This window comes from Leishmania braziliensis, chromosome 23 (assembly GCF_000002845.2).
Source record: "Leishmania braziliensis MHOM/BR/75/M2904 complete genome, chromosome 23".
Taxonomy (NCBI): Eukaryota; Euglenozoa; class Kinetoplastea; order Trypanosomatida; family Trypanosomatidae; genus Leishmania; species Leishmania braziliensis.
In genome coordinates this window covers 394,821-529,017 of record NC_009315.2, presented here as the reverse complement: position 1 = coordinate 529,017, position 134,197 = coordinate 394,821, and the positions used below count along the sequence as shown (strand labels likewise).

General features: G+C 56.8%; 36 protein-coding genes across 36 annotated transcripts; 25 read left to right on the top strand and 11 right to left on the bottom strand.

Moving 5' to 3' along the window:
- Window positions 1–2,297: 2,297 nt before the first annotated feature.
- LBRM_23_1350 (conserved hypothetical protein) lies at window positions 2,298–5,696 on the bottom strand (the record flags this gene model as incomplete). The annotated part of the gene is made up of 1 exon (XM_001565157.1): window positions 2,298–5,696. One exon carries the CDS (start codon window positions 5,694–5,696, stop codon window positions 2,298–2,300), a length of 3,399 nt encoding a protein of 1,132 aa, XP_001565207.1.
- A 1,992-nt stretch (window positions 5,697–7,688) lies between these two features.
- LBRM_23_1340 (conserved hypothetical protein) lies at window positions 7,689–9,836 on the bottom strand (the record flags this gene model as incomplete). Its single annotated transcript, XM_001565156.1, has 1 exon — window positions 7,689–9,836. The coding sequence occupies one exon, from the start codon at window positions 9,834–9,836 to the stop codon at window positions 7,689–7,691; it is 2,148 nt and encodes a 715-aa protein (XP_001565206.1).
- Window positions 9,837–10,943: 1,107 nt separating this feature from the next.
- Window positions 10,944–11,177, bottom strand: LBRM_23_1330 (conserved hypothetical protein; the record flags this gene model as incomplete). Its single annotated transcript, XM_001565155.1, has 1 exon — window positions 10,944–11,177. One exon carries the CDS (start codon window positions 11,175–11,177, stop codon window positions 10,944–10,946), a length of 234 nt encoding a protein of 77 aa, XP_001565205.1.
- A 2,219-nt stretch (window positions 11,178–13,396) lies between these two features.
- Window positions 13,397–15,052, bottom strand: LBRM_23_1320 (putative T-complex protein 1, gamma subunit; the record flags this gene model as incomplete). Its single annotated transcript, XM_001565154.1, has 1 exon — window positions 13,397–15,052. One exon carries the CDS (start codon window positions 15,050–15,052, stop codon window positions 13,397–13,399), a length of 1,656 nt encoding a protein of 551 aa, XP_001565204.1.
- A 1,448-nt stretch (window positions 15,053–16,500) lies between these two features.
- On the bottom strand, window positions 16,501–17,463 carry LBRM_23_1310 (sir2-family protein-like protein; the record flags this gene model as incomplete). Its single annotated transcript, XM_001565153.1, has 1 exon — window positions 16,501–17,463. One exon carries the CDS (start codon window positions 17,461–17,463, stop codon window positions 16,501–16,503), a length of 963 nt encoding a protein of 320 aa, XP_001565203.1.
- A 1,077-nt stretch (window positions 17,464–18,540) lies between these two features.
- On the bottom strand, window positions 18,541–20,016 carry LBRM_23_1300 (S-adenosyl-methyltransferase mraW-like protein; the record flags this gene model as incomplete). Its single annotated transcript, XM_001565152.2, has 1 exon — window positions 18,541–20,016. One exon carries the CDS (start codon window positions 20,014–20,016, stop codon window positions 18,541–18,543), a length of 1,476 nt encoding a protein of 491 aa, XP_001565202.2.
- A 911-nt stretch (window positions 20,017–20,927) lies between these two features.
- On the bottom strand, window positions 20,928–22,772 carry LBRM_23_1290 (membrane-bound acid phosphatase 2; the record flags this gene model as incomplete). Its single annotated transcript, XM_001565151.1, has 1 exon — window positions 20,928–22,772. One exon carries the CDS (start codon window positions 22,770–22,772, stop codon window positions 20,928–20,930), a length of 1,845 nt encoding a protein of 614 aa, XP_001565201.1.
- Window positions 22,773–23,129: 357 nt separating this feature from the next.
- Window positions 23,130–23,495, bottom strand: LBRM_23_1280 (conserved hypothetical protein; the record flags this gene model as incomplete). The annotated part of the gene is made up of 1 exon (XM_001565150.1): window positions 23,130–23,495. One exon carries the CDS (start codon window positions 23,493–23,495, stop codon window positions 23,130–23,132), a length of 366 nt encoding a protein of 121 aa, XP_001565200.1.
- A 405-nt stretch (window positions 23,496–23,900) lies between these two features.
- On the bottom strand, window positions 23,901–25,226 carry LBRM_23_1270 (conserved hypothetical protein; the record flags this gene model as incomplete). Its single annotated transcript, XM_001565149.1, has 1 exon — window positions 23,901–25,226. One exon carries the CDS (start codon window positions 25,224–25,226, stop codon window positions 23,901–23,903), a length of 1,326 nt encoding a protein of 441 aa, XP_001565199.1.
- Window positions 25,227–26,162: 936 nt separating this feature from the next.
- LBRM_23_1260 (putative coronin) lies at window positions 26,163–27,695 on the bottom strand (the record flags this gene model as incomplete). Its single annotated transcript, XM_001565148.1, has 1 exon — window positions 26,163–27,695. The coding sequence occupies one exon, from the start codon at window positions 27,693–27,695 to the stop codon at window positions 26,163–26,165; it is 1,533 nt and encodes a 510-aa protein (XP_001565198.1).
- A 285-nt stretch (window positions 27,696–27,980) lies between these two features.
- Window positions 27,981–28,352, bottom strand: LBRM_23_1250 (conserved hypothetical protein; the record flags this gene model as incomplete). The annotated part of the gene is made up of 1 exon (XM_001565147.1): window positions 27,981–28,352. One exon carries the CDS (start codon window positions 28,350–28,352, stop codon window positions 27,981–27,983), a length of 372 nt encoding a protein of 123 aa, XP_001565197.1.
- A 7,964-nt stretch (window positions 28,353–36,316) lies between these two features.
- On the top strand, window positions 36,317–37,717 carry LBRM_23_1240 (hypothetical protein, unknown function; the record flags this gene model as incomplete). Its single annotated transcript, XM_001565146.1, has 1 exon — window positions 36,317–37,717. The coding sequence occupies one exon, from the start codon at window positions 36,317–36,319 to the stop codon at window positions 37,715–37,717; it is 1,401 nt and encodes a 466-aa protein (XP_001565196.1).
- Window positions 37,718–38,435: 718 nt separating this feature from the next.
- On the top strand, window positions 38,436–40,001 carry LBRM_23_1230 (conserved hypothetical protein; the record flags this gene model as incomplete). Its single annotated transcript, XM_001565145.1, has 1 exon — window positions 38,436–40,001. The coding sequence occupies one exon, from the start codon at window positions 38,436–38,438 to the stop codon at window positions 39,999–40,001; it is 1,566 nt and encodes a 521-aa protein (XP_001565195.1).
- A 2,358-nt stretch (window positions 40,002–42,359) lies between these two features.
- On the top strand, window positions 42,360–46,412 carry LBRM_23_1220 (conserved hypothetical protein; the record flags this gene model as incomplete). The annotated part of the gene is made up of 1 exon (XM_001565144.1): window positions 42,360–46,412. One exon carries the CDS (start codon window positions 42,360–42,362, stop codon window positions 46,410–46,412), a length of 4,053 nt encoding a protein of 1,350 aa, XP_001565194.1.
- Window positions 46,413–48,100: 1,688 nt separating this feature from the next.
- LBRM_23_1210 (conserved hypothetical protein) lies at window positions 48,101–49,432 on the top strand (the record flags this gene model as incomplete). Its single annotated transcript, XM_001565143.1, has 1 exon — window positions 48,101–49,432. The coding sequence occupies one exon, from the start codon at window positions 48,101–48,103 to the stop codon at window positions 49,430–49,432; it is 1,332 nt and encodes a 443-aa protein (XP_001565193.1).
- A 3,152-nt stretch (window positions 49,433–52,584) lies between these two features.
- LBRM_23_1200 (hypothetical protein, unknown function) lies at window positions 52,585–54,657 on the top strand (the record flags this gene model as incomplete). The annotated part of the gene is made up of 1 exon (XM_001565142.1): window positions 52,585–54,657. One exon carries the CDS (start codon window positions 52,585–52,587, stop codon window positions 54,655–54,657), a length of 2,073 nt encoding a protein of 690 aa, XP_001565192.1.
- Window positions 54,658–59,141: 4,484 nt separating this feature from the next.
- LBRM_23_1190 (conserved hypothetical protein) lies at window positions 59,142–60,536 on the top strand (the record flags this gene model as incomplete). Its single annotated transcript, XM_001565141.1, has 1 exon — window positions 59,142–60,536. The coding sequence occupies one exon, from the start codon at window positions 59,142–59,144 to the stop codon at window positions 60,534–60,536; it is 1,395 nt and encodes a 464-aa protein (XP_001565191.1).
- Window positions 60,537–62,007: 1,471 nt separating this feature from the next.
- LBRM_23_1180 (conserved hypothetical protein) lies at window positions 62,008–63,981 on the top strand (the record flags this gene model as incomplete). Its single annotated transcript, XM_001565140.1, has 1 exon — window positions 62,008–63,981. The coding sequence occupies one exon, from the start codon at window positions 62,008–62,010 to the stop codon at window positions 63,979–63,981; it is 1,974 nt and encodes a 657-aa protein (XP_001565190.1).
- A 2,462-nt stretch (window positions 63,982–66,443) lies between these two features.
- On the top strand, window positions 66,444–67,859 carry LBRM_23_1170 (conserved hypothetical protein; the record flags this gene model as incomplete). Its single annotated transcript, XM_001565139.1, has 1 exon — window positions 66,444–67,859. The coding sequence occupies one exon, from the start codon at window positions 66,444–66,446 to the stop codon at window positions 67,857–67,859; it is 1,416 nt and encodes a 471-aa protein (XP_001565189.1).
- A 775-nt stretch (window positions 67,860–68,634) lies between these two features.
- LBRM_23_1160 (conserved hypothetical protein) lies at window positions 68,635–69,690 on the top strand (the record flags this gene model as incomplete). The annotated part of the gene is made up of 1 exon (XM_001565138.1): window positions 68,635–69,690. The coding sequence occupies one exon, from the start codon at window positions 68,635–68,637 to the stop codon at window positions 69,688–69,690; it is 1,056 nt and encodes a 351-aa protein (XP_001565188.1).
- Window positions 69,691–70,723: 1,033 nt separating this feature from the next.
- LBRM_23_1150 (conserved hypothetical protein) lies at window positions 70,724–72,073 on the top strand (the record flags this gene model as incomplete). Its single annotated transcript, XM_001565137.1, has 1 exon — window positions 70,724–72,073. One exon carries the CDS (start codon window positions 70,724–70,726, stop codon window positions 72,071–72,073), a length of 1,350 nt encoding a protein of 449 aa, XP_001565187.1.
- Window positions 72,074–72,675: 602 nt separating this feature from the next.
- LBRM_23_1140 (hypothetical protein, unknown function) lies at window positions 72,676–74,754 on the top strand (the record flags this gene model as incomplete). Its single annotated transcript, XM_001565136.2, has 1 exon — window positions 72,676–74,754. One exon carries the CDS (start codon window positions 72,676–72,678, stop codon window positions 74,752–74,754), a length of 2,079 nt encoding a protein of 692 aa, XP_001565186.2.
- A 1,307-nt stretch (window positions 74,755–76,061) lies between these two features.
- Window positions 76,062–77,735, top strand: LBRM_23_1130 (conserved hypothetical protein; the record flags this gene model as incomplete). Its single annotated transcript, XM_001565135.1, has 1 exon — window positions 76,062–77,735. The coding sequence occupies one exon, from the start codon at window positions 76,062–76,064 to the stop codon at window positions 77,733–77,735; it is 1,674 nt and encodes a 557-aa protein (XP_001565185.1).
- Window positions 77,736–79,149: 1,414 nt separating this feature from the next.
- Window positions 79,150–79,659, top strand: LBRM_23_1120 (hypothetical protein; the record flags this gene model as incomplete). The annotated part of the gene is made up of 1 exon (XM_001565134.1): window positions 79,150–79,659. One exon carries the CDS (start codon window positions 79,150–79,152, stop codon window positions 79,657–79,659), a length of 510 nt encoding a protein of 169 aa, XP_001565184.1.
- Window positions 79,660–81,389: 1,730 nt separating this feature from the next.
- Window positions 81,390–81,659, top strand: LBRM_23_1110 (hypothetical protein; the record flags this gene model as incomplete). The annotated part of the gene is made up of 1 exon (XM_001565133.1): window positions 81,390–81,659. The coding sequence occupies one exon, from the start codon at window positions 81,390–81,392 to the stop codon at window positions 81,657–81,659; it is 270 nt and encodes an 89-aa protein (XP_001565183.1).
- A 2,719-nt stretch (window positions 81,660–84,378) lies between these two features.
- LBRM_23_1100 (hypothetical protein, unknown function) lies at window positions 84,379–84,681 on the top strand (the record flags this gene model as incomplete). The annotated part of the gene is made up of 1 exon (XM_001565132.1): window positions 84,379–84,681. The coding sequence occupies one exon, from the start codon at window positions 84,379–84,381 to the stop codon at window positions 84,679–84,681; it is 303 nt and encodes a 100-aa protein (XP_001565182.1).
- A 5,654-nt stretch (window positions 84,682–90,335) lies between these two features.
- Window positions 90,336–93,638, top strand: LBRM_23_1090 (conserved hypothetical protein; the record flags this gene model as incomplete). The annotated part of the gene is made up of 1 exon (XM_001565131.1): window positions 90,336–93,638. The coding sequence occupies one exon, from the start codon at window positions 90,336–90,338 to the stop codon at window positions 93,636–93,638; it is 3,303 nt and encodes a 1,100-aa protein (XP_001565181.1).
- Window positions 93,639–96,540: 2,902 nt separating this feature from the next.
- Window positions 96,541–97,236, top strand: LBRM_23_1080 (hypothetical protein, unknown function; the record flags this gene model as incomplete). The annotated part of the gene is made up of 1 exon (XM_001565130.1): window positions 96,541–97,236. The coding sequence occupies one exon, from the start codon at window positions 96,541–96,543 to the stop codon at window positions 97,234–97,236; it is 696 nt and encodes a 231-aa protein (XP_001565180.1).
- A 2,979-nt stretch (window positions 97,237–100,215) lies between these two features.
- Window positions 100,216–102,465, top strand: LBRM_23_1070 (conserved hypothetical protein; the record flags this gene model as incomplete). The annotated part of the gene is made up of 1 exon (XM_001565129.1): window positions 100,216–102,465. One exon carries the CDS (start codon window positions 100,216–100,218, stop codon window positions 102,463–102,465), a length of 2,250 nt encoding a protein of 749 aa, XP_001565179.1.
- Window positions 102,466–104,630: 2,165 nt separating this feature from the next.
- Window positions 104,631–105,539, top strand: LBRM_23_1060 (hypothetical protein, unknown function; the record flags this gene model as incomplete). Its single annotated transcript, XM_001565128.1, has 1 exon — window positions 104,631–105,539. The coding sequence occupies one exon, from the start codon at window positions 104,631–104,633 to the stop codon at window positions 105,537–105,539; it is 909 nt and encodes a 302-aa protein (XP_001565178.1).
- Window positions 105,540–111,057: 5,518 nt separating this feature from the next.
- LBRM_23_1050 (conserved hypothetical protein) lies at window positions 111,058–112,215 on the top strand (the record flags this gene model as incomplete). Its single annotated transcript, XM_001565127.1, has 1 exon — window positions 111,058–112,215. The coding sequence occupies one exon, from the start codon at window positions 111,058–111,060 to the stop codon at window positions 112,213–112,215; it is 1,158 nt and encodes a 385-aa protein (XP_001565177.1).
- Window positions 112,216–114,075: 1,860 nt separating this feature from the next.
- On the top strand, window positions 114,076–116,112 carry LBRM_23_1040 (conserved hypothetical protein; the record flags this gene model as incomplete). Its single annotated transcript, XM_001565126.1, has 1 exon — window positions 114,076–116,112. The coding sequence occupies one exon, from the start codon at window positions 114,076–114,078 to the stop codon at window positions 116,110–116,112; it is 2,037 nt and encodes a 678-aa protein (XP_001565176.1).
- A 1,939-nt stretch (window positions 116,113–118,051) lies between these two features.
- Window positions 118,052–119,419, top strand: LBRM_23_1030 (cytosolic leucyl aminopeptidase; the record flags this gene model as incomplete). Its single annotated transcript, XM_001565125.1, has 1 exon — window positions 118,052–119,419. The coding sequence occupies one exon, from the start codon at window positions 118,052–118,054 to the stop codon at window positions 119,417–119,419; it is 1,368 nt and encodes a 455-aa protein (XP_001565175.1).
- Window positions 119,420–120,220: 801 nt separating this feature from the next.
- Window positions 120,221–120,694, top strand: LBRM_23_1020 (conserved hypothetical protein; the record flags this gene model as incomplete). The annotated part of the gene is made up of 1 exon (XM_001565124.1): window positions 120,221–120,694. One exon carries the CDS (start codon window positions 120,221–120,223, stop codon window positions 120,692–120,694), a length of 474 nt encoding a protein of 157 aa, XP_001565174.1.
- A 1,704-nt stretch (window positions 120,695–122,398) lies between these two features.
- LBRM_23_1010 (conserved hypothetical protein) lies at window positions 122,399–131,047 on the top strand (the record flags this gene model as incomplete). The annotated part of the gene is made up of 1 exon (XM_001565123.1): window positions 122,399–131,047. The coding sequence occupies one exon, from the start codon at window positions 122,399–122,401 to the stop codon at window positions 131,045–131,047; it is 8,649 nt and encodes a 2,882-aa protein (XP_001565173.1).
- Window positions 131,048–131,878: 831 nt separating this feature from the next.
- Window positions 131,879–133,129, top strand: LBRM_23_1000 (conserved hypothetical protein; the record flags this gene model as incomplete). The annotated part of the gene is made up of 1 exon (XM_001565122.1): window positions 131,879–133,129. The coding sequence occupies one exon, from the start codon at window positions 131,879–131,881 to the stop codon at window positions 133,127–133,129; it is 1,251 nt and encodes a 416-aa protein (XP_001565172.1).
- Between the last annotated feature and the right edge of the window lie 1,068 nt (window positions 133,130–134,197).

Here is a 134,197-nt window from a genome sequence, read left to right as displayed (position 1 = left end):
CCGAGAAACGCGCGGTGACAACGCATGCGCTGGGGCAGCGGGAGCTTCGAGGAGTGCCCTTTGCCGTGCATCTCTGCGAGCAGGATAGCAGAGACCCTGAGGAGGAGACGAGAAAGGAGAGAGTGTGTGTGTGTGAGTGCGAAAGGAAAGGGAACTGGCTGCGACCTGAAAGGTGATGGCACCACTTGAGTCACGCACACAAGTGTACTCCGCATCACTGTCTTCACTTTGGTCCCTCAGGAAGACATCGGCAGGCAAAAAGGGGGTGCCACGAGCCCCACCGTGTGCGACTGTGGCACCGCACTCTCGTGGGAAAATCGTACAGGGCACCCGGTCGATCCCTTCAGCATCGCGGTCGTCTACTCCAGCCGGCACTTTGGTTGAGGAGGTGGAACACCCGTACGCCCGCCGCCAGTCCGCTTGCAATCTGTTACGTTCCTACCACCCCCTTCTGGCGCTGTGGGGTGCAGTATGTCGATACCGTCGCGCGATGCCGTACGACTGGTCACTGCTGAGCAGTGTCCGTTGACTACAAACAGATTGGCACTGCTACTCACCAGCCGCGTACCGCCAATGGTAAGCCCACACCCACCCAGTTCACCCGGTGTTGTAGCGGACGATGATGTGCGGTGTGGCCGCGGTGGCCCCGTCAGCGTTGTCCCACGTGACAAGCGGCCCCTGTTTGACGGTGCTCGCTGCCCAGTGCCAGTGGGCGTGCGACTTCTCGTGTTTGGGTTGCGGCTGCTGCTCACCGCAGAAGAGGAGTGCGTCACAATGGAAAATGGCGCTGCCGCGTCGGAGGGCAGCAGAGGCGACGCAACATCCCCAAGCCGGCCCTTGCGCAACGTGCCACGTGAAGTCTTACTCCCATTTGCGGCGGTGCGCGGGAAGCCGGCGGGGGCGGAGGAGGCAGAGGAGGTCGTGCTCGTCACTAGCGCGTCTAGACCGCTGCCCTCACTGCAGGGCGTGGAGGCAAATGACAAGCGCCGCAAGACGGCGCGGGAGCGGGCGTAAACGAAATTGCGGTGCTCCTCGATGACCTCGCGGCGGTGCCCCAGACGACGTGAGGCACTCTCCCAACTCGTGTGCGGGTGAATCAGGTACTCCAAGTACGCCTCTACAGCCGCGTTGTCGAGCTCTGAGGAAAGCTTCACAGCAGCAGCAGCCGGCTCCGCTGCAGAGAGTGCCGCGACCGGTGTAGGACCGGCAGCGGCAGGTGAAGAGCCGAAGCCGGGTCCCGGATGCGACGACGGGCGCCCTCCTTTCACAGGGGGTGGTGACGGCGCGAGGCAAGCGACAGGGCTGCCAGCTGCCACGGGAGAGGCGGAGGGAGCCAAGCTGGTCGATGTTTCCTCTTCAGTTGGTGCGCCGGCGCTCACTCGTTTCTTAATCCGGAGAGGTTGCATCCCATGCCAGAGGTCGGCTCCGTAAAGGAGACCGAGACGTCTGCAGATAAGCAACGAGAAAAGGACCTTCTATGCTACATACAATGCCGTCGCGAATCTCAATAGACTATTTGCTCTTTTCTCCCTCATCAGCGGCCAGTGGATTGCTGAGTGCAGGAGGAAGGGAGAGGGAGTTTGTGTACGGATGTGGCGGCGAGTTGTTACAGCGTTATTTTCTGTATTTCAGTCACACGCTCACGTACGCAATCACCGTCGAGTCTCAAGAGAGAAGGAGAAGAGAAAAGGCCAAAGAGAAAAAAAAAGAGAAAATCACATGAGTGGCGGCAAATGACAACGACAACGACAAGGAAAAGCCACAAAGAGCGGCACCGGGAAGAAAAGGCTACGAAAGCCGTGCGGGTGTGGGGGTGTTTGACATTTCCTCACGCAACGGACCCCAGCGGTGTGTGTGTGTGTGGGGGGGGGGGGGGGAACGTGTGCATGGAAGTACACCATACCATCGTAGAGTGAAAGTGTCAGAGAAAGGCGAGACACAGGGAGAGACATATCAGGAGTCTGGAACACACTCACGCAGGAAGAGAGAGCGACGCGCACCCAATGGAGCACAAAACGGAGGCGCAGTCGGCACCCTGGACTCGGTCTTAAAATGCAGGATGGAGACACTGTAGCGGATGAATTTCCCCAATGCTTTGGTGGTGGTGGTAGTGGTGGTGGTGCTGTGGTTTGTTTTTCGCCTTGCTCTTTGTTTGTCGGACCTTTTTCATGGTTCTAGAAAAGCCAAAGAGCAAGGTCATGGGTGGACAGTGAAGCGGAGAAAAGGGAGGCAGGGACAGACGCAGAGAGGAAGAGACGCAAAGACAGAGAGCTGGCGGGCTCCCTTCCCCCACCCTCCTACACGAAGCTGCGCCCGGTGTGATGCTTGTATTCGAGTCTCAGTAGCTCCTCCTCCATAGAGCGGTCCATCGGCTGCGGCGGCGACATCGGTGGTGGCGGTGTGAGAGGCCGGGTGCTAGTGTTCACTACCGTGGCGTGCAGCTGCGAAGGCAACGATGCTGCACGTGATGGGATCGAATGCACACCGATGGTGGAGGCTGTCAAGGATAGCCGCAGCACCCCGCCGTGCACAACGGACTGATCACGCCGCAGGAGCGGCAAGGCGAAGGACTGCGGCTCGTTGGGGCGCTGCACCACTTGCCCCCACTCACACACAACCATGGCCCACACGCACGGGTCGGTGGCGGCAGCAGCGCTTGTGGACGCCATGGCGTCGGCATCGAGTAAAAATACGACAAGCGGCTCGCGCAGGACAGCAGCGAGCTGCGTGACGGAGCGTACCGGCACCGACACACCGTAGGCGCCGGCTCTGCTGTCTCGCACGTCAAGGGTGTACTCCCACGTGTAGCGCGGCGTGGGTGGCGCGTCGAGCCACACCTCGAGGTCGGCGACCTCGACACGAAAATAACAGGACAGTCGTGGAATGGGTAGTGGCAGGTCGGCCGGGAGCTCCAGCCGCTCCACATCCACCCAGAGGGACTGAATAGCTCCCCCCGTCACGCTCGATCCCTCGCCGCCGATCCCGCCAGCTGCTGGCCGCGTTGAGAGGAGTGAGCGGTTGACGTGCATGAAAGAGCCGGAGATGGGGCTGCGCTCCATGACGGAGTCACGGTCGGCTCGGCTGCTGAGGGGCGAGGCTCCACCTCCGTGACGAGCAGCCTGCAAGTCACTTTCCTCCCTCCCATCCCACGAAGATGCCCTTGGCCGACGCTGCAGCGGTGGCGGCGAAGGCGGAGGAAGGTGCACCACCATCGCCCCAGCGGTGCCGGCCATGCGCGATTGTTGTTGGATGAGGAAGGACGAAGTAGTCGATGACGTGTCCCCGTCGGCAGAGACAACCGGCACCAGCTGCAGTTGGTTCTGCCGAGCACGGTGGTGGGAGTGAATGGGGGTGGTGGTCATCGCGGTTCTACGCGTGTGGCGTGGGGTCAGCGTCGTGTCCTCGCCAGACTCTTGCCGCTGATGCGACGCCGCGTCGAGCGAAGTGTTGGCGGTGGCCCGCATCCAGTCGAGTAGGTGCGATGACATGCCATCCTGGCTGTCTCCCTCCTTACTGATGTTGGGAGCGGCTCCCTCAGTGCCGGTGGCTGCCACCGATTTTTCCACGAGCCGCAGAAAGTCGGCCGAGTAGGGGCGCCGCGCTGTGAGACGAAACTCCACTGAGGCGAGGTGACGGCCCGCAGGCGTGACCAGGCGCACGTGGCCTTTCAGCGTCGGGCGGGCGGAGTGGCGGCAGTCCTCCCGCAGCACAATGTCCGCCAGGCTCACCTGACCCTCCGCGATTGTCTCGAACATGTGTTCGGCGATGCGCAGGCTTGGGTCCGTGCTACCGCTGTGTGCGCTGTGCGTAGTCCCCGTCTCCGCGACGGCATTCGCTGAGAAATGCGCATCCTCGGCACCCGCTCCGGTTGTCTCGGCTACCGTCATGGCAGCTGCTTCGTCGGCATCACGAACGCGGTGCAGCTGAAGCAGTAGCTGGCGCGTGTGAAAGTAGTAGAATAGTAGCGCGTCCATGGACACGCGGAACGATGCAGTAACTTCAAAGAAGCCGTTGAAACCGCGCACAGTGCCAGTGGTGATCGTCTCATGCACCAGGAAGTCAGCCGAGCAGAACATGGTGGAGAACATCTCCGGCACCTCTATCCCCTCTGGCACCTCGGCAGCGACGAGTTGGCCAAGGAACAGCTCAAAGATGTTCTCGTTCTCGCCGACCTCGCCTATGGGAGCGTTTGCAGGGACATGATAGCCACGTAATGACTTCACCTGTGCCTCGAGGAAGGCCACACGGTCTAGCTGTTTCTCCAGCAGCTGATGACCCGCCTTCTCGCGCTGCTGCAGCGACACCTCTGCCGCAGTCATGCGGACCTGGTCCTCCCTCTGCCTTCCCATAAGCCCATCCAGTCGGTCCTGCAGCAGGTCGTTTGTGAGCCGCAGCTGGTGTACCTCAGATATTAGTGTCGCGTTTGCCTCGTGCAGCTCCTGCAGCTGGCACGCGACAGTCGTCGGGTCAGCCGGAAGATCGCTTAGCACTGCTGCCGCCAGGTCAAAGCCAGCATCTTCCTCGCCACCCCCAAGATCCTCTTCAACGGCCCCGGTGGTCTCCTCTGCGGCAGATCCCCCAGTCGCATCGACGCCTTTGGCGCCGCTGCGGCGAAGCGCTGCAGCTCGGCGGCGGCGGCGGTCGTCAAACAAAAAAATGCCAGCACGATCGTTGCGCCCGAAGACGTTGAGTATCTCTTCCGCCGTCAAGCCCTTCGCGTCCGTCGCGTGGGTGGGCCATACCACGTCAAGCTTGGCGATGAGCAAGGCCACCTCCCTCTTCAGTGAACTCACCTGCAGCTCTGCCGCGTCGCGTTGCCCCTGCGCCTCCTCACACTCGGCACGACACCGCAGGTGGTGCTGGGTGCGCTCAGCGATGTCCTTGTAGAGCAGATGGGACACCTGCTCCCAGTGGGTGGCGGCCGCCTTCCAGTCCGCGACGTCTCTAGCAACCTCTTCGCGAGCGTGGCGCAGGGCGTCTTCTGTTATGTGCACAAACTCCGACATGAGCCCGACGTGCTCCCGCTCAATGGTGCTGCGCTCCTCCTGCACACGCTGCAGCTGCTTCTCTAGGTCATCCACACGCGCCCCACTGAGAGAGGCAAGCTGTGCTTCGCGTGTTACCATGATGAGTCGCTTGCGCTCCTCCACAAGCTGGCTATTCAAACTTTTCAGCTCCACCAGCATATTCTCGTTCACGTGTTTCTGCGACGACAGGGCGGACTCGGTCAGCGCCAGGTTGGAGCGCAGACTCATCACCTCCGCCGTTCGGTCCCGCGTCTCAGAGAGCAAGCTGCGCACGTCCTTCTGTAGCAACTCGTTGCTGTCCGCTCCCACCACGAGACGACTGCGCAGCTCTGTAATTTGGCTTTCCAATGAAAACCGCACCTTCTCCTCCTCGCTGATGCGCTCACGCAGGGTGCGTTCGAGATCCACTATTGTGCGGCTCGCGTTGGTGTACTTCTGCGTCGACAGGTCGCGCTCACGCACAAGCTGGTGCAGCTGCACAGAGACGTTCTCCAGACGCGTCTGTACCGCCGCGTTCTGCGTACGACTGCTCGCTAGATCTTGCTGGAGGGTCTGCAGCGCCGTCGCCGCCTCGTTGAGCTTGCGGCGGAGTTCCTCGTTGGCGTGGTAGAGAGCACTAGCCACCACATAATTCTGCATGCTGCTGTGACCATCGGTCCCCCACACCATAGATGGGTCAGGCAGCGTACCTGCCTCTCCCCACGCGCTTGCCGCGGTGATGGCGGCCGTCCGAGCCACCTGAGGGACAGCCGCAGAGGGTACCGCGATGTACTCCTCTGCTTCATCCAGCTGCTGCTGCTGTCCAGTCGGTTGGTTAGGCAACAATGAAGGATCGGTGTACGAAGCGACCTGTGGAGGTGGCGGCGGCTGTTGGTAATCAGTGATAGAATCGTCGCGGCTAACGTGGTAGTCTACCCATTGGCTTGACGGGGCCGAAAATCCAGGCGAGGCGGGAGCAGGTGCACCACCGCTGTCGCCACCCCGTGAGGTCGAAAAGCCCAGCAGAGTGCGCGGCCCTGAGGCTCTTAGATTGCGCTGCGACTCACCTGTGTAGTGAGCCTCAGAGTGATGTGCAGGTCGTGTCGGACGCCGCGCAGACACCGAAGACAAGGATGGACCGGAAGACGGTGCATCCCCCTTTCTTTGCGCAACCTTGATCAATTTCAGCTCCTGCTCCTGGGCGTTGAACCGCTTCTGCAATCGCCGATAGCGCTCTTCTAGCGTGAAGTAGGAGTCTTGCCAGTCCGTACCAGGTGGTCGTGCGGATCTCGTGGCAGCAGTCCTGTGGGTCATGGCATAGTAAATGCTGCCTAGTGTGTGCTGCTGTGTTGGCGTGGTCGGGAGGCGTCTGTTTCTAATCTATGAGGAGAGAAGGCGACGTCAAGAATGAGAAGGATAGCAACCCGCGCACCAAGAGTGGACTGCATGTATGTGTGTGGGTGTGGGGGAAGAAAGAGGGAGTGAGTGGGATAGCAACATAGCCACCTGCCCTCTGAATGAGTGTGCGTGGGTAGGTGTGTTCGCCAAATATGCAAGAGACAAGAAGGACGCAGGTTAATGATGACGCAGCGCTGAGGATAAGCACTTCCGACCAAATGTGCTTGCGGCACGCAAAGCACACGCACACACGGTGCTATAAAGCGGGAAAAGGAGGAGAGGTGAAAGCCCTATCAGAATGCGTGGAGATGCGCGACACAACAGTGCGAAGAGGAGCTGGCAAAGATGTACACGCGACAGACAGAGAGGGGGGAAGAGCAATTTGGGAGAATATCGCAGCATGCATGGGACGGTACGGCCCTTGGCAAGGCGCTTCTGCATGCTGCAACAAACCCCTCTCCTCCTCGCCTCCTCCTAATAAAGGAAAGGAAAGGAGAAAGAGGGTGCAACAGCGATAGAGAAAAATATGGTGGATAAAACAGCTGACAGCAACGTTTGTGGAGTTCCTGGAGCACTCACATAACCGTCGTACACACGTGTATCTTCCATCTGCGTGTATGTCTACGTGTGTGTGGGTGGGGGGGGAGGGGGGTTGGAACTTGCTCCACCGCTTCCCTCAAGTGCATCTTTGTGTGGCGGTAACATTAGTGGAAGCGTTTCGTGGCGCTTCACGTGGCTTATGAAAGTCGACTACGCATAAAGGCGAAAGGGGATGTGGTGCGTGTGTGAGGGGGGGAGTGCAGGGGAGTGATATATAAAAAATAATGAAATGAAAAACGCCCTGACAGCACCGTGTGTGAGAGCATCGCCCCCACAAGGATGATCAAACGGGGGCGCACCACCTGTGCTGTCCACCAAACGTGCGATCCCTCATCCACACGCGCACACACATGGGAGGGGGACGAAAGAGAGCGTCAGTCCTTTCCGACTGCCCACCGGCCCACAACCATCAAAGCCGTGGCGAGTACAATCTGTCTCCGCCCCACCTCACCACGCCACTCACGTATCGCGCTGATCCTCTGCTCTATCGCTTTGTCTGCTATCGGCACCCCTCTCCGTACGTCTGTGAGAGAAGAAACAAGAACAATGGGCGGACGCCAACAGAAAAAGAGTGCAGCGCAGCCACCAAACATTCGACGCACACGCACACATGACAGAGACGATGGAGAGAGCCAGAGAAAGGTGCCTCTGCGCTGGCACGTGGCGGAGCAGTAGAAAGTCGATTTACAAACTGCGGCTGTACTTGACCTGCACTGCTGCCGACACCTTCTGTCTATCCCGACCCTTGCGAAGCAACTGTGCAAGGCGGCGCTTCGCCGGTAGTGGCGCCACCGCGCTAGCTCCCTCCTCTTCTTCGCTGTCGCCCTGCGCCTGCCGTCGCCTCTCCTGAGCCTTGGTGATCATGCTATCCCACTTGCGGTACTTCGCATACTGCAGGCGCCGCTCGTACTCCTTCTCGATCGCCTCATGCCTCTGGTGCTGCTCCAGCTCCGCTTCTTGTACAATGTTCTTGAGCGGAGTGGGGAGAAGCTGACGGTCAATGGACCACTGCGCCTGCGCGGTACGAGACGGCAGCACCTGCATTCTCGAGTCGCTCAGCTCCTGGAATCGGCCTACCTCGGGGTCACCAAAGTGACCAGTAGACAAATTGAACTCGTCCTCCTCCTCGAACAGCGCCCACGGCGGCAGCTCGCTTGCAGTAGCCTCGTCCTCACCCTCACCACTCGCCTCGCCGGTACCACCGCGGCTCTGCGATTCCACCAGCGCTGACGACAGCGAAGAGGTAGGTTCCAGCACCGCTCCTTGGCCGGCGCCGCTAAGTGGCGTCCCCGCCATGACGCCGAGTACCTGCATCTCTCCGTCATCCCCCGGAGGTGGCGGCGTGAACGACTTGGCGGACGCAGCGAGCCCGGCCGCCTCCATTACGTGCCGCTCTCGCCGGAGCGCGTTCTCCATCTTGTGCTCGCGCCGCACGGCATCCCGGCGCACGTGTCGCAGGTGGCGATTGATCTCCTTGCTATCCACCACTTGTAGATTATTCGTACGCTGCGCGATCACGCGGAAGGCCTCGTAGTTGTCGAGTGTTTCCTGCATCCCCTCAGCCTCTTTCTGTAGTCGAATCGGTGGCGTGGGTACCGGAGACGCCAGTGACTCGGCTGACCCTGCTCCCTCACCTCCACGATGAAGCACGCTTGCAACATAGGTCGTAACATGCCACTGCACGGCTTGTAGGAGTGACGCCGCCCCCTCCTTACGACGCCAGCGAAGCTGAAACTGGTACGCGTAGCGCCGGAGCAAGGACTCTGGGAGCTCATCCAGGTCATTTGTCTCTGCCTTGCTGCGAACGAGAAGCAACTCCGGCTCGGACAAGCGAACGCGCTCCAGCCGCTCCGCGTTGCGAGGCGGCGACAGCTCGCTGCGTCGGCGCTGCGGCTTTCGCAGGATACCCCACGGGGCGTAGAGAACCTCTGGTGTCATCGACTCCTTATCCGCGTTCTCTAGGGTTCGGTCCCGCTCAGCATCTGCACGGGCACCGCCGTCTGTAGTCGACACCAGCGTGACATCTGCGGGGCCTGACATGTTGAGCTGCCGCAGGTCGGCGGCCAGGATTTGTTCCACAGAGCGAAAGTAGTGGGACCGGCGCTCCAGCATGACACGAATCGAGCCTGCACTCACTGTTTTCAGGACGCGATCGATAAGCTGCGCCTTCGTGCCATGGCGGAGCTGGCGCTGCGCGGCCAGGTAGATGCGTAGCTCCTCCTCGTCCATACGTTCAAGAGACGCACGCAGCTCAACAGCAGTGTTGCCCTTTGCCATGGACTGTGCATGGCTGCGAACACCCTGTGCCATCTGTGTCGTGTTCCACGCATCGGTGGGATTGCGGATGTGCATGGTGGTGATGGTATCGCCGGATGAGCTTGCATTTGCTTCGGAAGCGCTCGGATGTGCATCAGCGCAATCTCCAGACGCTGTCCCATCAGCTGCGGGTGCAACACGCGTGGCAGTCGACGATGGTGCTGACATTGGCGCGCTCGAAGTTGTGGCGGGCAGAACTCCACGCATGTACTCGTTGAACTTGGCGATGCAGCGCCGGTCTTCTTCCCTCTGCTGCTCACGCTCCGCTTTGGCCAGCTCCTCCGGGAACACATCCACTGCTTCCTCAATTTTGGTTTGAATTTGCTCCCGTAAAGCCACACGCTTCCGCGAGGTGGCGTCGCGCAGTGCAACGTATGTCTCGGGTAGAGGCTGGATGTTCTGCTCGATCATGCGAGAGAAGAGCTTGTACGCCTGCCACTCAAGGCCAGCGCGGCCCATGGTGGAGATTAGCAACGTGTACATGAGCACATCTGGCTCGATGCCGCGGCGAATCATGATGTTCAGCTGCAGCAACGCGTCCCGGGCCACGGTGTACGCCTCACCCTGAGAGACATCCTCTGGGAGCTCTTGAAAGGGTCGCTCGTTGACGTGCCGCCGCGCTACAGCGACAGTATCACAAAGCCGACGCACACCAACGCTGCGCCTGCAGAGCAGCAAGCCGCACCCGTCGACACACACACTGCGATGAGGCACGCAGAGGGCAAAGGATGCTCGTGCTCGCTGCAGTGCAGGGCGTGTTACGATCCTGTGAGTAGGTGAACTACTTGCCATCGTGCAAGCGCGTCCGTCCAATGCAAAGGGCACACACACACACAGGTGTTTAGATGACCGCAGCCACACGTATTCTCTTTCGTGTTTGTAGAGAATGATGGATGTACGCACTGGAGCGGAGAAGCGGCGCGCCACGTGTTTCAAGCACAGACAGACAGAGAGGAAAGAAGCAAGGCGCAGAAGCTTGTGAAAAGGAGAGACGTAAGTGCTAAGGATGCCACCCGCCTCTTCACAGAGGGGGTTGGCAACGGAGTACACGCAAACGTTCGTGCAGAACGTACGTGGGTACGCGCGACACGCGCTGCACTTACAGCAGAATGAAGAGCGACAACACTCAGGTAGCTGCGCGTTAGACCCAACACCCGTCGTCCCTACTGCGTAACAGCACCTTCTGTTCTCCTTTGTTCCTCAGCCTCAACTATTCTATACCAGATAGGGAAGAAGGAGGGGGTTGTCTATTCACTGTATCAGGCCCCTCACTCGACAGCACCTGCCAGTCAGCTCCCTTGATGCCCCTTCCTCTTCTGTTCCATGTCAGGCAAGTCTGCAGCTCGTAGAAAGAGAGAAACATGGCAGACGTAAAACAAGAAGACGCACACACACACACACACGTATCACTCTATGAAACGGATAATACAACAACCCAGCAGAAGACACGTGGGTACGCGAGGCGAGCAAAACACGAAAAGGGGGGAAAGAGCACAAGAAAGGCGGAGGGGGCAGAAATGGTGAAAGAAATACGTCCTGCGCCACAACAACGACTACAATAGCGAAAGCAACGGGAGCCTCAAGCATACGCGCAGCACACGTACGGCATATCGGCCCCCATTCTCACAGCAGCCCTCGCAAGGGATCATTCACGTACTCTAGCTTCTGTGCCTTGCTGAGTCGGCTCCAGCGCTTGAGCAAGAAGTCCATGCGCTCACGCAAGCCCATGTCCCGCACCGACGGGTGCGCCTTGAGGATTTCGTACGCGAACGACGCGACAGGCACCTCGGTTGTTGTGTCCTTCGCCTGCATGCGCTCCGCCATCTGGAGAACCTCCTGCTCGCGCTCGGCTGACATATAAGCTGGCCGTGCAGACGCATATGTGGTGCTAGTATTGGTGTCACTCGCAGAGGCGGCCGCCTTTGCCTTCACTGGAGGTTCGGGCTTTGTGGCCGTCTTGGCTGGCCGGCTCGGAGAAGAGGCTCGAGGAGGGCGGCCCCGGCCCCGGCCTTGGGAACTAGGCCGCCCACGAACTTCCTTAGGCGTCGCGCTTTCCCTAACGACTTTCCTTCCCGGCCTAGAGGCCGAGCGACCTCGAGCAGGCTCGGTGCCCGGCTTTCGGCCTCTCTGTTTGGCGACGGCAGCACGGGAAACGGCGCCTCCCAGGCGCCACCTAGCCAGACGAAGCATGCTCCGCTAGCGCAAGCAGAAGAAAACGCAGAAGCAGTTGATAAACCCACGTCAGTGTCGTTCCAAAGGGCCCTGGTCAGATGAGCTGGTCTGCCTACACGCTTCAGTTGGCGGAACTGATGTGCACGCTGAGAGAAAGAGGGGGTGTGGGTGCCTCTCCAAGAAAGGCAAAAAAAAAAATAACAAAACGAAAGGCAAAGGAAAAGGAGAGAAAGCCAGAAGAACAGTGAACACGTAAGGAGTTCAGTGAGGACTACAAGACCTAGACGAGGGGAAGGGCACTGAAACGTCAAAATGGAGCCCCTTCCCATGCTGCTCTCCTCTTCATCTTTGCGTGTGTGTGTCTTTGTCCGCGTTCATCTCCTCACAACGGAAGGTGACAAAGGAACGGCAACTACCTCGTTCCGCAGCTCCTCTCCACCATTCGCCTCCAATTCCCTCGCTGCGCTTCCGGTGCTCGTGAAGGATAAAAAGACGGCTGAGTCCTGTAAGTCGCATTAAGCTCAGCAAGCTTGCGCATGTTTCACCGGCCTGCTACATCCGACGCTGGAGCTCTTCGCGCAGGTGTGTATCCAGAGTAATTCTCCATTGTTGATTTGTTTTTTTCCCGTGAGATTTGCAGAGGGGAAAAGAAGTGGCTTTACCTTTTACTTAGAGAGCATCAACGGAGAGCACAACAAACAAACAGTCGAGAAAAACGCTGTACGCCCAACGGTAAGCATAGGACACTATGCCTTGCTACAAGACGTCGCACCGCCCACTACCCTATCCCTCCTCCCTTTCCACGTACTCCACTCCCCCAACCCCAACCCTCGCCCCCTCCCTCTCTCTCTCTCTCGCACCGATGCAGTTGTGCTGCTGTTGCTCCTCTGCGTTTTTGAGGGCACACGCACGCATGCACACACAGACAGACAGACAGACAGACGCAAAGACATGCTAAATGTATCGGAGGAGCGAAAAGGGAGAGGAGGGGAGAAAATATATATATATATATATATATATTGAGAAGGCTGCCGTCCCTCTATTTGCTGCAATACACCCCCACCACCATCACCACCACTCCTCGCCCCCCTACCACTGTACCACGCCAGGTCAGCAACAGCGCTGCGCGATATACAGAAGAGCGTGAAAGCCAGGTAAAGAGAAGTGCTCATCCACGCAACAACATACAGAACATGCAACCATGCACCTGAATGCGCAGGCTTGAGCATGTGCTTCTCCTTATGCACCCTCACGCATATTATTCGGTGGCACGGGCTGAACGTGAGGGAGACAAAACCTACAGACAAAACAACTCTAAATACAAGGCTATCCTTTTTCTCTTGTTTTCCTGTAGTCATCCAGGGTGGCGGATGCTTGCGTGTGGACGGGGAGGGAGAGGGAGATCCGTGGATGTGTGGCGTCCAGAGCGCTCTACCGTCCCTCATTTTTTCCCTGCGCGATTGGTGAACGTAGAGGGTTGGGGCGGAAGAACGAGGCGCTCACGTTAGAGCAGAGTCGCTGTATATATGCACAATGGTTGCGCACTGTGGCTCGCCTTTTCCCTACACCTTGTCTCTTCCAAGCCCCTCTCCACCCCACCGCCTGTCCGGCAACACTATCCTTTTCCTTTCTTCCTTCTCAGTTAATCTGCATCACTACGCACAATCACAAACGAGTGTCAGCAACATCAACGCACGGGATCCGCTCGGCCTCACCCTACTTCCATTTACGAAGCACTGAGGCGTCCGAGTGGCGCGCACACAGAAAGAAAGACAGCGAGAAAGAGGAAAGGGAGGGAGAAGATGGGAGGCAGAACAACGCCCCGCTCAGTGTTCCATCCCCATATCCCCACGCCTCTGCCTCCCTCGGTGCTGTTGCTTTCTCAACTCCCAACAACCGCTCTCCTACGGCTCTGCAGCCCCCTCGGGGTCCTCATCCTGCTGTTGTGACTTCGCGGGTGGCTTCTCCTCGCGAAGCTTGGTGCCGGACACGATGTCGTCGACGCGCAAAATCATGGATGCCGCCTCAATCGCGGTCTTCAGCGCCTGAATCTTCACCGCTGCGGGCTCAATGATCTTCATGCTGCGCACATCAACGATGTGCCCACTGTGGCCGTCGATTCCCCAGTACCACCCCTCTGGGTTTGCGTGGCGTGCTCGCAGGTCCGTGACCACGCGAATCACATTGGCGCCGCAGTTGCTCGTCAGGATGCGCGGTACCACTTCCAGCGCCATCGCCACCGCCTGGTACGCCGCCTGCTCTACGCCACCAATAGACTTAGCCTTCGCCATGAGGGTGGAGGAGACGAACATCTCGCACGAGGCAGCGCCGTAGACGATGCGCGGCTCGAGGATGATGTTGCGCGCCACGCACATGGCGTCGTGCAGGTTGCGCTCCATCTCATTCAGCGTGTCCTTGCTTGCTCCACGAAGCAAGATACTGCACGCAGAGCCACCAGGACAACCAGTGATGAAGGTGAAGTACTCATCGCCAATCTTCTTGATTTCGAAGAGGCCGGCAGTGCCGATGTGCTCCTGCGTCAGCTCCTCCACCCGGCTAACGATAGTGGCGCCAGTGGCACGAGCTATGCGGTTGTTGTCCGTCTTGCGAAGGCGGCGGATGCAGGTGATCCCAGCCTTGTACAGGAAGTGCGCCGCCAAGTCAGAGGCACCCTTCTCCGTGATCACTACATCCGGCTTGAAGGAAATGATGACGTTGCAGATAGTTCGGACGTAGTCCTCTTCCTGCTTCAGTAGGGCTTCCCAGTCGGTGTCCTTGGTTACCTCCACGTTGATGGCCGTCTCTGGCTTCTTGTACTCAAGGGGGCAATCCAGCAAGAGGATGCGCGGGCTCTCGATGAAGCGGCGCATCTTCGAGTGAATGTGGTCCTTGTTGAACATGACACCATCCAGCACAACACTCTCTGTGATGGAGCCACCAGGGATCTTCTCCACCTTAGCGTAGCGCTTGATATCGATGTCCTTAACGCCAGTAATGGGGTTCACCTGCACCACGCGCAGCGTCGCCTCGACGGCCATGTGGCACATCAGCTCCTCCTCGCGGGAATTGAACTTGGTGCCAAGGCAGGCGCGCACCACATCCTCGAGCTGCTCCTTGTTCTCGGGATCAATCGAGGTAGCAATCTTCTCCACTGCCGCCAGTGCGTCAGACAGTGCTTGGGTAAAGCCCTTCACAATCTTGAGGGGGTGGATGTTGCGCTCGAGCAACGGCTGCGCCAGACTGAGAATCTCGCCAGTCAGGATAATCACTGAGGTCGTCCCGTCCCCCACCTCCTCGTCCTGAGCGCGGGCCAGCTCCAGCATGTGCTTCGCCGCGGGGTGCACTACGTCAATCTCGCGTAGAATGCAGTTCCCATCGTTCGTCAGTACTGTGCCGCCCATGGGGTCGATTATCATCTTCAGCATGGCACACGGGCCGAGAGTGCTGCTGATGAGACTGGCGACCGTCTTGGCTGCCTCGATGTTGTTCATCTGCGCCTTGCGGCCAGACTCGCGCTCCACGCGCTGATTCACCACAATCACTGGTTGCTGACCGTTCATTGTGTATTGCTTTCCTTTCAGGGAGAGAAAGGCTTAGAGAGTGAGGAGAGGAGAGGCGTCAAAAAGAGAGAGATGAAGAACGAAGAAATACAAGTGCGCGGTTGTGTACTCCTTTCACGCTGCCTTCAGTGGCGCTCGCACCGGAGAAGGAGGGAAGCGACTGAGACGCTGAACAGAAATCTATAGTGCAAGAGGTGACAACACAAGACGGCGGAGTAAAACCTAGAAAGCGAACGATGCGGAGTTTCACGTTTGAACTTTTCCAGCACGTGTATGAGTGTGTCCCATCGTGAGAAACAGAAGAGGGGGTAGAAAAGATGAGCGAAGGTGAAGTCCGTTGAAGAGAATGGGCACGTAGGCGTCAGGATGTGCACGGAAGAGAGATCGCCTGCCTTGTAGCGTAAACGTGAAGGCCAGCAGAAAGGGGCAGCGACAAGCTTTGCTCCTGCACTGCCTCCCGCACGCCGACAGTTCCTCGCCACCAACGAATCACATCTTCATACTCCATAGCGACACGGAGAGGAAGAGCAAAAAGCGAGAGAAGGAGGCTGAAGAAGCGCTGACGCTCCCCGATCCGCATTATCAGGAAGACGGATATACCAAATACAAGCGCACGCACACAAATGCGCCTCATTTTCCGTGTTCCCTAAGCCTTCACAGATGCGGTAACCTGATTGCTCTAGTCGTACCTGTAGCTCATTATAGGCTGTGTGCCTATCACAACGGTGCATTGGAAAATCACCGCAGAGTGGCGCGCAGCATGAAAGACAAGGCAAGCTAGTTTTCTCCTCAACATGTCCATTCTCTGCTATGCCACATCAGTTAAACGCCACGCCACGCCGGCCCATCACAGACCCACCGCGTGGGGCGAAGCAGCCGCTGACACGCGTTGCAGCAGTGCGCCGGCCCAGGCATCCCAGCACGGCCTCTGCCCCAAGCTCTGCCCACCGCTCCGCAGGTCGCCCCGCCGCCGCCACCGTCATGCCGGCCCCCACCCGGCGCATCCCTCGGGGTGGCGCAGGCTCCCCACCAGCAGGCAGCGAGGGCCGGGTGAGGCGCGCTCGGGCAACGCCGCCCAGGACATGGCCACCGGCATCAGTAGCGACGAGGCGCTCTGGGCCCCCTGCGCCGCAGGCACGTGACCCTGTCACCACCAGAACTGGCCCGGCATCGGCAGGGATGGGGAGCTGCATGGCTTCTCCCCACACACACACCGCGGGGACTGGACCCTGGTACCACGCGGAGGGCTGCCCTTATCATCAGGGATGTAGAGTAGAGCTCAGAAAAAGAAAAAGCAGCAGTTGAGGTGCACAGTGAGTGAAAGAAGAGATGAAAGAGGGAGAAGCGCTTAAAGAGGTCAGGAAGGAGGAAGTTGTAAGAGAGATAGGTGGAAACTCCAAGACAAAAAAATCACCCATACGCCACTCACGGTTTGCATAATAGAGCGGCTAGAGTTGAATCGTCTTGCGGTTGAAGAACATGGGCGCCGGTACCCCAAGTATCTCATGTGCCGTCTCCGCCAACACGCTTCCGACGCTCTCTACATTAAGCCTGAGGTCAGCAATGGGATCACCCCGCGTCGTTCCAGAGTTGACAATGGCCACCGGAATTCCCAACTGTTTTGCCTCTAGGACGTACCGATAGGCACTGTACACCTGCAGGGAGGTACCGAGGCACAACAGACAGGAGGCCTTGTCGCCGATAACACTCATTGTAGATTCCACAATTGGCTTCGGCACGTTCTCTCCGAACAGAACGACATGCGGCTTGAAGAAGCCGTCGCACTGGGGGCACATGACGAGCTGCATCGAATTCACCGCTTCCGTTGGCGCACTGTAGTCACCGTCCGGTCGCACACGCGACAGATCCTCCCCGTACTCCTCATACAGACCTGAATTCTTTTCTCTCAGTTCCCGCTGCAGACGCGCGCGTGGCATGAGAAAGCCACAGGATGTACAAATGACGTTGTGGATGTTGCCGTGCACTTCCGTCAGTGGCGCATCACTTGTGGTGTATTTGTAGTAGTGCTTCTCCTCCGCATCACCTACGCCGCCATACATAGCGAGGTGGTGCAGCCCGTCAACGTTCTGTGTGAGAATGTATGACACAGCCCCGGACTTGGTGAAGGCTTGCAGCACCATGTGAGTGGCATTGCAGGAGGCGCCAGACATGGTCGAGTACCCGAGCATGCTGCGGGCCCAGTAACGTCGCTTTTCGTTGTCGTCGCCCATAAATTTCTGAAAGGTCAGCGGGACGAAATCGGCGCGGTGATACCGACCGTTGGGCCCGCGGTAGTCGGGGATACCGCTCTCCGTGCTGCAACCCGCCCCGGTAAGGACTACGCAGCTACGACCAGGTTTGCGGGCATTGCAGTGCTCCATGAACGACGCGAGCGCCCATCCCGGCCTCATCGTGAAGAAGGTGGCAACTAAGAAAAAGAAAAAGAAACGATTTTCGTCAGCAGTAGCCGTACTGGAGACGGGAAGGAGCAGCAAATGACGGAGTGTGACCCTTGACCGTGTGCGCAGTGTTTCAACGCCGACAAGCTGGGTGAAAAGAGTCCCAAGCTATCCGCCTTGCACCTCCTGTGCACTGCGAAGAAAGGAAAAGGTGCGAGCCACGTCCTAAGAAGGACTTGTCCCCCAGAGCAGCGAAACAGCAAAAACAAACAGCAAACAAACGCTGAGACTTGACGTGAAAGCCAAGGTAGCCACACATCTGTGCTTCCCTCGCACAAAACTCAATAAGCGCAAGTAGATCGTGTGGGGTTCTTGTGCGTATGCCTTTGTGTGATGTACGAGTGCAGGTATGCCAACGACGGTAAACGGAGGAGAAGCGGAAAGTGGAAAGGGGGAAATGATAAAATCGATAGCAAAAGAACACACGCGCGAAAAGTCGTCGGCAGTACGGTCACTTCTAGGGAAAAGACGCTGCACGTGTGCTGGTGCATTAACAAGGCCCCCCCCCCTGCCCCTACTCCACCCCCTCTTGCCCTTCCACCTGGCCACTTCCTACAGAAAGCATACAAGCACGCGTTACCCATCGCTTGGACGCGCAGATTGGTGGGTGGAGTGATGAATAGTCCAAGAAATTGTGAGGGGAGCGGCGAAAGTGCTGTTTGCACACTTCATTTGCATCGACTCGTTTGTCTCTGTCTGTGAGTATGACGCACCAACGTAGAGAAAAGCAAAACAGCAAAATGGAATGATGACGGCAAACAGTTGTAGTGTCCTCATCTCTCGGACGAGTGCGCGCAAGGAAATGGGTGGAGAAACAGATGCAAACAAGTAGAAGGCTTCTTTGGTGAAGTGAGGCTGTGTAACTGAATTGGCAACTCTCGATCACGAACCAGGCGCACGACGCGCAGAAGCCCAGTCCCCGAGCGTGCAGTCCACGTCATTGCATTATCCCCACACACGCACACACCACCCGCTCCACTTTTCGTATCTGTGCCCTTCCCATCCCGCTCTCCCTCCGCTTCGCATGTATTAGCCTCGTGGATCATCATCGCTGTCGAAGGGTGGTGGGTTCTTGTTTCTGCGCACTGCGGCCCAGTCCTTCCGATCCTTGCTCTCAAAAGTGAAGTTGTTCGCTGGGAAGCCAAACGTCTGGCCAGCGAAGAGGCCGCCCATCCACCGCATCGAGCTCTCCTGTACCGCCTCCTCCGTGAGCTCCTGACTGTTCTTGAGAACGTACGAGGAGCTGTGGGTGCGAGTGACAATCCACATCTTTGTGTGGCGTGAGTGGCCGTGCTCCTGCACTTCGTCGATGGGAATAACCTCCGAGTAACTTAGCAGAGCATGCGGGTGCTGGCTGATAGTGGCGGAGATCAGCTTCTCCTCCCACAGGAGACGAGAAAAGACAACAAGTCGACCATCGGCGCGCAGGAGCAGCAGCGCATTTTGCAGGGCTTCGCTCAGCTCCTGGCGCTCGTGGTTCACGATGCATCTCAACGACGTTATGAAGTTCCATGACATCGAAGTCTTCCGTCGGCTACCTTGGCTCATCCACCCCTCTTCAGGGAGCTCGTTACCTGCCTCCTCCACCACCTCTAGCACGCGATGCGCGCCACCGAAGGGGCGCCGTTGCCGAATGGCTCGAGCCAGCTTCATGGACTGCTGAGGAGTCAGCAGCTCGTAGGAAGCGAGAGCGCCGGAGAGGGCATGCTGCGGCACCGTGTTGAGGTACTCTAGCGCCCCGAGCTTGTACATCAGCCCGTAGCGCATGTCGAGTGCATGGTCGCTCTCATCACCCAGAAGAAAGCCCCGCTCAGGGTTCTCGAGTTGAGTGAACGACGGTCCAGGGTCAATCATAACGGCATCGAAGGAACGCTCGCCAAACATGGCCTTGGCCTCCGACATGGGACGTGCATAGAATCGAAACCTTTTGGCGCCGAACTCATCAGCGATCTTGCGCGCGCTCACCGTCGCCGCCACGTCGCAATCCATCGCAACAACTCGGGTGTATGGTCGACCGTTCTCAAGCACCACACCAGTGTGAAAGCCGGAGCCAAATGTACAGTCCAAAACGTCGTACGTAACGAGTCGTTTCTGCTTTTCCCGTAGCACCAGAGCATCCAAGACAGACGAGGAGCTCAACGTAAGTGCTGTGCTGGAAGAGACGAGGGCGTCACTGGCACCTGTCGTGCGAGGTGGCTCCAGAGTGCCCTCAGTCCGTCGTACAGCCCCGTCAGGGCGGCGCGCCAGACTCTTTTTGTGCAGTCGGCTCTTGCGAGGTCCTGGACGCGATGGTGGTGGTGGTCGCACGTCGAAAGCCCTCCGCTGCTTCTTTGTACAGGGAAAACCGTCTTCGATGGCGCGCTTTGCCAAGAACTCAGCGAGGTTCTTAGACTCGAGCCACCGCAGCCCGCCGCAGACACCCTGTAAGAGCTGCTTCGGCATAAGCGGAGGGTGCTCAACGTGATTTACGATCGACCATCGCTTTGGTGCAACGATGCGCTTCATTCCCCTACTCGCAGCTGCTGCATAAGGGTGATGACCCATGTCCACCAAGAGAAGATGGTGCACAGGACAAGCGGTACGGGTCGTTCCCCCCTATTGTAAGTTTGAGGGAAAAAAACACAGATCGTGCTATGCTCCAAACTATCCTGTGATAGGAGCCTTTCCTTCTTTCTGCGTGGATGCGATAAAAGGGGGGGGAGAATGTGTGTTTGAATAGAGCGGCATGATGCACGACAGCATTAGAGCGAGTTGACAAGACGTGCATGAAAACAGACGACAATGATAGCGGCAGTATCAGTGTCCTTCACTGGCAATCACAGCCCATTGGGTTCTGTTTCTTTTCCCTCGACTGCACATTAGAGCCCTAACGTGTATCCTCCGTAGATGGTATTTAAAGGTGTCTTCCGGTGAAGATCCATCACGCTCCACAGTACGTCAGACGCAAAACGAGTGCGGGATATTATTGAGTCGCGCGCCTTGATGGTACACGCGCCTGCATGAGTCAATCAACGATCAGAGGAAGAGGGAGGGGGGAAAAAAGCATGTCAGCTTCTGTGCACACGAATCCATGTCTTGTGAAGGCCCCACGTGCCACCTGATTGGTGTGGTGCCATATCGCGCGTTTATCCGGAAGAAAGAGGACAGTAAACCACATAAACATCCGCACAATACGACCACAAAAGAAGAGAGGGGGACCCTGGATTTACAAATCAGTAGAGTGTTTAGGTCGCGTTTTGTCCATTGGATGCTGCTTATTTCTACTTGGGAGGAGACAGTGCTTTGCATTATCTGGCGTGCGCCGTGATCGCTGCTTAGGCCTTGACCATTGCGCTAATGACAGTGTAAGGGAAGCCAAAAGCACAAGATGGACCCGCCCGCGTCGGTGAATCCTCACATGCCTCCTCCTGCACCTTTCAAACCTCGGAGGGGGGGGTGCTCTTGCGATGCTTTTTCCAGAGAAGCACCGCAGCGGTGACGACAGCACCGAGAAGAACACCAATGCAGAATGTTCCCATTCCTATGGCAGCCATGCCGCCGGCACTCAGCTCGGTGGTCTTGGCAGGTGCGGTGTTCGCCGCGCCGCCAGTACTGCCATCCGGCAACTCTGGCACAGCAGTTCTGAACGGCGAGCGGCACGAGAGAGCAACACACACGCACTGCAACGACACGCTGTTGAGCATGTACCCGGCGTCGCACGAGTACGACGGGCACCGCTTCCGGTAGTACTTGCATCCGCTGGACAGCGTCTGCCACGCTTCACCAGCCTCGATCCCGCCTTCCGGACAGTTGCGCAGTTGCCGATACTTCTCGTCAAGGTAGCAGTACCCCATCGACGTCACCGGAGCAGCACTCCACTGCACAAATCGCGTGAAGTCAGTCACGGAGCACCTGTTGCTACTCGCGTTGTACAGCTGCCCAGACGCGTCCATGCACTTCAGCTGCCAGTCTGGTTCCCACGCAAACTCGAAGCCAGATGCAGGATTCTGTGCGGGGTGCCCGCGCAGCACACGCACGTGGTACGACGAATCTGACAGGTTTTGCATCAGCTCCAGGACGAGCGTCTGCGCAAAGGGAGGCAGTAGCCCATCGTCGGCCGTGTCCTGCAGCGAGCATGCAATCCGGCTCAGCGTTGTGTCATGCGCGCTGTAGTGATACAGCTTGTACCTGCTGGAGCCCGCCATTGCCGCCCCGATGTTCTTCACGAACTCTTGCAGAATTGGCTGCCCAGAGCTCCCTTGCTGAAAGCATCGGATGTCGCTGCGGTTGTACACATACTGCCTCGCAAAGTGTTCGCGAGCCACCTGACTCAGTCCGTCCAGGTTGGCCTTCAACAGCGGATAATTGTCCAGCTCTCCGATGGGCTTCTTAGCGACGGCAATATCAAACAGCACAAAGGCGCAATCAGTGCGCCGTGTAAAATTGCTGCAGTACCCCTCACTGTGCACCTCCTGAGCCATCGCCGTCAGCGTGTGAAAGTCAGGAAAGTTCCAATCTACAACCGGGTTGCAAACACCCCGCACACCCGCCATATCCAGGCTCCAATAAAACTGGAATTGCGGTACGTAGTTCGTGTACAGAAGGTAGTCGTCTTCCTCTGGCACTGTGTGAATGGCGGGGTACAGGGACGTCAAGTTCGGAAAGAAGCCGCGCAGGAACGACTCGGCGCTCTGCAGCGTCCGCGGCACATCGGTGGACCGGCTGTATGCGACATCCAAGTCGTAGTCCTCTGACGGAAACATGGGCTCAGACACAACAGAGGCGTCTGTGTTGTAGCGGCTCCGCAGGAACGCGCCCGTCTTGCCAAGCATCTCAATCCCAGGCCACGTGAGGTACCCGCATGGGGTGCTGTCGCAGATCTGAGTCTTGTTGTAGCTCGGCTCAGCCGTGCGAGCGCCGTGCCGGTGCAGCAGCTGAACCATCACGAGCTTCATGTCCAGTGCAGCGGTAACAAATTCCGGCATGCACAGTAGTAGCAACAGCAGCACCAGCACCAGCTGCATTGTGGTACCTACAGGGAAAATCGTGGGAGTGAGTGCAGAGTCCCGAAAGCAAAAAGCCCTGGAGAAGAACATACGGCCGGGGTTTCGCCCCTCTTCACGGGGTGTGTGTCGGACGGACGGCAAACGTGAGCAGGTAGAGAGAGGGAATGGGGTGTGAACGCAAGCAAGAGAATAGGAGAGAATGAGAAAGAGAGCGAGAAAGCAGAAGTGGAGAAGCATGTATGCATCGTCTGCCGAGAGGGGCATGCTTGGATACATCGCGCCGCGCACACACACGGGACGGGAGGGCAACAGAGAGGCACATCACCCTGGCGCCCTTTGCCTGCCTTGCTGCTTATGATGCGCACCGGGATGCCGAGAAAGGGAGAGAGCGACAGCAGGGGCCAATAAAGCGCGCGCAATACCGCGTGGCTCACAGAAGAATGAACCCAGGGATGTTTGTTGCAAGGCCAAAACGCCACACATTGTATAGTACGAAGGCGCACGCACATCCTCACACCGGCGACGCTTACCAGTCGCTTCTGCTTCCGCCGTCCATGCACACATTTGCAAAACATGCGTACAAGCGCATAGGCGGTGCCGCCGACACACGGGAAACCCAAGCACAGCGCGCCCTCAGCTCGCGCCAGACGAGTAAGTGCACAGACCAGTTCCCACCATCACCAGAAGGCACCCCGTAGCAGTCCGCGGGCACAACAGGCCCTCGCGCAGAACAAACACACTCATCAGCACAGTGATCACGAATGCAAGTGAGTTCACTACAATCGAGCCAACCGACACGTCCACCTCGCGCAGCGAGTAAAAGAACACGACGGAGCCGCTTAGGTTCACAGCCTGTGTCACCAGGTACTTTGGTCTCCGCAGAAGAAAAAGGGTGTCATCCTTCGCAGACCCGCGGCTCGGCATCCCGCGGCTGTAGTGCTTCAGCAGTGGGTTCGTCACGCCCCACAGCAGCGCAGCCAGCAGCATGAGAAGGATCATGGCGCTGCTCTGATGTTCGCGCAGACACCCACACCTTGGATGTGGCAACGAGTTTCTATGGCACGCGCGGCAGCCTCTTCCACTTCCGTGTCTCCACACAAGGCGTGGTGGCGGCAGCAATACATGACGGCGGTGCACAGAAAGAAGAGAGGAGAGAAGATGAATCAGGTGGGAGAGAAGGCGAAGACAGAGGATGTATAGTATTTGACGCGCAAAGGTGCACCGGGCCACCAGCGCCGTCGAGTGTCTGGAACAGTGTGAATACGCCGCCCTCAAGGACCTCTCGGCTGCGTCAGAACGAGAGGTAGCAGAGTGTAGCGTAAAGCACCCTTCTCTATTGATTGTCTCCTTACTTTGCGCTTGTCTATGTTGGGATTACAACTAAAAAAAGACGCTCACAATGTCTTAACGCTTCGCAAACTTCCTCTTGTTCTTCTTTCCGTCCACGAAACCTGGGAACTGGCCTGGCTCCCTTCGACGATCCACAGAAAGCAAGCCAGACTTCTTCAAAGGAATACGCGCTAGCGGAAGAAGCTTCGTTATGGCGTTTGCCACCGCCATCCTGCAAGCAAAAGCGGCGATCTCATTCGCTAAAGAAGGCATCGCCTTGCCTTCAGAAATGATGCTCACATCAAAGTCGTGGAAGTCCAGTCTTGCCTCGTCGAATGGCATCAGCACCATTTCCATCAGCCAGGACTTATCATCGAATGCAACAGAGAGTGACTTTCCGAGAAGAGTGATGGAACCGTTGTGATCACGGTTCTCCCGAATCAGGGCTGTGAACATGTACTTCTGCCCATCTGCGCGACCATGGCCAACTGCAATACCTGTTTCGGGATCGACCTCGGCTGGGTCGATACGCACACCTATCTGATGTCGTGTATCTTCGCCGGCTACCTTGCGCGAAAAGTCGTTAAGTACAGTGTAGAAGTGACTGTAGCTATCGGAGCTGTCGGCCTCGAGAGTGGCCTTGCTCATCAGGTTGTAGTTTTCAAACATTACGCGCACGTCATCGCGATTGAACTTCCTCCGGGTGAACTCGAAAAGAGCATGCTCTGTTTTGAATGCCTTTGTTTCTGTCATTCGACCCATCCACTCGAGGAAGTTTGTGTAGTGACCAGGTGCGTTATCTAGGCCAACTGCATCGGCAGTGATCGTCCTGCTCAGTTGACGCGAGGGGGAGTCGGCAGGCTTGCTGAGTGACTCGAGAACCTTGGTCACCAGCGCCTGCGACTCATACTTGCGTAAATCTGGGAGTAATGCTGACACGATCTCACCCAGTTGCTCCTCATCTAACCCGTCTACAGAGGCGTAGTAGTCATCAATTGATTTGAAGTACATTCCTCCGCTTACGCGCATCCAAGCCTCCTTAAGAGATTGCGCGGTCAAGTCACTTCGCAGCTCGTCCTTCAGTGACGAAAGGGTGTTGTGTCCAGCAGGAACATACTCTCCAGGATACATCGGATACTCGCGAAAGTGAAAAAGATTACCGTGTGTTGCCTGGTTGTTGGTAATGACCGCATTATCACCTACTTCTAAAGGCATCATCCGTTCGCGCAACGCTTCCTCCGCCCTCGAAAGCTCCATATCTTGAGTTCGCTTTACGTGGGAGTTCACCCATGAAAGCCTCTCACCATCGCTTTGAGGCACTCCCTTCTGACTCGCTAGGCTATTTGCGAGCCGAAAAAGGCGTGCGTGTCGAGCTGTCTTGGGGCTCAAGAGCTGCTTCATCTTCCTTAAACATACCGACAGAAAAGCTTTGGAAGGGTGAATAGTGTAGAGCGCCTCGGGTTAACGTGACGCATCGATGGGAAAAAAAAGATGGGAAAACAGGAATAGAGCCATTGATAAAAAGCGTACGCAGACACCGGCAAGCCCTACAGATCGAGTCTCCTTTAGCCTCCTACTAACAGGCTCAGTGAAAGCGTATGAAAACTAATGCTTCTTTTTCTCTTCTTCATCACTTTGCCTATTGTTTGTCACAGTACCAGTTAAACGCCACGCCACGCCGGCCCATCACAGACCCACCGCGTGGGGCGAAGCAGCCGCTGACACGCGTTGCAGCAGTGCGCCGGCCCAGGCATCCCAGCACGGCCTCTGCCCCAAGCTCTGCCCACCGCTCCGCAGGTCGCCCCGCCGCCGCCACCGTCATGCCGGCCCCCACCCGGCGCATCCCTCGGGGTGGCGCAGGCTCCCCACCAGCAGGCAGCGAGGGCCGGGTGAGGCGCGCTCGGGCCACGCCGACGCCGTGCCTGGCACATGGGTGGCACAAGCGTGTGCACTGCCGCGGGTCGCCCAGACGCAACGCCGCCCAGGACATGGCCACCGGCATCAGTAGCGACGAGGCGCTCTGGGCCCCCTGCGCCGCAGGCACGTGACCCTGTCACCACCAGAACTGGCCCGGCATCGGCAGGGATGGGGAGCTGCATGGCTTCTCCCCACACACACACACACCGCGGGGACTGGACCCTGGTACCACGCGGAGGTCTCCCCCGGCATCAGGAAGGGCACACAGTGAGAAAATAAGTGCACAACAGTATATGGGAGTTGTGTAACCTACCTTTCCTTTTTTCCTCCGGCAAAATCACATCAGATTGACTGACGGAGACAGAGTAGAGACTATGTGGGTCACTTCTGACCCGTCTACAAAACAAGCGGAGCACCGCATTACATTGACTGGATGTCCTCTAACACTTTCAACATTTGTGACTCTTTTTCTTGAAGTGCTTTTCGAAGAGTTTCAATCTCCTGGTGGCAAGTCCGAACTTTTTCCAGTAGCTCTTGGAAGCGCTTCTTTCGATGGAAATTCTCCTCCTGCTCCATGTTGCCGCACGGATCCACGTGGGTTGTTGTCCTGTCGTTGGTTGAGGATGCATCACCCTCGTGTGGCGCTGGGGTGGAGACAGCGCAGTGTTCGCTCCTCTTGACGGTCTCCTCCTTTGGCTCCTTCATTGGTGATTTTGCTGCTTGCGCCGCCACAGGAGTCTTCTGAAAGGAAGACTTGCTTTCTCCCAGCAGGCGCGGCGACAGACCATTAAATAAGTCAGACAAGTCGTACTCACGGGGAGTAGCGTTAGTACCCCTGAAGAACTCATCGGCCGAGATTGCAGAGTGGTCTGCAAATGTGGAAGGAAACACATCCCTTTGGAACTCTATGCAAGATTGTTTCCTAGGAAGCAGCATCTCGATGGTCAAAAGACTGTGATATGTCAGCTGGTACAGACGGTCAAATTCACATTTCCTCACGTCTAGGGACCACTTCGGCATTATGCACAGACCCTTCATAGGATCCTGCGAGCTCATCTCGTAGCTGAATGTGAGGCCTTCATCCATCAGCTCAAAACACTTCACGTTGCTCTCGCCCTTGCTGCCGAGGATTAGTAGATTTATATCCTCATCGTACACTGGTATAAATGTGGCGCTCGACTGGTCGAGGTCGACGACTGAGTAGGCCTTTTCCAACTTTCGCGTATCCCACAGCTTTATTTGACGCTGCTGACTTTTGTTGCAGCCGAGTGTTATTATGGTGTCCTTTCGCTTGCACCAGACGCACCGCTGTGAGCGGGCACTGGCGTGGCTTTCCACCGATGACACTACTGTGGAGTTACGAGGATCAATCGTTCGAAGCACTTTGTCGCGAGAGGTCGTACAAAACAGAGACCCCTGTAGATTCCACTCTAGTCCAGTGGCGTAGTCAGAAAGATTACTGATGGTCGTAACAGCGATGCCTCTCTCCACATCCCACACGTTAATCACGCTGTCGACACCTGCCGAGGCTAAAACACCTTTTGCGCTGGGGTGGAATGACATTATGCCACACTTTTTGCGGTGTCCCTTCAGCTCCACTAGTGGAGAGGATATGTTCGATTTCAGTCCATCTGTTGGAATACCCCAGCCGAAGATGCTGCCATCTTCGCTGGCAGTAAAGAGCTTTTGGTTGTCGAAGGGGTCAAACTTGACGTCGATGATTGGACCCTCTTGACCAAGTACAATGGGTGGGTTTGGCGCAAGTCTTCCGGAGACATCATGCTTGAAAACAGCAGTTCCACCTAGGGTTTGCCACGGGACTGCAACGAATTTATCGTTGCATGAAATAGTGTTGCTACCATCCCATAAAGCAGTTGACGATGTCACATTTAGAAGCTGCCGCTGAGGCTTTGCCACATGCCCCGTGGAGTGACGGAATCTAGAGACAGACATTTTTGCTGGAATCAGAGGCAAAATGAAATCTAGAAGAAAGAAAGCGTCAAGCGGAAGTACCAAAGTTTGCCCATAACATGACCCATCAGTTGTTTTCCAGGCTGTAATGTATCCATCCTTAGTGTGGAGAGCGCACCCCCGCCTCTGTCCTTCCTTAGAGGACCGAGAGCGCAGTAACTGGGTACATTTGCGATATTTTGAGGGTGTTTAGCTTTCAAGAGACCAAGCAATGCTTGTGCCATGCGTGCGAGAAATCGACTGCTTTTGACAATGTGTGAAATTAAGCTACTCGCCGGAGTTGTTCTTTTTCTGAACGTAGTTGGAGTCTTGGAGAAGCCTCTCTGCATACTCCTTGCGCTCGTTCACAAGGTTGTGATACTTTTGCCATACCCGACTCTTCAAGAGCTCATTGGGATCTTCCGTTGGCCACCGAAACACCGCCACCGCCAGGTCGGAGCTGAAAACCGACATAAACACGGCTGCCATTAGAAATCCCATTCCTGCCTTTTGGTACAAGATGTGACTCTCGTACTTGTACATGATCCGCATGTCACGGTATTTTTTCGTGAGATACCACTGCCGGAACTCCTTGCTCCGCATGTCCCAAAGGATGTGGTACCACTTCACCTCTGGCTCACACTGGTAAGGATTTCCCATTTTTTCGGTCAGCGACACTGGTAGACAAAATCAACGAGAGAACACAGAAAATGTAGGAGTAGTTGAATGTTTTTCAGATAGCATAAGCTACAACACTATATATTGCAGCTCCGCAAGCAAACGGTGTAGAAACACATAATCGTGGTGCTCTTGATGCACTTAGAATGATACTGGTTGTGTTCACCCCAGTCACTACATCCAACCCTCGTCGGACCCTTACTGGTCGTTTTACCTTCACCTCTTAACGACCGCTAGTTAACACCGCATATTCTGTTCAGGTAAAACTGAAACGAAAGCAAGTATCTCCTTCTTAGCGCACAAATATCCTCCAAAAGCCACTGAAAAGATAAGAAAACGTGAACGTAGCACGACACAAGACCACTTAACTGCCTCCTACGCATCTCACTGCAGACTCCCCGTCTTAGCCAGCTTCACCCTTTCTCTTGACACAGCTTAGCTTCGCTCCAACAGTTCCACTCTGAAGAAGCTTCACCTCCAGTCCTTCCAGCAGAAAAAAAAAAATTTAAAACAGGAATAACAGTCAAAGAACCACCTATATAACCACACCTCACCCATCCAAGGCCAGCAATAATGAGCAGCACGCTGTTACCAAGAAACACCAAATATTCCTACTTCCAGTAGGGGCTGTCCGACATCCGTGCCAGAAAGGCGGCGATTGAAGACCCTTTTGCCGCCTCTCTATAACAATTCATCCTCCTACGGCCGCACATCACCCCTTTCTCCCTTAAGACTCTGATCAATTATTTCCACGCCGTTGGAAAACCTCGGTTTCGCACCCCAGCACACATCAACTCCGTTTCGTCACTATTCCAGCACGCCCACACCGTGCTAGACCACATCAGTTAAACGCCACGCCACGCCGGCCCATCACAGACCCACCGCGTGGGGCGAAGCAGCCGCTGACACACGTTGCAGCAGTGCGCCGACCCAGGCATCCCAGCACGGCCTCTGCCCCAAGCTCTGCCCACCGCCCCGCAGGTCGCCCCGCCGCCGCCACCGTCATGCCGGCCCCCACCCGGCGCATCCCTCGGGGTGGCGCAGGCTCCCCACCAGCAGGCAGCGAGGGCCGGGTGAGGCGCGCTCGGGCAACGCCGCCCAGGACATGGCCACCGGCATCAGTAGCGACGAGGCGCTCTGGGCCCCCTGCGCCGCAGGCACGTGACCCTGTCACCACCAGAACCGGCCCGGCATCGGCAGGGATGGGGAGCTGCATGGCTTCTCCCCACACATACACACACACACACACACACCGCGGGCCCCCCGGAAGCACCGACCCCCACCACAACAGCCCAACGACACCACCGCGATTTTTGAAAGCAGCCGAAGAACGCGATCGGAGGAAACAATTGATCGCCTCAGAAATGGAAGTGTTACATTTTCCGATGGAAGGGACCGACCTCTCGAAATGAAGCTGCAAAAATCTGCTTAAAGACTGGGAAAGCTATCTCTTATCCCTTTCGTGTGCTTGGACAATCCCACCGACACCGCCTTAGGGAACGAAAAGAAGATCCCAAACGAAAACCAAACATGCGCTATGAGGGGCCCCCGGCACCCCTTTTGGAAGAGCGCGGCGGTTCGACATGGCCAAAACATTGTCGCGAAAACCACGCGCTTCCGGAAATAACGGCCCGACGCCCCCACTCCGCGCAAGGGAAAGGGAAGAAAACAATGCCAAAAAAGAATTTTAAAAACCGGAAACTGAGTGTCGAGAATGTCCGTGTCTTTTTTTTCTGCTACTTGGCTTTCCCTTTTCTCTTCTTTTTTTCTCATTTGGGGAAGAAAAACCCGCATGCTTTCGGCGCCTGCAAAAAAAAAAGCCTGGCCACTTGCAAGGGGGCACCAAAAGCTCATGATCACCGCGTTTGCTTTTTCTATTACCCCACGGCGCCCTTGTCGGGTTATGGGGATTTTTCCTTTTCGCCACCGCTGGTTGGCGGGGAGCAGGCGCCAGCGCCAGCAACCGCCACCCGCGACCGCACGGCCCTTACGCGGCGGCGGAAAAGAAGGTTTCGCCGGGAAGGGGGGCCCCGCACCGGCCAGCCTGGCGGGAACCAAACCCCGCCACCAACACTCTTTTCAACTCGCGCAAAAGCCTTTTGCGCGCCCTAAAGGGCCTTTGGTTTCGGGGGGGGGGGCCGCCACGCCAAGGTGCAACCAAAAACGAAGACCCCGCCCCACCCCCAAAGAACCGCAAACGGGAGCGAAAGCGCACGCCGCACAGAAAAGCACCAAGACCAAACCATAGGCCCCAGAAAACGACTGGCCGATAAGGAAAGCCCGATTTCAAGAAACCCGGTTCTGGTGTTTGGGGCTTTGGGGCGCGCGCGGTTGTTTGCTGGGGGACCAAAAAAGCCATCCCACGCGTCCTGGCAAAAGCAAAGTGGCGCATCACCATACACTTTCTCCCGATTTGCGGTAAGCGGGCGCTCTTTTTTCAAAGGGGAACAGCGCTGAACAAAAGCAAATCCTGAAGAAACAACGGGTGGCTAAGAAACCACCTGTTCCTGAAAAAAAGTGATGGCGTGGCGGCGGTCCTGGCGACATGGCTTGCGGCGCCCTTCGCCAAGACGGGCGCCAGTCACAGACGGGCCCTTCAGGCGCCAAAAAATGGCCAGCCAGAGGCATATGTTTAACATATCTTTAATTCAGGGTGCCACCCCTTTTGGCTTCGCGCGTAAACCCAAACCTGCGGATAATTTAGGAGTCTCGGGTGTGGGTTTCTTTCCGTGATCCCCCCACATTTTCGGCAGCGGGGTTGATAAGCGACGCGGCCCCCACGAACCGAACGAGTCGCCTCTGGCAAAGAAAGAAAGAAGAGCTAACAACCGAGCATTCCGGTCGTGACAGCGCTTCGCGTGCGCCAGTCGGGAAGGGTAGGACACAAAAGCGCGTGGCTGACCGACCCCCCTTCCCCTGGAACAGGGTTGGTTGTCGAACTTGCGACCGGGCTTGGCGGAAGAGTGCGCCAACAGGGCGCGGCGGCGTGTTCCGGCACACGCCGGTTTGGAGAGGGGCGGCACGCCACAGGACCCCGCCACCCACACCGGAGGAGAACACGCGGCCGCCGAACAGGTACGCGCAGGCCCCACCCACCAGAGGGGGCCCACCACCACCCGCAGGCGTTACGCGGTTTGCTAAACCCGGGAGTTGCCGGGGATGATTCCATGGTACGGATATATTTCTGGAATCCTTCGATCCCTGCGGGGATTTCTCGACCCCCATTCCTGTTGGCAGTGCGCCGCGAAAGCCGTAGCTTGTACCTACAATAGATTGCTCCGACAAACACGGTTGGCGCAGCCTCTCTCAGCCCGGAAAAGCCGGCCGAAGCGGGGGTGTTCACTGCAGAAACCCTCGACGATTCCACTTTCCCCGAACCATCCAGGCCCCTCCCGTTAGAAGGTCCGGGGAGGGCGGACCAGAGGAACGATCGCCACACAAACGGAAGCGATGCGAGCCCTCCCCCAGTTGCCCCTTCCATTCGTTAGCCAGCACTTTTCCATGGAAGGGGAAAAGGCCAATTGCGCAGCTAGGGTTGATTTTGGGTAAGACATGGGGACCTTCCAGCAGTTTCCACCGCGACCGTGTTTGTTATCTCGTTAAAAAGACCCCCCACGTGTGCATACGCAAACTGGAGGTGAATTCGCCATCCGTTGCTAACAAAGAACAGTGCGCAGGACAGGATTTCGCTCTCAACTGCAGAGGTTTGGCGCAACGGGCATGCGCCCAGCGCAGCCAAAAGGGACCGGCCATCGCCCACGCAAAGAAGCAACCGCCCTTCTCTCGACACGGTTTCCGTAATGGGAAGACCGAACTTCTGAAGACCCCCTACGCATAGCAGTGCTCTCCACTCTGCGGCTGCTGGCTGGGGGCCACGGTCCTCGGTGACGGTTCGTCGGGAGGTCGTGCTGAAAGGGTTGGGTGGAGGGATGGCGGCGGCGGCTGGGCAGTGCTGGTGTCACCGGGCGCCGCCGTCCGAAGCTGTGACGTAGGGTGCTCTAGGGAAGCAACGGGGGGCGTCAACGGATGCGACATGTTTTGTAATAACAAGGTTTCCCTCTGCCACAATCTGTGAATGGTCTAAAGGCAAATAAATGCCAATAGACACGCCGTGCGAAAACGCACAGCGCCAGGGTGCGCAGGGGAGATGTTTCGTGGGGCCTCGCACGGGTGTGGGCTCATTCCAAACGAGCAGCGCAACAACAAAGCCACCCGCCCCACCCCACTCGCCAGCGGGACCGGGGCTTGGCCAAGGGGGTTTCAGAAGGGCCCGCCAACTTTCTGCGAACTTTGACTGATTGCGGGGAACGAGCCCCCTTCGAAACGTTTTGGCGAGCAGGAGAGAAAGGGGCCGGATTCCAATAGCACTGATTCTCCATTTAAAGAAGAGAGAAGACTAGTGACAAGCCGGCGAAGAGGGGGGCGCTGGTGAATCATCTTTGGTTAGCCGTATCCCAAAGCCCCCCCCCCATCCGGCCGCAGAGCTATACGCCAGCTTGGGATCGCCATGGCCAAAGACAAATTGCTTCATATCGCGTGGCTAAGGTCAAAACCGGCGGTTTTCAACACGACACAACTGCACCCCTGCAGTCCTGCTTGCTTTTGTGCTTGTGTCGATTTGGCGTTTTATTTGGCTCGAGTTCCCGGTTGAAGATCAACAGGATTGGGATTCTTGCCGCCACTGAACAGTGAAACAGAGACCCCGTGCCCCCCGTGACGAGGCGGGTCCAAGACCTTCTCTTCGTCCGTGTGGCTCGGGGGTGTGCGAAACAGGGCTTCGCCTTTTTGCAGATTTATCCGCATGCCGCTGTCTTTCGATCGCGCTTCCACTTTTCGAAGGACCGCGTTGCCGATCCTTACGTCAGAATTCCGCCCACGACATAGAATGGTGATGGTCAGGTCCTCTTCGTACATGCCGAACTGGGTGTCAGGAAATCGAGTTACCAACAACTCTGGGAGGGGGGTGGCTTGCAGGGGGGATGGTTGTGGTGCAAGAACGGCGCCTTGGGGCCACCAGCCTTTAGGGCATACTGTTTGCCTAATGGGTTTCCAAGCTTTGCTTGCGCATAGCGGTGTGCAAGGAAGCTTCGGAGCCAGTGCTTCAGGCGGGTGCAGGGGAAACTCTGTTGTCTCTTCGCGAGAATCGGGGAATCCATATTGTCGAAGGCTTTTCTAAAAAGCACCACAGTTATTAACGTCCGAATTGCTCGGTGAGTTGCCTGCTGCTCCCTGCCCGGGCGCTTGCCGATCATCACGTGGTAATGGATATTTCTATGCATCTCGACCGTGGCTGTGATTCTGGAAAGCACCATTTTCGTGGCTTAGCCACGCCCATGCGCATGTTAGCATAGATGGGGCTGGCGCGCATGAAATAAGCGCGCCAACGTCGTGTGCCGCATAAGTTTGGAGACGTAAGAGGTGGGACCAATTGGCCGGTGCGACGGAGGTTGTTCTTGTGGCTTCCCAGGTTTTGGTGGCGGTGAAACGTGCGCGTTCTTCCGCTGTCGAGGAACAAGGTGTGCGATCCGCATCCAGCTAATGGGCGTTAAAATGTGCGCTTTTGTCCTATGGGGAAGGTGGTGCAGCGCCTCGTTGAAGGTGCCCTGCTGCCCGGCTGTCTTCAAGACGAGCCAGGGCTCCCCCGGGCTCTTTGCCTGAGAACAGGCGGTCTGTTCCCTCTCGCCTGTTTATGTTCATTCAATTTGCTGTCACACCACACCCCGTCGGAAAGGAAAGAAAAGAGCAAGCGCACGTGCTTGGTGCATCTTCGGCGGAGAAAAGGTATGGGGGTGATGGTGAAGTCGGTGCCCCTTTTGTGTCGGCAGACGGAGCGGAACGGAAGGATTATGATGAGAGGACTTGGGTGTGGGCGCCTCTGGGATGAGGGAAGGCGTTGGCTTTGGTGTCATCATGTCTCTGAAGGAAAAATGGTGGGTGGCGATGATGAAAATGTCGGGAGCTGGGGGATTTGTGGGGCGGTGGAATAGGATTTGCGCAAGCAAGCGGTGCTTGCAACTAATGGTGTATTCAGAGCGACCATCGGCAGTGTGCGGCGCCTGACAGAGAGGGGGGATGGTTTGTGCAGCGCGCACTGTTCGCGGCACAGGCCATGGTGAAGAGTGGCCGGGATCGGCCTTTGACATCCGTCAGGACCAGGTGTTCTTGAGGGATTTCCTGATGTGATTTCCCTCATGCTTGCGTAATTTGTGTGTGCGCAAGGTGTGGTTGTTCGGGTTGGCGTGGTAAGCTGATTGTGCATCTGCGGCTTGCTCGTCTGCGGCGTCCGTCCCGGCAGGCCACTGCACAACCCAAAGGGTTTGAGAGCCATGTGGACAACTGCGCTTGATGGCGCACTGCGGGGCAGAGTTAAACGATGCTTTGTGCTCCTCCAGAGTGGCTTTTCCCAACGGTCTCACAGTGCTTTGTGCCTCACCGAAATGGCCCCAATTTGCCCCTTTCCAGCTGTTAAACACCCACGGGAATGTGGGGGTTGACGGGGTTAGTAGGGTTCCACTAACCAGTGCGATGGAATGGGTGGGGAACTTATGCTTGCTATCCGCTATGCGGTTGGTGCGAAAGATAGCCTCCCCGACGTCCCGGGGCCACGCCGGGTCTGGCGTGCTTGCTGTTCCGCTCTGGGAATGTAAAGGCGTGTCCGGAGCGTTCTCTAGCATGAGGCCCGCATCGCCAAACAGGGCCGAAAGCTGGTTGGCGGTGTCTGGCTGTTCTGCGCGGCGCAGCCGGGATGGGGGGGGATTGAAATTCCCAAAGGGCGGCGGGGGAAAGCCTCCCAGGGTGCCCGCGAGGCGGCCGGGGGTCGTCAGGCCAGGACTTTTTTGGGCATGTTAATACCCTCGAACCCCGGGGGGGTCGCGGTAGACCATCTCGGCGATGGTCCCTTCGGCGGGCGGGTCCCCAGCCGCGGCTTCCATGCGACCCTTCGGGGTTTCGCGCCTTCTTTCTGGTGTGAAAATATTGCCGTGCCGCCGCCCCGGTTTGCGCGGGCGTTGAAAGGGTTGCGTCCCCGGGCGCCTTCCGTGTGCCGGAAGGCTTCGGGGGGCTTCGCCGCCCGGCGTGCACAGCGGCCGCCCCGGCCGCGGGCGGCGCGGGCTTTTTTCCCTTGCTTGGGTCGTTCGCGTTCGCCTGTGCGGTCGGTGGGGTCCGGGGTTGCTGGGGGCTGCGCGCCGGGGGGAGGGCGCCCGGCCCTCGCCCTCCCCGGGAGAAGAGACGGGCCCTCAACACCGAAAAGAGGCGGCCCGCATTTGTCGAGGCACTTGCGGGGTCATAAATCGTTTCCTCTTAGGGGTTTTGCTTTTGGGGGTGCTTGTCGCGGTGTTTTCTTAGTTTCCTGGGAAGCGAAAGGTTGCTTTGTGTTCGGGTTGTCGGTTTCGGGGGGTGGTTTTCGCGGGGCCGCTTGGGAGCACCGCCCCGGTGGGAAAGAGCTCGTGGGGGTATTTTTGTGGCGGCTCGTAGTGATTTCTGCGGAAACCTTGCGTGATGCACGGGTGAGTTCACCTGCGGGGCGTCGGGTTGTGAGTCGACTAAGTTTTGCGTCACGCTTTTCAGCTGCGCACGGCCAAATAATTTCGGGGTGCAGCGAAGAGACATCCCCTTACCTGGAAAGCTGTGCGGCTAAAAGCGGTCAAGGGGAGTGGGTGGGGAGGGGGAGTTACGAGTGAAGTGGCTGAGAGCAACGCCTCGAGCTCAAAGGGGGTAGGCGAGCCAAAGCTCGGAGTGCTCGCGCAGATTTTTAATCCTCACGACGGTGAAAGTCGTCTTCTTCACTTCCGGAAAGCTCTTCCGGTAGAGCACATGGTTGGATGCGCCACAACTCTTGCTGCTATGAACCCACACACCTTATCTTGTTAACACTTCGGTCTTTCACTTCTTTCTGCCCCTTGCGTTTGCGGGTTCATCTCGAGTTCTGCGTAGCGGCCAGCAATAATATGTCCACCACCACTGCACAAACTGAACTGGCTTCTGTTTGCAAGAACATTCAAAGCGCCTTGTCTAAAATACAGGAAACATCTGCAAAGAGGCACGACCAAGAGCAGCGGCTGATCTCATCAGTGGCAAGCGCGAAGTGTCTAGCTGGCATTTTTTCAGTGTATCCTCCAACTAATGATGAAGTAGTGCAAGTACTCAAAAGTTCTGGCGAGGAGGAGCAGGTAGAAGTAGAGTGTCTGCAGCGCTATCGACAGTTTGTGGAAGCGAAAAGAGACTGTTTTACGGCCGTGGAGGCTGATATGTGCACTGTATCAAAGGAGATCACCAACATCTTTGGGGCCAACGAAAAAACGGAGGTGCCTACCAATGGGGATTATCGTCTTGGGGTAGAGGAGAATCAATGCGAAGCTGAATTGCTACACTTGTTCCGTCTGTGGCGCACGGTGGTGTGCTTGCATGATTTGGTGTTAGCCCCTTTACTTAAAAGGGGCCTTGATGTTCCCCGATATGAGCTTCAGTGCACCAATGCCGACGAGGAGAGATCTTATGCTCGCGAGTTAGCGTTGAGGAATGCTGTCGCCGATACACAAGCAATGCTCTTTGAGGTTCAGAAGCGCTTGAGGGACCTAACTATGGAAGCGGAGGCACTGCGTATCACAGCTGAAAGCACGACACTTTTGCGGTTTCAGGATAGCGCGACTGTGTTGATTTCGGATGAAAGGGATGAGGCTCTCGCCGCGAGCATAAGGCAAGGGCTTCATGAATTGCAGCAATCCAGCGAGCGTCTGAGAAGAAAAAAGGTTGCTGTTGATGAGGACGCTGCAAGTCTGATGGAAAAGGTGAGAAATCTAAACTCACAAATAGCTATATGTAACTGCTCTATAGAGGCATTTTCACAGAACTCTAGAGAAGCTGCAGATGATGCGAATGGTCTAGTGCGCGCAAAAACAGATGCTCTCCGGACACTGCATCGAAAAGCACAAGAGTACGCAGCAGAGCAGGAGCTTCTTGAGAGAGATATCGGAAACTACGAACAACTGTGCTCGCTGCTCATGGAGCGGGCAGCAAACGACGATTCAAAAGTGAAGCTTACTGTAGCAGCTGAGCAAGCATATCATTCGTTACTTTCCGAAGAAAAAATCCAACAAGAGAAACTCACGCGTGTGCAATTGTCGATAGAAAGCCTTGAGAGTGAGGTGCGCGATGCTTCGACAGAAAGGCAACGAATTCTAGGCGAAGTGCAGTATTTGTCGAAGCTCGTTTCCAACGCCACTGTGGTGAAACGGGTGCTGGCCAGGGCAGGCGAAGAATGTGATCCTGTGCGTAAAGTCACTGTAATCGATGACTATCTGAGATTTGTACAAAAAGCTCGTCTGGAAAGACATGGTTTCTACGAGTAGTATCGAGTGGCTAGACTTTGAATTACGTGGATCTATCTATGAAGCTGTGCGACTATAATTTTACCTCTTCACTGACTATGTTTGGCCCTCTATTCAACTTATACGCGCTAAGCTCCGTACCTCGACGAAATGAAACTCGGAGTATGAAATTCCTCCGACATCAACGCGACCGACGAACAAAGATAAAAAAGAAGCCCTCAGGATCAGTACCCAAAGGCTGCAAATTAATGACCTGTTTGGATCTACGGTGAAGTGACCACCGGGACGCAGTTGCCTCAAAAGGTGAATGGCATGACTTGCGCCATATTTTCCACTTCTTCTCTTGAATGCTTGTCGGATTTACAATGTGATATTTGTTTCTTTCCCCCAAAAGACAACCCCTGAGTCTCCTCCTTTGTTTTATATGTTTAAGGGTAGGCGAGCTATAAGTAATGCAATGACCACACCAAGCCTTTCTTCTGCAGCTATGGATGCTACAAATGAACAATTAGACGCCATGGATAGCAATGTGAGAAACACGCCTACTTCTACAGAACATGAGGTCTCATCTGCTTCAGGATGTAAGCATTTATCAGACTTAGCTGCTACGCTTGCACCCAATGTAGAGAGGGTGAGCGCTAAAAGAGAAGCGGCTTTGAGGTCTTCCACAGGGCCCATAGAAAGTTCTTATGCTATTAGTGCAATAGGTCACGGAAACTTCGATGCTGTGCGAAAGGAAATGGAAACCCAGGAGAAGATAATTGTCACACTACAGCGGGACAACGAGGCACTCCTGAGAGAAAAGAAGGAGATCGCGAGTCGATGCAAGAAACTGGAGCATGATTTCGAGCACCTAGAGGCAAAGCATAGCTTGCTTCTCAGTGCACAGCAAGATTTTGCGACAAGATCTAACATGCATGCATCAAATGACTCTGCCAAGATCGCAAATCTCCAAGCACAAGTCGAGGAGCTTCAAGCCAATTTGGAGACGGAAAAAAGGCGATGCGCTATACTGCTGCAAGAGAGAAACGACCTGACTCGGTCTAAGGGTGACGCTCCTATTCATGTTAACAGCGCTGAAATCGCTAACGTGGCTGTGGTGAGAGAAGAGCACAATAGGAGCGAAGATACGGTGGCGAAGCTGCGTGAGTCCCAGCGTGTTCACAGCATTCAGAAAGGCACGATCGACGCGTTGCATTCGGAGGTTGCCCGCTTAGAGTCTGAGAGGAGGGTCTCGCATAGCCGAGAGAACAATTTGCTGCGCGAAGTAGACAGCCTGCGAGCCCAAGTGCGGGATTTAGAGATGGCTTTACACCAGAAGAAAGAGAGCATCAGCGAACTTATCAGCAGTTGCCAAGCGGGTAGCGGCAACGCGCTGCGTCTGAAGAAGCAAGCAAGTCGAATTCATCTATTAGAGGCTGCCTTGCTTGAAAAGGACGAGTTTACTAAGAGAGCGATGGAAGAGTTGCGCATAGAAACGAAGGAAGTGTGCGAGCGCTACCAAAGTACAATCACTGAGTTACAACAGCGTTTGGAAGTCCCAAAGGATGATCCCGAGCTGCGAAGACGTATTCGGATTCTCGAACGAGAGAACCTCGAGCTTCGCCGTGCAATCGGAAGTGCTACTGTTTCTTCAGCCATAGACAGTGGTGAACCAGCGAAGGCGGTAACAATTAATCCCAAGCACCAGGCAGACGCAACTGGCAACACAGACAAGCCTGAGGGGCAGGGTCTCAAGGGTCCTTCACCTCACGAGGTTGAAACTACACACCTTCAATCAGTCATTGAGCAACTCCGCACAGGCATTTGGGAGCACAAGCAACGCAGCAGCATGCTTCAGGGAAAGCTCGACAGCATACACGCTGAATGGGATGCTAGACTTGCCGAGATGAAAGCTAACTTCGCTCTTCAGATACAGAAGCTGCGCTCTGCCCATAATGAGGAGCTGAGTCGCCTCGAGGCCAGTCATAAATCTCAGCTGCTGGAGATTTCCAAGTGCTCAAAGTCGGATAACGGAGCCAACTTAGCTTCCAGATTATCTCGAATTGTCGAGGAAAAAGGCTACGATGCCTCCCTGATTGCCATTGGAGAGAGGCTTTGCTATTTGGAGAAGCGGTATTCTCAAAAAGAGGAGGAGAAAATACATGAGCTTCTAGAAATGCAACGTGTAGCCGAGCTGGAGAAGAAGATTCAAAAGGAGAAGACTGATTTACTACTCGAGCAAAAAAACACGCAAATCAAGCGTTTTCAGATACAACTGGATGAACTGCTCACAGCTCTTTCCATTTTGCAGGCCACAACATGAGGCATTGTAGAGTAGATTTTTTTTTTGTGCTTATTAGATGTGTCTCTTTCGGGTGTTCTGAAGAGTACAGCAGACTGTAAGATCACTGACAGCGCAATGGCCCTACCTCTTCCCTACAAACAGGGAAAATAATGTACGAGCAGACTCCTTGTGCTTTTGCAGTCCGACGGATCTCATGCTATTCAATCCTGTTCTGAATGCTATTGGTGCCTTTCCCTTACCCGAGTGTATCTATAGCGGGGGATTGATAAGGTACCAAGCTCTCGATTTCCTGAGTATTCCTCGCGTCCACTGTGCTCACCCCTTCCGGTTTTCTCTCTTTTTATTTTCATCAATCACAGAATACACACCACTTCTTTCGATTTTCATTATATCATCAGGTTTGGAACTTTGTTTCTCCATATTCTTGGGGGTTTTCTAGGCCCTATCCATAGATCTCTGTGTTGATGGAGCGTGCGTCGCCGCTCATTCATTTGACCCTCTAAATTCACCTGTTCGGAAACCAGTACAGTGCGAAGCAGTACTTGATACATCGCAAGATATTCGAGCGCTGCACTTGTGAGGTGAAGTAGTCCGACAAAGAGAGCTATATATTGTCTCGGTGTGGGATCAACGAGATGTCGAACTGGACGCATGCCGAGATTACTGCGCTCAACGGCGCTTGGACACTAATGCTGAAGGGTTCTCTTTCGTCTGTTGCTACGGCGGTCCTACCTTCGCGCCTCTCGCTCTTCTTCCCCGTCAGGTGGACTATTGCTACCATATGTCGCCCATGCTCACCACAGTGAGGAATCAGGGACACTGCGGCATCTGTTAGGAACATTTGGCGGTCGCGTTGACAGGGTCCCACTGGGCTATCGCGACTGACCAGCTACACGTGTTCATTCAACAGCAGGTCACGGCGTGCCCACCGAACCCCGCCGCAGTGATGGGGTAGGCGGCTGGGAGATCGCCATCCAATTTCTGAGCTACGATTATGTGCTTCAGAGGGGCACCATCACTGAGGAGTGAGCGTATCTCTACTCGGCATTCAACGGTAAGGCAGGTGTATGCTCAGATCGAGAGCAAAGTACCCTAGGGGTCCTAAGTCTAGCTACCAGCTAAGGACCAAGAGCCATTGATGGATACCGCCGCACTCTAGGGGCCAATCGCCGTCATTGTGAATGTTTCAACGTGGTCAAGCTACGCTGGAGGCATTTTTGACGGTTTCGATTACACCGAGAACATCACACACAGTCACGCCCTGCAGCTTGGTTACAGGGACGACTACCGGTCTGGTAAGGGCTACTGGATCATTCGAAATACTTGGGGGTCATGGTGGGGTGAGGGCGGCTACATGAGCATCCGCCGTAGAAGCGAGGTGCAGTGCGGGTGGTCGGTGCGCGCACTTTCTGAAGCCGAGTGCAAATGTGATCTTGACCAGGAATGGGGCTGCGGTATGTGTGGTGCGATCTTCTGCTTCACGTACCCCGTCATAAACTCTCTTTAAACTCAGTTTTACCTCCTACTATTTCTGGTCCTTAGACCTTGATGCATTTCACTGCTTTTCTGCATTCCTCACTTCTGTACTGATCCATGATGGCGGGGCAGGCCTCCGCGTGGTACCAGGGTCCAGTCCCCGCGGTGTGTGTGTGTGTGGGGAGAAGCCATGCAGCTCCCCATCCCTGCCGATGCCGGGCCAGTTCTGGTGGTGACAGGGTCACGTGCCTGCGGCGCAGGGGGCCCAGAGCGCCTCGTCGCTACTGATGCCGGTGGCCATGTCCTGGGCGGCGTTGCGTCTGGGCGACCCGCGGCAGTGCACACGCTTGTGCCACCCATGTGCCAGGCACGGCGTCGGCGTGGCCCGAGCGCGCCTCACCCGGCCCTCGCTGCCTGCTGGTGGGGAGCCTGCGCCACCCCGAGGGATGCGCCGGGTGGGGGCCGGCATGACGGTGGCGGCGGCGGGGCGACCTGCGGAGCGGTGAGCAGAGCTTGGGGCAGAGGCCGTGCTGGGATGCCTGGGTCGGCGCACTGCTGCAACGCGTGTCAGCGGCTGCTTCGCCCCACGCGGTGGGTCTGTGATGGGCCGGCGTGGCGTGGCGTTTAACTGATGTGGCATAGCAAAGAATGGACACGTTGGAAAAACGATACATTTTGTATCTTCCGGCGGAGGTTGTAGAGGCTGACTCTCGCGGTGACTCTACGCGCTGGTTGGAATTGTTCATTGGTTCACCTTCCCTTTATTTTTTCTTCCATTCTCTACATCACTGGTCGAAAAGAAGCGGAAAAGAAACACAGGAGTGGTAGGAAGTGACACACAGCGTGCATTGAAGCAAAGGAACACACACTGGTACACCTACAGTCCCATCGAACGCAGCCATGAAGCAGATTAACGTTGAAACGGCGACGAGGGAGCAGCTTGTCGACTTTATTCGCTGCATGCACACACAACTGCAGCGCGAGCAAGAACGAGTGCGCGAGTTGGAGTCTCAAGTTAGTGGCCTTCAGTCCTTCATCCAGGAAAAGAACGCCGAGATTCGTGAGCTTCGCCAGCAGAGCGACAGGCTGACAGAGAAGTCTGCAAGCGACGAGGAAACCATCAGTACTCTAATCAAACAGATGGAGGGAATGGGCTCTGGGGAGTCGCCTTTGGTCAGTGTAGTACCACTCAGTGCCACCACTGGTGTCCAGCGCGGCAGAACGGCCGAGCGTGGCAAGGGAAAATGGTACCCCTCTGCCGATGCGGCAGGTGGCGAGTACAAGCCTGAGACACACCGACCGCTTGACACGGTGGGTAAAGGCGACGTAGGTCGCCGAGCCTCTCGTACACCGCCCCCTGTCAAGGTTAATGCGGAGAGTGCTCTGGAACAGCTGAAGTCGCAAAACGCCGCCGCCACCGCCACCATTGCCACGAAAATGGAGGAGGTATTTGCCCTGGAAAAGAAGGTGCGAGAGCTGACAGAGGTGAATGCGTTCTACTCCGCCATTGTCTCTCAGCACGACCAAGAGGAAAAGGTCCGCATGAGTCAAGCACTGGGATGTTACAGTGGGCACTCCGATGATGACGTAGCTGGTCTTCGTCAGGAGGTTGAACGGTTGCAGCTTCGCATCTCCTCCATGGCCGACCGGGGCGAAAAGCTGCAGCGGATCATCAAGGCGGTAGAGTGTGACAAGGTTGCGCTGAGTGAGGAGAATGAGGCTCTTAAAAGGGAGTTAGTGCTGCTGGAGGCAGAGATGGAGGAGATGACACGTGAGTACGCACGGGCTCGAAAGTCGCTCGTAGCGGCTGCGACGACAGCTGCACAGCCATCTTCCTCGCTGGAGCGGGGGCTCACGTTCGCAGAGATAGCGCCACAAGTACGCGCCGCCTCTGCGCCCCAACAAGGCCTCATGCGAGAGCCGCCGTCCAGAGGAACAGCTGTGACTGTCGACCCCTACTTGCAGAATCCCGATCGCTGTGTTTCCTACCTCTCATCCAGCCCCGCTCCCTGTGTGTCGCCACTTGCGCGCGACGAAAGACAGAGTGTGATTGGTGGGGTAGCCACTTCTGCACAAACAGGATCTACCATGCCAACAAAGCAGTCACACTCGCGCTTCACCTTCCGATCGCTTCGCCCGATGCGCGTGCGCAGCCCGGACGCGCACGAAAGGGAGCTGCTAGACCGAATACACTTTTACGAGGATCAGTTTGCCCAGATGGAGGCGTTTGAGGCAGATCGGCAGCGCAGTTTTGATGAAATGGAGCGGAACCGAGCAGAGCTCTTCGTTTCAATGAACAGTCAGCTTGAAAAGCAGCGAAAAGAGATCTACAGACTGCGCAAACTGCACGAGGAGACATCTATCAAGTCCTCCGCTACGGCACGTCCATCACACAACCACTCTCTTGCGTCCTTGCCAAGCAGAGAAGAGGAAGGGGAGAGAGGCAGCTCGCACCGCCGTGGGCCATCCCCTGTAGAACGCTCTCTCACGGCAGTGCCGACAAGTTTGCAGTCACTGCACTTCGACTCTCTCGACAACTTAGACGCTGCTGACAACGCTACTGCGGCGTGGGTCAACGAGCGAGAGAGTGCCCTCTCATGTAGTCGTCATAGGCGGCAGGTCTCCTCAGAGGCTTTATCAACTTCTTTTGGCCTCCTCGATGAGCTTATGTGGCGTGAAAAACACGCACGCTCGCGTATCTGTACAGAGGCTGTTGAGGAAGAGCTGCAGCTCTTTGCTGGCATGCACATTGGCACGGTCCGCCTCTTTGCCGGGGCGCTGGAAGCGCGTGAAGCTCATCTTCTTTGTGAGACGGCTGATCTGAGGAAAGATGTGGGCGCGCTGCAGGCGCGCGTCGTCGACCTCGAAGCACAGCTGGCCATCGCCAGAGAGGCGGAGAAAGTGCTCTTAGGGGGCGCGACGGACTCGGAGGCCATAGGGATGACAGGGGTTTCAGACCCAGACTCACCCGAAACGAATTTATTATATGTTGCCACATCACTCTCGGAAAAAAAAACGTTATACACGGCCTTTATGGCGCTGGAAGCATACGGCACCGTTCTGGAGTACCATAGGGAGCTTATCAAGATCTGTCGATTGAGCAGTTCTGGGGCCGTGGAGGTGGTGGAGCTAGGAGAAGACTGCATGCATGCTGAGATTGCACGGGATCTGGAAGAGGTACAGATGGTGCTGGACTCAGTTCGGTGCCTGTCACAGCTACAGCCGTCGTTGTCCCATGCAGCAACGCCTCATCTCTACGACACGTCATCTGCGTCAAGAATTGTGGGTGAGCTTCTCACGGCTTGCGAAACCGACACAGGCACCTGTGACGAGGAGGCAGACGTAGCGGCGGCTAGCAGCAGGGATCAGTCATCTTCGCACCTGGCTCCACCGCAAACCTTTTCCCAACCTACGCAAACGCAGATCGCGTCGCTGTCGTCTCATACGGATGTTGCGGACAGAGAAGAGGAGATCATACACGGCGTGGCTGGGATTGCGGGAGAATTGCACGCTATTTCTTATGTGCCTCCTGATATCTTTTCGCAGGAGCAGGCGGCTGCTGTGGTTACCAAAGCCTCTGGTGACGACGCAGTTCCACTGCCTCTGAGCATCGCAGAAGCCGTCACTGATATATCACCGTTTCAGGACTCTCTTGAGGAGGAGCATTCCCACATCTCTGCTGCGACGAGCGGCGATGGGAGCGCGAGAACTGCTGACTCGGGGAATGTTTCCCCAATGTCCCACAAGACGATTGCTGCCTCTTTCAACGATGGCTACTTGCCACCGGGGAAAAAGAAGCTGGAGGCGGAGCGGGAGGCCATTTCGAGCACTGGTGTGACCGCATCAGTAGCAGAACCTCGTCAGGTTGAGTCGTCAGTTGCCGAGAGTGCGGACCTCCATAAGGAAGATGATGCTCGAGAGGAATACCAGGCCTCAGATGGTGCCGAGGATGAGAGCTCAGAGGCACACGACGACGGTACTCTGAGCTCCACTTCGCAATTGGAGGTCACAGAGGGAGAGGAGGCGGAGTTCCTGGCACAGCTGGAGAAAGAGATGGCGAAGGGTGGGTTGGAAATAGTAACGGAGCACAGAGAAGATGAGGGTGGGATAGTGGCTTCCCCAGGTGACCTTGACATCGATAATGGGGGCGGAGAGGAACGCGAGGCGGGGTGCGGAGAGGGCCAGCCTGCAGACAGTGAGGTCGCTAGAGCAGAGGCTTCATCAGAGGCCCGTGCTCCTCCCTCTTGTGGCGCTGATGGAGAGCAGCAAAGCCGCCGAGGTGACACCTCTCAGGAAAAGGAAGGGCTGGATCCTGTCGTCCTCGAAGATGAGTTCAACGAAGCCGAGTTGCCAATGGAGTCACCTGACGAACGGTCTGGCAAATCTACTGCAGCTTCTTCGCTGTCGCCTAACAGTGACAATGTGTCAGAGGAGCGGTCTTCTACATCTCCCACGAGCACTACCTCGTCGTCCTTGGTAACCGGTACGTCGACCTCCGGGGAAGGCGTCCATTTTGAGTCTGCTGTTGTGCGCGATCACCTTGCACCACAGATCTCTGTTCCTGTGGCCGAACCGCCATTACTGCCACCCCTTCCGTCAATATCTTTAGACTCTCTTTTTGGCGTATCTGGAGGCAAGGCCCCTTCTGCCTCCGCAGAGCGCAACGACGGCCGCCAGTCATTCCCTGCTTCATCCGCACTGTCGCCGCCTCTTCCGCTCTCCGACCCCAAAGTCTCACCCAGATTTGACACTCTCTGCACTGCGATGACGCCGACACCACCTCCACATAGTATGTTAGCGCCTTGTCTGCAACAGACTCCTTCACGACCGTACTTCTCGTCGTTCCCCTCCGAAGAACAGCACTTGCAGACATCAGGTGGGTTCGAGGGGCCCAACTCGCATGATTCCTCATCTGGCGATGACTTCGAGGCGGAATTCGATCCATTTGCGTAAGGCGAGGGTGCGTTTCTTCCCCCCCACGTGTCCATTCTTTGCTATGCCACATCAGTTAAACGCCACGCCACGCCGGCCCATCACAGACCCACCGCGTGAGGCGAAGCAGCCGCTGACACGCGTTGCAGCAGTGCGCCGACCCAGGCATCCCAGCACGGCCTCTGCCCCAAGCTCTGCCCACCGCTCCGCAGGTCGCCCCGCCGCCGCCACCGTCATGCCGGCCCCCACCCGGCGCATCCCTCGGGGTGGCGCAGGCTCCCCACCAGCAGGCAGCGAGGGCCGGGTGAGGCGCGCTCGGGCCACGCCGACGCCGTGCCTGGCACATGGGTGGCACAAGCGTGTGCACTGTCGCGGGTCGCCCAGACGCAACGCCGCCCAGGACATGGCCACCGGCATCAGTAGCGACGAGGCGCTCTGGGCCCCCTGCGCCGCAGGCACGTGACCCTGTCACCACCAGAAGTGGCCCGGCATCGGCAGGGATGGGGAGCTGCATGGCTTCCCCCCACACACACACCGCGGGGACTGGACCCTGGTACCACGCGGGGGTCTCCCCTGTCATCAGGGAAGGGTGCATTTTTGTGTAAATACGATCCGACATGGAGTATCATACCTCAGCACTCCGCCTTTTGTTAATGATGAAGACATACGGTTGAGCGAGTGTGATTGTGGCGAGTATTTACTTTTATTCTTCCTTTTGTTGCTTCAGCTGCTCTTGTTGCTTCTCTGACCTGTAGTCTTTGCTCTCTTGCGGCGTAGCACACCTCAAAACTAGTGCCTGCTATCCTTCATGGTGCGTTCTCGCCTTTGTGTGTATTCGTGTGTCCCCCGTCTTGTGAGTGAGAGATGGAGAGAAGAAAAGGGACTGAGAAGAACAACGCACGGAGAGAAAAATCTTGTCTTGCCGTTTCGGAGATGCTGGCGTGTTGCATGCTTGTGTTTTGATGTATGTGCGTGCGTTTATGAGGCTGCATGCGTAGTGGCGAGGTCGGCTGGCCCTCTTCATTTCCCTTCCCCCTTGCTCTACCGTTCCTTGCATCTTGCTACCCATTTTTTTCGTTTGTTTCTGGCATTGCGATTCTGTGTTAGTATTGCAGCATATTTTTGAGCATTCGTTCTCTTTTCGCTTTTATCGGATGTGGTGCCTGACTGTTTTTCCCTTTCCTCTGTTAGATGCTGTCTCCCGGTGAAAGTGAGCTGACTGCGTACAAGCTTCTGACAGGAGCTGCCTTCTTGAGCATGAGTTGAGACGGTGGGTCAAGAAAAACAAAAAGTACCAACAAGGCGCATGTTTCACCTCTTTTCGTCACATTCCATGCGACACGATTTGCTCAGAGCATTACAAGAGGGAGGGACATCTGTCCTGCGTCACTCTGGACAGGTGCACGCTCAGGCTGTCAGAAAGGGATACTCTCATGCTGTCCACCACTCTCTCTAGCCAAGCGGGACATAGTGCTTGTGGCACACAAACTTTGTTCACCTCCCTCACTCTGTGATGATTACTTGTGGTGTTCATCTGTCCAGTGACATCTGTTCGTTTCGCAGCGTCCCCATTGGCGCACATACACACACACATAGACGTTCTCACCCCCCACTACTACTCGTGGACACATGGACATGCATGCAAACCATAGAAGCATTAAAAGCGATCAACTCAGGAGTATTACGTAGAGCGTGCATCACAACAGGATATGTCCGCTAAATCTGCAGCTTTCAGTGGTCGTAAGGAGCTACTTCAATGGCTGAACAACTTGTGCAATGCAGAGTATCCTGCGGTGGAGTCTCTCCGCGATGGGGCAGCGTACTGCACTGTTGTCGAGGCTGCAGTAAGTCGCATCGCCCAGAACTGCGCAGCAATACAGTCATCTGAGGCCCCTGTTATGAAGAGCCGCGCTGACCAGGCGCACGTGTACCTGGTAAAGTTGGACTGGTCTGCCACGGCGGCTGTCTGTGAAAGCGCTGATCCGGCATTGGATTCAGTCTCTATACGTGAAGTGTGTCTTCACAACATGCGACTCCTGCAGAACATGCTGCAGGAGTGCGTACCAGCCGAGCACCGGAACACGGTGGACACAAGTCGGCTTGCCACTGGGAAGCTGCAGGACCACGTGGTACTGCTGCGGTGGTTGTACTTGTTCATGTCGAAGGTGCTCGCACAGTACTCGAAAAAGGCACTGGAGAAGAAAGCTGGAGTTGTGGCAGGCACCGTAGAGGGTGTCAAGTTGAATCGCACAGCGTGGCTGCGCAGTCGCCAGTCAAGCAGCAGTGATCGTCGAGAAGTTTGCGCGTTGGCCCAACCGCATGAAAACAGGATTGACTTCACGAGAGAAGAAAACAGTATGGCACCTCGCCGGCTGCCCGCAGACCGGAGCCCGTCTCGCACATCTCCGCGAGAGAAAGCACACCACGCATGCAGTGATCCGGCGCGAGACAGTAGCTCTCTATTTCGCACACCCATCGGGATGAACGTCGGCCCCACACTAGGGCTTGCCTCGCCCAGAGGTGGCTTGCCAGACGCGGACATCAGGACGAGCTCACCCTCGCCTCGTGCAACACTGGTAACTGGTCCCTCGAAAGGCCATATGTCTGAGTCTGCCAAAGAAGTTCTGCGTGAAAGGACCGTTTATGCACACTACACGCGCGGCACCATCGCCGTTCCTGAATTTTTCCGTGCTACCCTCGTGGGGTTGCGAAATGAAGTGGAGGAGCTGGAGAGGCAAGTGCTCTACGGGCAAGAGCGCCACAACTACCATCTCACTCACCGAGCAGGTAAAGGAGAAACGGACCGTGCGCTTAGCATAGCGGCAGCCAAGTATGACCAGAACACCAGGCGCTGTCAAGAGGGCCGTGAGACTCTCTCTCTGGAGGAGCTAGGGGAGCTGCTGGAGGAGCGAGATCGCTTGGCACAACAGTATGCAACCGTGGACGCTGTTGTGACGCGAACACTGCAATCAGCCAGGAGTCAAGGCAAACCGATACCACCGCTCCTGCGCGACCTCGTTGAGCTGCTTCATCCTGCTTGAGAAGGAGCGGAGATGGGGAGGAAGCATCCTACCTCGCAATCAGCTCTTCTTTCTTGCGACGTGTGCACTCAAGAGAGGCTATAGGTGCACTCAGCTGTTCCTGCGACCTTTCTCTGCGACACTGACCCCTCCCCCACATGCATGTGCTCCGAAGCGCTAATGTACTTCTACCTTTGTAGCGTGGAAATAGGAGTTGGATCGATGGTGCTAAGGCTCCTGTTATCCGTGACCCAAACACCCCAGAGTTGGCCGAACGAGGTCTGCTTTCGAGGAAATGTAGGAGAATGCTCGTCGCATCTAACACCACACGTATTTTCTCTTCGAGTGCATGCTCTGTGTGAGAAGCATACTGAGGATTGAGCAACAGCGAAGTCGCGGTGAGGCATCATCGCGCTCCTCATTTGAATTGGGCAGGATATATAAATGCCGTCGGCGTGGAGGGAAGGTCAGCAGTATAGCGGCCAATACTTATTCAAATATACGGAGAAACCGTGCTCTGCCCAATTTTCATCGTTGAAGAAAGAAGGGAGGAAGACTTTTCCGCATATGTGTCCTGCCATGTTCTCTTGATGCTGACGCCCTTCCATTGACCCCCTCCCCCCTTTCTCCCTTCCCTTTGCAATTCTCGCCTTCCTCGCACCTGTCCTCTTGCGCCTTTTGTCTTCCCTTGTAGCACAGCGAACACGTGCCATCCATGCGCACAAACCATTCAAACGAAAAACAAAAAGAAGACAAAAATGTACCAAACGTATCCTCGCATGCCGCTGTACCGACCCTCAACATGTCCCTCTTATCTTTCTCGCGGTCTCGTTCCACTCCTTCCTTAGGCAGGGGAAAGGCGTGCGTGACCACTCCGGGTACATTTACCTTTTCGTTTTGACTGGTACTGTGTATGCCTGTGCTCTTGTTATCTTCAAGTGTCGCGGTTTCTTCTCATTGTCCTCAAAGAGAGGCAAGCGGCGTGCTCCCCAACTAGCCCCTTTTTCCTCTAAAGCGTAGCGGAAGGAGTGTACAACGGCAAGCGCGATAAACCATGAGGATGCTTCCTCATCTACACTGGAGGACCAAACGCAGTGGAGTCATGCCTTGGAAATTGTTTGACAGTACCACTTCTTACTCTTCTTCGTACCCGTCTCGTCTTGTTCGCCGCTTCATCGGGTCTCATTCTTGGGCAAGGCTTCTTGTCGTTCATCCCATACTGCGGGCGGTGCTTCCCCCTTTCCCCCCCTTCTAGCCCTTCTCTCAATAACTTTTCCTTCTCCAATCAGGAGCGTGTAAGTTCCCTTACGACTTTTTCGAGTCGAATCCCCGCTCAGGCATCTGCTGCTGCTGCTGCTGCTCGTTTTCGTGTTTTTTTTTTTTTGCCCAATTTCTTCTTTTCCACCTGTCCGCTCTTTTTTTTTGACTGTTTGTGCGTGTGTATTGGGAGTCGCATTCGCCCCTCTTATTGATTCCCCGACTGTCTCATTTCTAATTTTTTTTTTGCGTTGATTCCTGGTGTTCCTGCGTCAGTACCCTATTCGATGAAGTACACGCGCAGCTCCGCTCGCTATATGTGTACAACACTGCCGTTGGCCGCTAACAATGACACGGCGATGACAGACAGGCGTCTAGGGATCCCTGTGACTATCGACTCTACACCAAAAAACTTCTCTCCCCTCTTCATAGAGTGATCCACATCTTCGGTGCTGTCTCTATCAAGTATGGAGCCTTCGACTTTTGTTCTCGGTTACATCGATCATCCTCGATGCTTACAGCTATGAACACCCAATACGCAGACTACACGCTGAGCCGAACTCAGTGAGGTTTCGCTTAGACGCCTGTTGACAGCACGGTACTGATGCTATACTCGCCGAGCGGTTCTGCTACAGCGGCGTTGCGGGCGAGGGGAGCAACGTGGAGCAGGAGTTTCTGCGCGTGGCGGCCTCGTACGTGTCGTCTCCGTACGAGGCGACCTGGGGAGCGGTGGGCAGAGCTTGGAGCAGAGGCCGTGCTGGGATGCCTGGGTCGGCGCACTGCTGCAACGCGTGTCAGCGGCTGCTTCGCCCCACGCGGTGGGTCTGTGATGGGCCGGCGTGGCGTGGCGTTTAACTGGTACTATGACATACAATGGACAAAGTAATAAAAAGAAGAAAGTCAGGAAGGTGCGGCAGTGGCGGTGGAATGGCCGTTACACGATTCATAGAGGAGTAAAGGGCGTGCTGGCTATCAAAGTTTAGAGGAGTTGGCGTGCGCAGGAGACCTTGACCCCCGCTTTTTCGCCTGTTTGTTGCGCCTTCCTCTCTAGCCGTATCGCACTGCCTTCTCTCTGTCACTTTGATTATGGCGTCCTCCCTCCCCCCTCCTCATACCATTGGGTACGAAGGGTTCTGAGCTCTCAATGTTCTTCTCAATCATTCCCTTTTTTCCTCCCCTTTTCGAACTTCAGCCGTCTCCTCACCTCTTTCCCTTTCCTCTTGTGTTGTCGCGGCTTTATTTTGCTCAGGTGTGTGGCCTTTTTCGACGCTGTGCTCCTGGCCACGCCCCTTCTCGCGCTTAGCTTCTCCGACAAGGTTTTCATGCCTTTGCTCGTATGGGTGGTTGCTTGTTTGCTCTGCAGCTGCCTTTCCTTTTTCCTTTTCCTCCTTGGTGTTGGTGTAGCTGTGTGAGTGCAAGAGCGTAACGTCTGTCCACGCCCTTCAAGCCCCCGATAGTTTTCGCTCTCTTCTTGGAGTGCGCCCAACTCCTTTGACCTAAGTCCCCTTTCCCTTCCTGTGTGTGTGTGCGCTTTTTCATCTTCACCGCTTCACTGGGTGAGGACGCACTGCTTCGCCACTCTCATCCTCCTTTGTCTCTCTCTCTATGGGTAGCTTCCGGTTGAACAGCTCGTCATGGGTGCCAGCTGTGGATGTTCGACACCATTGGCGTTGACGCCGTGCAAGGAGGCAGCGCGGCCTCGGCGGCGGCAGCACCATCTCTTAATTGGTCTGTCGAGTGTATTGATTCTTGTAATCGTTGTGGTAGTGTGCCACTCTGGTTACCCGTCGTCATTAATTTTGGGAGGGGATGATACCGCACCCGAGAGTACCACGGAGGCAGCGTGTGGAGCACACGCTGCTCCAGGAGTCAACGAGAGTAGCTTTACCAAGACGCCTGTTGACAGCACGGTACTGATGCTATACTCGCCGAGTGGTACCACCGAGCGGTTCTGCTACAGCGGCGCTGCGGGCGAGGGGAGCAACGTGGAGCAGGAGTTTCTGCGCGTGGCGGCCTCGTACGTGTCGTCTCCGTACGAGGGGCCGGCGGGCGCGTACCACAATTTCTTCGCTGCGCACCACGCGACGCTGTGGACTGTGGACGCCGCGACGCGTGTGGCGACGCCGATGCGACTGGACGTTGTGTACACGTTTGTGAACCCGACGGCGTCGTCGTTCCGGCGCAACCTTGAGGCGCGGCACGTGCCACTCGAGCAGCGGAGGTACCGCGACTGGGAGGAGCTGCGGTACTCGCTGCGGTCGCTGCGCCAGTTCGTGCTTGCGAGCGGCGCGTTTGCGCAGTACCATCACCGCCACGCTGCGGACGTGCAGCGGCTGAGTGAGCTTGGGTACCAGGTGAACGTGAGCGACGCTGGTGCGGTGGATGGGGTTGTGTCGCTGGTACGGCGTGTGTACCTTGTGCTGTCTGACACGGACCAGATGCCTGCGTGGCTTGACACAGAGAAGTTTCCTGAGCTGCGCGTGGTGACACATGCGGATATGTTCAGTGCTGAGGAGGCGGCGTTGGTGCTGCCGACGCTAAACTCAAACGTGATAGAGTCCGGGCTGCATCGCATCCCAGGGATCTCGCGTTTCTTTTTGTACTTCAACAATGACATGATAGTTGGTCGCCAGCTGTCCTTCTTCGACCTGTTCCGCCCTCTGTCGCCGCCGCGCCAGATCTTGGAGATGGCGAACCTGCAGCAGGCGGATGGGGTGGCTGACGTCAAGACAGCTCAGCCCTACAGCGATGACACACGTGTGGCACTTTTTTTTGAGACCATCTTTAACAGTGACGGATACGTGCCGCCTCCATCTAGGTCAACACTGGCGCGTATTGGAGCGAGACTTGTGCCTCAGTCGTGGTGTGCGCATCTGGCAGATGTACGACCTACAGGAGGGCTGGCAGACCGAGCTTTGCGCTTGTTGTGCACACCAGCGAAGATCTCCAGGCCTGAGCAGCGTGGGGATGCCCTGAACCACTTCGCCCGCTATTGCGTTCAGGAAGAACTACCTGGAATTGCTCCATCCATCGAGTACGCTCATATGCCGCGCACGTTTGATCGGGAAGTGCTGCGGATGTTTTCGGACGACCCCATAAGTGGCTTTGGCGTGGCCGTAAAGGAGATGCGCAAGGCGTATATACGAGACATGAACAGCTTCTCCCCTGTTCACATCTACGAATCATTTGCGTTGGCGATGCGCCGCGCACGTACGGCGGCGCTTTGGTGCCAGAGCGACGTGCGATGTGCTGCCTCGCTGCGACCCATGCATCCTCTCACGACGCGCAAGTGGCGGCAGAGGCGCACTGCGTCTTGTCCCGGTCACCCGCTCGAAGGAGGAAGCCAAGCGGTACGGCTGCAGCACAGCGATATGCTCGCGCGCTGGAACTCCTACGAGGAAAAATGGTTGAGCAGCATCACCACTCTGCCGACCTCGGCAACAGAGACGTCGCAGGGGAGTCTATCTCGCAGCGGTGTTAGTGCACAGAACACAGCCACCCCCCTATCGGCATCTGCGCCGAAGCAGCTCTACGAGCCGTCTCAGGTGGTGCGCATGCTCCTGTCAGAAAGAACCGCCAGAGCACCCCACAAGGTGAGCTACCAAATGATCAGTGGTTGCCAGCATGGAGGCCCTGTAGACGCGTCACGGGTGCAGTCGTTGGTGCTGGACGTGCACCACCACGTTTTCATAGCTGATCTCACTTTTTCCTTCTTCATTGTGGAGGATTTTCAGCGCCTTGCGATTATTCTCTCTCATCTGGAGCATATCGCTGGCAGTGGGACAGCTCCGCGTGCGTCGACGCTGCCGCTATTTATTACTGTGAACGATGACCTTGAGAGTGGGGTGTTGGATAAGCAGTTGCACGAGAACCACCTAATGGGGTGGAACCGGTCTCACCTCACCCACGCAGCTTTTCGTCGCCTGCTGTGGCTCTGCTCCTACATGGCTCCTCAGGCACCATGGGAACTCTGGCCTGTCCGTGCGTAGCTTCTCTGCGCGTAAGCTAATTGCATTTCCTTATTATTATACTCTGTGTATTGTCTGCTTGGCGAGTAGCGGATGTGGTCCTTGTGGTGCATCCCCCCGCCGTGTGCAGAAATCTGACAAGGCGTTGTTTGAAGCGATGGTGTTGTTGAAGGCGCTTGGAGAAGGCTCAGCACAATGTGATGCTGATTTGCTGAGATGTTTCGCAGGCGTGTGTGTGTGCGTATATGCACGTGCAGTTGGGCATGCTTCTTTGTGTTTTCCCTTTACCAATCGATCTTCGTCAGGCAGGGGAACCGAGCCTCTGTACTCTGTTCCTTTTTGTCCTCTTTGCTTGTGTTTTGGGCGAGTTATATAACTGACGACACATCTCTGAAAGTGTAGCCGTGCTTTCTTAAGCATGCGCCAAACGACTACTGAAATTAACATACCTACCTTCCCTTTCTACACTCACGCCCCTTCTTCTACGTACCCTACAGACTCACAGACACGCCGTGAGGCAGAAGGAAAAGGCTCGCTCTTGGTATGGTATGTTCTCCCTCCCTTTTTCTCTCGTCCTCAACATTCTCCCTCTCTTCCAGCTAGAGGGCCTCTTGGGTTTCTTTCTTTTCCCTTTCCTCATCTCGTTTTTTTTTAAAATTTCTTTGCTCTCCGCACCCTTTCCCATCTTCCGTCATCCACGTACGGCATCTCTCCGTTCTCTATGTTGTGTATGGTGCCGGTGTACTGACGTTTGGGTTTTTTTTTTCCATTCTTTCTCTGTGGTTGCTTCTTCTTCACTGTAGTTGTCTGCTGTTAGCTGTTATGGAACGAGTGATGTAATTTGCCGCTTCTCCTTTTGCCGATAGGCTTTTTCGCACAACTTTTCACCGCCACCACGTCCGTGAATGGAAGGGGAAAAAATAGGATAAGTCCCTCTTTTGCTTTTCGCCCCCAACTTATCATCAAAGTCGCCTCCTTTACTGCCTCCCCCCTTTTTTCTCCCGCTCGGTCGATCGAGAGGGAGGGAGGGAGATCGACACACACACACAAATGAGGCTTCTGCGCCTTTTGGGTGACAACCCTTTTGTGTCCCCTCGTTGTATTTGTGCCTTCGGTAAGAGGGGAAAGGGAGAAAGAGCGCCGATAAAACAAACACAGATGCCAAAGCAACACCTACTACTACCGGACTTGGCTGCGCCGCACAGGGTATTGACTCACACAGCAAGTCTGACTCCTTCCCACGCAGTGACGAGCCTATGCATCGGCGTGCACTAGTGGTGGTGTCTCTGAGTTGCTTTCCCCTTCCTTGCCATTCCGCAGTTTTTTCTCTCTGCGGTCTGTGAGTCTCTCTCCCCTTCTTCCTTCCCCCAACTCCTCCCACTGATGATTGTGTAGCCTAAACACACCCACGCAGCATCGAACACTGACGGTCTGCGCGAGCAAAAACACACAAAAACAGAGGAAGACTACGGAAGACAACGCCAAGCGGATACAGAACTGCACGCCCCCCCTCTTGTTTTTGCACACGAACACTGGGGTCTTCTACCTGTGGGCTATGAATCCAGGAATGAGCTGAGTCACACGCAGGCATACCCATACGTAGGCAGGCTCATCACGCCCGTGGAGGAGCGCAGTGTTGGCTGTGGTGATTCCTTTGAGGGAGGGCGAGCGTAGATTTTTGGCATTGCCGCTTCTACTTGTACTTGGTCTTCTCTCTCTCTTCCTTGATCGCCCCCCTCCCTTCCTGTTATTCTTATCTTTCTGTGGCATTTTTTAATCTATTGGCGGGGCTGCATGCGTATCACACACGCTAGGCTCTGTATTAGCTGCTGCGAGGGATACTTGTTCGGGGCGGTGAGGCGGAGTCATTCACACGTGCTGGGGTGTTGGGCCTTTTTTCTCTACACGGTGGCATCTGTGCTGACGTGGGTACTTCTGATCGCTTCGTGGATCGTGCTACTGCTCCTCTCACGGTTGGTGCAGCAGTACTCGATCTTGTTGCTTAATTTTTTGGAGCTCTGCTTGGCAACGCTGGCGGTACTTGTACCCGGGACGCTGATGTATGTCGCTGTCTAGTGACAGCTGCCCACACCTGTGGCGTAGTTGGTCTGGCGAATTGGGGCACGCGCTGGTGTGCGACGTGCAGCGTTGGGGTAGACACGGTGGCGAAAGGAACCGGGATCATGGCAGTGGGACACCGTTGAAGGACGGCACGCACTGTGTCGTGTCGCACCTCGGCAACATTTTGACCCGCTTTTTCGCTGACCTGCGCGTGAAGCGGGGCGTTTTTTTTGTTTGGAGACCCACTCAACATGTTCGTCGTATTTTCGCACCACAGTAGCCAAATGGGCCACTACTACAAGTACACCCATGCTGACGAATTTCAGAAGCCTACCGCGCCGTTTGCCATGGCAGGGTGACACCATTCGGTCTTACACCGCGTCGACAATTCCAAAGGCCGTCCTGCCAGGACGTTGCTGTCGAACTGAACAGCACCAATCGAATGGATCGTCAAAGTTGTTGGGCGGTGTACACAACCCTGTGGGGAGGCCTACTACATATGAGCGTGGCAGTATACGCGAAGTCGAACGTGCCTGCCACTTCTGTACTCAGCCTCCTGGTTCGATCGCTGTGGCGAGGCGTCGTTGGCGTTTGTGCCGATAAGCGCTCTTCGCCACTGTCCCCAGTGAAGCATCCGTGCACACTGGACTGCTGCATCGCTTCGTGACCACCAGGCGGCGACGGAAACGCACACGCTCCCTTTTTCTTCTTATTCGTTGTCTTGCATATGGCTGTGTGTGCCGATGGGTCTTTTTTTGATTATCTGTTTTGTCATGTTGCATTGCTTCTCGCTTCTGCGCATACACCACTAAACTTACGATCGACGACCCGCGACTTTTGTGCGTCTTTGTCTGCGCCTTTTGCCTTTCTCATCCTTTTCGGCTTTATATAGTTTTTAAAATCTAAATTTGTCTCTTCTTGATGATTCGCTGCTCCGATGCCTTCAAGTGTGACCCCCAATACCCGAATCTGGCACTGACACAGATACAGCGCTGGGTTTACACAGTTTGCAGGGGAAGGAAAAGAATAGACATGATTTGCTCTTGCGTTTCGGAAAAAAAAAAGTGGAATATGTGAAGCTTCTTATCTCGTGCATCTCTCTCTCTCTCTCTCTCTCTCTCTGCGTGCGTGTGTTTGTTAAACTTCCCATTGCCCTCTTTTCTTCCTTTCTGTTTACTAATCTTTCTCGCGTTGTGCTTTTCAATATCTGTACCAATCGCCGATGTGTTTGCGTTCGAGCTCTCTCACTGCGTTTCTTCAATGCTTCTCTCACACTCAGTGGCGGATTTATTTACTTCCCCGTCTACACTGAGTGCGTGTGGCTGGGATAGTGATTGTTTGGCTGCTCTCCCTGTACATCCCACCAACGAGTGACTTTCTCACATCTTCTTCTACCATCATCTTCAGGTTCCCTTGTAGGCGCTGTTTGTCCTTCGGAGGCCTTGTCATTGTGCTGGAGCATCAGCCTATGTAAAAGTAGCAGAAAAAAAAAGCAAAAACAAATTCCAGATCAGCGCTTTGTTTGACGGGAGACGAAGCAATCATGTTGGTTAGTGGGAACAGGCGACCTTCTGCTCACCGTTTCCTCCATTTCTCCCGACACACCTATGTGCGCTCCTCATACACCTCCCTGAGCTCTCACCTACCATCTTGTAGGAATGTGTTTGTCTCTCTCGCCCTCTGTTGCGCTGGGCAATCCATTCCTACGAGCTACGTAGCCTTGTGTGTGTGTGTGTGTGTGTGTCTGGCGAAAGTGAAACGGATGAGGACTAGGGATGTGCACTTCTTCTCACATGCTCCGCGTCTTTTCATACACACTGTTGATACTATCGACTCCTCTCCTGTTTCTCTCTCCTGGTTCTTCTCCAACAATTCAGCTTTGTTTGTTTGTTTGTTTGCGTTCTGCATTTCCCCGCATTTGGTGTACAAAGGCCCACATACGTGTGCGCGTAAGCGGGTGTGTGTCTGTGTAGGAGGAGGGGGGAGGGGGAAGCAGGCCCATCATACCGATCGATCTTCCTTCTGTGTTGCTTGCCCGTGCATCCACTCTGGTATTAACCCCCCATACACCGCGCTCTAACGCGTTGCTGGGAAGCTGCTTGTTTTTCATTTCTCTCTCTCGATCCTCTCGCACAACGACTCAGACGGACAAGCAAGCCTTTGCCTTCCTTCGTTTTGGGGTTTTACGCCTCTCTTCTATCTTGACTCATCGCACCCCCTCCACCCTTCCGCGTGCTACAGCACCACTCAATTCATCTACTTTGTTTTTGTGTGTGTGCTTTCTTTCTGTGTGCGCGCGGGCTTCTCCATCTTCGTACCTCAGGACATTCTCTCTCCTTTTTCTCTCTTGTCCGCCACCTTTGCGGCGTCGGAGGATGCTCTCTAAAAGCCCCTCAGCTCCCTTCACGGGTGTGATTCCCGACAGGGAAACCCTTCACGAAGTGATGCGCTACATACCGTACAACAGGCGCACCTTGACCTCCATGCGGTGCGTCTCGCGACCGTTTCGCAGCGCTGTACAGAGCCCGCACAGCCCATGGGCACAACACAAGGAAATCATGGTCTCCCGCTACGGCCAGTGCATCATCTTCAACGCCCAGGAGAACGAGGAGGGACACAGCAACTTCTCCTTGTACTCCATTTCCTCTATTGGTCGCAAGTTCCGCACCCACAGCGCCAAGCTGCTGGGCCGCTATCACGCCCTCGTCGCCAATGGGCTGTCGCGCCTCGTGTTGCATCACGCTCCGGTGGAGAACTCTTTCTTCGAACCGCTTGGCGCGTTGACAAACTTGAGGGAACTGGAGCTGGTCTCGTGCCGCGGGGTCACGTCCGTCGGGGGCGCCAGTCGCATTAAAGGCCTAGAGTCCTTAACGGTCGTCTTTTGCCCTGTGGAGTCGGATGGAGTCACGGGGCTGCGTCTCTCAAAACTCAAAAAATTGACACTGCGGTCCTGCAGCAAGCTCTCCAACCTGAACGCTATTCACTCTGAGACGTGTGCCTCATTGGTGGACGTGCACGTTGAGAGCTGTGGCGTGTACGATGACACGTCTTCCGCCTTCTTTGGCTACCTCAGCGCCAACCTGCGCACTCTCAATCTCACCTCCACCTTCATTGACACCGCCCTCACGCACATTCCCACAGCGGCGCTAGAGTCACTGACATCGTTGCTCGTGCCTGAGACGCCATTCCACTCGTCAACCTTAAACTCACTGAAGGTATCGTTGGCTAAGAAGCTGGAGCACTTGTCACTGGAAGGCTGTGAGGAAATCACCGAACTCTCTGCTCTCGGAAGCCTAACGAAGCTCCGATTCCTTGATGTGTCGCGCCTGAGTGTGCTGCAGGACATCGAGTGCGTTGCGCAGTGCACGGAGCTGGAGATGTTCCGCTGCGCCGGGACCGACCTCAACAGTATCGCGTTTCTCAAAAATATGAGGCACCTGCGCGTGCTCGACGCGACAAACACGGCGCTCACGGATTACACGTTGATCCACCTGGAGGAGTCCCCCGAGCTGGACACAGTAGTGCTGACTGGGTGTCTATACATCTCCAGCATCAACGCCTTCCACCAGTGCCCCAAAATACGACGCATCTTGTGCGGGCGCACGGCCGTCACCAACGAGGGCGTGGAGATGCTGACGGAGTGCGCCGCGCTGGAGGAGCTTGACCTGAAGATGACGAACGTGACAGACGTGAATCGGCTCGCCGACTGCCCTTTTCTCAAGGCCATCAACGTTTGCGGGTCAATCATGATGCAGGACGCGATTCAGAGATTACTGGATAAGTCGTCCGTGGAGGTAATCTGCGATTCCTTTGAGGAGAATGATTATATGGACTGCTAGGGTCTGTGTCTGAGTCTATGCATGTATGTGTTGTGGTGTTACTCACAGCCCTGTGGAAGGGGGAGGGGGTAGGGTAGGTTTTGGGGGTTAGCGGTACTTGCGTGTGTGTGTGTGGGGGGATGAAGGACAGCGTTGTTTCTCCTTCCCCCCTCCTCCATTTCCGTTTCTCTTTCTGCTTTGTTCCTCTTTTCCTTTTCTGGTTTCTTTCGCTTCCTCAGGGCTGTAGTCACTGCTTGAAGGTGTGAGCGTGTCTGGGGGAAGGAAGGAGGTGCCTTTAAGGGCTCTTAATCATGGCGACAGAGAATCAGGCAGGTGGGACGAAAAGGAAAAGGCGGCATAGGCTAAGTCAAGTCGCGGTAATGGGACCCTGCTGTCTTCTGTGTCGCTCTGTTTCCCCCCTTTACACCCTTCTCTCTCTCTCTCTTGCTTGGGGGTCTTCGTGCGGGACGAACATCGGCTAACCACATCACCTCTCTCCTCACTCCCACCCCCATCTTCCCCCCCCTCTTCGCACACCGCCTCGCGCACGCCACCGCAGACGCGAACTGACACACTTGCGAAGGGGCTTTTCCTGCTTCTGCCCCATTGTGATGTCTGTCTGTTCTTTTCCTTTCTTGCCGCGTCGCTCTCTCTATCTCATCTGGTAATTCGCCGTTTCAGGGTTAACCTATCTTTCCTGCTTTGTGTGTATGTGTCTGTGCATCTGTGGTTCTGGTGAAATGCGCGTTGCTGTTGCCTCTTTTTGTGCCCTGTACCATTCTCTCTGTCCCTGTTTGCCCCCCTCTTCTGGGGTACCTTTGTCTGTGGGTGTGCGTCTATTGCGTGGCTGTCCTTCATCTACGCGAACCTCCACCAACCCCAACGACCCTGCAGCTTAACAAAAGAGAAAAAATGAAGACATGAAGACAAGACAAATGAAGGCGAAAGAGAAGTGAGGGGTCTCGCAGTCGGCCGCTGCTGCGGCTGCTGGTTCTCTCTCTGGTCGGCAGCAGGGGTGCGAAGGCGCCCTCCTCTCTTTTATTCATTTTTACTTTCGATCTCTTTCAAGAGCAGACGCGAGTACATGGTGGTGCATATTTCCCCCTTCACCCCTCTCCAAAGCCAGTGCGGATGCCTTGCATGTCTCTCCTGTCGCACAACGACTCTGATGACGACCCTGCAAGCAAATCCACAAGCACGGGTGGGGCGGCGGCGTGAGTACAGGAGGGACTCTTGTGCTACACATGCGCGCGCTCTCGTATTACACATGCACACTGGACTTGTACCCTTTCACTGGCTCTCTCTAAGTCCCCCCTCTCAAACGCACTTCTTATTACCCACATGAGCACTTGCCACACACACACACACGCATCAACAAGGCATTGACCAAACAGTGCGGGCGATACGGTGCTCCTGGGCTTGACGAGTGTGCTGTCTTGTCCTCCTCCCACCTTGTCACAGTGCCTCTAGCTTCCTTTAAGAGTTGCGCTCAATGCCATCGGCAAAGCCGCGCCATGCGAAAAACAGTGCTGGTAAGGGTCATGAGTCGGTTTCGCGCGCACCTCTGCCCGAGTCGCCTGCGCAGGCATCTGGAATAGCCTCGACGTCACAGACGGAAAACGTCTCGACAGAGCACCTCGCCTGGGCATCTCTCATCAAGGAGCAGCATCGGCATCTGCAGGCGACCGTACAGTCCGGTATCAGTGGCAGTGGTAGTGCGGTGACAACAATGAGTGCTTCTTCTTGCCTTACTGCCTCTGCACCGTCGCTGTCGTCGTACCAGGAGGAATTGAAGGTGTGGCGACGTACGCTGACGGGCAAGGAGGCAGTGCGGCGGCTCTCTGCCTATGCTGAGGCGATGCATCATCTTGCAACGCTGTACTGGAATCCCTCCGTGGTACCTGTGGAGGGACCCGGCACCGGAGTGGATGACGGTAACGGTACACGCAGCGAGCCTGCAACGCATGGCGGGAAGCGCCAGCGAAGTAGCGACACGTCAGATGACGTAAAAGAGTCATCGTCTTGTGCGCTGATACACAGGGCAATGGTAGCTACGGCAACTTCGACGATGTCCGTCGACAACTCTCGCCACTACAACGACCGCCTCAGCTACTGCCTGCAGAGCATCGCCTCCTACTATCTCGGCGAGGCAGATACAGAAGGATGCGTTGAGGGCACCAAAGACGGCGCGCCTGGCGCCGCTGATCTTCAACCTCCGGCGCCGGCGCCGTCGCCATCTCACTGCTTTAGGGTGCACGTTGAGCAGGTGAGCTTCCGTCAGCTGCCTGGCGTGTTTGCACGAGTCGTGAAGCCGCTTCGCAGGCTCTTCTTTCAGCGACATGGTCGCATGGCGACGGAAGCGGAGGTGAGCCAGCTAATCAGGGTCTGCACACCGCCCCGGCAGGGCAGCTGCGATGCTGTGCCAAATAAGAGCGCGGACGGCTCCTCTTGCTTGTTCTCGAGTGCCGACTCAAGTGACGGATCGACGACGGAGGCGTGCGCCGTGCGGGAGCTCATTGACGCGGATGTGTACGCACGCGTCACTGTGGAGGAGTCGACGTGGCGCCGAGGGGAGAACACGGCGTGGGCTACTGCACTACGTTACACTCGCGATGCGCTTCACTTGACGCCGACGTCGCCGCCTGCGCCGCTGTGGGCACTGGATGTGGGCTCATGCTATGGCCCCTTTTTCGGCAAGATCTTGAGCCGTGCAGTGCCTCTTGCACCAGTGCCTTTGCATGTAACGTCCTTGGATCTTGCTCCGTATCAGGCATCTGCGGCCTGTAACAGTGGTGCTGATGGCGTCCCTGCACCACGTGTGTGGCGAGTGGACTGGCTGGACATTGATTTTTTTGGCGACGAGCCAGAGGCAGGCGAGGTGGTGCGCACGAACAGTACCGCCGTTGCAATCGGCACGGCGGATGAAGGCCGCCTCCGCTATCAGCAGCAGAACTCAGTCAACAGCCTCATCGACTGGGGTGGAAACTCCGGATCGCACCTCCGCGACTCGCATGACGGCAGTGCAGGCGACGCGACACAGAGCTCGCTCACAGCGACGGCGGTGCGGCTGGAAAGCTACGACGCTGTTTTTTTCTGTCTTCTCCTGTCCTACATGCCCACCCCACGCTTGCGCTTCTTGGCGTGCATCCATGCCTTCTTGGCACTTAGGGAGGGCGGGTTGCTCGTGATTGTGAGCACGCGCACGCAGGGACCGCGGCGTCGCAACTGGATGAACGAGTGGACGGTGTGCTTGGCCTCTATAGGGTTTCAACGCGTGCAACAGAGCATTCAGGGGAAGCTTGTCGGCATGTCCTTTGCGAAGGTGTCGCCCTCTGCGGAGGTGCGGCGGAGCTGGGTGACGGCGGAGGGACGTGCTGCGTGGATCGAGTCTTTAATGACATCCTCGGCGGCTCTGGAAGGACTGCGCATCACCGCAGACGACGCGAAGGGCTGCGCGGATATCTAACGAGGAAGGCAGGATGCACGAAGATGATGTTGGGGAAAAGCGACACCGTGCTTTGTTCTCTCTGGCTTGCGCGCAGCTACTCACAGGGGAATAGAGCGCGAGTACACACTTCTTCACAGTTGCTCACAAACGAGCATCAACACCTCCTGTAGGCACACCATTTCTCTGTTCTGCGTCGCTCCCTCTCTTTTCCCCCACTCTTGTTCTTTGAGCCCCTCCTCCATAGTCTTCTACAGCATCTTGTGGGGGCGATATCTTAGGAGGGCGTATGGTGCACGGGGCGACTCAGAGCAGAGCCTTTTCGGCCCTGAAAGGGAGTGGGTATCTTTAGCTGCATGTTGGGTTGTACCTATGCATGCGTGTGTACACCATGAGCCATCCTCTCACCCACTTAAGTCAAACACACAACTGTACTGGTACAGCTCTTTTGCCTGCAGTCAACTGCTTGCATTTCTGTGTTTATATATATATTTTTTCTCACTGAGTTGGTGTACCACGAGTACTCGCTCGGCTGCTCCTATTGCGAGGTGCGAGGAGAGGAGACAGTCGACTTCTGTTCCTCCGTGCTCTTGACTGCTGCGTGCCCACCGTCGTGCTGGGGGCCTACCTTAGACCTTCTACCTTTTAGCAGCACAGGCGCAGATATACAAAGGCGCTCAGCCTACGCCCTTCTCGGATGTCCATCTCTTTCTCTGCTTCGCACTAACTCTTTCTTTCGTGTTTTTTTTTTTTTTGTTCTCCTCTTGCTGGTGGGGTAGGCCATGCATACACACCGTCCCCTCGCCGCTGCCTGTACTGGTACACTCACGTCATCACCCATCACACATGCGTACACACACACACACCTCTATTTGCACAGCCAGAGGGGCACATTCCTGATCGCTGCTTTCCACCTCTTTTATGGTTTCGCGTTTTGAGGATTCCCCCCTTTTTACATTTTTTCTTTCCATTGTTAGTGTGGCAATGTCCGCTTATTTTGTGCGCGTTCACGTGCGCCCCTCCCTTCCCTTTCCTCCAGTACCGCCTTCACTCGCTGGAGCTTGTTGCCAAACGCGCGCACCGCTGTAGGCGGTGAAGAACGCTTTGGGAGGGCATTTCCTCTCTGAGCGCTGTCTCAGTAATGCGTTCACATGAGCAACGAACAAGCTGAGCGACGGGTAGTAAAGCCAATGAGCGCAAGAGGCAGAGAGAGAAGCAGAGGGAGGATTGCGTTTACACATGAAAAAGAGGCGTAAGCGTCTCTTCATAGACTACACGCAACCGCCTCTCTTTCTCTCTCAGCTATCATTTTGTTTTCATCTTTATCGATTTCTCTTGTGCCTCACTCCGCCACCTGCCTCTCTTTCGGTGTATATCTCATCTTTGGTGTTGAAGTACTTTAAGAGATCCTCGCCTACTGAGGGTTATCGGACTCGACGGGTTCGCTAGGCACCCGCTTCAACAGTAAAAACGAACAGCTCTGCTCTCTTTCCTACTTTCGCTATGGATCTCGCACTTTCCCACCTGTGCGTCTGCAAGGGCAGGAGGACACGCCTTGTGGAACGAGAAGAGGGCAGGTCAGAGGAGGGGAAGGGAGGTGAGGAGGTGTGGGAGAGACACGGGGGGGGGAGGGGGAAACACAGCTGGCAAAGGAGCGAAAAGTCAAAAGAAAGCGTGAGGGAGGAGAGCAGGTGCTCCCTTCTTTTTTTTTCTTTTGTTGTCAGCAGGAGTGGCCTTACCATTCTGTTTAGTGCGTCTGCTATGTCCATCTTCTTATGTAGGCGTGCACGTTTGTGGGCGAGTTTGTTGCTACTCCTCCCTGTCTGCGTGTGTGCGACTGGGCGTGACGATGTACGGCCGTGTACTGTCTCAGAGCGTGGGGAATAGGGCCTATATTACTTTGCACATGTCTGCAATGTCCTTCATCGTGGTAAGTTAGGTGCGCTTTCGCAACGGGTGAGAGAGCGGAAATAGGAGCGAAAGCGAGAGGGTGTAGTCAGCGGGGTGTTTGTGCTGCCCTATTCACACAGACAAACATCCACATCCACACACACACACACCTCTATGTGTGATGCTCTGCCCTTCCTGTCTCGCGTGCGCCTCACTCTTGTGTGGGCGCTGAGTGGGGAGGACTGCGGTTGTCGGAGTATATTAAAGCTGTGGAATGCATATCCTTCCCGTTCTGCTCGCTTCCGCGCCACCACGACGCCATCTATACGTTAATCTTTCTCTGCCTCTCACTCGTGACAATCCCTCTCCTCTTTTTCAGGGTTTTTTATTTCATTTTAGCGCTTCCTTCACTTCTCCTTATCTTGCACACGTCGACACACATACGCAGAGAGCACTCGAGCGCAATAAGTGGGGGCAGTGCGTCGTTATTGCCGAGCTTTGTGTAAGTCTGTGTTTGCGTCAGCCTGTGTATTGCCTTGTTTCCCTTCCTTCCTATTCCTTTCCTTTTCTCTTTCACCCTTCTTGTGGTTCTTATGGTGGAGCTACACATCTTCGACTTCGACGGCACGATCTTCTACTCTCCGGTGGCCGACCCGAATGCACTTACTGCTGCCCTTGTCGCCACGGGCGACCTCAGCGTCGCGGATGCAGCCGTTGTAGCAAACAAGCTGCACGGCAAACTACGCAGCCCCGTGTCCTCCGGCGGCCTGGGGTGGTATCAGAGTCTTTCAACGCTGTCTCCACCGGCAGTGCCGGAGCGGCCGGCTGAGATTACATGGTTTGTGGAGCCCATTCTAGCACACATGCGTGCCATCGTTGAGACCCGCAACTCCTTGATGCGCCAGCGCTGCTCCACCGTCGGCACACAGCCACCGGTGCCAACGGTGGACATGCCTCTCATCTATGTGCTCACTGGCCGCGACGTGAAGTACTACGACAGAATCTGGACGCTGCTACAGCAGGCTGGGCTAGACAAAGAGGTGGAGGACGTCTTGCTGAAGCCGAGTGAGACGGCCGGTACTGTCAAGTACAAACTAAACCACTTCTTCTCCTTGATTCAGTACCACCAACCAGCGCGCGTCTTCTACTATGAGGACCGCGTTGAGCAGGGTAGGCTGCTGCTCGAGGGGATGCGGGCGCTGGAGGAAGTGCTGTACATGGATGTCAGGGACAGGGATAGGGGCACTGTCAGCAGCGATAACAGCTACTGGAAGGCAGATCGCGTCGGTGTCGTGACGTTCGACGTCGCAGGCAGCACTACAGAGGCTGTCAAGCGAGAAGAGGGCAAGTGGCAGAACGGTTGCCATGGGGAGGCCCCGCGAAGATGTGAGGCCGTCACGGTGGAACCCCCGTCACTAACAGTTTTGCATACACCGCAGCCGACGGTTGTGTCGTGCGCTGACCGTGGAAGGGACACCTGGCAAGGCACAGACGGCAGAAACGAACACCTTTCAACGCTCGTCGCATCTCTGCGCGCTAGCCCGTATTCCCTGCTTCGCGATGCATGTTACCCAGTCCACCGGTACAGCCTCTACGACTTACCCTCTCTGACAGAGACTCTTCCGGAGGCGAAGGTCTCGACGGCGTTGAGCCAAGCTGAGCGGCAGGCGCAGCAGTGGGTTGAGGGAACGGTGCGGTTCTACAACTCGAAGAGCAGCTTCGAGGGCAGAGGTCGCGTACAGGGTGGACGGCCGGTGGTCGGCAGCACTACCACTGCTTTTGGGTCTGGGGCCAAGGCGGCAGCGGTCTACGACCCACGTGCCTTACGCGCCGCCATCTCCTTCGCCGTTCCTCCCCCGTTTGTCTTCATCATGGTGCTTGTGCCTCCTGCATTGTGTGGCCGCAGCTCAGGCATGCTAAGCGAGGAGCAGCTTGTGGCCCTGGTGCGCACACTGGAAGAGGAGAAGCGAGCGGCGGATGAGGGGCGTACGTGGCATAGGCGCGCCTGAGCATACATGTGATGAACCACCCCGAGAGAGAGGTGGAGCGAGGCCCAGCGATGTTCACGAAACGAGGGTGCAATAACACGCACTGAGAGTTGAGCACATACGGATTCAGGTGTGTAGACACACATGTCCGCATACGTCACCGCAACGAACGTGCATGCGGAAACTACAAACGAAAAGTTGACGACGCCCCGCCTAGCACCGCCATCGCGGCGATTGACGTGTGCGGTATTCTCTTCGGGCCTGACTGTGCGTTGAGCCCGCTTCCTTGATCAGCCTTCTTTCCCAGCGACCGCTGCCCTCCCCTTCTCTCACTGTCTCCTCCTTCGACTTACTTCATGTGTTGACCTCCGTTTCTCCACCGCCCCTCCCCCCATCGTCACCGCGAACGTGTGGCAGGCTCAATCGCTGTCTCATCTACATGTGACGTGTTGTTGGGGACTGTGGTCGTCTTCTCCACCTGAACGACCCGGCGCACACCACGGGCTGATACCGCCTACGCCTCGCTTACGCATTCATACAAACGTTTACACAAAGTCGTATTCCTCAGGTTTCAGCTGGCGCGGCTGCAATGCGCTCGGCGAAAGTCCCGCCTTCAATTGCGGTGACCAAGAAGGGTGTGCATTATGTCGTTTCCACCGTGAACAGCTGTGCTAGCTATGAAGCATACCGTCAGCATCACGCACACCTGATGCAGACCTCCTCTTCCCCTTTGACACCCATGCCTGTCTTCCGCCTTACCTCGCTACTGCCTGCTGACTGGTCAGCTCTGCTGCGGATGAGCCGTCGCCTCACTCATCCAGGCGCGAACTTTAACTTCTCCTCCCCTGGGGACACGGCGGAGATCCGCTCGATGACGGCGGATACGCCCGCCAGCGCTGAGAAGCCCGTTGTCAACAACAATCACGCATACCTGCACATCGTGGAGCGGACACCCGGTGACTTCACCCCGAACAACTTGGTCTATCACCAACTGCAGCGGTACCACCTCGTTCCTGCGCAACCGAGCACTGCTGTGGAGGCGGGCGAAAACGAAGCGGTGCTCGCTGCCTTCACGGCCCTTGTCACGACCCTGCAACAGCAACCTGCGCAGTCGCCGGAGGAGGCGTCGGCAGAGTTGTTGACCGCTGAAGAGACAGCACTCGCTGCGGCCACGGCAGCGGAGAAGCTGCAGCGCGACCCGTTGGCGTCCAAGCCAGATGCCCAGGCACATACTGCTGAGAATCTCCGCCAGATGCACGCCTACGCGGCCGCCTCGGTCGCAAACACCACCCCTCCCAACCTCCTTACTGAAATCAAAGACGCACATCGCTTTACCTTCTACCCCTTCCCCATTTTGGCTGCTGTGAGCATCCCGTACTGCTCCCAGCACTTCTGTGTGCTCGTGAACCTGAAGCCCATCGTACCGAACCATCTCATGGTGGTCCCCATTCGTTGTGTAGGCACGATACACGGACTCACAGAGGAGGAAGTGGACGACTGGGGCCACGTGATGCGGTGCACTATTCAGGTCCTCGAGCATCTGCGTCGTCAGTGCTATGCCCGAGACAGTGCTGCTTCCTCTGCTACCGCCGCCATACCCTCTGTTGGGAACTACAGCATTGCTGTGCAGCAAGGCTCGCTGGCGGGGCAGACGGTGGACCATCTTCACGTGCATGTTATCCCCTTCGACCCCAAAGGGAAACTGGCGGGGGAGCCGGAGATGGACGAGGAGGGACAGCGGCGACGCCCGCCTCGCACACCGGCTGCTATGCAGGAAGAGACAAACGAGCTGCGTCTCTTGTTTGCCCAGTACACCGCAGCAGCCGCCTCGTTGTCGACGGCCACCTTGTGAAGCATCTGAGGCAATATCTGTTTTTGCACATCCATCTTGTGCCGCCTCTCTTTGTGCTTTCTTTGCAATCGATCGAGTGCTGATGCACTGTGGAGGTAAATGGAGGAAACAAACAGCGACACCAACGACAGGACTCTAGCCGAAAGCACTCGTTTAGTGTTAGCTTACGTCCAGGCAGGCCCCCCCATATATATCTGTACGTATGTATGTATGTGTGTGCGTGTGTGCTGGATGAGGTAGGTTTCTAGCAGCGCTGACCATTGCTACCTTTCACTTTTCCCCTTTCCTGTTTCCCCCCGTCACTCGAGAGAGAGAATGTGTGTGTGATCGGATAACGACTCGTACTTGGCAGTGCTTGAGCCTCGTTCACCTTTTGTTTCAATTTTTAACTCTCAACTGTGGGCGTGACACAGGCACACACGCACAAATCCATTTGCATCTCTCTCTCTTGCGCCCTTTCACAGCAACGACTACCGGTGATTACTACACCCATGCAGACATAGCGCAAAGTGAGGGGGAAGGAAAAGCACGTGGGGTACACAATCGCCGCGTGTTCTGGCAGCGTGGGCACACAAAACATTCCCTTCCTTCCCTCTCTCTCTCTCACACACACGCCTCCTTCCTCCCGGTTCTTCACAACTTTCTTTCCATTCCTGCTCGCCACTGTGCACCTCTTCTCAGTCACTCTCGCTTTACGACACCACTTATCTTGCGCTAATAAATTTCCTTGTCCTCCCCAGTGTAATTCTATCTCTAGCAGCACGCTTCTCTCTGTGTGTGTGTGTGTGTGCGTGCCGTGCTGGTTTCACTTTATGTTGCCGTTCCACCGGCAAGGCAGAGTAAACAGTGGACGCTCCCCTCTCCGGAATCCGGGGGAAAGCGTCTTCACGGGCGGTTTTTCACAATCCTCCTATCTACCACCTTTCATTCTCTCCGTGCGCTCTTTTCTTGCTCGCTGTCGCCTCGTACCGTACGCGCCTTCTCTCCCCTCCCCCCTTCATCATCCTTCTCCCAGGTGCTTCATCATTCCGTGATGCAGTCCCTCCCTACTGCACACGTCAAGAAGGTACTCCGTAAGGAGCAGCTGCTCCGCTTACGGAGGTGGGCCAAGTCGGATCCAGCGCAGGTGGTGGCTGCCTCGCAACAGATCTGCGATCATGTGTATGGCTACATTCTCGCGCGCTACCGGCCTGGCGCGACCGCTGCCGCTCGTGAAACGTCGTCATCGTTGCCATTGGGAGCAGCAGCGGGACCGGATGCACCGCTACCTGCCCCACTTTCTCCACCACCGCTGCTCGTCCTGGCGTATCTGCCACTGTACTTTGAGGTGGATCTTGTGCCGCTCATGCAGCGTCTGTGGTCAATCGCGCATGAGCAAAACATCCACATCTTGACGCCTGCAGTGCTCCCAGAGGCGATGGCAGCTTTGCCGACGGCTGGGGCTGTGCCTGCGCTTTCTGTGAAGCCGACAGCACAACCAGGGTCATCAGCTCTCTCTAATCCCTTGCCAGTAGCACTCCCCGCGCCGCACGCCCTCAAGAGTGCGATGGTCTTTGTCGAGGTGCTGGATGAACGTGACCTGGCCACAGGCTTCGCCCCACAAGGTGGGTACGGCATTCGTGAGTTTAACCTCTCTCTCTTGGAGCCCTGGCTACTGGGGCCTTTACACACGTCCACATTCGGGACGTTAGCTCCTCTCCATTCGCCGTCGACTTTGGGAGGAGTGAGGGGCGATGACGAGGACGGCCATGTCGTGCGCTCGTGCTGCCATGGTCGCCAGCGTCATATGATTCTCTGCGATGCCTATGCACGTTTGTTCCCCGAGTCCCACGCGGCTGGGTATCGGCCATCGGGCCTTCTTGAGTACGGCGATGTCAGTGAAGGCTCAAGCACCCGTTTGAGCCCCAGAGTGCATGGGGAGGACACGCACAGCTTATGCAGTCTCGACAAGGCGTCGATGCTCGTGCTCACGCCTGGTGTACTCTTTGACGTGAGCACCGGTGCCCGCCTCGGCAAGGGCGGTGGCTTCTACGATCGCTTTCTCAGCTACCACGGCAGTGCGCATCACAACAGGTTCCCTGCTGACTCCCTCCCGCCCCGTATCGGAGCACAGGAAGAGGAGGGTGCAGCAGTGGGTATGGAAGCCGTAGTAGATGCGCTCCCTCTCTCTCCCTGCGGTGTGTCTTTTCCGAAATGGGAGGTCATGGGCCTTGCCTTCGACGATCAGGTCCTGCACCCTTCTGCAGCGAGTACGTCCGTACCGGTCAGCACTGACTCTGATAGCTCCATGCCGTCGCGCATCCCTGTCGACACGCATGATCAACTCATGCACTTTGTTGTCTCTCCGAGCTGCGGCATAGAGCAGGTGTGGCAGTACAAGTGAGGTACAGCACATGCAACTGTTTCACTACCGCAAGTCGACCTGTTCAAGGATATGCAAAGCGGTGCTTATCAGCGCCGCCAAGGCTACAGGAGCATTATAATCTACGAACAGCAAGCGACAAACCATACTCACTAATGCGCTCGATTTACACACACACACACACATGCAGTGTTGTGAAGGACAGCTTCCTTTTGCACTCAGGACAGAGCTGTGCGCTTGCTAAGCATGTGCATGAGGTACACTGAGGACTTGTGTATGTATGTGTAAGCGTGTGTATCGGTGTGTGTGCATGTGCCCCTCTTCCTTCCTTCCTCATGCCCTATTACCGTTTGCATGCAGCCTATGATGACCTTCTCACACATGTTTGCATGCTTCTCCACCCTGCAAGTTCCCCTTCCGTGCCCGAAAAACAAAGCCTCCACGTAGCCTCTCTCCCTCTCTTGGGTGCTCACACACACACACACACACCCACACACACACACACACAGAAATGGAGGGAGGGAGGAACGTACACACATCGCCACGACCACGATCACTACAGGATTAGCGTCACCTTGGCCTCTTAGAAGCGCCATCCGCATTTTTTTTTCCGAACATATCGAATGAACGTGGAGGCCTATCACGCCGTGCGGCGTCTCTATGTCCAGCTGCTGCGCGCGCAGCACGGCGTGCATGGCGTCATGGAAGAGGAAGGGCCTCCTTCGCTTCTGCCGGGCTCTACCAACATCCTCACTAATCGCAACCCGCTCTCAGCCCCCACTTCCCTTGAGCGCAGTGGTGCGTCAGGCACAGCGGCGGTGTCTCCGAACCCGACTTCCTACGGTGCTGCGGTCGTCATCTCATCCGCTCCTCCCGCTCCCCCTCGACGTCTACCACGGTCAGCAGCTTCTCCAGTGACAACGACGCTGTTCGCGTCAAGAGGCGCCTCAGCGGTATCAAATGCACGGCCCTCACGCTCTGACGGACTGAAGGGGTGCTGGCAGCGGCGACGTCACCGATACTCTACATCGCCTTACACACCTTTCGGCTATGCGGCGTTAAGGGACGAGGAGACGGCATGCATTTCTGAGGTTCGACAGTGGAAGATGCGTCTAGCACAGACATTACGGCAGCGAAGCGTCAAGGTGGAAGAGCAACTGAGAGAGATGTTGGCAGGGCACGTCCAACAGTGCTTACAGGCAGCCGCGACGTCGACGCTTACGGCATCAGCGCAGCAAGGGACACCGGCAAGATTCAGTGCGCCTCCGGTGCCTTCTTTCCTGCGCGTCCTGTCCACCGGCTATGCTGTCACCATCTCCGTGCAAAACACCAGCGGTGTTGAGGACGGAGTGCGCAATCGGGAGGAACATGATGCCACTTGGAATCCATTTTTGAATGCTCTTGGTTCACAGGCTCCCGGCGAGGACGGTACTGGCCGCGATGCGAACAACCCACGACATCGCGAGAATGCATATGCGGAGAGTTCAAGAGAGGCAGCACCTAAGCCATCGGGGATCCAGGCAGCGTCTTTACGATCACCCGCCTCGAGGCTAACAGCTGCTGGCGCGCCAGCAGCTGCGACTTCACTAAAGACTGTACTATTAAGGAAGAAATCTCTCGAAGCACAACTGAAGGCGTGCCAGGCAGATCCCTCTCAGTCCTGGCAGTCGGCTGGCACGCCGAGAAATCCACTCGTGCCTGTGCATACGGCTGCTCTGTGCAGCCGTCTGAATGCGTACCAAATGTGTGCCGCTCGTACCACGGCCATTACTGATGCTCCCGCCAGTGCCTCATCTACAAAGAACTACCTACAGGAAAAAGAGAGTAGCGAAGCGCCTGCCGCAGCACTGCCACCAGTGTGCACGCTGTGGGAGTACTTGCCCATTTCCTCGTCCTTGCACGCCAACGTGAGCTCGGCAATCGGCAAGGAAGGAAAATCTGCGCCAGTGCCTACTCCCTCTCGATTGGCACTCTCGACCTCGCCGATGGACAGACTCAAGGCGGTGTGGCGTCGGTGTGCGCGCAAGTCTAGCCGTCGGATACCGCCAGTGAGAACCGATAGCGCAGAGAGGGACAAACGAGCGGTTTCTCCGAACAATGCAGCTCATGATCCTCTGGCGCTGATGACTGACAGCCACTGGCACAGGCTCCAAGAGCAAGTACGGGCAACGCAAGATACATTCCAGTTGCTGCTTGCGGAGGCGGCCTTACACTCTCAAGACAGCCGGCAAAGGAGCGGAGGGGCCAAAACGAATACCCCCGCGGTTATGTCCTCAAGAGCACCGCCTTCACTAAGCGCTTACGCACCGATTTCGCGTGCGCTGCCTTGTAGCACCTTGGAAGCGGAGGGTGTGGCGACAGAGGTGGTTATGGTGTGCTACACCGCAGCCCCGCTTGGTCTGGATTCTGTGAGCTGGGACGCGAGCACGCATGCAGGTCACACACCAGTTGAGACTGCGCCCTCCGTCTCACTGCAGCCGACGTGGGCGCTGTGCTTTGAGGTGGACGCCTTGCACGAGGCATGGCTGCGGCGAACGCTGCTGGAAGTGGCGTCAAAAGAGGCGGAGCCACCCCCTGCATCCATCGCGACAGCCAGTCCTCCACCTCCAGCAACATTCACCACGCTCGGGACCTCCGTGATATCGTCTGCACTGAAGGTCGATGTTCAGACATCCCTGCGATCGATGTGCACCTGCCATTAATCCCTGGCACATTGTAGGCAGTTCGACATTTATGAGCGACGAGTGATCTCGGGTGTACGTCACCCTCGTTGTGCACGGTATGCTCAAGCATGTTGCCGCACAGCTCTCTCCCTGCCGCCCTTTTAGCGTTCTCTCTTCCCTGCCCTGCCTCGACCTCTTTCTTTTCCCTTTTCTGTGTTGCGTCTGCTTTGTTTGCTACTGCGAGTGCAGGCGCCCGCACGCTGATGAGTGTGCGTCTTTGTGCTTGGTATGGGTCTGCCTGTGTGTCTGTCTCCCTGATGGATGAGTAGCGCTGGCGAAGCGCCGTACTCAGTTTCTTGTTTCCCTGCTTCTCCCACTCCGTGGCTTCGAAAGCAATTTGATTTGCCTGATGGAAAAGACCGATGCCCACGTTCGTGCGAGTGCCGTTGCACCGTCAGCATCACATGCACACACTCACAGCCATCGTCGTAGACACAGGAGAGCGACACCAAACCAAGAGCAGCAGCACTCGATACATCGCCCCTCTATTATCTCCACTCCTTTTCTCCGCACCTCTCCCCTGTTTTTTTTTTTTGGGCGGACTGTTGTGGAGTGTTTTGAAGGCTGTTAGCTGCTCGCTCGCCTCTGCATCTGGGCAAGTGTCTTGATTCACGCTGTCCGACGCACCGAGCAAGAGAAGGAGAGGGAGAGACGGCGCAGGGAGAGGCTGCTTGCTTATTCTCTTTTCTCGTTTTTTTGACTTTGGTTTCACACACCGCCTGTGTACCTTACCACTGATTCCACTGTGCCATCCGCGCTAACCTTTTCTTCTCTCTGCTACCCTCGAGGCCACCCACCGAACTACACACCGCTGTTTATACGTGATGAGTACGCGCTTCCTTACGTAGTACACATTGCAGCTCTCCCTACTCGTACGCGTGCACCTTCTCGCAGATAGATAGACATATATAGATATCTAGATCTATCTACTTTTCCTGGTCTTCACGTACGTGCACTCACTCACGCACGGACGCTCATCCCCTGCCTCTTCTCTTTCTCGACTTGCCTCAGCATCACATCCAAACTATTGTAGCGGCTGTAGTTCTGAGTGACACTGAGGTGGTGTGTGTGTATGTGCAGAGCTTTACTACCCTTTAAGTAAAGTTGCGATGTACTGGACTTGGATGCTCACCAAACAGCAGCAACAACAGAGGAAGACAAAAAATAATAAAAAGTCTGGCGTATAGCCGACACACAATCACACAATTTTTCCTTTTCCACTTACCTATCAAAGAGCGATCTTGTCGCCTTGGTCGATACGATTTCGTAGTCTTCGACAGTAAAGGATGTCGCATCAGGTCGCTCACACATCAGCCACAGAGCGTCAGCACCTTCGGCAGAACTACTACACCACCTCGGAGCAAGAGGCTGGACTGGCGCACTTATGGCACATGCAGCGGCTGGCTTCGATTCGTCTGAGCCCCTCTCACACAATCCAAGATGTGCCCGATGTGGACTTTCAGCAGCCAGGTCGCCCCTCCATGGATTACTACAGACAGCTCTACGCCGATCGCTACGCCCAGCAAGTGCGGCACGACGAGGCTCAAATCTACGCTCAGAATGTGAAGGTACTGCATCACCTTCTCCTCGCCAGCGACGACACAGCACGCAAGGGACGCCACATGAACCTCGTCCCGACCTCTTCTGAGGTCTGCCGCTTCGACAACATTGAGGACCAGACGCTGAGCCGCATGCGCCAGCGTCAGACGCGGCAGCGGCAAATTGCGCAGGAAAATGAGAAATTTCTCGGTCATCTCCTTTCGGTGTCACCCAGGGTGCGCACCGCCAAGGACCTCGGGGCATGGCACACCACAGTTCACAAGAAGCGAGTGCAGCAGCTCTCTCGATTCAAGCCGGCTGAGCCATTTGCCGGGGCACGTTTGCTGGAGGCAGCCTCCTCCAGAAGACGGAGCTCCCACGGAGGTGTTAGCGGCGCTGCCGCAACCGCTGCAGCGCCGTATTCAATTTCGTCGGAGCTTGCTGCGGCCCCTCCGCTGCTGCGTGGTCACCCTTATCCGCCACTCTCTATCGCTGAAGCGTCGCGCACTGCCCCAGCCTCGCTTCTGCCGGTCGTGCGCACGACATCCTACGGGGGTGTGCCACTCGTGCTCGAGGACTCCATTGGAAGCCTTGGCGGTGTGGGTAACAGCGAGGCAGCAACAGCGGGGTACGCCGCTGCCCTGCACCATCCTCCGAAGCGGCCGCCAGGTACCTCTCGCCCTGACTGGCAGCCCATCTCTGCCACGGACATTTCCTTGCTGCATTACGCGGCCGACCTGCAGCTGCGTCGCGACGGCGGTGGTGGCACCTCAACCTGCGTGAAGGGAAGCAGTCGCTCGTTTTCTGCCTCTTCGCAGCGACGAGGGATGCAGGATTCCATGCACGATGCTCGCAGAGGGCCGAACGCCTCGGGCCAGCGACGCCATAAGACCGCATTCAACACTGTGCGCCTTGTTGAGCCAACCGAAGAGGGGGGCGTAACTCAGATATGGCGTCATGCACTACGGAGGCGTCACGAACGGCTCGCAGCGGAACACACCGATCACGGCTCACACACGACGCTGACAGGGAAGCCCTTCACGCACAGATTGCCGCCGCAATTTGAGGTTTCTGTGGGCGGTGCCTGGGAAGCCAATAATGGCTGCTTCGTGCAGTGTTGTCCTTCCGCAGACAGACCAGCAAGAGCGCCGCCTCTACTCGCGCCACAGGTGGAGCCAGCAGCCGAATCTGGAAGTCGCCTTGCTCCCACCGTCCCACCCGCGCCCGTCAGCGGCTATCCACGCCGGCCTTTGAGCTCATCAGGGAGCGCCTTGCGAGCCCCGGTGCAAAGCAAATGGCGTGCGTCAAAGCCCAAAGGGTGGGCCACCAGTTTGGGTCCGTCCGACAGCGCAACAGCTGCGAAGACAGCGGAATCACAGATGTGTTGTGCGTCGAGCTGCGGAGCGTACGCGCCTATTTGAGGGCAACGCAGGATGCCCCAGTACGGAAGAACAGTCTTTGCGACTCCCCATCGATTTATATCAGTGTCTCTCTCTCTCTCTCTCGAGTTGATCACCAGTAGAGCGCATCGTCCCCACTTATTTCATTCGTCAGTTCCTGCTCTTCAGCTCTATCTGAGGGGCGAGAGAGGCTAAGAAGAAACAATGCAAGCAAAGAGGAACACACATGGAAGCGCAAGAGAGAAAAAGAGAAACGCCACTCGAGCTGCGCGCGCGCGCACACACACACACACACAAACGCACTCCTCCACACCTCTCTCGCCTCGCCCAAAGGCTGATCACCTTTTTCTTTCTGTGACTGCACTCCAATGTAGGCCTCATTTTCTTTTCATTGTTCACAGGCAGACAGATGGGCACATCCACACACCCAGACACCAGGACTGGCCAGTCTCTCCACGCGAACACCGAGACACCTGTCAAACGCAGAGCGCTTCAACATTTCTCTTGTCTTTTCGTCAAGGAGAACGAAGAGTGTGGCTCACCCCCAAGTGGGCAACTCTTTCTGTGTAGATGTCTATGCCGGTATGCCTCGCTACGCCTGTATTTATATAAGCTGTCTACCTGTCCATAGTGTTACCTGCCTCTGCAGAAATGTATGCCTATATACCTCTGCTCATCTCTCTATATGTGCCTATACACCCCTTTCGAGCATCATGTACATTACGCGTTGTTCACGTACTCTTTTCATGGAATTTTCGTCATTGTGCTGGTTCTTCAGAGTTGCCTGCTTGTTTGCAAGTGCGCTGCTCGGGCCCACGTATTTTTTTCTCTTTCTTTTTTCTCTTCGTTAGATGTTCACTAGGCGAAGTCCCACGCTGGCGTGTCCCTGTGCACGAACTCTGCCCTTCCTTCCCCTTCCTTCGTTGAATCGCCCCCCGTGTACCTCTTCTCATCACACTGTGGTGCGTATGTACGTCTAGGGCGTCCTTGTTTAGGTGCACCTCTCATACCAGCCCTCTGCGTTGTCGCTCGCTCACCGCCCCACCCCACTCCGTGTATCCACACCTTTCGCACCTCAACGCTTCTCTCCCTCAGCAGTTATCGCGCTATATTGGTGTGGCTCTAAACCTACACTTACATCTGCTCCTCCTCTCTTCTTTCTCTCTCCCTTGACGCATACTCTTCGCTGACGTGCGCCGTCGCAGGCTTTCCCCTTTACAGGCTCACCTACACGTCCCCCTACAGCGCAGTCTCCCAGTATTGTCACTTTCTAGTCTGGAATCCGCCAGCCTCAGCCCCTGCGCACACTACACTCGATTCACTTATCCCCGTAGTAGCACTTCACTCACCCTTAGCCGCTGCCTTTCTTCCTCTACCCACTACTCTCTCACCCCACCTATAAGCAATGGGGACCATCTGTGCGAAGCTGTCGCCGATGCCGCGCGGGACCAACCGTCCGACGAACCAGAAGGGCCGTGGCAAAGGGAATAAGAAGAAGGGTGGTGGCCATCATAGACATGGGAAGAAGGATGGTGGCGACCATGGACATGAGAAGGTGAACGGCGGCGACCATGGACATGAACATATGGACGGCGGCCATCATGGACATGAGCATATGAACGGTGGCGACCATGGACATGAACATATGGACGGCGGCCAGCATGGACATGAACATATGGACGGTGGCGACCATGGACATGAACATATGGACGGTGGCGACCATGGACATGGGAATATGGACGGTGGCGACCATGGACATGAACATATGGACGGTGGCGACCATGGACATGAACATATGGACGGCGGCGACCATGGACATGAACATATGGACGGCGGCGACCATGGACATGAACATATGGACGGTGGCGACCATGGACATGAACATATGAACGGTGGCGACCATGGACATGAGAACATGGGCGATGGCGCACCTAACGGGGATTGAAATATGGGGAACGATAACGAGCATAATGGGATGGGTGATGATGCCAACCCCTGATGTGCTGCGTGCCGGCTTGTGCTTGTGGGCCGAGCCCTTCGTCGGGCCTCTTGTGCCTCGTGCGCAGACTGCGTGTGTTGCTCGCGGTTCGTGTCTCTCCGCACACAGTGGCTAATGCCTGCCTGGGGTCGTTGTGATTGTACCTCATGGGCACCCCCGGCTTTCCCCGACTCGACTTCCCCTCTCCGCTTCCGAGTGTGTGGTGGGTGTGGGGTTGGGCGCATAATGGACATTGTCGGTGGATGCGCGACGACTGCCGCTACACAACTGTGGCCACGCCGAGTCCTGTGTGTGTATGCTTAGATCACCGGTGCTAGCAGCTCTCTTGCTGCCTCTGCGTGGACTCTCTTTGTTTCTTGTGTCTTTTCTGTTCGGGTACCTCTACGCATGCGCATACCCCCTCCCTGCCTCTTCCCCTCTTTACCTCAGTGCGTCACACAGTGAGCTCCCTTCCCTCGACCTTATTTTGCTGCCTCTGGCGCCTTGTTTCACTGCACCCACCCTCTCTAGTGTGTGCTGCTCCCCCTTGCCTCTCTTCGTGTTTTGCCTACCGTACGTTATGCTTATTCCAGTGTACTTGTACCACCCACGTGCATGTATGCGGATTGTTCCAAGGAGGAACTTTCGAGGATTGTCTCCCTTTGCTTCTGTGTGTGTGTGTGCGTGTGTGGTCTCGTTGGCCTCATGCCAGACTAGTACAGGATGCACATCCGCCCTTTCGCTGCCCCTGTCTTCTTTTCCTCGTCTGCTCTCTCTCTCTCTTCTCCTTGAGGGGCTTTTTCTTTCCTTCATCATTCCGTCTATCTCTTTGTGTACGAGCTTGCGGTGCCTCTGTTTTCGAACATTTTCTCCTCTTTGGGGGGAGCCCTTCCCCCTCTTTCCCCGTCCGGTGCACGTGTTTGCCACTCTTTTTCGTTTCGTTCTTCTGATGGCAGCGAGCGGCGGCTGTGGCCTGCTGGGATGAGGTGTGGAGTGTGCCTGTCTGCGCACCGCTCTATTTCCGTGTCTCCACCCTCCCAAGCTGCCCACGTCCCCGCACGCGAGTCTGCCGGGGCAGAAATGCTGTACTGCGCCGTAATAAAGGAAAACACGGAGACGAAGTGCGCCGGCGCCAGAGCACACGCTCACGCACACGTACACGGGCGCTGCGTGGTACGGTTTAGTGGATGGCACGCCTAAGCACTGTGAGAAAGCGGCGCGCTCTCTCTCCAAAAAGGCACACTCGCCATGGTGGTGAGCCCCTTTCGTCGCTTGCTTTTCTGTTTCAGCCCCCAGTGCGAATGCACATGTGTACTTACGGGCTGCGGTTGCTGCGAAAGGAACAAGCTAACATGCCCGGGGCACCGCATTTCTGTTAAAGAACCTTCGATCCTGCTGCGTGTTTCTCTCTGTATCTTCTACTAGTATCTACTGCTCCTCCTCTCTTCTTTCTCTCTCCCTTGACGCATACTCTTCGCTGACGTGCGCCGTCGCAGGCTTTCCCCTTTACAGGCTCACCTACACGTCCCCCTACAGCGCAGTCTCCCAGTATTGTCACTTTCTAGTCTGGAATCCGCCAGCCTCAGCCCCTGCGCACACTACACTCGATTCACTTATCCCCGTAGTAGCGCTTCACTCACCCTTAGCCGCTGCCTTTCTTCCTCTACCCACTGCTCTCTCTCCCCCACCTATAAGCAATGGGGACCGCCTGTATGAGGGAGTTGACGAGGCCGCGCACGTTCGACCTTAAGGCTCACGGGATGGGCGGTGGCAAAGGGGATAGGGCGAACGGCGGCGAGCATGGACATGAACATATGAACGGCGGCGACCATGGACATGAACATATGGACGGTGGCGACCATGGACATGAACATATGGACGGTGGCGCACCTAACGGGAATGGGAAGGATGAAAATATGGGGAACGATAACGAGCATAATGGGATGGGTGATGATGCCAACCCCTGATGTGCTGCGTGCCGGCTTGTGCTTGTGGGCCGAGCCCTTCGTCGGGCCTCTTGTGCCTCGTGCGCAGACTGCGTGTGTTGCTCGCGGTTCGTGTCTCTCCGCACACAGTGGCTAATGCCTGCCTGGGGTCGTTGTGATTGTACCTCATGGGCACCCCCGGCTTTCCCCGACTCGACTTCCCCTCTCCGCTTCCGAGTGTGTGGTGGGTGTGGGGTTGGGCGCATAATGGACATTGTCGGTGGATGCGCGACGACTGCCGCTACACAACTGTGGCCACGCCGAGTCCTGTGTGTGTATGCTTAGATCACCGGTGCTAGCAGCTCTCTTGCTGCCTCTGCGCGGACTCTCTTTGTTTCTTGTGTCTTTTCTGTTCGGGTACCTCTACGCATGCGCATACCCCCTCCCTGCCCTTTTCCGCCCCTTCTGCACGTGCGCAGGAGGCATGCGCGATCCTGTACGGTTTCCTGCCGCGCCTCTCCTATGTTCGTTTTGTTTTCGAGCGTTGCTCTTACTGATTCTCTTTCCTTGGTAGACGTCGGGCTCTTTACTTCTTCGATGTGGTTCTCTTCGTGTGTCCATCTGCGCTCTCGCTCGACTCTTTCTTTGGGAGTTTTCTACCTTTTGGGCTAAACTGCTTGAAGGAACGCAATGTTATTTGGGACAAACTGTGTGAGAGAGCGGGAGGGAGCGAGAGAGGCGCGGAAGTGGGCGGTGGTGATGAAGTCGCTGCGTGTCGCCACTCTGTGCATACCTTTCGAGGATCATTTTCGCATGCGAGTAAGCCGAGCCGAACGGAAGCGAATTGGTATGGAATGTGAGCTGAGCCACGGATGTGGCGGAGGCAAGTGGAAAGGAGATGAAGAAATACGTAATGGGGATGACATATCATAGAGGAAAGGAGCGCCACTGTTTTTTTCTCTTAGAGCGCTGCTGCGGACACTAGGGAGATGCACCCACACACACATCCACGCCCACGCCCACGCCCACGCCCACCTACCCACACACGGACATGCACATGCGTGAACGTGCTGTGGCTCTGCAAAAGGAATGAGTCTGACACACGGCTGCACGCGCTCAAGCAGAAGGGGAGCCGAGGCTTGTGTTGCTGTCTTTTTCTTTTGCTCTTCTTTCTTCACCTTTCGTTTCTGTGGCTGTTTAGCGTGATGGGCTATCGCTCATCTCTCTCTTTTGCTTGCTTGTTTTGTTTTGCTTGTGCGTTCCATCTCGGTTCTTTTCGTCGCTGTTGGAGGAGTTTTGTACGGTTCTCCGCTGTTTGTTTGTTCCTCCCCCCTCTCCTTTCCCTGGCCGTTTGCTGCCGGGATCGATATTGACGGCCACACGCTCGTTCGCCCAGTTATGCATTGCTCAAATATGCTCATTCAAACACAAGAGCAAACTCACACGAAAACAGGCGAATAATCTCCAATCAGAGCAGTGAAAGGGGGGTGTCTTTTGCTTCTTCTATTTTTCTTTTTTTTTTTCTTCCCTTCCCTCGACCCTTCCCCCGCTTGCCTGTGCGTTATGCACCTCCCTCCAACATATTGGACAAGCACACGTGCATGCACACGCACACACGTACTCACAGATCCAAAGGCACCTGCACAGTTTTAGGGAATGGTGAAGAGAAAAGCATAGTAGCGCAGCGCTCTCGTTCGTGCTGGTCCCTCGCTCTCGCCCCCCTTTTTATTGTTTACTGAGTCTGCATGCGCTTGTGGAGGTTGCTCTCGCACCACGCCATCGATGAGGAAAGGGCGAGATAAAAACAACCCATCAGGTAACTTTCATGATATCAGCCTCTCTCTGCCTGTCTCTGTCTGTCTCTCCGCGTCTGTGTCTGTGTGTGTGTGTGTGTTGTGCTATGGGGGTCTGCATGCGAAGCTTTGTGGCACTAACACCCCTCGCTTTGAAGGTAGCTCGAGAAAAGAATTGCTATAGTGAGTCACGTTAAACAGCGAACTTAGGAAGGCGGAAAGGTTTGATACATGTCGCAAGGTGAGCTCTAATGCCCGTACCCCCTGCGCTACCCAACCTTCTCCCTCTCCGCCGCCACGCAGAGAGAGAGAGAGAGAGAGCAGCTGTTTTACCCAAAAGAAAAAGAGCACACTCGCACGCGAACTGAAGCGCGACAATCAACGTACACGTGCGTTTCACCTGTGGAAAGTGAACATTCGCTGATCACCTCGACAGGGGGGGGGTGACGCTTCCGAGATGATTCGTGAACGGATGGTGATGGGAGTTGGTGGGAAGGAGAATGGAGAACGAGAGAGCCTACTTGTGTGTAGCCATCTCTGAGTGTCTGTCGTCTGTCTCCCCGTCGCCCGCCACCTTCACTTACGTTTTTCTCCCTTGCTCTGTGAATTGCTAACCTGCTTGCTGGTGTTGCGCATCGTTGCTACCCCCCTCCCCCCCCCCCCCCCCCCGTCCATCTTGTACACCTGCTTCTCACCATCTCTCTTTTTGCGGATCATCCTCTTTCATGTTCGCTGCACAGTTTGGTGCACATTCATCTGTCCTCCTTTTACCCCATTAAAGCCCACTCGCCCACACCCATTCATACACACTAAAAACGTGAAGTGGCGCATTTTTCCCCTTTCCCCGCAATTCCTCGGCAAGCCAATACGCAGTCTTCGATCCAGCTACCTTGAAGGGAATAGCCATCCTTAGCCCCCAGGCACATACATACACACACAACCAACAACAAGCACTCATTATCTTCATCATGGGTTCTTCCTGCGGCAAGGCTCAGACGGCCGCCAAGGAGGAGGCGCACGGGGAGCAGGAAAACTTCCAGAAGGAGGGCGAGCAGGTTGTCAACAATGGCAATGTAGAGGTGGAGTCGCAGTGCCAGCAGCCGGAGAAAGACGCCGGTGAAAAGTGTGTCGAGGAGGACAAGGTGCAGAAGGAGGAGGATAAGTTCGAGAAAGACTCTCAGGACAAGTCGGATGATATGAAGAAGCAGGCGGACGCAAATGGGGATGAGTTGGAGAAGAAGGCTTTGGAGGAGGAGGCAGAGGCTAGCTGATGCTGAACAAGAAATTAGCGGCAGTAGCTGAGAGCTGCACAGGACAGCTCCCTGTATTCTCGTGTGCATCGCTCTTTTTTTTCCCCCTTTCTTTCATTTCTATTCTGCACTTGCATATTTGGGGTGCGACGATCATTTACGCGTGTGTGCAGAATATGCCACGTCTGTCTTTCTCGTGCTCGCATTTGCCTTTTGTTTGTTTGTCTGGGCCCGTGCCGCAGCGGCCAAAACACGCACCTTCCCCCTTCTATACCATCCCAGTGCGCGCTCGTGCACTCACCCCCCTCCCTCCCTCTCTCCCCATAAAGATAACGTTGTCTTCCCTGGCATGTTTCTCTCCTTCCCTTTCTTTTCTCTTTACGGTTTCACTTGTTTCTCCCCTTTCTTTGGCTTGTAGTAGCTCAGCGTGGCCTGTGTTTCTCCAGCTTTACCCCCCTTTTTCCTCCTCTTTCTCATGTTTATTTCCCCTTTCATTATGGTACGCCAGCGCGTTTTTCTCCTCACCTTTTCCCCTGGCTTTTCTCCCCAGCAGTCTCTCTTCTCCCTCTCCCCTCTCTTGTACCTTCTCTCTCTCTCTCCTGTTTATTGTCTTGTTTCTCCGCGCACATCATACACGCTTCTCTCTATGTCTGTGCACGTACGTGCGCTGGGGAAGGGCTAAGAGAATAGGCGGTAGGGGCTTGACGATGTTTTGACTCTCTCCGCGAATGCCTTGGCTACCCCTCTCCCACATATACCTCACCCACAGACACGCACAGACTCACGCTAGAGGATATGTCGCAGGCGCACGTACACACGCACGCACATGTATATTCGAGAAAGAGGGAGAAAAGAATCACAAAGTCCAAAAAGGAAAACAGAGCGGGGCTTCATCTTCCCCACTCCTTTTATTTCCTCCACGTTATTTCCCCCCTGCCCCAACCACCTTCTACCGTTTCGCGAATCTCCTTCCTCCATGTCTATGCATAGATGTATATGAGCTCCTACTCCCCACCCTCCTCCACCCTCGTGTTCGTTGGCAGCGCCTCTTCAAATCTGTACCTGCCCGCACATGTCCGTGTGCGTGACTCTCCGTCACCCCCGAATATGCAGAACGCAGAGCAGCAAGAGGACAAGCAAAGCAAGACAGGACAGGAAAATCGTGCAGCCCCAACCACACCCTTATACAAACGTGGTCGCTCCTTTTTCGATCCCTACCATCTGCCCTTTGCACGAAGAAAGCACACCGCGCCCCACTCCCTTCTACCGTTACACATACCCATGGACACTGCTATAGAGAACGAGAAAGCTTCCACGAAGAATGGGGCGTGCGTTTGTTGTTGTGGGTTCGCGGTCCTTTCTTCCTCTACTACATCCTCTCCACCGTGTCATCAACTTCCTGGAACTTTTCTCTCCCTCTGCAACACGTCTCCTACGGTGCGACTACTGCCCATCATATCCGGAGTAGAAAAAGTTGGCACGAGTTAGGAAATCAAGAGCGAGAGGGAGTGTGTGTGTATGTGTGTTTTTCGGCTTTCGGCTCTTCCTCTCCAATACCCCATCACACGATACCTCTCGATTTGTTTCCTTTGAATGGTAGTGGCGGTGGCGGTGGCGGTGGCGGTGCCGGTGCCGGTGCCGGTGCCTCCTCACTTTCCTTTATTCGTTTGTTTCATTTTTCCTTTTCCTCGCCTCTTTTTTGTTTGTTGTTTGTTCTGGCGGGGTATTTCACGTAGAGCGATGCTTCCGTGTTCCCTGGTTCTCTCTCTGTATACAGCACTCAGTGCACATGTAGCCGCCACGCGCACCTACCACATATGTGACTTCCCCTCTTTCTGCCACTTGATATGTGTGTGCGTGCATGCGTACGTCGACTACTTTCTCTTTGCTTCTCTTCCTTCGGCTCAGTGCGGAGGTTGTTCTTGTTGGTCCCCTCAGTGCCGCCGTCTCTTGTTTTCTGTTTCCAGACCTTTTCCCTTTCTTTTCGATTTGAACTCTCGTCCCTCTCGCCTTTACACATTCCTCTTCTTCCTCCTCCTCCCCCCCCGACACCCTCCCTCTTTTATAGTCGGATATCTCTCGCCTGACCGCAGTCTCTGCCTTCAAAGTGGACGGACACACCCATTCCACTTTCTCCCACGCCGACACGCGTCTCTCTCTTCCATCGCCTTTTTCTTCGTACACTTCATTGTGTTCGTCTCTCTCATGACGGCGGGGGAGACCTCCGCGTGGTACCAGGGTCCAGTCCCCGCGGTGTGTGTGTGTGTGGGGGGAAGCCATGCAGCTCCCCCATCCCTGCCGATGCCGGGCCAGTTCTGGTGGTGACAGGGTCACGTGCCTGCGGCGCAGGGGGCCCAGAGCGCCTCGTCGCTACTGATGCCGGTGGCCATGTCCTGGGCGGCGTTGCGTCTGGGCGACCCGCGGCAGTGCACACGCTTGTGCCACCCATGTGCCAGGCACGGCGTCGGCGTGGCCCGAGCGCGCCTCACCCGGCCCTCGCTGCCTGCTGGTGGGGAGCCTGCGCCACCCCGAGGGATGCGCCGGGTGGGGGCCGGCATGACGGTGGCGGCGGCGGGGCGACCTGCGGAGCGGTGGGCAGAGCTTGGGGCAGAGGCCGTGCTGGGATGCCTGGGTCGGCGCACTGCTGCAACGCGTGTCAGCGGCTGCTTCGCCCCACGCGGTGGGTCTGTGATGGGCCGGCGTGGCGTGGCGTTTAACTGATGTGGCATAGCAGAGAATGGACATGTTGAGGAGAAAACTAGCTTGCCTTGTCTCTCATGCTGCGCGCCACTCACTAAACGTGCACTTTTCTCCCGACGCGCATGACACAGCATCCGCACCTTTGCTACTGGCTGTGTGAGGAACATCCTTCTTGTATGCGCTGCCGCTTGTGGTGGGAGAGGAGCAAGACTCCGCGTAGAGGAGCACGTCGGCGCAACATGGTGTCCCGCAAAGAGGAACGATATGAAAAGCGCCAGTTGTTCTGTGAGTCCGAATCTACTGGGAACAAAGATAGAGAAAAAAAGAGGAAATACCTTCAAAGATAAAATAGACAGCGGAGCACATGAGCATAACTGGAGCGGAGGCGTGGTATGGACGAAAATGAGAGGGAAAGGGCGAGGCGGTCAAGAAAGAGGTGCTGGGGAGGTGGTGGGACGCAAGAGCTTCCAGCGGAGGAAGCGAGCACGAGGAATACGGTGCACTGTTGTCAGGCGGCGAAGCAGAAGTAATCCTCTGCCTTGGTGAGCGTATGTGCGCACGTGGGATCGCACTTGTACGCTTCTCGTTCCCTCTCTCTGCATCGTTCCCCCCCCTTTCTCTCGCTCCGTCTCACTTTCTTCATCGCTCACCGATGGTGTTCGGCGCGGCGGCCCCTGCCTCACACACCATCTGCTGGGGCCGCAGTCCCCATACTGCGCGCCTCCTCCTTACTGGTACTTTCTACAGTAGGTTCTGCTCACAGCTTGCCCCATTGCACCCGCCTTAGGCGCTCTTCAAAATTCCCATCACTACCCCCTTCGCTGGTGTTTTCGTTTTTCTTGTTCATGTCACCTACGCTGATATATACCCACCTTCCCTTTCTCTCCATATCCTCGTGGGTTCTCATCCTCTCTGCCACACACCTCTCTGAGTGAAAACAACGAATAAAAAGGTCACGCGTAGCATAGTAGTCAGGAGCTCCTTTTATTTCTCCTTTCCTGTTTTTTTTTTTTGTTTTCCTTTTCCCCTTCCGGTTGTCGTATTTTGCCCCCTTCTCCTTCTCCCCCTCCCCCATCCCCCCAATTTCTACCTCTGCCCCTCCCTCTCTCTCTCCGTCACTCTTCCCATCTTACTCTGCACACTGAATCTACCGTGGCGCTTCGTCTCCTTTTTGGCTGGTTCTCTGGGCGCTCGCTGTCCTTCTCTCGCCTCCCCATTTTCTCCTACGAGTGGGTGTGCGTGTGCGTTTGTTTGTCAGGTGTGCACCCTCGTGCTTGCCTCTCTGACAGCGACTTTTCAGCTCGGTAAGGTGCAGCACGCTTGCTAAATTGGGATTGCTTTAGCCGAGGACAGTGAGAAGGTCACTTGGAGACGCAGCATTTTCCTCGCGTTGCTCGCTCACACTCTGCGCCCCGTGGACGTTGTTTCCATCGTTCGGCACAGGCACGATCTTCCTCCAGCAACATCAACTACCGGGCACTTACACACATACACAAGCGCAAGGCGGCGATCGAAAGAGACACAAGTGGCGGCCACCGGCAGCGCAGCCCGAGTTTTGCATTGGTAATATTAGCAGCGACAGAAGCAAAGCGGAAAGGCGCTGCAAGTACCATCACGGTGCGCGCGTCATCGAAATCATTGAAAAAGGGAAGCAGCAGCAGCCGAAAAAAAAAGGAAAGGGCCTCCTACAGCGGCTGTGCGCTTTCTGCGCCTTATCTTCACTCTACGCTAGAACGCTCTGCTCCCTCCAGCGTTCACTCTCGCTGTCTGATTACCTCACCCCAATCAACCAGCTAGCCACTCGCGTTCCCACTTCACCACTGCCTCATCTCGCTTTTTTGTTTTCGTTTGTTCCTGTTGTCGGCGGGTCGTGCGATACACAAGCAGGAGTAGCACGAACAACAGAAAAGGGAGCGAGAGCGAGGAAGCAAAGCTGAAGCTTTTTCATCAAGTCACACGTGCGCCTTCGCACCAGTGACGCAGTGTCAATACCTTCAGCAACCTCTACGTGACGCTACGGAGAAAAGGAACATACACACACGCACGAGGAAAAGCAGCAGGTGTACAGTTTTATCAGCGTGAGCCCCTCTTTTCTCTCTATCTTAGTGCGTGCGTGTGTGTGTGTGTGGCTCTGCGAAGCGGATTGATCCGAGGAAAGGTGAGTTGACGTCTGTTCCCTTCCCCTCCCCCTCTGCCTCTCCCTCTTTCGCGTTCGCCGGACGTTGTCGTGCGCCTGCAAAGCGAAAAATACGGAAAGAAAGAGGCGAACAAAGAGGACGCCGAAAAGGCGAAAAGAAAGGGAAGGTGAGAAGGGCAGAGCAGCAGACAAGCGCACCCCAGCGCACGAGGGGAGGACGAGTTGCAATACAGCCGAAGGGGATAGTCTTTTCATTGCGCTGTCGTGCGGAGGCTTCTATTTGATTTCCTAGCGACATCTCTCGCGCTCGCGCTCTCTCTCTCTCTCTCTCTGTGTGTGGAAGCGCTTCTTCTTTTAACCAACGTGGCTCTTCTCTCTTCATTTTTGTGCATCCGTTGCCGGTTTCAGGCATTTGTCCTTTTTGCTTGTGTGGGTGTGTGTGAGGGGTGCGTCCGTGTGTGTTGGCCTTTCGTCATTTGCCGCCTTTCCCACACCATCACCCCTCCTTTCTTCACCTGCTCGTTCCTCTCCCAGGTCTCTTTTTCTCTCTGATCCCCCCTCCTCGCCCCTTGCCCTATCTCGCTTGCCTGACACGCTTGTCAGCGTCTGTCTGTCTCTGTCTCTCTTCTCTCTCTCTCTCTCTCTTGCTTTGCGTCTGTGCCTGTGCCTGTGTGTTGTCTTTTCCTATCTGAGAAGCACGGTCAAGGCGAGGGCTCGTCAGCGTGCGTTTTTTCGACCCAATAAAGGCGGAGGGGAGCCACAGAGGAATTTACCATCGAAGCCAGTCCCACGTGGGTGGTTAACCTGAACCATCTTATCGTCTATTGTACCCATCGCTATGGTTGGGAGCATGATTGCCCCACCGACAACCTTCGCTGAGGCGGGCGTACCGCTCCACACTAGGCTGCTCAGGGCCGTGGAGTCTGATGGGCAGGCTATTGCGCCGACGCCGCTGCTCATTCGGGTGCTGCGCCGAACAGCGTCTGACTTTGCCGATGTTATCGTTGACGGCCGCTGCGCAACGGGCACTCATCAGGTGGGCAGTGCCGCTGCTGTTTGGGTCCACAACGAAAAGGTTAGAGCTAACGCCTCGTCAGCAGCGGGGCTCTCTTCAACATTGCCACAGCAGAGGACAAAGGGGAGCAGTCCCTCATCTCGGGGCGCCACAGACGCGGACGGCAGCTGTGCGATGCCGCTGTACCGCACCGAGGCGGCGCTCAGCGAGTGCCGCTCACTTCTTGTTCTGTACACACTGCACTGCCTCCTAAGTGCTACTCAGGAACCGAATTTGGACGCTGGCGGCGGCAGCAATGCTCATGTCCGCGCGGATGCGGATGGTCGTGTGCAGGAGGTGCCACTCGCCGCGCGTAACTGGGCACCGGAAGTGTCCATCGTCGTTGCCGAGACCGAGGCGAGTGCGGTGGAGCTGCACCGCATGTGCACCTCTCTCGGAGAAGCCTGCGGGCTGCGTTTGAATACTGTGTTGCAGAATGGTAACGAGCCCCCCGCATCCCTCGTGCTGTCGCCTGCTATGTCGACAGAGAAGAACGCGGCGAATCCTGAGGTCAGCGCAGCACCAGCTGCTGAGAGCGAAGCCGATAATGATGAAGACAGCGGCGGTAGAAGCAGCAGCGCCAAGAAAACGACTTCAGCGGGTGAGTGGCCGTACTTAGCTTCCATCGTTGTAACAACTGCGCACGGGTTTCTGAGCTGGAACTTAAGTGCGCTGCTGAACGCTGGCGTGGACGTCGCTGTTGCCGGCAGTGGTGCAGCCATGGCGGATGCCGATTCGGCGAAGGACGCGGTCAACACGGGTGCTACAGCGGCCGCTGCGGCTTCTTCGAGTCCTCACATGCGGCGCGTGCACCCCCACATTGTATCGGTTGTGGTGGAGGAGATGGGAGGGGCGAGTGTGACCTCTCCGATGGGGGTCGATAAGGCAGTGCAACAGTGGCGCGAGGTATACCACACCCTGTACGCGACGGTGCTGCGGCAGAACTCGCGCTACGCTTCAACGGCGCACCTGCACGCTCACTATATGTGGGTCTGCCGCGGACCCGTCTCTCACCTGCCTGCGTCGCTACGGCAGTGCTTTAGCCGGCGCAGTCGGCGGTACTACCAAATCCAGCCCTCAACGTACATTAGTCCCTTGACCGTTTCCCTCATGCCGCACCCGCACGAGGGGCTGAGCTCGCCAGCTGAGTCGCTTGGCATACGCCTCGTATTGTCGCAGAGTCAGCTCGACAAGGAGGCGCAGCTGCGTCGCATCGTGACGGACCGAAGCGGTCTCTTTCACCGTGTGCTGCTGCTCACGCACAACAAGGAGGTTTCCCAGCTCAGTGCGCTGATCACCAGCTGGGGCGTGTCAAAGGAGGCGCCCACCGCATCAACGGTGTCGGCCTCCTCCTCCAACAGTGTTGTGTTCACCCGACGCATGGACAGCTTAGGCGCTCAACAGCAGTGCCACACAGCATACCTGCAGAGCTGCGAGGCGGCGGAGCAGGTCTTGCCAACCGCGGCGTCGTCGTCGCCACCACCATACTCCTCCCCTGTCGTCGTCACTCTCGTTGCGTGGGACGCGCTAACGTCACTCGACATAATGGACGTGGACGTTATTATCCAGTATTACCCTCCTCAGAAGTCGCTGACAGACCAGGAGTGGGCGGAGTTTATCCAGGTCCTGCACACCACTGTCGACGGGGAGCGCGAGATCGAGCTTTCGCTTCGGCAAAACCGCAACATCAAGGAAGAGACCATTCAGGAGAAGCTTCAGCAGCTGCGGGAGTACACTACTACGAGAGCAGCGGAGAGATCTGAGCCACCGCAGCGTCCGCTGCCGGTGCTTGTGACCCTGATGTTGGCAGCGGACTTTACCCTCTCTGCTTACTTTCTTCACCAATACATGTACAGCGGTGCGACCGGCACCCTGACCCGCGCCGCCACGGCTACGTCGCTCGCGTCCACCGGCCCGGCTCCTGGCCGCCCGGGTGCGCAGGAGCCCGTTGAGTATCCGGTTCCGGTGCTAGACATCTCTCCCAAGCATCCATACTTTATTCCACTAGTTTGCGGTCACACCGGTGACGTCGAGTGGCCAGCAACGGCACCTGGTTCACCGCCGCGACCGCGCGCCGTCACGGCTGGCGTCAGCGGCACTGAAGCAGGCCTTGTGTCAACGCTCACGTCAGGCGAGGTGATTACAGTGAAGAGAGTCCTGGTGGCGAAGTTGCAGAAGGAGCAACGGCGGCTCGACTCCTTCGCCAACTTATCGGGCACGGGTTCTGAGACTAACGGCATGGGCTTCTCAGGAAATTTCTCTGTTGCTGCCACCCCGTCATCGGCGCAGCTCTTGGCGCAGGGTAGGGTTACTGTAGCTGGCACCGCTACCAGTGGGGGGAGCGCCAGACTCAACTCCACCGGCAGCAGCGGTAGTGCCGCTGGAAGTCGAAGAGTCAGCAGCGCTGAGCGCAACTCCTTCACAAAGTTGGTAAGAAATGCTGGAGTAGCTGCGATAAACTACGCAGCCAGCCCCACCACCGGCGCCAGCGACGTGCGAGCAAATAGCCGCGCAGGCAACAGTGCGAGCACTGGTGCGGTGGGCGGTGGTGGCGGCAACAAGAATAACAACCAGCGTCAGCATCAGCAGGGTGGGGGCGGTGGTGGCAAGGAGCTCCCTTTATCCGCTCCAAGTAGCGGTGGCGGTCGCAATAGAAGTGGCAACAGGAACGCACGCCTCTCGGCACCGCAGAACAGCAGTACTGGGGACCGCAGTGGCAACAATGGGAAGGACGGCATCAATTCGAGAAGTAACGGCGGCCTGAGCAGCAGCAACGGTGGTGGTGGCGCCTCCTCCAACACCTTCGCCGCTGCTGCTGGCGTCGCCAAGACATTAGGCAGCGCAGCCGCGCCTGGAAGCGCTGGGCGGAGTGACAGTGGCAGCAAGGAGGACGGTAAGGGCAATACGATGGCACGCAGTCTGTCAACGAGCAAGTCCGCTGCCTTGGACTCTAGTGCGGCTTACTCTGGGGCGAAAGGTGTTGACAGCAGTAGTGGCGGTTATGGGAAAGTTAGCGCCAACAAGCGTCGCTCCCGCAACACGCGAGCAAAAAAGAAGCAACAACAGCAGCTATCATCATTGAGTTAAGCAGTGCGTGTGTGACGGCGGTTCGGCGAGTCTGGGCTGGGTACTGTTGTTTCTGTGTTCGACTAGGCCCTTCTCTTGGCACTCGCTTCGCGCTGTGCCGCAATTTTTCTCTTTCCCTAACGATTGAGGGCGAGAGGAGGAGGAAGGGAGGAGGGGGGTGATGCGGGGGAGTCGTGAGCCCTTGCCTGCCTGCCTCTCTTTCTCTGTGTGTGGGTGTGTCTCTACCCGCGTGTTTGTGTTTCTGTTTGGGCCTGCGTGGAGCTCATCCGTCTCAAACATGCGTCGCTCTCTCTGTATTACCTCTCTCTACGTCGTCTTCATTTCCTATATGGTGTCTCTTGGTGTACTTTGCCCTTTCCTCTGCGCGTTTCTTTTTTCTCTTTGGTTTTGGTGTTGTTGCCTTCTCTTTTCACCTCACACTATGGCATAATCACGTTCTACCGCACGCACCCGCACGAAGCACGTACGCACTCGTGCCACCAACGTGGAAGAGAGTGTGTCCGCTTATGGGGGAGATATATATATATGTGTGCGTGTGCGTGTGCGTGTGCGTGTGCGTGTGTGTGTGTCTCGCCTGCGGCGTTCCCCCTTGTTTGTCTCTCTCCTTTTCTGTCCCTCTTAATGGTTCTCCTCTTCCATGATCTCTTCCATCTCAGCGAATGGGTGCGTATTGTGCGGGTGCGCTTGGATCTGTGTACCGACCCCGACCCCTTTTCCTTCCCTCGTCCTGTTCTCTCCTCCTCTGCCCCCTCCTCTCTTCATCGATAAGTAGTTGAATGGAAAGACACAGCCAGCCTGGTGTGCGTGCGCGTCTTTCTGTTCGTCTACGTATGCGGGTGCTCGCTCCTTGTTCTCGTCGTTTCTTTTTTTTTTCTAGCTCCGTGCACTTTAATGGCGTTCACGAAGTAGTATGTGAGCTGTTTTTCGGTTTTCCTTCTGTACCTCCGTGTCTCTCCGCCTGGCATTTAGGCCTCTGCCTTGCGTTCTCTCTCCCACCTCCTCTCTCTCTCTCTGTGTGTGTGTGTGTGTGCGTGTGTGGTCCCTCTTTCCTTTTCGTTCACGTGCTTTTTCGTTGGTGCCTGCAGTCTTCCAAGCTGCTGTTGGTTGGGGGGGGGGGACGCGGTGAATTTTTTGTGTACGTTAATTTGATCGAACCGCGGTTTTCTTCTTTTTCAAGGTCGCGCGCCTCTTCCCTTCCCTTATAGGTAACGGCCGCGATGGAGAGTATTACTGCGCTCGTGGGTGTCTGCACTTCTGATGTACATTTGCAGGAGTGCGTCGCCTTTAAGTGTATGTTGTACGTGTTAACGTGTGTACCCACGGCTGCTGCGTCTTCCTTCTTCGTTTTTGCCCACCTCCTCGTGCGAATAGGGGCGTTGATCACGATGGCCAACGCGTGGGTGCTGCCCTGTCAATTGGAGCCACTCGTACCTCTGCATATGCCCCACAGTGTACGTCTGCGCCTTTGCCGGTGTTCTCCATCTTCTCTTTCTTCATCTTCTTGTCCTCCTTCGCCCTTCCCCCTCTTTCTGTTTTCGGCGCTTGTCCTCTTTCGCTTTGTGTTTGTTGGGCTGAGTTGCAAAGGTGCGCAGTTTTGTGTCCTCGTGATGGACGAGTTTTGTACACGGGCGTGTGTGTTGGTCTGCGTAGGCGTACCACTTGTGGCTGCGCTACGCCGTTATATGTTTTCCCCCTGTTCGTCTTGTTATATTTTGATGCATCGACTGGGCTCTGCATGTGCGTATGAGGCGGAAAAAAGCAGAAGAGAGAAGAGAGAGACCTGTCTTATCCGTTAACTTCGCATCTTGTCTCCACGCATTCGCTCTTTCGCTTCTTTTCTCTTTCACTATAGGTCAGCTTGCACAGTCATCCACATCCGCGTGCACTTCTCTCCACCTTCATCCACATCCCTAAACAGCAGCAAAGAGGCAAGGCCCACCTACACGATCGATGCACAACCGTCATAGGAGAAAAAACTGCGCCGCCCGCTCTAAGTCTACACGCAAGCGGGCGTATGAATCAGCGCACCGAAGAGGATGGAGAGGGTAGGGCAGGAAAGGTGCTCATCGCTCTCTCTCTCTCCCGAATCCCATTTGCCCATTTCCTTTCCCCCGTTGAAGAGAGTAGCGAGGTGCGGTGTGAGCCCCTGTTAGTAGAGAACCACCGCAAGCGGCTGACTCACATAGGGATAGGAAGGGTAGTCAAACCGTTCATGCTGTGCACCGATGCAGCTTCACCCACGGTCGTCAAAGTGACCTTGGGTCTTGCTTGTTGCACTTCTCTCATCAGGACACGTATGAACTCTCGCCCACTGCACCCCCCCTTCTCCTTCCCTCATCACCGATGCGTTTTCTTTCCTTCACTCACACAATCTCCACACGCCCCCTTAAGCGCACAACCGTATACACAACCGCGTGCAAGCACACAAAAAAGATTTCCCTCGTCCTCTCTCTGCGCCACTTCGCCCCCTCCCCCCCTGGAGGCGCTTTATCCTTTCTCTTCCTCACTGTTCCTCTTCCCCTTTAAATCACCCGCTGCCGAAGAGACCGTCTCACTCATCTCCCCTCTCCCCCACACAAGTAGAGAGGCACACACACAAAACGTGCCCCCCGCTCCCTCCCCCCCCGTTTCGTTCACTGAGACTTTGAACCGCTTTCCACGCTCTTCATTGCCATCGGTTTTTTTTTTTCCGACCTGTTAGTTGTCTTCTTTCCCTCTTGTCTTCTACTTTCGTATCTTTCGCGTTGCGCTCTCTTTTTTCTCTCATTTCCCTCGCGTCTGTGCCCCTTTGGAAGCAGAGGCGTCTAGGCGCGTGCAGCGAGCGCTGGAACTTCGTCTAGCAGAGCCGAAAAGTCAGCAAAACAAGGCAGCATCACTTTCATAATCCCTCCTGTTCGAGGAAATGTTAAAGGTATCACCGGCGGATGAGAAGACGGTATTAATCAAAAAGCTCAAGCATGCGTGCACGAGCTACGATGCCGCGGTAAAGAAATACCTAGCGGCCGTGAAAGTTTTGGACAGCACCATGGAGGCCCTGGCCATCTCCCTCCGTGAGCTCTCACAGGAGGAGGATAGCGAGCTCGCTCGCAACAGGGTCGACAGATTCTGCACGGCGGTGGATCGGCACATGGCCAACGCTTCTGTTGGCGCATCTGGCCACAACAAGCCACGCCCCACTTCCGTTGAAGCTACCCCCAGCAGCGCTGGATACCCCTTTGCCAACTACATGAGCGACTTGACGCGCGAGGCCACCATGATCATAGATGAGTTCAAGGAAATGCTCAAGACAGCCGAGAAGTCAAAGTTGAAACAGGACGACCTCGTCTCCAAATACAACAAAAAGCGCCTCGAAGTCGATGAATTGGAGCTGAAGTTGGCCAAGAAGAACCAGGGCATCGATAGCAACAGCAAATTTTCCTCCAAGGTGGCCGACCGCGACGCCTTGAAGGCGCAGGTGGAGGCTGGTAAGAGGGCGTTCAGTAGCACCTACAGTGTGCTGCTTCAGAAGCGAACTGAAGTCCTCACGCGAGTCGTCGATAGTCTGCAGACGTACTCCGCCAAATACTACATAAGCCTGTCCAAAACAATGCAGGCGTGATGAGGGACGTGAGCTGCCGCCGTCGCAGCTGTGCGAATAAAATTGAGGTACATTATTCATGATTGAAGGTGCCACTGTCGTCGCGCACCGATGCCCCTCCTTCCGAGTGTGTGCAGACGCATTTGTGGGTGCCCCACCTAACAGTGCATTACCGCCATCCATGAAGTGGACCGCACGTCCCTTAGATACGATAGCTTGTATACGCAGTCGACCATGAGTCAAATTGACCAGGCAGGCGGTATGGGATGGGGTGGGGGCTTAGCAAAGGAGCAAAAGAAAAATGGAACCAAACAAGCCAATAGGGGAAAAAAACGTAGGCAACGAAGCGACAGTGCCGTTTAAATTCCCATCGCTGATCGAGTTCCTTTTTTTCTTGTTTTCTCCCCCCTCCCATTCGCCTTTTGCCTGTGTGTGGGGCCGTTCTGGCTGACTTCGTCGTTGTTGTCTGTGTTGTTGTTGCTTTTCCTCTTCCTTTTTTGTAGTTTTATGTTTTGTCATTATCAAACGTCCCAACCACGCCTCTCTCCTTCCGTTGCTTCGCTTATCACCCTCCTTCGCTCTTCACCCCCCCCTCCGTGTTGCGCTCTCTTTCCTCGCTTAACGCAAACAAGCAAAGGCGCTCCGTTTCGGCTCATTATTTTCGACTTCCCCCTTCCTTTTCAGCGGAGGGAGGACAGTCACAGCCATCGACCAGCGCCGACGCACAGGTCAAACATGAGCGGTTTCCGTTTGCGCTCAGCGCGCCCTTCCACCACGGAGGAGTGGACAACTCGACACATTACAGCCGCAGCTCACTCATATCTCTGCTGCGCCGCAGCTAAATCTGGGTCGTGTAGGGCAGGCTGTCTGACATCGACTCCGGCCATGCGTCTAGCGGGCTCTTCTCATTCTTCCTCGGCCCTTCCGCTCATACGTGTTGCGCAATCGGCACCAGGCGGACTCAGGTGGGTTGCATGCCTTGATCTCAGTGGACTGCGTCCGGGGTCCTGCTCTTGGGCAGAGAGGGGTGGGGTGGCCTGGACGCGTGCCGGATGGGCCCAAGGAGGAAGTCGACCGGCTGTAGGTCAGGGCCCTGGAAGACCCGGCACCCGGCCTGCAGCCCATGCTTCGCCCTGAGTTGCTTCACGCGGCTTCATTCCGTAATACGGCGCGGTGGCTCTCCACGGTGGAGGCTGGGAGGACTCGATGGCGCGATTCGGGGTGCTCTCGTTCTGCCTCCGGGATGTGTGCTGCCACATCAGCCCACCCGGTGTGGGGCTGGAGATGCCGCACATGCTGCACATATGCACTTTGGGGTGCATTGGTGTGCATCTCCTCTTGCCTTGTTTGTCCATCACTCTCGCTCCTCTGACCTCTCGATACTTTGCTTGGACGTGACACACCATGCCAGCTCTGCGAGACAGCGCGTGCACACAGTGCTCACACCTTTGCACCATGGGGCCTGCTTCAGGACGACCCTGCTGCTGGGGGGGGGGGGGACCCGCTGTCTTCATCCGTCATTTTCGCTGATGATACGGAGGGGGCGCATCTGGATGGCGTGCCCGCATGTGCCTCGACAGGTGGGACCGTTGCAGTGAGCCCGTGACCGCAGGGGGCACGCCACCCTTTCCTGAATCCGCGCGTCTTTGACAGGAGGATGCGTATTCGTGTTGAATCATCGGCAGCGATTCGTGGTGAGCTGCTGCGGGATCAGATCATCAGCGCAAGTACCTTCGGCAGAGCGCCAGCTCAGGCCTTTCTGCCGACACCGCAAGTCTGCACAGCCGTCTACCTGAAGGCAGGCTGCTGGGCCTCCCCGCGCTGAGAGGGGGGGGGGCGGTGCTGGACCCTGGGATGCCATGCGCGGTGAGGCGGCCGGGGGTCATCAAGATCCATACACAAGGGCAATCCCCCCAAAGTAGAGCAAATCAGTGAAAAGGCGCTATCGAGCACGCCTGGGCTGCACTGGTAATGTAGCCGTCTATTGAGCAGTGCAGCAGAAGAAAAAGGAGCTGAATGGCGCAGCTTATCGATTCAGTGAAGTGGGCGAGAGCGGTGTGATAGGCTATATCTGAATTGTGCTTTTCGCTCTTCATTCAATCGGTAGATTCCGCTTGTTTTGCCCGTCCTCCTCGTGGATCCCGCCACTGTGCACTGGGTGCTGGAGGAGGTAAAGCTTGGAGCATCTACGCACCCCCGCCACAAACACGTCACTGGACGTGGACGGTTTCTTTCTGTTCGCGACATGTCACGTCATGGGTCTGCTGGTTTATTACGGTGTCTGTAGGTGTGGTCTCTCTTAGCCAGTGCTGATGCGACATGCGAGTAGCATGTGCGCATGTCCGTAGCGGTGCGCGCATTTGTGTGCGTGTGTGTGTGTGTTCACCTCATTGGCGTTTGTGCGCTTCTTTCTTGTACCTTTTCTGTCTATTCCTCTCTCGTTCTCCTATCTCGCTTTTCCTCACCCCCATCCACACACTCGCTCCACCACAGCATTGGCCTACCTCCTCTCTCTTGCCTACTCTTGGCTACGCACAGGGGCTACCCACGCTGCCAACCTCACCTCCTTGTCACCCTCTCATATCCACTTTGCACCCTCGCTCTCGGTCTCTCGACGACGTGAGGATCGTGCGTGCCTGCGCACATCGCCATCGTGCTACTAGAGCCTTCTTCAAGGTAGCTCTTCTGCTTCACCGTGCAGGATTGACAACGGCAGAGGAGGGGGCATGTAAGCGCCGACGTGTCGCTCTGTTCGCTTGTGCGCGTAGCTGGAGATCGAAAAAAAGAGGGAGAGCGACAGTGGTGCGCGTTTTCTTTTCTCAAAGACAAGTTCGGCATACACCGAGGATAGAGGAAAGGGCCAGGTGTTGCCTTCGCTCTCGTTTCCGCTTGCCCTCTCCGTTGAGTCACTTAGGGGTTCATTTTTTTTGTGTGTGTGTGCTCGCATCTACACACGATACGACCCAAACTTTTCTCTCTCGTACAGGCACTGGTCAAGGCATGCTCACTTCAAAGAGCCCGTCGCCTGCCAGCAGCAACTACGACTTTGCGCTGCGCTATGAGCGGGTGAAGCTTCTCGCGAAGGTACTGAAGCAGTTTGATGGGTACGTCTCCCGCACGACTCAGGCAATGCGGGAGGTGGCCAGCTGCCTCTCGCTCGTTGGCCACAGCTATCATGAAGTTGCGCAGTGCGTCAACAACACGAACCCACACAGCACAGTGAAGCAGTCCTACATCTCCTTCAATAACCTCATTCGCGGGAACTACGGGACCGACTTGCAGAGCGCGGCCACGCTCTTCTCGTCGGAGATGAACAGCATCAAAAATGGCGAGCAGTACCTGTTGTATAATGGCTCCATGCATAAGGCGGTGCTGTCGCGGCTGCAGGAAGTGCTGAAGAGTGCACAGAAGGCGCGCGACCTTGGCAATGAGGTGAAGAAGGCACACAAAAAGGCTGTGGCCTCGCAGAAGCTTGTTCGCAAAAAAGAGTCCAAGTACGCCCGCATGGGTCGGCCCTTGACGGAGAGCAAGCTCTATGTGAAACAGTCGGAGAAGATGCGGCGCCATGATGAAGCCTACGAGGCGAAACTGCGCACCTTTGACGTAGAGTTCGAGTCGCTGATGCAACGCCAGCTGTACCTGGCGGGTCACATGATGGATGACTTCCTTGACGTGAACACGGTGTATCTGTCACACATGCTGAAGGTACTCAGCTGCCTAGCCCCGCACGGCGTGGAGGCTATCGAGAAAATGCTGGACAGCGGCGGGAAACTCGGCGAGCGCCTCGGCGTCGCGCCAGAGGATCGACTTAACAGTCGACTGAGGACGCAAACCGTCAGCATGCTCAACGGGTGCAATGTAACCCCGGTGAGGAGAGGCGGCGGCGCCACACCTGACAAGGGAACCCCTGCCAAGTCCAGTCGCGGCGGCTCTTCACACAACTTCACTAACTACTACGAGAACCGCCGCCACTCGACTCTGTCCGCCGAGCGCGCACCTCTGACAGCGCGCGCTCTTGACAAGGACGGCGACGAGAGCAATGGGTACTGTTGCACACTGGATGGAACGCCGCAGCGTCAGCTCATCTCAAACCAGACGCCGTTGAGAGCTGCCTCTGGCACCACAGAAATGTGCAGGGCAACAGGTTGCGCGTTCTCGGTAGGGGAACCGGACTCGTCACCGCCACTGCGCGCCCCGTCTTTCCCTGCTGCCGTGCGGCGCGGCGATGCCACGCTGGTACAGTACGCCGACCGGTTTGCCATCAGTCTCCCCGTTTCATGTAGAGCGCCGGGCACGATTGCAGACGCTGGAAAAGAGGCCAAGCCCATCATGAGAGCAGCACCAGTCACGGTGGTGGCTACGACCGATGGCTGCCGTGGTGGTGCTCATGATGCGACCACCGCACGCGCGACTCGCGAGCTCAGGCCCAGCCACGCATCGTGTGGCGGTGGAAGCACGCCGACTGTTGCACTTCCTGCACCTCACCTTGCGCTAGCGCCGCCGTCTCAGTGCCGCAAGGAGAGGCCGTCGGGGCGGTCATCAGGCTGCTCAGCGGTGCTGGCTTCTCAAGCGGCCAAGTATGAACTCAACCAGCCACGACCCACGGAGCCCTTTGGCGACGACAGCGTCACCAGCGCCTTCAAGCAAACGCCGCGCTTGCCCTTGGAGCCCATCTCGTTGTTTCCTCTTGACGTCGACGAGAGCTATGTCTCCCAGCAGACGATTCCGCGCATGTCGACGGCATCGACCGTTGTTGCTGATGCTGTGATACAGCAGCATACACTCTGCGACAAGAAGAAGCGCAAGACCACCGGAATTTCTGCTGCTACGGGAGGAGGGGTTCCGGAGCTGTGCACCGCCTCTGCCCCACCAGACGAGGACACTGTGAGCAGTCGCACAGACATGCAGTCTCAGGAGGCATCGGTAAGCAGCATGGACGATTGTTATGCCACACTTGGTCATCACCCGCGGCCACAGCAGCAACGCGACTTGAAACAACGTTCTCAGCGCGACACTGCACCCGCAAACTTGGCACTCTTCCCGGCAGTGGGGCCGACAGGTGACTCTGGGACTGCTACGTACCAATGCTGCGGCGACGGACTCTATTCCGAGGGCGGCGGGGTATCGGCGAGCTCGCACAATTTTTCGGGAAGCTGCGGATTGGACAGCCCTGCACCGACGCCTCAGCCGCGTGCGCTAGGCACGGATGCATGGGAAGATTCACAAGTGCAGCCATGCAGCCCCGCGTAGCGTTTGTTGTTGCCGAGACAGCGAGACGGGGTATGAGGGCGCATGAGCGGAGTCTTTGCGCGTGCGTGCGTGTGTGTGTGTGTGTGTGTGTGTGGCTCCGTCCCCTTCTTTTTTTCTCTTCCCTTTCGCGTCTCCGTTTCTCGTGCCTCATCGTCTCCCTCACTGCGAGACTGAACGTGTGCGCCTCTCTTTGTTCATGACCACCCCACTTCTTTGCTGTCGTCGACACGTGCCACGCTTGCGTGCGTGCGTCGGTATGCTTGTGCTTCATCTATCGCGTTCTCTCTCCCCCACGCCACAGCCTCCGCCTTCGTTGGCCTGCCTTGCACCACCCACCCCTCCCTCCCCACCCATCCACCCACGTTGCGCACGCACTCCCACCCCCACCCCCCTTTTTTTCTCTCTCTTGCTTTCTACGCTTCCCCGCTTTCCTTTCTTCCCTTCTCCTCTTGTACCCTCCCTCACCACTATTCTGTCCCCCTTAGGGCTATATTGTACTTCACCCCTCTTCACCCCACTCCTCCTTTTTGTTTATTTTTTCTCTCTACGAGAGTGCCCCCCCCTTTTTGGGCGCACTCGTTGCTTCTCTCTTGCGCACCGCACTGCTCTCCTTTGCTTTCTCGCTTCTTGTCGCCGCCTATTCCCCGTCATTGTGACCGCAAGGCCGATGATGACATTGAGAGGTGCCTGTAGCGCTAGAGAAGAGGAAAGATATAGCAGAGATGCACACAGGGGAGAGACGGACAACCATGCAACCAAACACACACACACACACAGGCATCAAGAAAGCAGCACAAGTGTGCAAGGATGCCTCACGGTGAGGGTGCTTGCATCACCCCATTCGACTCGCCGCGTCTGCTCAACCACCGCCCTCTTTTCATTGTTGTGCTGCTACTCTACTAGGTGCGGTACGGTGGCGGCTACTCGTACACGTATGCAGCTCATCCCATTCCCCGACCCCCTTTTTCTCTCTACTCTTCACGCGTTTGAGAGTATCGCAGAGTGGCGGCGAGCCAGCGTCATTGTGTGAGCGAAATCAGGGAGGAGACTAGAGTAAACACATGTGCGACCACCCAACGCTTCAACGCGCGGTAGCCATCTTGGTATGTCCCTCCACCTAACTACATGAAGATTCAGACTTGTATATTCAATATCTGGAGCACACACACACACACTCACTCACTCGCAGCTACTCCCTCTTCGTTTCTATCCTCTATGCGCGTACGTCTCGCGTATGCTGCTGTTCACTTTCCCTGATCTTCTCTCTTTGACGCCAGTGGCTGCTTTGCCGCTGGCCCTGCAGCCTCTCTCTCTCTCGCTATCTCGCCCTCCTTACACCCCTATGTATGTGGATGGGCACAGACATCCAGATTGGTGATGACTGTAGAAAACCCCGCACTTCATCTTTCGGAGAGCAAACATGTCTCTCGGTTACGTTCTCTCCCTGCTCGGCCCTCATTCCACTCCACCTCGCTGTATCCTTTGCATCTCACTCTGTTCGCCTCTCTCATGACGGCGGGGGAGACCTCCGCGTGGTACCAGGGTCCAGTCCCCGCGGTGTGTGTGTGGGGGGAAGCCATGCAGCTCCCCCATCCCTGCCGATGCCGGGCCAGTTCTGGTGGTGACAGGGTCACGTGCCTGCGGCGCAGGGGGCCCAGAGCGCCTCGTCGCTACTGATGCCGGTGGCCATGTCCTGGGCGGCGTTGCGTCTGGGCGACCCGCGACAGTGCACACGCTTGTGCCACCCATGTGCCAGGCACGGCGTCGGCGTGGCCCGAGCGCGCCTCACCCGGCCCTCGCTGCCTGCTGGTGGGGAGCCTGCGCCACCCCGAGGGATGCGCCGGGTGGGGGCCGGCATGACGGCGGCGGCGGGGCGACCTGCGGAGCGGTGGGCAGAGCTTGGGGCAGAGGCCGTGCTGGGATGCCTGGGTCGGCGCACTGCTGCAACGCGTGTCAGCGGCTGCTTCGCCCCACGCGGTGGGTCTGTGATGGGCCGGCGTGGCGTGGCGTTTAACTGATGTGGCATAGCAGAGAATGGACATGTTGGGGGAAAAAAGCCTTCGTTTAGCTTCCACTCTTCTCCGCTACTGGCGCCCACCTTCTTACTCTGCTCATCCAGGCAAACGCACACGCACACACATACACACGCACACAAGACTGCAGTGATGGGCAACAAAATTAGTGGTGTCCTCAACTCCAAGGCAGACAACATGGCTGTCAGCACGGAGTTCCAGTATCGCTACAGCACCATGAAGAAGCTGAAGGTGTCGTACAGTATGCTCAGTAAGAAGATTTCTGGTGTCGTCATCAGCATGGAGTGCACCCCACAGGACCTCCGCGATGTTGGCACAGGCTACTCGAACGTGTGGGCTTGCCTGAAGCACAGCGGCGCCAGTGGGGGAAGCTCGCGCCGCTACAGTCGAGCTGGGGAAGGCGAGCAGGCTCGTGCCAATCGCACCAAGGTGGACCTCGAGTTCGTTGATGAGTCCTACCATGGCTTTCAGACCTTCTGTGACGCCATGAATGACCTCAAGGCCCGTGCATGCGCCAAGTACTGCAATGAAATTCGCATCAAAGTCATGAAAGAAGTGAGCGTGCAGCTACTGGCGACGAAGCACGTTCTTTCACAGGGGAAGAAGACAGAGGGTTGCAGGAGGCGCTTCAGTAAGGCTGCAGAAAAAGTATCGCGACAGGAGAGCGCCGCTGCGAAGAAGGGCAAGGACCTGTCGGGGAGCAAGAGCTACATGAAGGCTATCGCCAATCGCAACAGCAGGGAAAATATGTACTCGAAAGAGCTGGAGGTCTTTGATCAACAGTACGAGGAGGTCATGGTTGCGTCGCAGGAGTTCTGTTCCTCGACGACAGACATCTTCCTCGATTGCATTGTCGGCTACTACCGCGAGATAGTAACGGTGATTGATTTTGCCGACACCCCAGGGTGCAGTCGATTTCGCAGCCATGTGCCAGAGATGGCGCTGCACCAGGCGTCGGGTGCAGAGTTTTGCGAGAAAGCCGCTGGACTCAAGTGCGACAAAAAGTCTTCGCCCTCGACCGAGCCGCTTAATCTCGATTAAGACGTTGGGTACCGCCGAACAGTAGCCTAATACAGTTATCTAAAGCGAGTCCTCTACTGCATGTGCATCGCCTACCCCACACGTACACACGTACATGCAGAGCAGCATTGCTGCTGCTGCTGCTGCTGCTCTCTCTCTTATGCTATTTTACCTTTGTACTTCTGCATTTCTCTTCCTATGATTTGTAGCTCGCGTTGTTCATCACGTGGTCGGTCCCTCCGCCTCTTCTGCTTCTCGATGTGCATTCTCCGTCTCTTAGCTTTCTCTCCGTCGCGTGTCACGTCTGAGGCGGAGCTTCTCTGTGGTCGCTCTCCTCTTTGGCAGCGTCAAACTGGAACACGACGACACAGGCTCACCCGCATACACGTAGAGCTAGGCGTCAAAGAGAAACACAGTTGTGCACCTCATGGGCAAGAGAGCCTGCCGTAGGCGGCGGCAAGTACCGGTTACCCATGTGTTTCTCTTCTGAGTTGTTAATCTCTGCGGTGGATGGGAAGAAGAGATCAGCGGTCACTGGCACATTTTGCTGGGCTTTTTACAGGCTGCTGATTAGAGGCTTCCGAGCAAAACATCCTCTTTCTTGGTTACGGGATAGGGCTGCGAGATGGAGTCGCGTGATCCAGCAAACCTCCTCGAATCTGCATGGCCTCTTGCGTCTGTCCTCACCTTCACTGACACAGCATTGCACCTACAGTGCAAACCCCTTGCCTGCTGCAGTTTCCTTCCTTTCTCCCCTCCTTTACAGACGACACACCAGCTCAACGAGTCGTCACCCAACGCAGAGTGCCACAGTGAAAACATGCCGGACACCGGAGTCGGTAGCCGACGAATGCAGGCGTCGCCTCTCGCAGTCCTTGAGAGGTAAAGGGGAATATTACACAGCGGTGGAACTGATGGCAGAAAAGGAGGACGACTCTGGAGGCCCTCTCAGCGCCGAGGCAACCCAAAGCAGGCATGAGAAGCGTGAAGTACCTCATGGAGGAGAGACGTATGCGCAAGCACTAGTAACTAGTCTACCCGTGGATGCAGGTGCCGATCAAGGCTGAGGCGCGTTGAGAGGAAGGAAGCAGCAGCGCATGAAAAGCCTGCAGATCACGGAGCGCTAGAGGAGGAGAGGTGAGTTCCGCGAGTCTCGCCCGGCAAAGCCATTTGACTCCCGTGGCGGTGAGGCTGAGCTAGTGCGTGCCCTTCTCAAATGACCTGAACGAGGCAAGCTACGCACTGATGCGCAGGATCCTCCACTTCAGCACTGATGATGCCATCAAAACGCATCATTGGCTTGCGGCCAGCCTCTGGGACAGGGGGGCACGGTGGCTTCCCGCGGTGAGCGAGTTGCCATGCTGCAGTACACTCTTTTCTCCGCAAAGTGACGTGGGCTCAACGCATCTCTCTTACAGGCTGAGGTGAGGGCAGCAAGTGACGACCTGATTGGCAGCGCGGAGAGCGCTGTGACAGGGCTTCACCAGAAGCCGAAGGGCAACGCATTGCTTGGTGGCCGATACATCTTCCCGTCCACAACGCCCAAGGGAACCAAGCGGGCATGGCAGGCGTGGGCGTGATGGCGAGGCAGCTTGAACGCTCTGACATCTGCCCTGACTGACAAGGTGAATCGCCAGTTCAAAGGATCTGAAGGCAAACATGCGGCAAAGCCAAACCGTACCACAGCTGCGGCAGTTAATTACACCAGAGGGCTGCGACAACAGGGATCGCGTGGCCGAGGTCGGGGCAGCTGCCGAGGTTTCTCCCGCGGAGGCAGCGCTGAGGAACAGCAAAGAGAACGCCTGCGCGAGGAGCAGCACCAGCAGCGACAGCCCTCAAGAGAAAACGAAGGCAAGGCTCCCCGTCAGGTGGCTCGGAGAGGGAGGCACTACAGGATCAGGCTAATGGGAGATGCTCACAGGAGGTGGCGTGTTACACGGGAAGAGGACAAGTCACGAGCTGGATTGGTCTTCGCTAACACTATACGTCAACGCCACTCCACTGCAAGTGCACACAACTGGCCACGCTTGCGGCAGACCGGACCTGGGCGGCTGTACACCAAACCAACACCTACGGAGAGAGACTGCCACACACCCCTTGCATGCGCTGCATCATGGGCTAGTCGGTATCCTAACCCGGTATAGTACTTCCAACAAGGTATGACTGCGTATGTTCGACTCAGCCCTTGTCTTTCATCGTCCCCCGGTACGCACGCACGCCCTTCTCGAGAATCGCGACACAACTGCCTCTGAACTTTGTCAAGTGCATGGCTCAGCAGCGCTTCAGCGATGACTGCGAGCTCTTCATGTGGGCCTACGTATTCGCAGGTGCACTAGGCGACGCGATACGACAGCCCCACACCGCACCATCCCGCTTGGGCCCGTTCGCCCACGAGGCCACCACAGGGAAGCCTGGGAAGAGAGATTGCTCGTTATCAGACTCAGGGTTCTTCACTACCACAGCTATGCCAGTCCACTGAGCTCGGGCTAGAACTCACGAAGGTGCTGACTGTGGGGTTCTAGGCCGTAGTGCCACAGAAGAACAAGTGACTTGAGCGTGAAGTGGGTTAGGGGAAGGCGTGGGTACGCCGCAGAACGCGTTGCTCGAGAGCGCATAACCAGCAGTGAGCGCACGTTTCTTCTTTTCCCCAGCTCTCCACGCTTCGCCGATGGGGAGGCAGAAGAAAAGGGATCGTTGTGACTGGTAGACCACATGCGAGCAGCAGCAGGGTCACAAAGCAGTCATTTCTGTGAGGCAGACGGCTGGAGTGCCTCCTTCTCTTTACCCTGTTTTTACTTCCGGACAGGTGCTATGGTGAAGGCGGTCCTTGGACAGTGAATGCTAACGAGGAGCTCTTGCCCCCTCCCACCCTTACCTCTTCTCCCCCCCCCCTTAGCCAGTAAGGCGCGTATGCACCAGCTGCTGTGGCAAGCGGAGCACGTTGCCCCTTCCCTGTTGGCGCTTTTCGCTCACCGCTGTGCGCATTTCAGGGGACGCGGCGGTGTGACGAGATTGGGGGCGGTCTCGCTGTCTTTCTCCAACGACGGTGATGCCATTGCTCCCCCCTGGCAGCTTTACTTCTAGCTTGCCTTTCCTCTGAGAACGGGTCCCAGTGGGCTTATGGCTCCTTCTCTACTGTGGTTTCCGCTGTCCGGGGCCTCCAGAGTAAGTGTCCCGCACCACCGGATGCCCTTTATGCCCCCACGCGGCGCGGCAGGGCGCTGGAAGGGCAGGTGGCTGCGCGCCCTCGTCAGCACGCAGGTGCGACATATGCGCCTAGCGATGCTCTTGTACACGGGGTGCGCTCCCTTCCTGCAGGCACGGCTTCGGTGCACGCGCGCCCGGAGGCTGGATCGAGTGCGGCGAATGCGCTGACCCGCTCGCGGCCTCGGTGTAACGGTGTCTTCTTCGATCTTTTTGTCCCCCATTCCACCACCACCACCGTCTTCATCGCTTTTGCCACTCTTTGTGTGTATTTCACTTCTCATGTACCGCTGCTTTTTCTGAATATCTTTTTCATTGTGTGTTTTTTTTTTTTTTTTCTCAGCTCTCAGGTGTCTGCTTTGTTCTTTGACCAACACGCTTGCTGTCTCCTCCCCCTCTCTCTTGATCGTCTTTCCTTTCTTCCGCTTGGCCTCTGCGTCTCGCTGTTGCTTCGGTGATGCCCCCCTCCCCTACCCCGCCCTTTTTTTTTTCGTGTTGTTTTGCTTCCCTCTGCAGGGGGCTACGAGTGCCACTCCCGTTGTCGGTATTGCTCTCATCGCCGTGTGCGTGTATGGGAGGCCTTCGCCACCTCTGCCCGCCCTCTCTAGCACACACACCACACACGCGCTCTCTCACACGCCTCTGTTTGTTTCTCTACTTGCGCAGATTCTCTCCGTCAATTTATTCATTAAATTTTTTTTTGCCTTCTGCTTGCCCCTTGTTCTCCTCTGTGGTTCTCCTGCTAGGGTGTCCTGTTGTTGTAGTTGGTGTGCCTTCGTCGAGTTCTCTCGCCCTCCCTCTTCTGTTTTCAGTTGCAGGGCTCTTTTATCGGCCTGTTCGCTTGGCCGTTGCTTTGGTTCTCGCCTGCGTGGCCGCTGCGCACACCGCTCTTTTCCATGAGCCTCGCCCAAAAAGTAGCACCGACTATCTTTGCCGACGTCTGTGCGTGGATTGCTTTCGATTCTCGCTCGGTGGCAGGGTAGCGGAGAAAGGGAGGAGCGCGATGGGGGAAGGTGAAACGATGGAAAGCTGCGAGAGAAGTGCATTCACTCAAAGCATCAAAGAAGGGACAGAGGGCAGGGCTAACTGCAGTCACTGGCGGCATCCACGCAGGAGGGAGGTCGTTTTCCTCATTAAGTACAAAGCGCACTTGGGGAGGAACAAGGCGGAGCCATAAATGAGCATTCTCGCGGTGTTGCATTCGAGGAAGGTTGCCCCGCTTACCCATGCAGCGGAACAGAATAAAACACAAGAGAACGGGAAACGAAAGAGGAATACTGCGTAGAGTACTGCGCCGTGGCAGACAAGAAAAACGCGAAGAGCCGCAGAGATGTTTTTCGCATGGGCGGCGTGCGCGCTTGTGGGCGACTGTTGACACACCTCGGGGCGAAGGAGGAGGGAGGGGGGAAGTGAGAGAGAAAGGCAGGAAGAGTATTTCGATATTGTCTCCCCTCACCTTGACCATCCCTCCGACTACTCTGTAGCCGTTCGCTACGCAAAGATGCATCCGCACGACGCGGCGCACAAGAAGAGTGCACTGTATCGAGTCTTTAGGGCTTACCCAAAACTCCTTGCAGCGTCCTAACACATGGCATGTTCCCCTCCCCCCTCCCCCTCCCTCCGCACGCAGACGAGGGAAACACTTGTCTTTTCTCTTTTGACCTTCTTTTTCGCCTTTGTCTTTACTCCTCTGCTTCTCCACTCTCCTGCTTGGCACTATCCTCCCTCCCTCCTTCACTTCTCTTTCTTCCTCGCACCTTCGACCTCATCGAGCAGCCGTACTGAAGAGTGCAGAATGTAATCTTCATGGTTCGCGCACTTTAACCTTTCCTTTATTTATTGTGCTTTCATCCATCCTCCTACTCTCTGCCCCCCACCAACAGACCTACACACCCACACCCACACACCCACACACACACACACAGGCAGTCAAGAGTTTTGATCCTATCAAGCACCACACGCGTACGTACGCTGGTATTCTCAAGGAAGAGGAGACGTGTCTCCGGGCGGGTGCCCCCCTCCCCCTCTCCCCCTCTCCCCCTCTCCCCTCCCCACTCCCTCTCTCTCGCTCCTTATCTCTCGGCCGATATCGTTTTATCTTTGTTCGGGTGAACGGCGCATCTTTTTGGGTTCTTCGCTTCTGTCTTTGCGTTTTTTTTTTTCTTTTTTATGTGTGGTCGTGTGGTCGTGTGCAGCTCACGTGCGCGCGTGGCTACCCGATTCGGTCTTCGCCCGATTTTCGCTCGCACCTGACGGAGCGACAGCCTTTGCTTCTCTCTCCCCTGCCTTCTCCCACCTTTTCTGTTGGCTTCCATAGTCTTCCACCTCGTTCCTGATGCTGAAGCTGTCTCGAATGGCTCGCAGTAGCCGCTACACTCCGGTGGTGGGGTGCGCCTTTCTAGTGGAGATGCTCTACGGCTCCAAGTACAGTGCCAATTTGGGCCTGTACAACATGCCGTATGTCTACGTCAAGACGATTTTGCTGTGCGCCACCGGGCACAGCCTCATGCTAAGCAAGGGGCGCTACATCCGCGGCCTCGTCGAGCTTCTTCTTCCGTCGAAGGTGTCTCAGGACAACTTGACCAAGCTGGAGCTCTTGCAGTTTGTCGATGCCATCCCGGTGGGTCGCTACGGCAGCGGCAACAACGATTCTGCCACGATGGATGAGGACGAGGCGGAGAAGCAGGCGATGTTGGCGCTGATGATGCACAGCAACATCGATGGCAGCAGTGCCGACACTACGGCGGCGACCATCCACGCAGACGATTGTACGTCTTCGCTGCCGCCGCTACAGGACGAGCACAGAGAAGTGCGACACGCGAGAGAGGATCGCTGGGACTGGCGCTGTAGCCGTTTGATGAGGGCCGCCGCTAACGATCGTAAGGGCGACGGTGTACTGGCTCGCCTCGGCTCTGATGCCGCGGCAGAGGCTGTGCGCAGTCGCGCCGAAGAGTTGGAGGAGGACGCGGTTGCGATGGAGTCGATCATGTCCTTCGTCTCCGCTACCATGTTTCCCTCTTCCATTGCACGAGTACTGATCTACGACGCCGTGTGCACGTGTATGGCGGATGGCCTCTACAGAAGCAAAGAGAAAGAGCGTGTCACGTTGGTGTCTAGCCACATAGGCCTCTCCTCTGCCGTGCGTGGCCAGATTGAAAAGTTGGCACTACAGGAGAAGGTAATCTCAATCCGCAAGCGTCGTCTGCTGCTACTCCACCCCTTCCACTCGAACACGACACCGATGGAGGAGGAGCGGCGCTGGCAGGCGTTCAGCACACTCGGCAGTGCGGCGAAGAACTCGACATCTCACGAGCGGGGGGAAGGTGGGGCTGGCGCTGCGGGTAGGAGCGATGTCGGCGACCGTTGCGACCAAGAAGCCGAGGTCGAGGCAAGCACTTTCGCTGCTGAGGAGGCCATGCGAGTGGCGGCAGCGAAGGCGCTGCTGAGGCGTGCACGCGCGCGTCGGTCGACCAAGAGGTATGCCGGTGCCTGAAAAAGGTTTCATTATCGTGCAATGCGTGGCGGGCTCCAGTCCTTCGTTTGCTGTGTCTTTGCTGGTTTGGCTCTGCCCTTACTCGAATGCCGCCATGCCGGTGTGCGGCAGAGAAAACTCGGAAAGATAAAAAAGCGTTTCTTTTTTTGTTTGTCTTCTCGCCTCTTCTGCTTACTTCGTGACTGCGCGGCATACTGTCACACACTTCGCGATGTAGTGGCTGCACTACGGGCGCACTTTGTTCGTCTGTGCTTGTGTTCGAGCTTTTACATCTCTTTCGTCCCCCCTTCCCAAAAAACCCTTAGGCGAGTACACAGTCACGCATAGGCATGATGCACGCACGCGTGAAACATTTATGCTTTAAGACTCAAACTCGACTGAGGCTCAGCCTCCTCTCCTCCAGAGCCGCAGCGAAACGGCGTAGCGAAAGGGAGTGAGAGGGGCACCATTGTTAAGTCCGCAGCCGGAAGTGGCAGCCACTCTCTGTTGACGGCCAGTGAGCTGAAACCGCAACGGTGCGTCTTGGCAAAACAGATCATGGCGTAGCACGCGCACACTCGAGAGCTTTTTCCGCTTCCCCCATTTCTGCACCACCAAGGCGTGGAGCATCGTCGGGAAGACAAGAGAGGTGGATCGACTGTATCCTCAGGAGGTCTGCAAGATGCCGCTGCTGCTTATTTCTGCTCATCACTTCCGCTCTCTACCTCCATCTTGCTCACTAAGGTCACACTGCCTGACAACGCTCTTATGCACGCGAATGTGTATGAGCTCCAGCTCATGTCTCTCCCCATTCCATTTCTTTCTCCTTTCTCTCTCCCTCCGCCTACTGCTCTGTGCTGGCTGCAAGCTCGGTACCTTACCCCCTCCCCATATCGTTCCCTCGCCAGAATAGTAGGTACATGCACTTGCGTTGGGGTAGGCACATGCACACACACACACGCACATATACCCGTTCACGCACACGCACCTAGGTGGGCGGGCTCATACATACATATACATAGACAGGCATCTGCACGTTAGACTCAAAGGTGCATCTCAGACTTCACGTTGGTGCGCGATCCAGCGTGAGCTTGACTTCTTTCTTGAGTGTAGATCTGCGTAGGTGTGTGCCTGTGCGTGCCAGGTCTCTTTATTCTTTTCCCTTGTCTCAGGTTGTTGCTGACTGACAGGCAGCTGCTTCTTCCCTCCTGGGCGCATCTGCTGTTGTCTTTGTGCGTGTCTCGACAGTCATACAACGGCTTCGATTTTCAACTGAGGGCAAAGAGGGAGCGCGAGGTCGGAAAGGAGGTAAGACGCGCGCCACTACGCCCACGCCTACGCGCTTATAGAGCTGCGCCCCTTTCCCCATTTTCTCTCCGCCTTAGTGTGTCCTCGCACGCTGTTCGAGTGTAGCCATCTTGGGCTGACCAGGGAGGCACGAAAGGAAACGTTCGCGGCAGAGACAAAGTCACCCTGGTGGCGGTCGTGAACTGGGGCACTTCGCACACACGATCGACACAGATACGCACGCACGCACGTCACCGCAGCCTCGAAGTGTATGTGTATGCGTGTGTGTGTGTGTGTGTCCGTGCGCGTGCGTTAGATTCTTCTAGACCAGGCCTGCTGTAGGGCATGATACACCGAGAGAAATACAGCGCATAGAGGAGCAAAATATAAAAGGGTCATCAGCGCTGGAAGAAGAACTCGCTCAAAGTCGCACGCACATAAGTGATCCTACCTTGACCCACGCACCGATATTGACTTCACAGTAGGGTGTAGACTCCGTGACATAGCAGCGGGCTGATTGATCGTACGCCAGCGCCACGGTGCCACACCTCACAGTAAACCGAGCAACCCCGAAGGGCGAGACCCCTCTTGAGAATGGCGATAGGGCCCAGGGGCGTCGCAATCGCTATTTGGGTGTCCTGCGGCGTGTTGCTGGTCGCGGTCGTCTGCCTCACCGTATTTTTGTTTCGCCATCAGCGTCGTCGCAATCTCAAGTCCGCCACTTATGATCAGCAGAAGCAGATCGCAAGTAGTGATACGTGGGACACTGAGGGCGCGAGTCCTGCCTTGAACCTGGCTGCTCCGTGCGGCAGCACTGCGACGGTATTGTACCATGGGTTTCAACGTTGCACTGCAGAGGAGCTGGAGGCGACGCCGTCGCCGACCAGTGCCTGGAGCTTCCCCGCGCCTCTAGTCGTTCACTTGCGTGTCCGTGCCGAGCAGGTGTACATGGATGTGTGTGACATTCTGCTAACCGTCAACCGACTGCGCGACAGTCTGCCGTCCGACCACAGCAGTCAGCAAATCCTGGGCAACGACGGCTACTACCACCAGGACTATCTTCTCTACACGGCGCCACTGGAGTTCTGCGAGGCAGGTGTGTACGTTATCCAGGCCCATACGGTGCATCCAGTGAAGGAGGTGGTTGGCGCCGTGCACCAGTTCGTGTACGTGGTGACTGGGATGGCCCCATCCAATGAGCGAAAACCACCCCCGTCGCCGGCGAATGTGCCTCTGCTCACGTATGCGGCCGGTAGCGCAGCAGGCAATCCCACAAAGGCGATCGATATCAATATTGCGCGGCGACAGGCGGAACGGGCACACCCCAGTGAGGATGCCTTTCAACAGGCCGCGCACGTAGACCCATCTGCGCATAGACAGACTTCTTTTTCTGCCACGGTGGCACCCTCAGCGGCCACCACCGGTGGCGTGCCGCTGCCGCCGGTCATCTCCCCCAGCGGGGGTGAGGTCACCACGTCCACGGAGATCATCATCACACCACACGAACTGAGCACAACACCCGATCAGCTGCGGTACAGCGTTGACGGAAGCTACCCCACCCTGCTCTACACGGCTCCGTTCAAGGTGAGTCTGCCGCCACCGTCGCTGCTTCCTTCGCAGCGCCGCCAGGTGATTGTGCAGGCCATCGCCGTGCACGCTGCCGCTGCGTCACCAGGCAAGGACTCTACTGTTATTTCGGCGTCCTCATGGGTGCCCGGTGGAAGAGTGAGCTCTATCTCTCGCGCCGTGCTGCAGGTGCGATCTGCTGGGCTGTCGTACTTTGACCCGCAGGTGCCGACGCCGTCCATGCGGCTACGCGCCACGGATGCGATTTTGTACTTTGACGAATCACACAACCCGCCACAGACGCAGACACTCTACGAACTTGTCTTTGTGAACGAGTCTCGGCGAAAGGTAAAGTTTAGTGGGCAGCGCGCGTGTTTTTACGACGGAAATCCCATTGCGCTGACGGAGAACGTTGCTACTGTGCATGCGTGGACGGTAATGAGCAGCGATGCAGCAGCGGCACGGTTCAGTGGCGGCTCCGGCGCTGACACGGCAGATCGCGTGCGCAGCGTACCAACCATCTACGACTGCAGCCGAGGGGCCCTCGAGCATGGCAAGCTTAGTCGCCGGCGGATGGAGCAGTACAACATCCATCCTGAGCAGCTCCTTCCGCCGCCGGTGCTTTGTGTGTCGTGCAACGAGATGAAGCTGGCTTTTGACGACCCGCCAGCAAACAGCCGCATCGTCTACACGCTGAACGACACCGAACCGGTGCTGTGTGACGTGAACCCGCCGGCGTGCGCAGTACCGATGAGCAATGACACCTGCGGTTCTCGCCAGCGGCAAGGAGGAAAGAGAGAGGACCATGTTAGCCCCATTCTCGGTGATCGGGACGGTGCGCACACCTACGTATATCAGCCAGGCAAATACATCCACGTGACGCTCATGGAAAGTCAGCCCGTCTACGTGACGGCGCGTGTGTTCGTGCCGATTTTTGAGGGCGACGACGGAGCTCTGTACGGTGGAAGAGGAGCGCAGGGAGGCAGCTGCTTGGGTAGCGGGAAACTGCTGGGATACCGCTACGGCGGCGTCTTTCATCGCGGATTTTACTTCAACAGCAGCTAACCAGATAGAGACCCCCCCTTAACGGCGTCTCAGCGCCGTTGTTATTGCGCCTACGAGCATGTATGTATGTACGGGAACGGTTTCTTTCGGCTTGCGTTGCTTCTCTTTCTCTGTCTTACTGGGACAGACACCGCCTACCTTGTGGGCCATACATGTCCCACACACGTGCAGCAGGAAGGCCAAGCTGCACCAATCCCCTGTGCCACTGTCACTGTCACTCTCTCTCTCTCTCTCTCTCTCTCTCGTGTCGATGTCAGGTGTCGTTTCTTGTTTTCGACTCTAGATTGTGCGCGTGCTGACCTGGTTCGAGCACCGGTACTCACGCGAATTTATCACCCGCGCTGCCTCATTGTTGTGCATACACATTCGCCTTTTTGTTTTTATTTTGTCTCGCACCGCAGTTTTCGCCCTCTCGTTCTCTCTCTGATAGAGGGCAGTCAACAGCGAACAAACAGGAGAAGACCGAGAAGATTTATCGATATGTGCTATACATGTAGGATTGTGCGTGCGCGCCACGCCGCCGTTCATCTCCTCAGCGCCTCCAGTGACGTCACCATCGGCGTGAAGGTGAGTAGCAGGGGATGCAGTCGCTGACCGATCATCATCAGCATCATTATCATGATTATCTTTCCTCCCTTTTACACCCCCCACACACAATCTCTCTCGCTCTCTCACTGTCTCCTCTTTCATCGTCCTAGTCACTCGGTCAGTTCTTCCTCCTTCCCCACATTGAATGCACACAGTCTATTTTGTATAGACAAACGCAGATAAACTGCACAAAGAAAACGCAGGGGCACTCGACGCCGCGTCGACCAACACCCCTGTTGCCTTCAACGTCCTCCTTCCTCATCCTGTGCCTCTCGCTCTCGTTTGAAAGTACACGTGCATCTTTAAGCAAAGCAAACTGCCGCACGCAGACGCATCCACATACAAAAAACGCACACACATGCGCATATGCCTGCAGTCCTCCATTACCCCCCCCCCCCTTCCCCCTCTCCCTTTCGCATAGACTAGCCTACCAGAGCGGCTGCTGGTGAGAAAGAACGAAGGTGAGGCTGATCTCAGCGACAACACCCCCCCTCTACTTCCCCTCGTTCATGTACTCTCCACAGCTCTGTAGTCTCATAGCGACGCGTGCATACCACAGGTATACAGTACTCATTCATAGACTCGTTGACGCACATCGCTCTATCCTCCTCCCCCTTCCCCACCTGCCGCTGTCGCCCTCTCCGTCCCATTCACATCCGCACAGTTGTCTCGCTCTCTCTTCGCACTTTCGCACACTCTCTTCCTCCTCCTTTCCATTCCTCTCCCCTCGCCCTTCTCTCTCCAGCGTCACGCACACCTACCCACCAATCGCACCGTCTCCACTGCCCTCTCTCTCTCTCTTTCTTCCTCGCTCCGGCTGTTGGTGCTGCCTGTGGTGAATCCAACTTCCATAAGCGTTTTAAGTGTGGGCCTTCTCTCTGTCTCTCTCTCTGTTTTGCATTCACTTTGGGGCCACGCCTCTCCCCTTTGCCTTCCTCTCCTTCCCCTCTCTCCCAGCCTCTACTTTGCTTCCCGGTTGACTCTGTGCGTGTCTCAGCCGCCAATGCTTCGTCGCGTGCTGTCTCGCGGCCCACTCCCAAAGTCGCTGTCGGTATGCCCCACGACCAAATTGGCGGCGAATAGGGGCAAACTTGCCAAAGGTCGCGGTGTCCACGTGCACTTTCTCACCGCCGCCGAATGCGCGGCATCGACTGGTGATGCTGCCGCCGCTGTTCCACCAGGCTTTACCGGCAAGGCAGGAGAGGTGGACTTTCAGGCTGTCTGGGGTACCGCGCAGGATCCTTCCTCAGTGGCGAACACTGTGGCGAAGAAAGGCCGAAAGGCACCCGGCACCAGGCGCGCTGCGGCGGCGTCGGGTGCTGCGGAAAAGCCTGCTGAGCTCGTGGCGGGCATGGGGGCTCAATGCACAGTGCGGGATTACCGCCTCGCGGTCACAGCTGCCGTGCGCAAAGCTAAGATGTGCAGAGCCGCGTGGGTGTCGCTACACCCACCGAAGCAGGATATCTTCACCATGACGGACCCGTACCACCCGCCGCAGCGACTGCAGAGCCAGGAAGTGGTGGAGAAAACTGCCACCTTTGCCGTGACAGGGGCATACCAGTACGACCGCCTGAAATCGAGCATCCTTGCCGCCGCGGATGGTTCAGAGAAGCGCAGCACTCGCGCGAGACGAGTGGAATCGCAGGCTAATCCCGCCAGCACTCCACAGCCGCCAATGGAGCTTGTGGTGGCGTCGAGCAATGCCCAGGCGGTGCGCACCGGCGAGGTGATTGGACATTGCGTCAACGACGCTCGCAACCTCGGCAATCTGCGCGAGGACGAAGGCGTGCCGGAGTTCTACGTGGAGTGGGCGAAGAAGTACATAATACCAGAGGGCATCAAGGTACGCAAGGTGCTGCGCGGACAGCAGCTCGAGGAGGCAGGCTTGCACCTCATGTACAACGTCGGCCGTGGCTCCCGCTATGAGCCGTACTTGATGGTGCTGGAGTACGTCGGCAACGGCCGCTCAAGCGCGACGACGGCCCTCGTTGGCAAGGGTGTAACGTTCGACTGCGGCGGTCTGAACGTCAAGCCCTATACTTCGATGGAGACGATGCACACCGATATGATGGGGGCGGCCACTGCGCTCTCCACACTCAAGGCAATCGCGAAGCTGCAGTTGCCGATCAACGTTGTGGCTGCAGTGGGACTCGTGGAGAACGCGATCGGGCCCGACAGCTACCATCCCTCTTCCATCATTACTAGCCTCAAGGGGCTCACGGTGGAGGTGCTCAACACGGACGCTGAGGGCCGCCTGGTACTTGCCGATGTGCTGACGTACGTGCAAAAGTACGCGCCGCTGGAGAAGAAGCCTACCCGCATTATCGACCTTGCCACGCTCACTGGTGCCGTTGTTGTTAGTCTCGGTTCCCGCCGCGCCGGGTTGTTCTCTCCCTCCATGACGCTGGCGAATTCACTCATGTCCACCGGCACTCGGTGCGGAGAGGAGCTGTGGCCGATGCCCATTGGTGACGAGCACAAGGACATGATGAAGGGCGGCATTGCCGACTTGATCAACACTGCTCCCGGGCGGCAGGCCGGCTCCTGTACCGCCGCCGCGTTCCTCACCAGCTTTGTAGAGCCGGAGGTGCAGTGGGCGCACCTCGATATTGCCGGCGTGGCGGATGTCGGGGACAAGCCCAAGGGCTACGAGCCAGCTGGTGTGACCGGCTTCGGTGTGCAGCTTCTGGTTGACTTCCTGCGCCACCACAAGCCGTAAGGCGCGAGAGGCGTCCTCTTCTGCGATCGCGTTTTTATTTATTCGCTGTGTTCTCTCGGTTCGTACTTTGTGCCTGGTCGTATGGTTGCCTAATCACTCCCCATCCCCACGCACGCACGCACTCTTTTTCCCTCAAAGAGTATCTTGGTGGACTGAGGCTTGCAGGCAGCAGGACTTTCCCTGCCTCTCTGGCGCGTTTGTGCCTTGTTTGCTTGGAGCGTGGTCTCTACGCATGTGCTGTCGCGCGTCGCGTTCGCCTCTTCCATACTCGCAGCACCGTCTGTCGTTGCCTTCTTCTTTCATTTCTCTTCTTCGGTTCTCCGCTCGTTTCGCACCGTCGGCCCGCCGTAATCATCATTGTCATCGCTGCAGTTCGCCATTTCACATCTTCGCAGGCACAGGGTGGCCACTTTGTCTGGGCATACGCGACAAGAGGGCACTGGCCGGAGTCTTAGAACGACTCGCGCCGGAGCACCACCGCAAAAGCCATAACATCCCGAGTTGCGCCGACTGCGGGGTGCGGGGAGGGGTACGTTAGAGGAGCCCTCAAGCCCACGTCCCCAAGCAGAGAGAGAGAGACTGGAAAAGACTGCGGCTGCTTTGTGTCTGCTTGGGGTGTGCCGGTCTCTCTCCCCCTCCCTCTTTCGCTCCATCTTTTTTATTTCTGCCGCGTGCGCTCCGTGCATCTTCATAAAGCACCCAGGCGCGCGCGCACACACGAAGAGTTGTCCGTGCATGTGGTGCGGTGCACGTGCGCGCTTTTGAGCGGAGGCCGAACACACAAAAAGGTGCACGCGCATAATGTTCTCGCCATCTGTGCTGCTGCGGTCCCGCATCCCGGACACTGGCCACCACACCACCGCCACTTTCAAGTGGGCCACCTACACTTTCTGGTACTTTCTAGATCCCGCCCTGCGCCGTCATCACTGGTACTATCGACGTAAGGTACAGCTGGACCGCTTTCTGGAGAGGAACAGCATTGCGACAAACTCGTTGATTGGCGTGATTTTCGGAGTCACAGTGTACTTTAGCGTTATCTGTGGTGCCCTGCTGCCGCCAGCGGTGGGGGCGAAGGAGCACTCAATGAAGGAAAACGCGCGCGAGGTGCTCAACTTGATGGAGTGCGACACGTCCAAGGAGCTGCCGGCGTATCAGCTCATGCGCGTGAAGCGAGAGATCATCGGCAAGCTACACGCCGTCGCGGACGAGGCCGAGGTGCGGCGCCAACGCGAAGAGGCGGAAAAGCTCAGTGAGCTGCTCAAGAGTCTATCTTGAACTTGTGAGTGCTTGTGCGCGTATGTGTGTGTGTGTGTTAACGCCTTGTGCGTGGCTGTTTGTAATGCGCCCCCAAGAGTGCAGGGGCGTGAAATACGTTGTCGGTTCACGGACTTGCTGATGGGCGGTTAAGAAGCGAAGTTGCATCGTAGGTTGATTTGAGCCTTGAGACTGCATCCACCGTGAGTGAGCGAGATGTGGATGTGCGTGTGTGTGTGTACACGTTGCACGCCCGAATCGCAACACGTACACACGTAGGTGCGTAGTACTGGGTGCGCAGGGCTGGAGAAGAGAGAACGGACGCGCTTCACTCCTGTGCGGTGATGAGGCACCCGCAGGCTGCGTGCTACACTACCGTGCGCCTTTCCTTTCTTTTCCCTCTTTGCTCCTCCCTCCGCATCCGCATTGACTCCTGTCGCTTCTCCTCTCCCCTCTTCAGTCACCGCCTGTAGGGTAGCATGAGCGTCGTTGATGAGGGCGAGATGGGGAGGGGGGCTTTGAAGCGGCTTATGCAAGGCTTCACAGGGGGCACGAGGGAGTGGAGAAGCGAAGCGAAAAATCGAACGAAAAAGAGAGCGCCACGTAAGTGGTGGCACCTGCGGTGCGAGAAAGCGCGTATTACCACTGACGGCTCGCATGCGCGGACGTTGACTCCTCGCTGCAGAGAGAGAGAAGGGGCAGCCGCCTCGCCCCCCTCTCCTCTCCTACTCGTCCTCTTCTCTCTCTCGTCGTCTCTCCGGGGCTCACAGCCAGTGTTTTGAGTCTCTGTTTTTTTTGGTGCCATCACCACTTCGCTGCCCCTCTTCAGTCTCTTCATTCATCTCTTTTCTTCTTCTTCCTCTTGTCTCTCTTTGTGTTTCGAAATGCTTCACGCACCACTGCGTCGCTCTCCTCCTGCCATCTTTCTTTTCTGCTCACCTCACAACAACCGCTTCCAGGACGCGCGCACCTCTGTGCGTTTCCTCTGTCTTTCCATTCACAGCTGGAGTTCTGGCCTACTCGTGGGTGCCAGCAAGTTCGCAAACTGCCTCGGAAGGGAGAGTGTTGAAACTATTCTCAGGGCAAGGTGAAAGTGCCACCTTGCGCACCGTCCACTGCGCTGGTGTTGCTACGGAGCCTGTGAGAGCGCCCTTCTGGTGCGCTCTCACAACCGCGACCGCGATCGCGCCCTCTCGCCCTCTCTTCTGAGTGTATGGCGCAGTCTGTGTGCGTGTGAAGGAACGTGCCTGAGCCTGAGGCATAACCAGCGTACACAGTCATACATTCACCCTTCTGCTCTCCTCCTTTTCCCATTCTTCCAACGGGGGATGGCGATAGTAACTGCGGAAGCAAAAAAAAGCAAAGGTCAGTGGCTGTAGCGGACCGAGCTAGACCAGCCCCCTCCCCCCGCTCCCACGCGCAGACCGCTATCACCACCACCACCGGAATAGGAGCCTCTCGTCGATCTCTCGGTCATTTGTGCGCAGGTCTTTCACCCCCTCCCTCATATCTCCACCGGCAAAAACCTCTCTATCTCTTCCGCCTTCTCTCGTTTCTTTCTCCCCAACGCATACAGCGCTCTCCCCTCTCCGACACAATCTTACCACATCCATACACACCTTCTAGTGTATCTTGCTCCCTTTGGCCTCACTGGGTAGCCGTACACTGATGGGCAGTGGATAGCTCGTCGCATCCACCGATGACAACGATGCAAGGAGGAGTGACATGGAACCTCATCCCCCTGCTATGAACCGATCTAAAGCAGCACACACTGCGCCATTTTCTCCACATACTGTTGACTCCACCAGCCATGGCGTCCTCGTCGAGCGCCGCTCGCATCACGAGGGTGGCGGTTACGACGCATTCCGAGAACGTGGTCAGATCGTCTCGCAGCCTGGGCCACCGTTGCAGCTCAGCACACGCCGACTGCAGGTGTTTAGCTACGTACTCGCGGAGCTCAGCAGTGCCACGACACTCCTGCCTGACTACACAAAGGCGATCCTGAATCTGTCGCGGCGGCTTGTCGGGGCGTGGCAGTCGGTGACGGCAGCCGCAGTTGCGCGGACGCGGTATGAGCATGCGCTGGTGTGGGCAGCTCACCAGTGCAAGAGCACCGAGCCCTCAGCTCTGAGGGTGTCGTCGTCAGCGAAGACGACGCTTGAGGGCTGTAGGGTTTTTGGAGCGACGCTGAGGCGCTCATTGCACAGACAAGCACGAGCGAAAAAGAAGCGGAGATGCTCCGTGCCAGTCACCGCCGCAGCTGCTACATCGTCGCTGTCCCCCTCTGCTACTGCGTCACTTTTCGGCTTGGCGAGCTCATCACACAAGCGCCGCCGTCTGACCCGAGAGGCGACGCCAGCGGCTGCAAGCGTGGACGCGACTGCGGTGGATCGAATTGTTGAGAAACCACCACCGCACTCCAACGCTCCCAGCGATGATGGCCCATTGGGCCCGCCTAACGTTGGCTCGCCGAGGTCTTCCAGTAAGCAACGACGAGTTGATGTCACAGCAACATCGCCTTCACCTTCACTCTCTGATCGCCGCCGTGGCGTCCGTCACGACCGCGCTGCCCACAAGCGCCGCCATCAGTTTGTGCAAAGGATGCTGCAGCAGCTGTGGCTGGATGCCCAGGAGGCGGAGGACAAGGCAGGGCAGCATGTGGAGTATATTCGTGCCTTAGTCGTCAACGCCCTGTATCAACAGTATTTACAAGTCACGGTCGAGGCTAGCTACCACGACCTGGCGCTGTATCGGTGGCTCTCGCCGTTGTTGCTCTCGGCATACCGTGGCGGCCTCGAGGCGGGGGGGCAAGAGTGGTTTCGCCACGGTCGTCATCTGCGCCACCGCAGCGCGTTGGCGCACCCGGAGAGTGGGTCTCTCCAGCGTGCGCGTCAGCACCAAGCTGCTGTGCAGGTGGTGGCAGATCTGCGGCTTCTACTGCGCGTGCTGGGACGCGCTCGCATTTCGGCGAGCCCGTCCCGAGACACACGAGTGTACAGCGGCGGTGATGATGGCGACTCTGGCGTCGTCATCGCATCGCTAGCGACGGAGAACCGCAGCTCGCCCAGCTTGCCTGTGCCGCCACCTACCACCACCGCTCAGGGCGGTGCTTGCTCAGAGGATTGTGCATCCTTCGCCACCGTTGGAGGTGTAGCTGCCGCAGTAGCAAACAGTGAGGGGAGCAACAGTGACGGTGCGTCGGCGCGATGGACTGCCTCAGCTGATGGCAGTCGGGGCTCTTCTGAGCTCAGCCCCAGCGATGGCTTCGACGACCACACGCTCGCGGTGCCGATGCTACTGCAGTCTTTCTTACAGGCCTGCTTGTCATTTGATCCTACACACTGCGCCTTCACCCTCATGTCACGATGTGTTGTACTCGCCCAGCACGTCCGGTGCGGGGATGATGAGCAGACGGTGTCGTCCCCTGCCACGCCGGGTGGGAAAGGGGCTCGGCAGAAAGTGCACAGTGGAGTGGGCAGAGTCGATGAAGGTGTAGCCGATGGAGTGGACGGCGAAGAACCGCCACGGGAGCACTTTGGCCTTTTTTACGTAGTCATCGCCCGCCGCGCTGTTGGTGCTTGTGCCTGCACTGCGATGTGCTTCGGCAATCACAAGTTCATATTTGTCTGCTGCCACGATACCGAGGTGCTGCTAAGAGGGGCTATGATGACTACGGAGAGCAACGAGGGCGTGTGTGAGGGGAGCGAGGCGTCGACGGCAGCGACTGTAGAGGAGGAAGAGCGGCACTTCGCTCACGTGTCACGTCTATCGGCGAAGGCTACTGCAACCGCGTCCACCTCGAATGAAACGAGCGAAGGGGCTGAGAAGCTTGCAGGTGACGGCGCGCGGGCGGAATTCTCCGCCTCCACTTCCTCAACGCTTGCGATGACTGCAACGATCAAGGGCCGCCCAAGCCGCTTCCACCTTTCCTGTCTCCACCCTCACAGGCCACGAATGGACAAGTCAACGCCGTCGTCGCGAGTACGCGGAATCAGCGCTCTCAAGGCACACGACGTACATCGGCTCAAGCGCAGTGCCAAGGGGAACCGCGGCGGTGGCGGGGGCGGTCTCGTTGGCGAAGTGGGGTCGTCGCGTGGGGCGCCGCCTTCGCCCCACAGATCGGCACCTCCAAGCGGCGTCCTACAAAGCACGCCTTCTCGACAACCATATTCACTGACGCCACCGTTCTTCTCACCAGAGTCCGACGAGGTGACACCCACGGCGACCACCGCGGGGCGTGGGGTAACGCTAGGCGTTGCGGCACTATCGTCGTCGATTGCCACAGCGAAGCTGTGGGAGCGCTCCGTAACTCGGCAGGTGCCCTCACCACATGTGAAGCGGGCATCCACGCAGGCGCTTTTGGCGACACAGGACCCTCCTTCCACTGACAGCGCCAGTGCTGCTGCACCGTGCCGAGGGTATACCGCGGCTAACACAGTGCCAACATCACCCGCATCGACCCAGGGGATGGTGACTGACATCAGTAGTGTGGCCCCGGTGTCGGGTGCTTCCCTCCAGTCGCGCACCGCCGGGGAGGGCTCAACGTCAACGTGTCCGACCCTTGGGCCACTACTACGAGAGGCGACGAGTGTCTTTCCAGAAGACGATGCTGTTGCCGATGAGGAAGGCACTGACAGTGAATATTCTTGTGCCTCTGCGCCTAATTCGCTACACAAGGGTTGCAGCCGGTATGTGGTGAACGGCAGACTTGCGACGCATTACACCGGCTCCGCAACACGTCTTATGTCGAACTCGGAGCTTTTCTCATGTCAGACTTCCTCGTCCACACCTCTCTCCTTTTCTTCTTCCGTTGCTGACACCTTCAGTGATAGTGAGGAGGAGGAGGATGCAGACGCTGTTGATCGTGGCCGCCATTTGCAGCCGAATCACGGGCTCACCACCGAGCATCGAGATCGCATCCCGAAAGGCGATGATGAGGGGGGTACGGCGGAAGATGCAACGGTAGAAGACAGTGATGACGTTTTCAGCGGCGGCGGGTCGCCAGTCTTTGTTGTCATGCACTCACCCCTTTGCAGCTGCGGGGTCGAGGACATGGCAAAGGAATCAGGCAGGACTGCAGCGAGCGCGACTACGGCGTCCCCGTCATTCACGGCAACAACGACACCCGATTTCTTTGAGCCGAGTCATTTGCGTCAATACCAGTCCGACATGCCGCTGGGGGACAGCATAAAGGGGCTGTCTCGTCTTTTTTCTGTATCGTACGAGCCATACATGGACTTTCCTTTCCTGTACTTCGAGCAGCGCGTGCTACTGCCACCTGGGAGTGGGCACGAAAGGCGTGTGGGGGGCCGACGCAGTGGTGGCGACGGTTATACCGTTGCTCATTCTCGCTCCCCCCTAGTTGGTAGTGGGCGGATGAGTCCTTCTCGGACTTCGCCGTCCGCACGGGCGGCTGAGGCGGTCGATACGCAATTTGGCGGTGTCTGCACTCGTGCTCATGGCACCGATGTCGAAGCTGCTGCGGTAGCACATGAAGTGACTGTGACTGTTCAAGATGCTGACGTGCCGCTGATGGGAGCGGTAGCGTCTACTACACCGGATCCCGAGAGAGACGAGCAGTGCAACTTCGCACACGAAAAGCCTGCTGGTATGCCGAAGGGTACATCGTCCTGTCACCCGCAACACGCGCTCTGTGCTGCTGACACGTCAGCGGTGGAGCCATCAGAGGGAGACTTGGCCTATGCTGCGGAGCTCTATGCACGGCTGCAGTTCTGGAGTCTGCGCGGCCAGGACCGAAGTGCGTACATTGATTCCTCGTGGTCGCAGCAATTAAGCCATGTGCGCCCTGAGGGGGCTGAATGGACAGCATCATCCGCCTCTCCCAGTCTCGCTGGCAACGTGGAGGACCTGGAGGGACGGGCAGAGTTTAATGGACAGGAGCCAACCGCACCGTGGCCCAGCCACACCACGGGTGTCGATGCTCCCAGGAGAGTGCATCACGGGATGAGTCATGGAGCTCTAGGCGCTGGGGAAAGAGGCAAGCTGGCGTCAGGTGCGATATTGCAGTCGTCCCTGAACTCGTCCGTCAACACATCTGAGGCTGACGAAGTGAGTGACATTATCCGCCTTCCATTCCGCCTGCTCCACTGCACGGTTGGCACCGTTGAGTTTGCCGAGGAGGCGGAGCTTGCAGTGCCGAGGGCGGGTGCCAGAGTGCGCAAGCGTCGACGTGCCGCGCGCGCCGAAGGGCGGCAGACAAAGCGACGGCCAACAGCGACGGAGGACCGTGATACGACAGAGGAGGAAGAGGACGACCCTTCGGGCAAAGAAGAGCCAGTATGCGCCGAGGAGCGTGAGAGATTCCCGCACCTGCCTTCCTTCATGACGGTCAATGCCCGTGGCAAAGAGTTGCTCTTCGAGGCGCTGCGTGAGTCCACAGAGGTGGTGGTGTGTGGCGTGCGAGAGAGCCGCGCCCACACTGGCTACCATGATGTGCTTCATCAGCGCTGCCCCTCACAGCCTTTATCAACTCCGATGCCCACCGTGCCGGAGACCAAAGCCAGTGTGTGCCCGGAGGGAGATGCGAACAACGTAGGTTACGCCCCGCGTGCTTGTGCGGTGGCGGTGGCAACAAGTGGTACACCGTTGAAATCGACGTGGGTCACAGCCGTGAGCCCGTGGACGGTAGCTACTGCTGCGGTGCAGGGATGCAGCTTTCGTGTTGCAACCGGCACGCTCTCCCGTGATGAGCGAAACCCCTTTGCCTTCGACACCCATCGGCACCTAGGCGCGCGCGGCATCGTCTGCTGGTCCCAGGGCAACATCTCGCACGAAGAGGAGGATGGTAACACCCCAATGGACGCTAGCGGCGACGAGACTGTGATGACTATGGCGGCCCCAGCGGGCGACAGCGCGTCCCATGGGGTGGAAGGGGCTACCGGCGGCGCTACACACCACCGCGATCACATGTGCTGCTCGGACTCTTCTCACATGCCCAAGTGGCGGTGGCCGCGGCTTCCCGCTAATGATCACAAGCAGTGGCGCTGCGAACTGCTCAAGAGCGAGTTCCGCTTGGCCCGATCAAGGTGTCTTGACTGCCTCCTCGTCGACCACACCCATGGCCGCCCTATCGCCGCGATCACACTGGCTCCTCGCTCGTGGACGCAGACATCATTTGGCTCAGCCTTGGACGCCGCCTACAGCGATGACTGCGACGGGATCGGCGAGAAGACGCTGCCGAGGAGATGCGCAGGGCGTCGTCGTGCTGACACCAAGGCTACTGACATGCCGTCTCCACAGGACGTGGTGCAGCGCACCACCTATGTCGTGATTGGCTTTACTCACTACGTCGCCCCGCTGTGGCGGCACCTGCGAGAGGAGAAGGCGGTGCTGGTGGACATGGACCGCACCCTCATCGACAACGCCATCACGGTGCGCTCGGCTGCAGAGCGTCAGCGTCACCTCCGTCATGTGCATCGCGTCGTGGAAGCCGCTGATGGCGTAGCTGGGGCTGCAAACCCATGCGTGCTCTGGCGCCGGCCCACGGCAGCGACGTCGTCGGCACTCTTCGCTGACGCGCCGTTCCGAGTTGGACGCAACGATGCGCCACAACTCACGGCAGAGGAACTTGCCGAGTCCATGGCGAGGGGGGTGGATGAACAGCAGGAGAGCGTCTTGTACCGTAGCAGCAGCAGAGGACATCACCACCACCACCGCTCTTTTTCTTCTTCAAACCAACTCACCGAAACTGTTGAGGACAACGGTGTACTGCGGCCGACCATACGACAGAGGCCACTACACAGCCGCCAGTCAGCGCCGTCTCACACACCTGCTACAGCAGGCAACACCTCAGCCTTTTCCAGTGGCGGCTTGCTGCATTGCTTCATGCGCCGCACCGCATCGCAGCGGCAGAGCCTCGGCATCGTACACTACGAAGAATGCGGCGCTATCAAGTATGATGCTGGCTCCCTGCCGGCATCAGACCCGGGCTTGGGGGCCGACTCGTCGTTCAAGAGCGGTCCCAATCACAGCCGCCGAACGTGTGAGAGCGACGATACCGAAAGTGTGTCATCTGCGTCGAGCACCGATGAGGATGCTCTCAGATTGAGCTATGAGAAATCTGCCGCTACCTCTGCCACTACCGCTACCGCTACCGCAGCTCCGACTGCGGCTGCGACGCCACCGACACGCTACTTCTTTGATGTTGTGTACGTCCGCCCCGGTGTGCGCCAATTTCTCTACCGCGCTGCCACCCAGTGGAACATTCCGGTGGTGCTGGTGACGAAGTCATCTCGGAGTCGCACGGAGGCCATTCTGCGCCAGGTGCTTGATCCACACCGAGTGCTCTTCCCCGACATGCGATCGAGCGTGGTGACGGCAGATGAGATGCTGCACTGGTGTGATGGCGAGGCAGTGTGCCATGATGCCGCCGACAGGGGCAAGGAGGCGTGTAGGGAGGCGGACGTCGGCTTTGGGGACCCCGTAGGAAGACTGGCGGTGCACCAAAGCAGCTCGGCAGCATCACGTAGTCCCGATGCAGCTAAGGCGTACTTCGCCCCACCTCACACAACGGAGGCAATAAGCACAGCTGAGCGCATTGCACGAAGCCGCAAAGGTGCCCTGCGCGTTGTGCAGTTTGTTTTGGATGCCGCCGCGATGACGGCGGCCCGTCACGCGTGGCGCGCTCCGGCGTGGTGCGACTGGCCAAACCGCCTGCCGAAGCCGCGCAGCATCGCTGTGCTGGACGACGCACCACAGGTATGGGAGGAATCGGACTGGAGGTGCACGGTGCACGTGGCCCCCTATACACTCTCCCGCGTCGACCCGCGAGCGTACTTTAGCCGTCGCGGCTACGCCACTTCCCTCGTGCTCTCCTGCTTGTACGGGTCGAAGTGTTTGGTGTGCGGTGAGGGTGTGCTGTGTCTGCCAGAGCGGCAAGGGACTGAGACCGAAACATCCTCGTCCTCTCCTCACAGCCCCTCGACCTCTCTGAGCGGGCCTGAGAGTCGTGAACTCAGGGCGTACCGCTGGCCGCATTGCGTATGTGTGTGCCCGCCAGACCATCTTCGTGACATCGCCCGCACGGAGGAGGGTGTGCCGGTCGGCTACACTAGCACGAGCTATGGCGCCGCCACTGCTTCAGATCTGTCTGCGAGCGCAAGAGCGATACTAAGGGTGCTTCTCTGGCGCATGTCAGGCAAGGCTGCGGTGTGCAGCTCCCAGAAGCCACTATTGTTGCCGTCCATCGAGGACTCTGCGACTACAGAGCAAGCGAGAGGTGGTGAGGGTCACGTTGGGGCACGGTGCCGCGGCTACCGCCGCCGACGTCGGCACCGGTGCCGCGCCGACGATCTGGACGCAACTATGGCGCCTGTCAGCGAAGAGTGGGCTTTAACTGTCTCCGCTACTGCGGACCGCGAGGCCCGGCGGAAGATGGCCGACCCTGCCACGGTGGCACGGACTGCTGCATCGAGACACGTCGGAATGGGTACGCGGCCACGACACTTCGACACCTTCGACACTGAAGGCATCGCGTCCCCTCCGTCCTCCTCGCTTTCAGTGTTTTCCAGTGCGTCAAGCCACACCTTCGCGTCTGCATCGACCTCAGAACGCTCAGCTCTGACATCATTATCATCGTCACCGCCTCGCACGAGCTCGTCGTCGTCGTCCACTACCACCAACTTATTGTCCTCCGGGCAATTCGCATGGGGCCCTGGCTTTGGCCATGCGGCAGTGAACGCAACCCCCGAGACTGGCAGCTACACGCCGAGTACCATGGTCACGGTAGCGTCGATGCCGCCCACTCCGATGGCCTTCCGTGCCTCCCCCGACCTGTCGCTTGAGTTCAAGGCGCTAGGCGGCGAGGCCGAGGCAGACGATGACGAGCAGCACGGACTGGTAATCAACGCGGGCAACTTATCTGCCAACACTACGACTGGTAGTAGGAATGCAGCAGGGGAGGAGGGGTCAGTCTTGCAGGCTCCCGCACCGGAGGACTACGCTGTTGCGACCACCACCTGCTATGGAGCTCCTCGTTCGAACTCGTCTGAAGTAGATAATGTAATTCCGTTGGAGATGCGCGCGGCACCGTCCGTGCTGGGGCTTCTTCGCGCTCCAGGTAGTCCCAGTCATTGGATTGATGATGTAGGTGGGGCACATGCAATGGGGTCAGAAGGCTCGGCCATGTCGTCTGCTGACTCTTATCAGTCCTCTTGGCTGAACCGTAGCTTCACGTTTGTGCCCGCGGAGGATGTCGTGCCCATCATCTCTGCACCGGAGACGTTTACCGAGGGGGTGGTGGCTAATGTCGACGACTCAGTGCCGCTGGAGGCGTTCGAGGCACCGCTGCAGCGACCGCGGCGCTGGCGCCTCGATGACCCGAGTGACGAGGTGGAGGATGTCATCCCTCTATGACAGGGGACGGAGCGCGAGCGAGAGAGGCAGGCCGCTTCAGGATTTACATTTCCTCCTCCTGTTTTTTTGTGGGCGACAGTTTTGCTGTGTACGCATGCTTCTCGCGGGTCCGTGGCTATGCCCACTCCTTCCCCCCTCTCCTTTCTGTGTTAGCACACGGCGCAGCAGTTACACGTCAGCAGCGAAAAGTGAAAGGGCCAAGCACCCCTGCTGCCCATGCGCAGCAAAGTACAGAGAAGAGAGGAAGCGGGAAGAAGCAGAGCACAGTGTGGAGAAGCAAAAAGTTGTTTCACTGGGGGCCCCAAGTGCACGTGCGAGGGGTGCTCCGTGGCTGTTCTCCGTTGCGTCGCTCCGCGGATGATAATCGCGCAGAGAAAGGACCAGGGTGTAGTGACGGACCAAGGCGCCGTGTAGCCAGCCCGATCGCCCCTCCACCCCTTTCCTCTTGTAGCACCGAAGTCATGCCACCGGTAGTGGTGCCTTTCTCTCTCTCTCTCTCCATCTTCGCCGACCTACACGCATGCACCCCGCATCCGTGCATGAAAGCTACGGTGAAGGGGTTGTTTCACACGTACGCACGCGCCTGGGCCTTTCGTCACAGGCTGTCAACGCCGTCTTTCCTCACAACTCTCACTAGTGATCAACACTATACCCCTTCAAGCAATGCAGCAGCGCCTTGTGCGGCTCTCCTCAGCCGTAGCCGCGGCATCTGTACCCGGCGGGGCAACCCCATCGATGCGCCCCCTTTTTTTCAGTTCCTCTGCTGCTGTAGTTTTCATGATGAGCTGCTGCTACACTGGCTTCCTACGGAGAACGCCGGTCCGCTTAGCCATGAACCTCCACGCAAGTGATATGTCTACCCCGGACAGAGCCACGGTGAACTCCGCCAACAAGAAGGAGTTCAAGACCGCGCTCTGCAACGAGCTGGTGAACAAGATCACCGCGCAGGGGTACTACCCCATGTCGCAGTTCATCAAGGACTGCCTGACCCACCCCCAGTACGGCTACTACGCGGCGAAGAAGCACGTCATTGGAGGCGAGAAGGCTGACTTCATCACTGCGGCAGAGATCCCATTCTTTGGCGACGTGCTCGCTGCCTGGGTGATGGATGCTTGGCAGAAGATGGGTACACCACGCGTGCTGCACCTCGTGGAGATGGGGCCTGGTCGTGGTACGCTTATGAAGACGATGCTGAAGCAGATTCAGTACTCGAACCCACATCTGGTGCACTTCTTGCAGATACACCTCATCGAGGTCGGGGCGGCGCGCCGCGAGGAGCAAAAGAGGGCTCTGGCGGCATTCCAGACGGCTCAGGGAAAGATCAAGTGGTGGATGGACCTGGAGTCGTTGCCTTTTTCGCTTGAACCAACCGTGTTCATTGCGAATGAGTACTTCGATGCGCTGCCGGTTGCCCAGTTCCGCTACACCGAGCGCGGGTGGGTGGAGACGTGCGTGGAGGTGGACACCGACCCTGGCACAGAGGCCCACTTCCGCCTTGTCCACGCTCCGTCCGGGTCGATGTCGGCCTACCTTATCCCTGACGATGTTCGCACCAAGGGAAAGAGCGGCGACTGCGTTGAAGTGAACACGGTCGGGATGCAGACGATGGAAACGCTCATGAAAAAGATGATGGATTGCCAGAAGGCTGCGTGCCTTCTGATTGACTATGGCAAGGATGATCACATGCACAGCACACTCCGCGGAATCCGTGGCCACCGCTTCGTTGACCCGCTGCTGTCACCCGGAGAGGTCGATCTCTCGTGCTGGGTGAGCTTCCGGCAGTTGCGGTGGGTTCTTGAGCGGCTGGAGGTGGCGCGGCGGCACCTCAAGTGGTTCCCGGTGATGACGCAGCATGACTTTCTGCTCGAGAACGGTATTGATGTTCGACTGGCGCATGTGATTAAGGACGAGGAGACGAAGACGGCAATGAAGGTGCTGCAGAACTACCGGCGGTTGATGGACAAAGAGGAGATGGGGGAGAGCTACAAGGTGTTCGCGTTTCAGACCCGAAACTTTCCGAACGTCTCGCCCTTCTTTGCCGAGATGCCGCTGCCTCCGCTGTCGCAGGGGCGTGGGCGGTAGACCGATGCGCGCAGAGGGTACAACGGCCCTTTCATGCAGCCTGCATGTTCTTAGCTTAATGTGAAGAGTTTGAACACACACATACATACAGAGCGAGTCAATGCCAGAGGCCAGAGAGAGAGAGGGAGAACGTAAGGAGACTTATGGAGTGAGGGAAGGAGAAGCTCTGCTTCACGCGGCTGTCACGCTCGGCAACCCATGGCCCACTTCACCCCTGTACTTCCTCCCCCCGATACCTCCTCGACTTTCCTCTTCCGTGTGTGTGTCCATGTACGCAGGCAGGCATAGAGGTGTCGTACCACATCTACTACAACTACTTGCTCAAAGTTTCCCCCTTTCTTTCGCGTTCTGTTCGCAACAACGACCCCTTTATGGGAGGCGGGGTACGCCTCCGTGCGTGTGGCGTCCAGGGCCCAGCACCCCCCGCGCTGTGTGTGTAGGGGGGCCCTGCGCAGCCCCGAGGGAGGCACCGCGTGGCGGCCGGCGCGGTGGGTGCGGCTGTGAGGTGACCTGCGAGTCCGGGGTAGGTCGAGTTCGCGGCAGGGGCGGTGCGCACTGCTGTAAGGCGTGTGTCGAGCGCTGCTGCGCGCCACGCGGGTGGGCCTGCGACGGGCCGGGGTCGAGTGCGGAGCGCCGGACGTCATGCGCTGGACGGCGGAGAATGGCCGCGTTGGAGGAGGTAAGGAGGAGCGCTGCAGCGGCAGGGGCAATGGTGACGGGGGTTTTCTGTCTGTGTGCTTCGTTCTCTTCGCCTGGTGCTGCAACACGCAGGTCCTGCCGATTTTTTCTCTTCTCCCGCTTTGCGCCTATGCACACATGCGTGCATGTACGTAGGAATGATGAGACGCCAGGTGTACCACGGCGAGGAGTACGCGTAATCGATGCCCTCGTCGAGAATCAACTTTCTGCTTCTCTTTTTTGTAGGGTTTGATGCACCTGTAGACCTACGCAGGCGTGCATGGCTGCCTCCTAGTCCCTTTCGTGCTACGTAGGCGTCACCGACTCGTTACGTTCTCCCTGTACCCCATGTCCTCCGCCCACCGCCGCTCTTTGCCCCCCCCCCCCCAA